The sequence below is a fragment of the Dermacentor variabilis genome, chromosome 2 (genome assembly GCF_050947875.1).
Source record: "Dermacentor variabilis isolate Ectoservices chromosome 2, ASM5094787v1, whole genome shotgun sequence".
Lineage (NCBI taxonomy): Eukaryota > Metazoa > Arthropoda > Arachnida > Ixodida > Ixodidae > Dermacentor > Dermacentor variabilis.
In genome coordinates, this window is record NC_134569.1 from 101230569 (window position 1) to 101374747 (window position 144179).

The following is a 144179-nucleotide window of genomic DNA, read 5'->3' on the forward strand; positions in this document are numbered from 1 at the left end:
TTACTAGGACCAGCCAGCAAGGAGACGAGTAAAGAGTAATAGCGCGCCTCTTGAGCTGCATGAAAATAAGTAAATTCCATATAGTAACCGTTAGCAGCATTTTTCTATTTATGCCCGGTAATGATTTACAAAAAAAAAGTTGGAAGAATGCCGGATTCAAGTGTACAACTCATTAGCATCACTTCGTCTGAGAGAATGTGCGACTGCAGCAAAGCTTACTGCATCGAGGTTCCCAGCATGCTTCGCAGAGAAATGCAGCAGCTATATAATATATACACAAAGTAAAGCTGAGATCGTCCGATGCCGCGGTCGCGTCCCTTGCCATAAATATTCTTGGTTCGTTTACAGCACTTTTATCACTGTTGCCTTTGTTGATATTCCCATACGCTCCGCCCTTGATAACATTAAATATGTCATCAGTCGTCAGTTACGCTTACAACATTACGTCGTCATGAACTGCGATGTAGTCGTCAGCCATCGTACCCACTGTGATGAATGATAACAAGCAGCGTACGAGTTGTGCGATTCCTGGATCAGTGTAGCGAGACTACTATACTGACATCGGCGTGCTCGTCAAGTGCTTAGAGGAGAGCGAACCTCACCGACGTCAGCGTCAAAAGCAGTGGAGGCACCGCTATACGGCGGCGTTCACTGCAAAGCAAATCAGCCGTCGAGGACGCCTAAATTACTTCGTTCTACAAGGAAAATTCATTGTAGTAGTCTTCATTGTAGGGGCGTTCACACGCGTATGCAAAATTTGAATTTGGGCCGGAAAAAATATAAATCCTTCATAATGCAGGTCATGCGGCTGTAGAGGCGTTAGTCTGTCATTTCTGGCACGTTTTCTTCTCGTTTATTTTGTGTCTCTTCCATCTCACAGTGTAGGGTCTGGGTACTTCCAGGTGTACGACCAGTGGGACGCAGCTCCGGTGGACCGCCGCAAAGTTCCCTACGGAGACTCTCGGCCTTACTACAACGGCGACAACTACTACATGATCGAGTTGTGATAAACTACCTCTCTCGAATACACATCTTCCGGCAGTGTACGAGAAATAATGTCCTTAACGCATGCACAGAACGAAGAGGTTACGTCATAAGTACCTAAGATGTGCTTTTCTCAGCCAAGCAATGTCTAGATTGCGCAGTTTTACCCCTTTATGAATTGTTGATTTAAGCGGCATACACGTACCCGCGGTGGTTGCTTAGTGGCTATGGTGTTGGGTTGCTAAGAACGAGGTCGCGAGATCGAATCCCGACCGCGGCGGCCGCACTTCGATGGAGGCGAAATGCAAAAACACCCGTGTACTTAGATTAAAGTGAGCGTTAAAGAACGCCAGGTGGTCCAAATCATTCCGGAGCACCCCCTACAGCGTGCCTTATAATAAAGTTGTGGTTTTGGCACGTAAAATCCCGTAATCTAATTTATTAAGAACAGACGCGAAAGAAGCCATGCATCAAGGCACATAGTACATGGTTTGTATATTTATTTATTTATTTCTCGTGCTAGCCCACTGTTCATGAGCGGGTCGTTCATTAGCGTGTATTCTGGATTTTAACATTGAATTCATAAAGCCAATGTATGGGTATTAACCAGATTGTATCTGAGATACGCTATCAAAGAAATTTCCATATCAACCAGAAGTTCTTGAGCATTATCACAAAAGTGGAGTTGTCACACTTTTAGAATATGGAATCAGCATTTGTAGTTCTGCTGCCTCTGTTACTACGTAGTTTTTGGAGTTCATTGCAGCGAGAAACTGTGAATCAAATTCGATCACCCGGCGCTCTTCCGCAGAGCCTATTGAAACAACTGGCTGCCAACACTAGCACACATCTCTACATGAATGACTCGAGCATGAACATTAGTCTCACACAAAATCATTTATTCAGTTAATCTGTTGATTTTGCATTAACAGGCGTACGAATTTAACGCGAATTCATGATGCTATTCTGACAAAGAGGGTGATTCTTTGGCGTAGAGTTAATATGGCAGAGCTACTACCCCCGTCCGGTAACTTAGCAGACGTTGATCATAGCCACTAAACCACCGCGTAAGATTGAGATTGAGACAAAAAAAAATCTAGAGAGCGAGAGAAAGGATATTAAAAGACACTAATGGGCAAAAAAGCGGAAGAGGCAGCGTGTACTGTGTGCAGGAGCTCAACGTGTACACATTCCTGTTTTTTTTCTAAATCACAACAAGAGCATGTCATGTCCTACACGGTTATAGGCGCCCTCACGACCTCACTCTGTTATAATGTCTTCTAGAAGCATGCTTCCACATCCAGAATCCCACATCCCCACGCTATGAGATATCGAATGCTGCATGAGTTATAGAGACATGCACAAAGGGCTCTGCAAATGAATCCACTGATACGCCGAAGCTCAGATTTCCCGCACCGAAAAAATTTCGCGGTCTATATATTCAAGGAAATTTTAAGACGAATTATTGTCTCATTCGTTCCGAAAGGAAGTCGCACTTTCACCCGTAAAGCGAAGCATCAATTGCAATAGCAAACAAGTAGGCAGCTATATGACGTAAGGATAGTTCGCTTACTTACTGAATTAACAAGCATGGTTTCAGCGCACCCAAGCAAACATGAACACATAACACTCGATGAGCGTGGACACTCGCTGTCAAAACGCTGGCGTGAGCAAGCGCGGCAGCAGCAGCGAGTGAAGAGACCTTTGTGCTGTCTATCGCTTCAACGCAAGAGCAGCGAGAACACAGCGCGCACAAAGGTTTGAGCCGTCTTCATCCCCCTTTCAAGATACGGCACGTGCGACCACGCGCGGCCGTGCGAAGTACGCACTTGTTCGCAGAGTAATAGCCGCCCCCTCCCCTCCTTCCCACGCTGCCTCCCCGCTTTCTTCCCTATCGCGCGCGAGATTGAGCCGCAATCATCAGCTGCCCTTGCGCCCGGGCGCGAAATACGCACTCGCTGCCGGAGCACAACGCCGCCCCCCACCTCCCTCCGTGCCATCCCTCACCGGCCTTGTGCGAGTAGGAGGACAGCGCGTTTGCTTTCCGCTTTTCTCTTCGCGCACGCCAGCTTAAGCAGCGATCGTCGGCTTCCCTCGCGTGTTTTCATTCGAGCATGCAGCATATGATGCGCGGCAACGGTGTTATCGCCTTTGGACATAATGTGGAACCTCACAGCGACGGCAAAAAATGCGCCTGGATTGTCCATATAATTGCTATCGCAAAAATCAGTTTCGCCCGAAGACTGAAGCATGGACAGCTATAGCAAAGTTTATAGCGCTTTGCCTGAAATCCTCGAATGGTGTTCCAACAATACCCGGGTGCGACATGCTGGCGTGAAGCGGTACGCAAGGCAACTGCTACTGGGCAGTAGAAACAGCGCCCTCGCCTCTACCAGGTGTCTCACAGCGCTAGTGCATAGGCCTGTGGTGGCAAACTGTGGCTCGGTAGCCGCATGCTGGCCCTCGCGGGTCCAAGTACGGTATGCGACTTTCTGCCATTTGTACGCCCCCCTACCCCTCCCCGCATAGTTCTGCCTCTAAAGACAAGCTTCGCTTACGTTCTATAATAGACGCGCCCACAGGCAGCCAAGTTTCAAGGTGCTTGCTTCACGAATCGTAAAGCACAAGCAGAAGCACAATGAGCAATCACTGCATGAATGGCATTCAATGAGACCACTGTGTTTGGTGGATGAAATAAAGAAAGTCGCAGTTTCGCCCGAAAGGCGAGTCATCGATTGCGATAGCAAGTTAGTGGACAGCTATACGAAGTAAGGGTAGTAGCATTATCGGCCCTATAAACTTGTAAACATAGGCGTACTAACTAAATTAACAAGCATGGTGTCACGCGCGTACAAATAAATATGAACACATCTCACTCGATGACCGCAGAAACTCGCTGTCAGAACGCTGCAGTGAGGAAACGCGGCAGCATCAACGGGCGAATTGATCTTCTTGTAGCCGCTCGCATCAACGGGAACGAAATCACGAAAACACAGCGCAGCGCGAACTCCGTACCGGCTACAGATGGCTTTCAGGGTACACCGGCCCGGCCGGGCACGCGTCGCCGCTCAGGCCGGCCGGAGTAGCACGTGCCCCCCACTCCTCCCTGCCCTCCCCCCGAAACACTGTGCTTGACAGACGGCGGAGCGCTGACTCCTCGCTTTCGTCTGTTGCGTGCGTGGCATTAGAAACATTACCGTGTCCGCTATTCCTGCAAACCGGGGCGGTTTGGCCAGATTACCGGATGGTCGGGGGGCGTAAACGTGAGCGGCCAAAGCGGTGCAGCCGCCTGGTGTTATAGAGCTCAATCAGACAAACACAGAGCTAAAATTGCAGTAACCTACTTTATTCTGCTTCGCTGCGGGTGCAAATTTTTGGCAGCGGCGTAATTCTGTTCACAATTACGCCGCTGTCGGAACCTTACGCCCCAGCTAAGGAGAATATAGCAATTGGCTCTGTGTTTAGGTCATCCAGGAAAAACAGCTACGAAGAGAAAGGTGATACACGGTAAACATTTATGGACATAGGCGCCGACTAAGGGGGGGGGGGGGGGGCTCCGGGGCCCAAGCCCCCTGCGGAGAGAAGTGGTTCTTGTGGGGAAGGAGAAACGGCTAGCGCTATTTTCTGCAACCCATGCGGGAGCACGGCTCAGCAGATTTCCGGGAGAGAGGGCTCAGCCTCACCCCCCCCCCCTTCCCCGGTCGATGCCAAAGCCCACTTCCCCACCCACACACACACAGCTGAAGTGCCATTGCCAGAGCTTTGTCACCCACATCATTTGAGGTTTTTTTTGTTGTTTCACTTGCCTCGACCTTTTCACTTGAAATTTTAATGGGGCTAATAGCTTACTGCATCATTATTGGCGCAGACGTGCACGGATTTTAATTCACACTTTCGCTTTGTTCCTGTAAATCCTGGCGATAGGAGGACCAGCGCACTAGAAGCACCAGTGGTGGCTGCCTCATCCGTATTTTTTCACTTCAACATTGTTTTAAATTTCCACTGTAAACACCATGCACATACAGAATATATTTAAATATACACACAGTACAATGTTTATTATATTTTTGACAGAGATGTAGGTAGCCAATTAAAAATTATTGCTAAAGGTATGGATAGCCTATGCCTCCAGAATGAATATGTTGCTGTATGTTCACGACGCTTTAAAAGGCTTCGAGCGCGTTTTTGACCATGACTTTAGTGACACGTTCGGCAGAGTCTTTTATTGACGTCGTGTGAAATGCACGTGAATGTTGTGTGTCAGTATTGCTTCTCTTTGAAGTAAGCAATGCTAACGACTCGTGAGGCAAAAAACATTTCTAATAATTTACAACATTTATTAGGGATGGAAACAACGTCACTTGCATGCAAAGGTTCCAAACATATACAGGGTGTCTCAATGACCTATCATTCACGAAGATTGAAAGAAACAGCAATGCGTTACTCGAAGAAAACCTAGTGCATATTGATTGCAGTACAGCGGAGTAGCTGCCAGTAAACTTTTCGTTACTGAGATTTAATTAGGTAATTGTAATCAATGATCTAACTCTAGACGTAGTATCTTAATTATCCAACTGTCAATGAGGCATTTGAAGGCACAGCCAAGGGACATCTAAATGCGGTATTTTCAACAACGTACCAATTGCGTACTCATTTTTTTCCCGACGAATAAGTAAACCCCGCGAAATATGAAGAATACCACGAGGCTGCACTCCCACTCGAATCATAAGGCAGCGCCCTCGAACAGGCTGCCTCTGAGTTATAAAGGACACAAAGAAAAACATCGTGATCGATCTGGTGCCTTATCTGCCGCGCCCCGGCCGAAGTAACACGTCGCGTTTAGTGTTGGAAACAAGCTGTGATTCATGTTGTCTTAGAGTAGATAAAGTGCACGGATGTCTTTTTTTTTTTGTCACAATACCTACTACCACAAAAGCGAATTGACAACATCAGGGCAAAGGTTTAAAGGTGCGTTTTGTTTCGTCCCAGTAGCCATCTGTTTCTCTATGAGCGCAAGGTAAATATGATCCTTGCCTTGGGAGCTTCAAACGGCAACAAGAGGAAGACCGCAGATATATGTATCAGTCATGGAAGTGTGGCGCAGTAGACCAAACGCATCGACTGTCATCAGAAATTATGAAAATCTGAGACAAACCAGCAGCTTCAAGAAACAGCGGCGGAGGACTCCATGTTTCAGTCCTAGCCTACACACGGATGTTCAAGCATTTAGGGTCAAAAACCCTCATGCTAGCGTGCGGGACATGGCCGCCCAGGTAACAATTTCCAAGTCACCAGTTTGGAGGATTCTAAATCACTCGGCCATTCCCCCGTACCTCCTTAACCAGCACAAATGCTTACAAGATCGGGACCTGTAGAATCGTCTAAATTTCTCGAATTGGGTCCTCAGAAAAGATGATAAGTCACCGGACTTTTTGAGCAACATCATGTGCACAGATGACGCCAATTTTTCACAGAAATTCTTAGGTAAATTTCCATAATGCACACTATTGGAGGGACTCCAATCTACCCTGGGTAAAGCGCAATCGGCACCAGTACCAGTGGTCGTTCACTGTGTGGTCCCATCGGTCACATCTTCTTCAATCACACGCAGACTGGACAGCGTTACGTGGACCAAATCCTTGAAGGAGTGGTGGATGAGTTTCCCAGCGAAGTCCCGCTGTCACGTCTTCCACTTCTGTGGCATCAGCAAGATTGGGCATCCGCACACAGCAACAGCCGAGCACGCAACTGGCTGCGTACGACTTTTTATGAGCAAAGATTGGAAAGTACGGGCCTGAAAATTGGCCGGCTAGCTCACCTGACCTCTCTCCACTCTATTTCTTTCTTTTGGTTTATGCGAAAGAACGTGCTTACATGATCAACACGGACGTCAGATTACTTCAAGGCAAGGATAATGGATGTCCGCCGTAGAATTACGGCGTCGGTCATTAAGAAGCCCACTGGAGATGTAATAAAGTGGTCTCAGTATACTGCGTAGCTGCAAAAGACCTATTTGAACAAGTCCTCTAGGCTGGTGTTCAGCGGAGCAAACGAATTGATATATGATAGGGGCACACTAAAATCTGATTCTTTTTGTGTGTGCAGACATTCTGATTGCCAATCAGCTAATTTATAAGTGGTATATTTACTTTCTTGAATGCATCGTTGTTGCGTTTTCTCTGCACATTGGTCGCTTCCCGGTCTGTTTATTTCGCTTTTATTTTTTGACAAGAACCTGTTCTTGCAGCAAGTATACACGTTCATGAAAAGTAAAGTGGTTACTTTAATTTGGCTTTGGTCCGCAGCAAGTTTCTGGCGCGAAATGTAGCTTCGCGCGCACTCTTTCGGTGTGGTGCGAGTAATGTCGGGATTTTGAAACATTCTATGCCTATTACATTGCTTTTCGCATTTCGTGCGTGGTCAGAGCGGCCCTTCGGCCACGTTGTCAAGGGGCTTTTGTTATCAATGCGATCAATCGGCCTTGAGAGGCGGGTAATAAATGTGACGTAGAAATGAGAGGAAGGAATAGCTGCGAAGCCGCGAAACGTGCTGTTGGTGCTTCTTCCGTACCATTATCAAGGTGATGCGCTGCCTCTTCGGATTTGAGACAGGCAATGCAGCTGCATTCAATCAGCTTTCCTTTTGCTTTCCTTTTATTCCCTTTACGCCTTTCCCCAGCACAGAGTAGCCAGCCAGTACTTACACGGGCTAACCTTCCTGTCTTTCCTTCCCTTTTGTCTCTCTCCCTCTCTTCAATCAGCTAATTTGAGGGCGCTACTTTATCATACGGGTGGGAGCGCACTCCGATGGTATTTTTCATACTTAGTGAGATCTCTTTGCCAGTCGGAAAAAAAAATTGCACGCAATTAGTACGTCGCTGAAAACAAACACCGCATTTAGATGTCATTTCGGAGTGCCTGCAAACGCTTCAGTGACACTTTGAAAATTAGGACAGTACTTTTCTAGTTAAATAATTAATTAGGATTACTGAATTAAATCTCAATAACGAAAGAATTACTGGCGGCTTCTCCACTGCACTTGAGACAATATGCACTAGGTTTTCTTCGAGTAACGCAATTGACTGCTCTATTTTAAAGTCTTGGTGCATGATAATTGGGTAACACTGTATAATTCACACAGTAACAGAAATGAGGCCAAGCCGGATTCACTCGAAATCACAATCAACAGCAGTTATGCGCAGGAGCGCTTACACTCGGACTCACAGAAAGAAAAACAAGAAGAGAGAGACTGCAGTTTCGTCGGAAACGCGAAGAAGGAGGAGGAGGAATAAACTTTATTAGTAGAAATGAGCCGACGGTAAAATCGTCCGAGGTGGGCGGCGTCCCTAGTCCAGGATGCCGCGGGCCTGAGCCGATAGCTAGGCCCTGCTCACCAGGCGATGCTGGTCTTCAGGGCTCGAGCTTGTCAGCTGGGCCTCCCACTGCTCGACGGTTGGTCCGGTGATGGGCGGTGTTGATGGGTTTTGTTGACATTCCCATACCATGTGGTAGAGGGTATCGGGCGTAGAGCAGAAGGCGCACTTGTGAGTATAGCTCGTAGGATTCATGGCGTGTAGCAGGGTGCCGTGCGGGAATGTGCCGGTCTGTAGTTTTCAGAAGATCACCGCCTCTTCTCTTGTCACCTTGGGATGCGTGGGTGGATAGATCCTCCTACCCAGCCTGTAGTGGCTCAGGATATCGGCGTATCTTTTCGGGACGCTATCTTGTTGGTCTACCGGTGCTCGTGAACCCTGTGGGATAGCCCGGAGAATGTGATCTCGGGCAGCGGCATTAGCCGTTACATTACCCGCCAGGGACTCGTGTCCCGGGGCCCAGACAATGTACAGTTGTGGAAAATTGTCTCGTTTCCCGAGGATTCTCAGGGCTTGTTTGGAAATGCGGGCCTTTTGGTAATTTCTACATGCCGTTTGTGAGTCGGTGATGATTGTGATTTGATCTTCCTCTCGCTGGCCCGTAGTGGCCGCCAGGGCTATCGCCGTTTCTTCCACGCAGTCGATGTCTGGAGTGCTTACCGAGGCCGCTGCTACCTCTTGTCCTTGGCAGTTGATCACGCTGATAGCGTGGGCCGCTCTGTTATTGTATTTTGCCGCGTCGGTGTATCAGACTTCTCCTTGTTTTGGTCCTTCGTAGGCCTTACGTAGAGCTTTCACTCTCGCTCGCCTCCTTTCTCTGTCGTATTCAGGTCCATGTTTCTCGGGATGCTGGCCACCGTGATCTTCTCCCTCAGGGGTAGAGGAACCCGCTGTTTTGTAGACTCATATGCGACTGGGTAGCCCAGTCTTATTAGCGTGTCCCTACCCGTGCGGGTGAGCTTGAGTCGCTCTATGTGGCTCGTCTTGTGGGCCTCTACTAGTTTCTCCCAAGTATTGTGGATGCCCAGGCTTAGTAGCTTCTCCGTCGACGTCGTCGGTGGAAGCCCCAGTGCCAGCTTGTAGGTCTTTCGTATTAGGGTGTTCAATTTGTCTCTCTCGCTGTTCTTGAGACCCAGGTACGGGGTGCCGTAAGTGACTCTGCTGATTATCAGGGCTTGTTTTAATGTGATTGTGTCCTGCTCTTTCAGGCCGTACTTTTTGTTTGTCACTCTTCGCACCAAGTGCGCGACTTGGGTAACTGTCGCTTGCAGTTTTTTAATGGCAGCGAGACCAGCACCGTCCTTCTGGAAAGTGAGGCCCAGAATACAGAGTGTGTCCACCTTGGATATGTTGATTCCATGTAGTGTCAACGTTGGGTTAGGTGTCTCCTGCGGAGGCCACCCTCTTGTCCTCTTTTTGAGGATCAGGAGCTCCGACGTTTCTGGCGCGCATGAAAGACCGCAGCGGTGTAGATAATGCTCGGTCCTGTCGATGGCTTCCTGCAGGGCGTCTTGTTTTTCGCCCACCGATCCCGTGCACGTCCACATGGTCAGGTCGTCCGCATACATTGTGTGACGGATACCCCTGACGTTCTCCAAGAGGTTCGGCAATCCTCTCATCGCTATATTGAACGGTAACGGGGAAATCACCGACCCCTGGGGGGTTCCTTTCTGCGGTATTTGGAACTTCTCGGTCCTGAGGTTCTCCAGACCTATGGTCGCCGTTCTACCCGTCAGGAAGACCCGGACGTAGTTGTATGTCCGCCGTCCGCAGTTGGTATGTTGTAGGCTGTTTAGCACTGCTTCATGTGAGACGTTGTCGAAGGCTCCCTTCACGTCGAGTGCCAGGATGGCACTCTTGTGGCATGTGCTGAGGCCGTCGATGACTTCTTTAAGCTAAAGTAGAATGTCCTGGGTGGAGTGGTTAGGGCGGAAACCGAACATAGTGTTCGGCAGGTGTCCACCTTCTTCCAGGTAGGGCGAGAGACGATTGTGGAGCATGTGCTCGAGGAGTTTTCGCGCGCATGACGTGAGAGAGATCGGACGCAGGTTCTGTAGGTTGATGGGCTTGCCGGGTTTCGGGATCATTGTGACGTCCGCGTGCTTCCAGGAAGCCGGTATGCTGCCGGTCCCCCAGCTTTCATTGATATACTTTAGTAAACTCTCCGTCGTCCAGGTTACGGAGGGTCTTGGTGTTAATTTTATCCCTGCCGGGCATCGTGTTTCTTGTGAGATTTCTTAAGGCTGCCACGATCTCCGACTTGGTGAAAGGTTGGTCTAAATTCGAATCGGCTTCCCCCTCGTACTCCGGGTGAATGACTGGCTGCGTCTTCCGTTGTTGCTCGTCTCCGATGTATTTCCCGGTGATGGCTTCGAGCACTTCTTCTTCGGTTCATTGGAAGTTATGTATAAGTCTTTGCATGTGTTGCCCCGTGACAGTTTTTGATTCCGTTTTCGCCAGAAGGGTCTTTAGAATGGCCCAGGTCTTTCGGTTGCTGAGGGTTCCCTGTAACTGGTCGCACACTTGATTCCAGTTCTGACGTCCGAGTTTTTCAGCATACTCCTCCGCCTGCCGCGAGACTGCGGCAATGCGGATCTTGAATTTGCGGTTTCTCTTCTGCTTCTTTCATCTCTTCAAAAGTCCTCGCCTAGCCTCCCTGAGGTGAAGTAGGTGTGGGTCGACTTCGGTATCATCCGCAGTGAGTTGGATGGTCTTTGTGTACTTGGTAACCAAGTCCATCACATTCTTGGTCCACTTCTCGATGTCTTCTAGGCTTCTGGGGTGTTCATCTTTCCGGAAAGCAGGCCAGCCCGTAATTTTGGCCTGACCTAATCTCACGGGGGTTTTGTGGTGCATAATACGCGAAGCAGTATTAGTAATAGCCAAATATGGGACAATTACACGAAGGACGATTACACCACCGAGAGGACTCAGGCTGTAAAATTGAACTGTCTCCTACTATTAGGTCTTGTATATACTCATATAACGCCATCACTTCAGCGCTCAATTCTCCGAGGTCACACAAAGTTTCTTCAAGTGCAAAAAATATACATATGTATACAGATATGTGGGTATGGTCGGGCCCCAGCCCCCCCCCCCCCCCCCCCCACCCCTGAAGAATGAAAACTCTCCTCCTATGTTTCTGGATATGCCAACAGTAACACGCAGCACTTAAAATTTTCATAGCGAGAATACAGGCTAGAAAAATGAAAACATTTTTCTGTTATCACTGGCATTCCAACGTTGTATCGCGTGATAAATGTGAGTCGCCAAATGTTGGTATACCGCAATGCGGGTTGTACATTATCCGTTACTTCATTTGATTTTCGGAATCGCAGCTTATGTACACGCCGGAAAATTCATAGCAGAAACATGCGAAAAAGAAAATACACCGCGAGTTTTCGTCAACATTGAAAGGTCTGCCTAGTTCGGGACGCCTGCACTCGTTTTCTAGCAGTTCACTGCAAGCAACGATATTTCCAATTTAGGAGCACGGTGACTTGAGCTGATTGGTATGAATTCTTAATTTATACAGCGCAAACTGATTATGATGAACATGCTCATGATTCCTTATTTAGTCGCACAAACTGATTGTGTGGTATCATGCCGTTAAATAAGGAATCCTCATTAGTCATTTCGTCCCTCCTCTCCGTCTCCGTCTTTCGCGCTGTAGCAATTATGAAGGATTTTTCAAGCTTACTAAAAATATTTCACAAACTTTTGCAGTTTGAGAAATATATAGGATTATTGTAACATGTATAAGTGACATCGAGTGCATTTTCGAATGGTTATTTTCTTGCTGTTTTTCTGTAATGGTGTAGAATAATATTAAACAGCGTAAAATTGGTATTAATGCGCACAGTGCTGCAAAACGAGGTCATATTGATTAGATGAGATTCACAAACTTATATGCAAACGTAAAAAAAAGCTATCTCCAATTGGCACGTTACGTTATTGGAATAGCGCAATTCCAGGGCAACATTTTCGAGGGTGCGATAGGCTTCTTTTCCGATTTGTTACAGATGCAACCCTAAAATATTCCGGGGCGATGCATATATTGGAGAAAGGAGAAGAGTATCGTTTGTGTGCCATAGCAAGCCTGAAAGTCCACCTGTATGACGAGACGTTCTTAGAGAAGGCCTCTTAGTTCTATGCTTTACGATCTCTTCTCTTACAGGCTTCCCTTATCCGGCAGCGTTTGGGTAGCTGCTTGGATTTCTGCAAGCGATATTTCAACCGGAAAGTTGTTCGGTAATAAGGTGGGCTCAGAAACTCCCCAGAAATTTGTTTGCGAAATTTCGCATCACTAAATAATAAATTAATCAACGATTTTAAGATTTGCACAGGAAATCGCTTTCATATGGTTGTGCTTTCAGCTATAATGTTTTGCAGTCGTGCAGTTTTGCAGTTTTTCTGTACTACACTCTCAATAAGGCGGCCTATTTTTGGTGATAATGCTTTTTGCTGTATTTCGTTACCGTACCCCTTCGCTAACGAAGTTAGACAATTTATGAGCGCAATTTAGCCCTTTTTGCTCCGCTTACCATGAAGTTAGGCCGTTTTATATGTCCGATGTTTCTGGAGAAATTGTAATTAAACCCTTAGATATATTATTTTACACGCTGTTTGCTTATATGTGTAATTTACAAGCTTGGTCAATAACCTATGCATGTACAAATTCAATTTACAGATCAACGTTATGCCGTAAGTTATGATACCACGCCACTAGAGCGTGACGTTATTTGCGAAATACCTGTCATGTGTGCGGCATGCAGGTTCAGTCTTTTTTTTTTCTGCCTTTTCTTCGACCACGACGGGGAGGAATCCACGTACAAGTACATCATTACTCGGCGCTGTCATTGTTTCTGACTCAAAATAAAAGAGACGTTTAGAACAGAGCATGCTACAGGCCAATGGAGAACAGACCCTGTCACAGGCCAATGGTATACCATTGCCCTGTGACAGGGTCTGTTCTAAATTTTCTTTCTGTTTATATATTGTGAAAAACAATGACAGCTCAGTAATGTTCTGTTTTGTAAGTGGTTTCCTACCCGTAGTAGTCGAAGTAAAGGTAAAAAATCAACCTACATGACGCATGCGGACAGGAAGCTCACAAACAACGTTGGGCTTGGCAAGTGCAGCATTCTAATTAGACTGAACATTGCGATTACAGAAGCTGCACTTGCCGGGAAGCGTGAGAAGCAGTCAGGGATCTTTGAATGCTATCGTGTTCCACTCTTAGGCGAAGCTTAAGCATCCTCCAAGTTTTTGCTTGCGTACGGGGGTATGAGCCATTGCTGGTGCTGATAATTTCTTGTTTTGAGCTTGTTTATTGGAACGTGCGCTATTCTGTACGTTGTATGTGAGTGATTAGTATGCACTGTTCGCTTCAATTTGTCGAGTGCTTCAGCCTCTGCATTACAAGGGGGATAAACCGCTGCATTAATGTTTGCTTAAGGGGGCAGGGGGGGGGAGGGGGGGAGCCATTGCCGGTGATAATTTTCGTTCACTGACGGACACGAAAGATGCGAAACACCGAGAGGCTACCAGCTTCGCTATAAAATGTTTGAAGATTCCGCTTTCAAAGGTTTACATGATGCAAATTTCACGTTCATACACAGTACACCCATGTGACGTTTGCTGAGCGTTAGGAGATTAAAATCTAGTAAGATATGTTTACGCGTGAGAAAATCGCATTTTATCACCATGACTACATGCGAGATGCATTGTGATCGTGCGTATCATACGAGCCCTATCTAGTCGTCTCCTTCTGTTAAAAAATGCGCATTAACCGAGGCAAAATATTTGCCAAGAAGCATGTGCGAAGAAATCAAAAGTACGTGAAAGGACGCTTCATCTTTCCTAGCTCACTCACACTCGCAACTGTTCATGCCGCATTCATATCATAGCTAAACGTCCGTTTTTCAAAGCTCTGTAGTCTAATATGCAAGCATTCTTATTGACCTGATAAGAAAGCCAAAAGGCGCTGTCCGCACAGCACACGAACACCCCTTATTTTCCTCTTGGTAGTGCAGGGCACTTTTATATAAGATATTCTCGGAGGATACTCTTTTCACGTGTAGCACGCCAAACGCTACCCAGTCCCCTTTTGCAGCGATTCAGGCATTCGGCAGCACGCTGAGTGCGTCGTGTGGCGTCGGTGACGGCAGCTCCATCTCGGTTTCCCTGCGCAAGCTAACCGCAGTAAAGATGTACAACTTATATCGCGATAATAAGCGCAAAAATAGATATCCCGCAGCAAATAACCTTATGTCTGAAAGGGGAGAATAGCTACACTAAAGGCTACACAAAGCGCCCCCTTTTAACCTTCGCGTCACTATTCTATGCAAGCAGTTTTCTTTTTTTCTGTATGCAGAGGACCTGTTAAGTATTTATTACTGTGACTTTGGTTAAACTCACAATATGCGATACTATCGAACATTGTGCCGTCGCGCGGCAGTCTGTCCACGCACGTAACATTTTAGCTCTTGGGAAAAAAAAGCAAGCAAAGATAATGCAGCGCGCACTGCGAGAAGTTGCACGTCACGTCACGGCACATTCTCCTGTCGCAAAGTGACTGGGTGTCATAGCAACTCAACTTCTTTTCTGCGTAAAAGCGCAACCTTCTGTCTGTATTATAATGCCAGCTGCAGCCACGTTTGTCCCATGACACGATCGTCTCATCAAGCCCTACCACCGTGAAAATCAGGTGATAACTGTCGAGTAAGTGATGATTTACAAGCAGCTCTAATATCAACAAGTTTCACAGAGGGGAAGAAAAGAAATAAGGGGAAAGAAAGAAAAGCGCCATAGACCAGGCTTTTCACCGTAACTCGCTGAGAAATTATCATATTCACTAGGCGAATATTGATTCGTAGAGCAGTCAAGCATTTCTTTCGTGCATGCGGCAAATCCTCCGCCGATACTGGCAGCGCGTTCCTGCAGAATTCGTCATGGGCACGCAAGCACACGTGCAGAGCACTCCTCCACTTGTTCATTTCTTTGTTTCCGGCACAACAACAAAGTCATATCTGTCTTCATTGTTTTCCCTGCACTATATCAGTGCCCAACCCTCTCCTATGCTTTCCATCTCTATATCGGTCGGTGGTACCTGAACGTGAGAGAGGGAAGATGCCTGCGCTGCGAATAATACACGCCTCGCTTTGGAAAATACGCCCCCCGGCGCGCCCGTAACTCAGAAAAAACCCGCCACGATAAGCCTGGCCTATTAAGCACTCGCTCAGGCATTCAATGAGCTCATTCTTCCAGGCGAGCTCTACTGCGGCACGTGCGAAAACTCCACGATGAAAGGCGCCGTTATAACCGCGGCTCTTCTGGTACTCGGCATGGCGGTTGGTGAGTTCAACAGTTCTTTAGCATCTGTCACGGTCTATTATTCCACTCGCAGTTCACTCCCTTACGTTCTGCACGTAACTCATGACATTTGATGCGTTCGCTGATGTGCTTTTCTTCTGTAAGTTATGCTAATGGAACTGTCTGCTCGCAGTGTTGCCATAAAAGCCAAACGCTTTTGTTTACCGACGTCGGCTCGAAAATGTTGGTTTCAATTAGATTTCCGAATAGTCTGAACAAATGAAGTCAATATTTCAGAGCCAGGCACGCATCCCAGCGTCTGTCCTCACGTGCTCCGCTCCTTGGAGCTCGCCATTGTCTTTGTGACTTCACCATTCGTCACTGAATTTATTTTATTGACTTTTTTTTCTCCTTCCTTGCGTATCGGCATTCATCTCTTTCTCGCCATTGCCGTTAGTACGCAAATATCACCGCCCAAGAACTCCGCACAGATGGTTAACCAGCAAAGCTTGAACGTGCGGCCCCGGCGTTTATCACTGGGCTAATCATCACGGTTCATTAAACGACGGCCTGATAGGCTGCCGGATCCTCGGTACGCAGTTGGTGCTTGCGCTCGGCTGAACGAGCCTGTTCATGTGCCCAGGCTGCAGCATCGGCACGGCGTAGACGATCGCGTTCCCGGTTCTGCTCGCGGCGTTGCTGATCGAAAGCTGCCTGCTCATCAGGAGTACGTATGACGCGTGGCCTACCCATTTCGGAAACTGCTGCGTGCACGCTCGGCTGCTACGGAGAGCACCTGCGTCACAACTGGCGCCACCCCAATCGCGCGTCGCTCTTCTCCCTTTTTTTTTCGTGCATGCGCATGGGTTTGCACCGTAGGAGTTTTCGGCGTACAGACGACAGACGGATGGACGAATCGGCTAGTCTAGTCTAGCTAGGCTAGGCTAGTTTACAGCTTCGCTGAAAAAGCGGTTTGGAGCATGCCCTTTCATAGGTATCGAGTTCAACGTACTTTTTCCTTCTATATTCGAACTTCACATCTTATGTTGGGCTTAAAACCTTCACTACCCTACTATGCAGAAACTCTACCGACCCCGTTATATTCATGTAATATGCTTATTCTGTGACTTTAATTTTCGAACTTTATTTCATGAAACGAGAGCTACCGAGGCCACAGGGGAGCGAAGACGGGATTTTCTTCTGTTGGTCCGCTACCAACTCAGTGTAAACTAAATGCAGCAGCTTCTAACGCAACAGTAAACATCTGTATTGGTTGTTCAGCAAAGTACCTCGATAAATACAAAGGCAACAGGCGGATACTTCTTGCCTCTGTGTAAGGAGGCTTGATGTTACTGTTATTAGGTGATCTTATGCGTAATTCAACCTACTATTTGGATCGCACCGATGGCGCGAGTTGTTGTGGTCGCACCGCTGGTGCGATCGGTTGGGAACTCGGCGCTGACGCCCGTTGTTGCACCTGGGTCGCAAGCCCCAAGGGTAGCGTTGGCCTGGCGGCCTGGGGTACAACTGGAAGCATCCGAAGGTCCCGGCAAAGCATGAGTCGACTGGTAACAACAAAACAACTTGTTTATTTTAACATCGCAAAGAGTTGGCGGTCAGGTTGACCGAAGTAGAGAGACGGGAGAGCACTTTACTCAACAGAAGAAATCGGAGCCCTCTTTTTGTCGTCCGGGGGCAGCTGTTTTTATACTCTCGCAGTTGAGGGCAAGAAGGAACCCCTCAATAGACGAGCACGTGATTGTACAATGGGCTAAGGTGACGCACACTGTCGTAGCGCCGCCGGTCGGGCACAAAGACTGGGAGGAGAAGGTAACTTCGGCTCTCGTAGCGCCTCTGGTCGGGCACAGTGACTGGAAGGAGAAGGTAACCTCGGCTCTCGTAGCGCCTCTGGTCGGGCACAATGACTGGGAGGAGAAGGTGACCCCCTGCTGTCGCATCGCCGCCGGTCGGGCACAATGGCACATACACTCACACACGCACATGAAGACACGTGGCATCGGAACATGCCTGGAAACGCCTGGAAACGCCTGGAAACGCCTGGAAACGCCTGGCGGGGAGCGTAGCGGCGACGCCGAACGGGCCAAAATGTCTGCCGCTTTGTTGCAATCGCGCCGGCTAAACCGCGCGTCGTAGGCGAAACGTAACACTACGTTGCGATATTCCTATTCGCAACACTGATTCTCTTCTTCTCCAACTCTCGGCTTTAACCAGAAGACTTCTCCAGACAAGCAATGGAAATTTGTCAGATCTGTATTCTCTCGCTTCGCACAAAAGTTGGATACTATCCTTAAATATCATTTCTTGTTACAGTGCGCAGTGATGTCCAATCTACTCACAGTTCTCCTTTCCCAGAAACTGACCATTGGTCTGGAATTTGTCAGTACTCTTTTCCAGCAGCTGTCCATTTGTCTTGAGTTTGGCCGCAGCCTTTCCTGGGAGTTGTTCATTGGTCTTGATATTAGCACCAATCTCTCCCATGTCAAGACTGCAGCAATCATTAGTTGTTGTAGGTCACCGTTCCCTCCCGCCTTCGTTCGGGCCCGCAGACATAGATCGGCGTGAAATCCACACCTGCTATGCTGAAGCTGTTCGTTCTCACAAGTGGCCTTACACAGGCTCTTTGGGTTCACACTTGGAATTTTTTGTCGCTATGAACAGTTGGCAGCACCATAGGGCGCATTTCTGAGAATTCACTTCTTCCGCATCGAGTTAAGTGAACGCCGTCGCTCGGAGGTTATGACCCCCACAGAACTATGCCTTACAAACCACCGGCGGCGAACACCATTCCAGTAGCCAGGCCCGCTCTGTCCCTTTTGACGGCTATACATCAAGCCGAAGGAATGCGCAAGTACGGTGCGTTTCAAGCGGTCTCTAGCTGTTTCACAAATTTAGCCACTGACTCTCGCTGCAGCGTTCCTGGCCCTCCGTCGCCAGCCCGCTCGCTGTTCAGTCCGCCGAACACTGTTTACGTCAGAGCTGGTTTCGCGCCAGCTCGTTCGGCGCGTTGCGTTCGGCTTGACAGTCATTTACTGTGTTTGTGAAACAAAGAGTTGAGTTAACCGTATCCCGCTGCATGCAATTATGTAGCTACTTTGCAACTATACTCCGAACAACTTTCTGCGGCAATGAAGAGAAAGCTACAGGGCGGAGCTTCTGCACATTTCTTACTGCGCCGCGTATTCCGGCACCGGTTGACAGCTGTTTTGGTTTCGTGGAACAGATACTGAATTAGCGCAGCTTCAACGTGCGCTATTTCCGGATTTGCCCAAACGCGAAATAGAAAAGCAGCAAAATAGGTCAAATTTAACGCTCAGTTGTCTATTTTCTCTCATTTTAGTCTTATAAATAATGGCATTGTTTTCTCCGCCCTGGCTTAAACTAACGCAAGCGAGAATGTGGGTCTTTTGTCGGGAACACTCTTACCATTGCGCTCTTCGCCTCCGTAACAACTCCTTCATTGCCACAGAAGGTTATCCGCGAGTATAATATGTAGTGCTTCTACTACAATGACTTCTGGATTAAATTGCTCACAGTTTCTCGAAACGAAGTCAAAGCTCGGCCGCCGCGTTCGTTTTAGGTAATAAAGTCCACACATCTTCAGCGCAATTCGACGAATTCAGTGCCGACGACTGGGCGTTCTCGATGCCCAAGGCACAGCAGATTTAACGTTGTTTTGCCCCTAATTCACCGGCTTATGGCGATCCTTGGTTGCCGTGACCGCACTGTGCGAAACACAAGGAGGCCGGAACATTATCACGTGCTGTGATAAGTCGTAGAATGCCATGACGAGTCCTTATTGCCTACTCACGTGCAGCCAGCCAGGCGATCGGTTGCGCCAATCCTGCACCTTTCAAGGGCAACTGGGTGATCGGCGTAGACGGGAAGGAGTGCGTGGCACTGGTCAAGGAGAAATGCACGGGCCTTCGCCAGTATACCACTCACAGCTGGCGCCGCGGCAAGCACGTCCGCAGCAACTGCAACAGCGTGCCGCGCTGGTCTGCCATCGCCACTTTTCTGGACGGCAACAAGTACAGGGGACACGCAGCGATCTTCGAATCCTGCGCTTCGGATGGCATTTGGGTAAGCTACTGAACACATTAGCACATCTATTTAGACTCTGAGTAGGTGTACGTGAATGACAGCACCAGACTAGAGCGAAATCCTGAAAGCCGGCAGGAATTTGAAAATGCAATCATCAGACGATGATGAATTCTTCACCGAAATTGTTCGAGCCTAATGAAGTTTGCGTGGAGGCAAACTGAAACTTTGAGAGCGCACTTCACAGGTTGGTCAACCCGCTGTACCAAAGATAATTGCAAATTCCCCGAATAAATAGGGGCTTCACGATCTTACAGAACGTACTTTATGGATCCTCAGTATACACACAACGCCCACTCGGCTGTTGGAAAATTTCGCTTTGATTCGTATCCTCGCGTACACTTGCGGCGATCAATTAAAATGTGCTGCAGGCTTAACCACGATCCTTGATGAGCTTTTGAGAGCTCACGTACGTTGCCGCGTGCGTGTGCATGAGCCTGCACAGGAGATTGCCAGCAAACGTTTTCTCGCTCACTTTCTTTCTCTCGATCTCTAAAGTTACAACCTTTGCTAGATCACCCCTACTTTTTCAGGTGTACGACCAGTGGAACACCTCTCCAGTTGACCGCCGCAAGATCCGCTACGGAAACTCGAAACCCAACTACAACGGCGACAACTTCTACATGATTGAGCTGTGATCAACACGGAGTTCTATTACGAGGCGACCACTGGGCAAACCCAGTGCTACTGACAATCAGTCAAATTAAACAAAAATCAAAACTTTTCATGGTACATGCAACAATATGGTGTGACAAGGTGTACCTTGCGTGGTTAACCGCTTCTGTTCGCAAGCGTATCAATTTTCACATGTGCATGTATTCATGCACAGGTGTTCCAGCGTGTACAATATTGCCCGCCGATCTAAGGCAAATGTGACGTTACAAGGTGCCGACATTTGCTTCGCCTGAGCGTCTTGTCCTTGGAAGGAATTCTCTCGGTAAACCGTTCTTCAACAACTTACAAACCGCTCTCTACACAAGAAACAAGATGTAGGCGCAACCTTTTCCACAGCCAGTGGCTTCACTGGACTTTTGGTTCGGTTCATTTAGCCTTCGCTGTTCGCCGCACATGTCTACACCCTGCAAATTACCTATAGTCTCGGTTCCTGCCTCTGCATAATGTAGCGAGTTTATGTTAGTATTATTGCAAAGCAACACTACTTACGGTAATTTCAAAGGTTCCCGGCGATAAAATTTCGTGAATGCATAGACTGCAATGAAATACCTTCATAGATAACATGCAGGTGCGACGAAACAAAAGATGCATATGGCCTCTTCTATTTGGCTGCCGTTTCTGCACTAGTTCCGGAAGTGCAGTGCTTTTGTCCTCGATTTTACGGTGCAGGGCGCGCCGCTTGCCCCGCGCTCTTCGATGTTACTTCGTGCAATTCATGTTCTGCACGAGTTCACGGATCTTTTGCACTCGCTACTATGGAAGTGCAGGCATCGTACAAGCTCTCGGTAGCAGACGACATGGCGCAGCGCTAGTGGATAATCGTGCGCAGATTTAAATATATATTGTTGTAGTTACAACAGTTCGTGCAGCCGGCATAAGAGTTTGAGGCAGAAGTTCGATGCCTGAATGGGTGTAACGACAGATTTGTAAAATCACGTGAACCTTTAAATTGCTTTTGATCGCACGTGCTTTTCTTGAAACGCGTTCAATAATACAACAATATAAACAATATACCCCCGCCATTTCGTTCTCACTACGTAGTACTATCATGACAGTGATTACTGCGATATGGAAAGAAAATACCGGCCCTTTCGCTACTTGCATGTTTGTCGAAAATGTTCACGACAAGCCTATACACTAAGATTATGGGAGCTGCTGCCAGCTTGTAGAAGCATGTCCGCACAGGAGGCCAAACTTTGAGCAGAGCATACTTGAAAGCAACCCGTCTTCTGAACGCCGCAAGCAGCACCAAATAAAGAAAGACGCAGTTTCGCCCGAAAGCCGAAGCATAGATTGCGATAGCAAATGAGTTATGCCTTATGGGCAAGTCTTTATCGCAATAAAAGAAAAAAATCAGTTGACAGCTATAGGAAGTAAGGATAGTACTTGTTTCGGCCGTATAAACTTATAAATTTAGGCATACTAAATAAATCAACAATCACGTTGTCACACGCACACAAGGAAACAGGAGCACATTTAAGTTGAGGACCGTAGAAGCTCACTCTCAAAACACTGCAGTTGGGAAACGCGGTAGCAGCAGCGAGCGAATTGACCTTCGTGCTGCCGCTCGCATCAACGCAAACGAAGTTGCGAAAACACAGCGCAGCGCAGACTCTGTATGCGTCGCAGATGGCTTTCAAGCTACAGCGGACCGGCCAGGCGCGCTCGGCCTCCCGGAGTGCAATGGCTACGATTAGGTGGATGTCTCGTTTCTCTTAATTAATGAACACATCTCACTGGATGACCGCGGGAACTGTCAAAACGCTGGCTTGAAGAAACGCGGCAGCAGAAGCGAGCGAAATGGTACTCGTGCTGTCTACCGCTTCAACGTAAAGTGAGCGCCGAGAACACGCAGCGCACACAAAGCTACGCGCCGCCGACGCACCTATAGACTATGCCCCCAACACAGATCGCTCTCAAGATACGGCCGCGCGACCGTGCGCAACGCAGCTCCGCTCCCTCTCCCTTCCCTCCAGTGCATCGCAACGTTGGGCGCCTCACGCATGACGGCGCGCTTTCTCGCCGCTTTCGTCTCTTTCTCGCAGGCGAGATCGAACCGCGATTGTCGGCTCCCCTCGCACATGCATCGTAGGGCTCGCAGCGACCGTGTTGTCGCCCTTGTACTTTATACGGAACAACACGGCGACGCCTACGCTGACGCCTGAAAATACTCTTGGAGTGTCCATATAATTACTATCTCATAATATGAAACATAAACGAACACTATGTTATGAATATCAGAAATTTCAAACTACCAACCTATAAGAAACCTGCAACGAGCAAGTGAACCGAAACAGTGGCAACAGGAACAAGTAGGGAATCAGCAGCGTCAATTAGCAAACAAATTCGCGCAACTGGCATTCCACTTGAAATCCGGACGAAGAACCATAGTTTAGCAGTGTTGCCCGTTTTTAAGCCTTTAACTACCGCTCCTACTTCTTGAAGAAGGTGCAATGGCTACCGGGCTGACCTTATGTTGCAGCCACCGTGCGACATACCACTTTGCCTCCTACGGCTGCTATATGTACCGGTTACTGTTTATTCGCTGTAACGGACGGGAACCGCTGTGGTAAACTATAATGTACACCGGTAAATTCAGCGCATGTGCAGTCGTGGCAGCCAGTATCGGTAAGTCGGCAGCGCTACGCTAAATCTTGCGATTGGCTTCCATGGCTCCTACCGGCGCGCCTCTGGTGTCACGAGCTTCGACGCAGTGGCAGGAGTAATCGAGCCTGCTTACTAGTTGGCAAATGATGATCACAGTAAAGAATTTTCATGCCGTAGGTTACGCTTTTCTTTCGAATCACGTTTATGTACAGGGCACGCATGCACGGCAAGCCGCAGAGTTACTACAGCGAGTGCCGAGAACTTGACAAAATGTGAACGTGAAATTGTTTTTTGAAAAACCAGCTTCAAACGGAAGTGTGGCTCGTGAAGCCTCTTTATTACTTTTGTAAACCCCAGAAAGCCTGAACACCATTCCGTCCATCAAAGAAAATGAAAACAACTTGCTCACAGGTATTTCTGGCCACGGAGAGTACACTGGCATGAACAAAACAGCGAAAGGATAACTGAGTAATAAATAAATGAGCATAGTAATTACTTATATAGCAATTCATTCGCTGAATTATTTACCGCTGAACACTCCCTGCAGAATATCAAAAACGTTGGTATGGGCTGTACATATGGCTTACAGCACTAAATAATTTTTCAGGAATCAAATTCAGCCTATCAAAAATGATACGTTGGGCTTTGCAAGGTTAAGAAGAGACGTTGTGCTTTGGAAAGCGCCAAAACAATATGACAATAAACAAGTGCTGCACAGACATGTGCCAAGAGGGTACAGAAATGGGCAGATATAGTGCCAGCGCCCCGAGGATTGAGAAGAGGCGGACAAGCCAACGTAGGCATTGCATGTTAAATAAAGGCGCCAGGTCATTCTTGAATATCACAAACGTTGTACACGAACAGCGCAAGTTCAGGGCAGTCGAAAAAAAATCACCGAGATGGCTTTTCTAATATGCAGCTGAAGCAGGCCAAGAGCTTCTTGACCTTCACGAGCAATGAAGCTTGCAGCAGCAGTCGGGAACAAGGGCCAGTGAACATAAAGGGCGTAACTTCACTGGTACAGCTGCGCATTGGAGGCCACGTTCATTAACCACCGTGTTCTATCGCCCTTGTGCAGCACCGTGAAACTAGAACGTTATATGGCAGTAACTGTCAGCTGGTGACGATGGCAAGAACTGGGAAAGCAATGGAATCGATAGTAATAATTACACTAACGTAAGCAGGCCATTTTTTTTTCTCCAGGAACGTGCTCAAGTGATCTTACAACCATTGCTTAAAGACCGGGAGGCCTTACGTCAGCAAACGGGTTCCGAGTGCGTCTATCGGGACGTCTCAACAATAAAGTAGCCGTTAGAAACGCTTTCGCTAGAAAGCTTGACGCCAGCATCACACTGTTCCTACAGCACTGGCCTTTGTCAGTCAGAGGTGAGCAGAACGCCAAAGGCTTACCGGCTAAGTACCACGAATGAATATCACACTCAACCCTTGTAGGGCAATCCTCGTAGGGCGGAACGGTGCAAGCAGTGGAATCAGCGTCGGAAGGAGCGGGCCATATTGCACTAGACGTTCGTTTGCGCTGCGATGATAAACAGGCATGTAAAAAAGGCGTGGAACGTACGGATGAGCAAACGACCTATGGGAATATCTGTAGTTACTGTAAACTATGAAGACCGTATCTTGTATGGCATTTTCCAGTAGACAAGCTTGCTAGACGTATAATAGGCGTCGCCACCGAGTATAGCGTTTTCCTTGCACGCCGTCCAAGCAGGGCAAGTGATGTCAGCGGGCACGGGCTGTCCGTTGTCCTAGATGCTCATTCATGGTGCGATGATGAATATGCGTGATCAATGGTGCTGTTTGGACAGCGGTGATGGGCTGACGCGGCACAACGTAAACTAACGGTCGATGAAATCCCTATGGACCACATCTTCCATGACACGCTCCAGGTACATAATCTTCTGATTGAGCTGGTCCAATGCTAGGTCTTGATTGGCCTGCATGATGTCCAGGGCTATCTGGATTTCTTGGAGGAAGCGAAGGATCAGCAGGAGCCGAAAATCGCGGCCGACAACGTTTGCAGCACCGTTTCCGGTGGTGTCAGCGGGAGGCTGGTATCCCCGTAGGTCACGAACCATTTCCATTAGGTGATCCGAGGACGAATCCGTTTCAGCACTGACGCTCGGAAGCAGGACCATGGCTCTCGTGGTTTAGTCGAGTTGGCTACTTAGCTGCGTGTTCTGCGCGCCAGCGGATAAGCGTTTGATGGGTCCTTTCCTTCAAATGCAGTTTATGTATAGCGAATGTCGGCGCATGTAGAACTACACACGCGCGCCTGTAACCATGTGTAGATGCGGTGCACTCGTATCGCGCGATAACCCGGCTGGAATGTGGCAGTCCTGTGTAACCGACCAAAGTTAACACGTGGTATAGACGTGATGACACGACAACAGCCCAGTAGCGCTGTGATTAAATGAAGTGATAAGGTTTCGAGGGCCCAGTTTCGCCGCACCATTGCGCTGAGTTCGCGCTGCACAACGTTTACAGCATCATGTGAGCCTCTGACGATGAGTCAGCATAACCGCATAACAATGGCTAGTGAGAACATCACATGAGAAACAGCCTTTCGTGTGAAGCAATCACACAAGTAATGTGCACAGGGCGTCGCCTAAAACAAATAAAATGGTCGCTCTAAAACCACAGAAAACAATTCACGTACAAACTACTCTGAAAGTTGTTTAAGTATGCGTAAGCATTGTGCCACTTGCTCATCTCCACGCAGCCCGGTGTCATTATCAATGTCATGGAACTTGATCCGGCCACTGCAAACGACAGCGCTGCGGCGACACGAACTGGTGCGGACGGTGGCGCAAAGTACATTGATGACGCAAGTAAAGTACTGCAGGTGGCCGCGCCAGGTGCGCTGATGACGTTCCGATCATTATAAGCCGTTATCGCTCATTAGCGCCTCATCCATCCGCGTCGAACCATTATAAACCCTGACCAAACGTACTTAGGCGGGTACTGCGTATAGCACGGCTGCGCGGACCGTATCTTGAAAGCGATCTGCGATGCAGACAGAGAGTGCCAACTGCTGATAGCTTCGCGCGCTGTATTATCGCCGCTTATGTAGCATCGAAAAGAGACGCGCGGGCCCGTATCTTGAAAGCGATGCGCGAAAGGCGCAGTGTGCGGAGAGCTCCGTGAGCGCTGTGTTCTCGCCGCTTCATTAAATCGATAAATCAATATCGATTTATCGATATCGATTTATAAAATCGATAAATGCCTCGTTTCTGTATTCATCAGAAACATCAGATTATAACATCGATAAATGCCTCACGTTTCTATATTCGTCGCTTTGTACTGACCGGTTTGCATTCGAGGAAGCTTCTTTATTTGTGCAGCTTTGGCAGGAACTTGAACCACGTTGCTATACTGGGCTGATCCCGGAGTTGGTGCGATGAAAAATGGGCCCATGGAAACATTGTAATCCGCGGTAGTGTGGTTCATTAAGGTCACGTGAAGGGGACAAGTGTGAGGGGGCTTTCGCATCTTGTTGATTTGATGGACAGGCACGTAATCGCTATGCTGTCAAACGCGTTGCAGGAGGTGAACAGTTTCGTAGCACCTAATTTAGCCGTTTCACAAAAGCTTCGTTTCACGTAGGTTCGAAAATGTGCGTTGGATATGCACAATTACTAAAGCAAATAGCTTTCTTCTTCGCCCATTTTTGTTGTTGGCGATCGGTGGTCGTCGGAATTGATGTTCGGTGGTCACACTTTCACAATCAATACAAAGGTGCCGATGCAAAGGGCGCGTGCTCTTGCGCAACTGAGTTGAAGTGGCATTGATTCAGGCTAGTTGGTACGTCACACTGGGAACCTCGGTAGGAATAAAAAGGCAGGGAACGACATAGAAACGAAAACACACGAGTGCCGTATGTTGTTTCAATGCATGTACTTCCCTTTTTAAGAGCAAGCTTTAGCTAGGGTGCTCCTATCTAAATACACGTAACAGGAGCATTTATTTTTCCCGGTAACCACAGCACCAATATTAACGACGCTTGTTGCATTTAAAAGAAAACATTAAAATCTGGGGGAGTTTGTCTCGAATTTTCGATTTAGGTCATTTTTTTATTAAAAAGTGGCAAACATCGAACATTTCTAGAAGACGACACTATCAAGTTTACAACTCTGTAACTCCGCAATGAAAAATGATATCACTATTATGTGAATTGTATGTAATAGTACATCTAAAGCGGACAAAATTGGTATGCTACACATGAGTCTCAAAAATTTAGTAATATCGAAATACAGCTTTTGCAGAACCCTTGTACACAACGTAACAAATTCACGTAAGATATAAAATGACACATCAAATTCGTCCGCTTTCAATGGTCTAGTGGATGCCGTTTACCGAACCGTGATATTCATTTTTGATGCAGAGCTAATAATTTGTAAACTTCATGCTTCCATTTTTTCAAACCATCAAATTTTTAAAAAATATTTTTAACGAAATTCAGCCACTAAATCGAAATTACGCTTCCAGCAGTCACTATAATTAAACTTTCTCTCTCAAATACACTAAATTTCACTAAAATCGGTCCAGAAGTTATCTCACAAAAACGTTTTTTGTGTTTTACATGTATTTGAATAAGCCGCGTCGCAGTTGGGCCCGAGCTAAAGCTTCCTCTTAACAGCGGAGCTGTTCTAAGTCGAGCCTTCGCCATTGGGTGGCATGCAGGGGGGCAGGGGCCAGAGCCAACACCCTCTAGAGAACTTAAGACCTTCGCTGACCCTCTCCCCTGGAGCTACGTCACGCAAAAGAGGCCTGCATAGAAGTTCCGTGCTGCGAAGCTACGAGCAGCGCACCTGTGTTGAAAATGAAGCGTGGAATATGTACAATGGTTAACCACGGCTATTCGGAGAAGACCGAGGGGATGACGGCGGCGCAACAATTCGATTAGCTCCAGGAACCCTGCCGCTCCTTGAATAGCTTCGGCGTTAAACAAGTCCCGGCATGCTCGGCCATGCTGTTGCATGCTTCCGAACGCAGTTTTTTTCTAGACGTGACCAGCACTTGTGCTGTGCTTGCGATTGTGTGTACTGCGAGTCTTCATTGCCCCGGAATGTGGAGTGTCATGCCAAGATATGCCTAATAAGTGCTGCGTGCCCAATCGCCGGAGCAATTACAAATCGGGGCAGAAAAATCATGTCCAAGTTTCCGCAAGATGAAGAAGCCCAGAGTGCCTGGATTAGGGCGCTTCCACGTGCAGACTTCATTCTATTAGCGCTCTTCAGGGTAAGATGTTCAGAACTTGTTTAAATAGTTAAATTCTATTCTATTCTACTTTTGAAAAATACGTAAAGGTTAATTGCTCAATTATAGAAAGTGCGTTTACAGAAAGTGATGATTCCTCATAGTTCGACGCCTGCGAGGATGGACACAAATGTGAATTTGTGTTAAGGCACCTTTTGTGGTGTAGCAGGGATATGTTATTGAAGAACTACTGCTTCAAGATGAAAGACAAGATATTGGATGCCAATGCTAAGGCAAGGAAGAGAAAAGTCGGAACACTGCGCAATAAGGCAGCTGTTTCCTTGTAAATATCTGCACGAATGTTTTATATCTCATTTCTAAACTTCTTTGAGTTGTTGTAAGTTAGTGGACTGCAGTAATTAGTGCGTCGAAAGCGAAATTATTCCTTTAAGCATAATCTAGATTGGAATAAGTACATGTGTCCCCAGCACTAAAACTAAAACTTAGACATCTTGAGCTCCCTGAAATATTAATCGCATGGATAACAAACTACCTAACAAATCGCCGCCAGTTCGTGGAAATTAATAAGCAACAGTCTGGCTGTCTTCCGGTCACCTCGGGAGTTCCTCAAGGAAGTGTCCTAGGGCCACTGCTCTTTTTACTCCATATAAATGATATTACTACTTCAATCCATCCCAGCGTGCAAATTAGGTTGTTTGCTGACGACTGTGTGCTTTTTAGGGAAATCACTTCAATCAACGATCAAACTGATTTAAATGCTTCTCTAGCTGGCATTAGTGATTGGTGCGAAACATGGGGCTTAACGCTGAAAAGACGGTCTTTCTTCGCTTCACTCGTCAGAGAGCTCCACTAACCTTTAGTTACGCGTTACGTTCGTTGCCCTTGCAGGAAGTAACAAAATATAAGTATTTGGGCGTCACAATTACTAACAACTTATCATGGAATTTACACATTGATAATATCTGTTCTTCAGCCTTGCGCAAATTATATTTTTTGCGACATAAACTTGGAAATTCCCCACCTAACGTAAAACTGCTTGCTTATTATTCATTAATTAGACCTAAACTTGAATATGCATGTGTTGTTTGGGACCCGTTTACTAAACAAAATATTAAATGTCTCGAAAGGGTACAGAAAAAAGCCGTACGATTTATATATTCTAAATTCTCTCGCTATGATTCCCCCTCACAAATAATGCGTGCTAATGCCATCGAAGTCCTTAAGAAGCGAAGGCAACACTTAAGAATTCGATTTCTTGCCATGCTTATTAATGGAGACTTATCAATTAATCCTGCATCGTATCTGTTCAGTACAACGTCTAGGCTTACTCGACACCACCATCCGAATTCACTAACACCTTATTTTGCACGGACGGATGTATTCAAGTTTTCTTTTTTTCCCCGCACTATAACAGACTGGAATAACTCGTTGTTGCCTGTTTCAATTGATTGACTCATTGTATTACCGTTGTGTCTTACCACCTTACTTGATTGAATAATGCATTGTAATATTGTTGTGTTTAACCACCCTGCTTGGACCTGTTTTAGGTCTGCAGCATGAAATAAATAAATAAATAAAATTGTTCATACGCAATTGTGAAGCTTATCGAATGCGTTACATTCATCATCGCCGCGCCATAAGAACCATAAGTACAAAAATACAGAGGGAAAATTTTTTATGGATTCAATTCATTTGAACTAATAGGTATGAAGTGTGGGGTATAATAATAATAATAATTCACAAACAAAGTACATTCCAAAGACGACAAAGCGCGACGCCATAAAAGAACTGCTAGCATCAATACCTGCTCAAACTTTACAAAGCTGTTTTGTATCTGTGCCTCTAAATAAATGCTTTGTAAGGGTTCTGCTGCTCATTCCGCAGTTTCGACTGAAGGAAAAGTGTGGAGTAGTCAATGGAAGCATACTGCTGCTAGGTGAACCAAGCCACAATCCCTTCATTCAACCCGTATCCCCAAGCGCGCCGCCGGTCTCTTCTCCGTGACGTCACTCGCCGAGCACTCAAGCCTTCTTGTCTAGGATGTCGTGGCAGAGCGCGCGCCGGGGGAGGGGGAGGTGAGGGGTATAGGAGCAGGAGTTCCGCCGTCGCGCGCCCTTTCGCCCCGTGGATTCCGTTCGGCACGAGCAGCAACGAGAGCTCGCACGAGAGCGGCAGCGCCGACGTCGCGCAAATCGCGAGCTTCGAGAGCGAGAAGCGGAGAGAAGCCGCTACCGCAGAGAATCGAGAAGGGGAACCGCAAACCAAGCGTCGGTGGAAGCAGGCCAACCCCCCCCCCCCCCTCCTCCCCTTTCAAGAGATGGCAACCCAAACCAAGCGCCAGCACAGGCAACCCCCAACTTCGAGACTAGGAGGCCGAGCAGAGACGTCGAAGCAAAGAGATTTCTCCCACGGAGGGTGCCGATGAACTGTGGGCCTGCAGCTTTATCAAGCTGTCGAAATGACAGCTATTTCCGCACGCCTCTTCGGATCATTACACTGTCATCATCATCAGCCTGGTTACGCCCACTGCAGGGCAAAGGACTCTCTCATACTTCTTTAACTACCCGGGTCATGTACTAATTGTGGCCATGTGGTCACTGCAAACTTCTTAATGTCATCCGCCCACCTAACTTTCTGTCGCCCCCTGCTACGCTTCCCTTCCCTTGGAATCCAGTCCGTAACCCTTAATAACCATCGGTTATCTTCCCTCCTCATTACATGTCCCGCCCATGCCCATTTCCTTTGTTTTTTTTATTTCAACTAAGATATTATTAACTCGTTTTTGTTCCCTCGCCCAATCTGCTCTCTTCTTATCCCTTAACGTTACACCTATCATTCTTCTTTCCATAGCTCGTTGCGCCGTCCTCAATTTAAGCAGAACCCTTTTCGTAAGCCTCCAGATTTCTGCCCCATACGTGAGTACTGGTAAAACAGCTGTTATGCACTTTTCTCTTGAGGGATAATGGCAACCTGCTGTTCATGATCTGAGAATGCCTGCCAAATGTACCCCAGCCCATTCTTATTTTTCTGATTATTTCCGTCTCATGATCCGGATCCGCAGTCACTGCCTGTCCTAAGCAGATGTATTCCCTTACCACTTCCAATGCCTCGCTACCTATCGTAAACTGCTGTTCTCTTCCGAGACTGTTAAACATTACTTTAGTTTTCTGCAGAATAATTTTTAGACCCACTCTTCTGCTTTGCCTCTCCAGGTCAGTGAGCATGCATTGCAATTGGTCTCCTGAGTTACTAAGCAAGGCAATATCATCAGCGAATCGCAAGTTACTAAAGTGTTCTCCATCAACTTTTATCCTCAATTCTTCCTACTGCAGGTCTCTGAATACCTCCTGTAAACACGCTGTGAATAGCATTGGAGAGATCGTATCTCCCTGTCTGACGCCTTCCTTTATTGGTATTTTGTTGCTTTCTTTATGGAGGACTACGGTGGCTTTGGAGCCGCTATAGATATGTTTCAGTATTTTTACATATGGCTCGTCTGCACCCTGATTCCGTAATGCCTCCATGACTGCTGAGGTTTCGACTGAATCAAACGCTTTTTCATAATCAATGAAAGCTATATATAAGGGTTGGTTATATTCCGCACATTTCTCTATCACCTGATTGATAGTGTGAATATGGTCTATTGTTGAGTAGCCTTTACGGAATCCTGCCTGGTCCATTGGTTTACAGAAGTCTAAGGTGTTCCTGATTCTATTTGCGATTACCTTAGTAAATACTTTGTAGGCAACGGACAGTAAGCTGATCGGTCTATAATTTTTCAAGTCGTTGGCGTCCGCTTTCTTATGGATTAGGATCATGTTAGCGTTCTTCCAAGATTCCGGTACGCTCGAGGTCATGAGGCATTGTGTATATAGGGTGGCCAGTCTTTCTAGAACAATGTTCCCACCATCCTTCAACAAATCTACTGTTACCTGATCCTCCCCAGGTGCCTTCCCCCTTTGCATAGCTCCCTAGGCGCTCTTTACTTCTTCCGGCGTTACTTGTGGGATTTCAAATTCCTCTAGACTATTCTCTCTCACATTATCGTCGTGGGTGCTACAGGTACTGCATAAATCTCTATAAAACTCCTCAGCCACTTGAACTATCTCAGCCATATTAGTAATGATGTGGAAATAAGCGTCATTGTCATTAGAAAGTTTTAGAATAGGGGTCCCAATAGTTTGGGGCCCCAAAGAGCTTTGCGGGTGTTAACGTTAGGGCACGCAGGAGCGAAGAGCTTTAGAATAGGGCTTTGCGTTTGCGGATGGCGTCTTGCGCTGACAGCGCCACAACGGCGTCAAAGAAAAGCTATTAGAAATAATCAATTATATTATTTTAAGACAAGAATAGTAATTTTCACTTTTGTCTCTTCGCGTTTAATTAGAATTTAGAGGTTATTGTGTAAGCAGCAAGCAATTATTTGCGCTTAGTTTTGAGTAATGAACTATACGTGCCTTCACCCGCCAAGCTAAGCTTTGTAGGCCTACGAGCCATAATATTCATGATAGAATTCGGAATCAGCGGCGTCTAATGAATCAATAATCATAACACACGCTAGTTGAAAGAAATCGATAACCGCAGTCACTTCTCCTAGCTTGCGAACTTCACGCGTTACCACGAATCGAACCCAGTTTGGTGCTGGGTTATAGAGCCGTCGCTTCGATGGGTGCCGCCATGTTTGTTTACGCAAATCTTTTCGGGAAACTTTTGAGGCTCCCGCTAAATCAGCGAAATAGCGTGCCCGACGCAAAACCCAAACGCAGTTTGTGTCTCGCGCATGCGCAGTGGTTTCGACGCTATTTCCTTGGGGCCCCAAAATGTTTGGCACCCTTATTCTAAAACTCTCTATTGTCATTGTCAAGAGAGAATTCCTCAACCGTGAGTGAGGCCACAGCTGGAAGGTGTCTTATAGACTGTTTTTTGATCACAACCTCATACAAACGAACAGTGTGCGCAATCCGGAACCGATGCTCGAATCTAGCAAAACGACGACAACGAGATGAAAATCGCGCTAAACAAGTGTTCAAACTTGATAAAACAACCACCAGCTTCGCTGTTTTGACAGCTTTCACTGCGTGCAACTGACTTTGCCTTTTTTTCCCTGTTAATGTTACCAGTATCAGTTGAAGGGCGCGCTTGTCTTTGAACGCCAACTAACAGACGCACACGCCGGCCGGGCGCTATAGTTTTGTAGCGTGTGAAAGTTTAGATACTGTGGTGAAGCGCTCGGGAAGGACAGGGGCACTCCGTGTCTGTACAGACGTTGACCCGTCGCTCAATGCGCCACCAAACCCAACTGTAATAAAGCTCGTTTGCGCTGATCACAGTTGCATTCACCTTATACAAACGAAGGCAAGACGGGCGGAGGGTCGGACGGATGAAGGTTGAGGGTGGAAAAGTTGCCACACATTTGATTTGTCGGCGAGAAGCATCGCACTGCGTTAAATCTCCGAGAACATGGGTGGTTCGCGTGAAACGTAAGGAAGACAAATGCTGCTGCATATATAAATTTGGAAATATGTCGTATGCAGTCGCTAGGGACGCGAGAGTCCGCACCTATGAAGGCCATATTATCGTCCAAGCGACGGTGCCATGACAACTGTTTTTGCCAGTTAAACAAGCAGCAGCGTCTACTTAACTTCCGCACATTATTTGTAATCGATGTTACTAGCTCCACTGCAAAAAAATGAAATAAACTCCGTTATTTTGCCTGGAATTTGGAGTTAAACCTTGAATTTTACTGGATGCAGCTATGTCTGTGGGACACGTACGCCACCATAATGTATTTAAACAACACTTTAAAATTAAGGCCATTAATAAAAGTATTGTGTCCCTTTGTTCTTTTTATTTCCATTAAATGTTGCTAAAGGTTCCATTAAATTTGTTTTTCTACAACACTTAATTTTTACGGGCCTATCACCTTTACGCGAAATGATTGGCAGCAGATGGCCACCGTCAATACTCCAATAAAAGTAGCGGATGCATTTTTCTTGTGGTCGTGTTTTTTTTTTTTTGAGATCGCATCAAAACGTTTCGAGAAGTTTTATAAAATGTCATCCTAATTTTCTTCGCACGATGAGTTGCCATGGCCTCAGTCAAGGACTATCAATGCTCCGGGATATTAAAGGGGCCCTGAACCACTTTTTACCGAAGTGGAGAAAGACATTTGTAGTGAAGATAGGCTATTTCAGAACCACTTTGCCGCAGAGAGAGAGAGAGAAAAATCATTTATTCAGACCTTCGAGGTGGTTGCTCTTGAGGTCGAGAGGGTGGTGTCTTCATTCCAGGACTCGACCATGGCTGCCCGACGTACTTGCTGGACGAGAGCTTCTTGTCCCGCCAGGGTATCGCCGGTCAGCTGTACCTCCCACCGCTCAAATGACGTGTTAGGCGTCTTTAAGTGTTGAGGTTTGCCTCCGCACCCCCACGAGATGTGAAAGAGTGTAGGGCGTGTGTCGCCGCACCAGGGGTAGATGCCGCGATATGTATGTGGGAGCATTTCACTGTATCTGTGTAGGTTTGGAAATATGTTGGTCTGAATAAGTCGGAGAGCTACTGCATCTTCACTACTGAGCTTTCTGTGATGCGGAGGATAAATCCTGCGGTTGAGTCCCTGGATCTCGAGTCGGTCGCAGTAATTGGACGGCAGGGGCATGAAGGTAAAAGGTGGGGATTGATGAGACGATTGGTCTTGCCCCGCTCGGTTGATTAGCGCTCGAGCTAGGGCGTTCGCCCTTTCGTTCCCCTCCAGACCCGCGTGGCCTGGCGTCCACGTGATTTGATGGTATTCTTGCAGGCTCGGGCCTAGAATCTGAGCCGCCAGCAGCGGTGTTCGTCTGTTGGTAAAGTTACGGCAGGCCTGTTGCGAGTCGGTAACGACATGGACTTCCCTGCCTACCCTGTCTTCTTGCTTTATTACCAGCGCCGCGGCTATGGTCTCAGCCGCAGCTGGGGTCTCTGCCCTTACGGAGGCCGCGAGGATCAAGGAGTTGTCTCTACCGTCCACGGCGGCTACCGCGAAGAGGCCCCCTACAGGGTACGCCGCCACGTCCACGTACGTTACGTACGGGTCACCCTTGAATTGTCGGCGCTGTCTGTCGACGCGAGCCTTGCGTCGTCTTTGATGGAGTTAATGACTCATGTGCTTCGGTATTGGGTTCGCCTTGTTCTTGCCTCTGACCTCAGGCTGAAGTGATTGTTGCCCATCGAGGGCACGGAGCTCCGTTGCCGTTCCGGTCCGGTGGAGGATGGCTCTGCCCGGCGCCGTGTTCTGTAGTCTGGCCTTTTGCGAAGCGAAGTCCGACAGCTCAGCGAAGTTGTTGTGGATCCCGAGGGTCGCTAACTTCTCGTTTGAGGTGATGACAGGGAGACCCAGGGCCGTTTTGTACGCGCTTCTGATGATGGCATCGACTTGTTCTTGGTCGCGTTTGTTTAGCGAGTGGTAATGATACGGCATGCTGTACGTTATTCTGCTGATCACCAGAGCCTGGACGAGGCGAAGCGTGTCCTCTTCTCGCATGCCCTTGCGGCTTCTTGTAATTTGTTTTATAATCCGCGCGATCTGGTTGGTGGCAGACCTTAGGGTTTGGATGGTGCGGGAGGCTTTTAGGTTGCTCTGGATCCAAAAACCTAGGATCCTAGTCTTATTGCCTTCCGTGATCTTCTGGCCCTCAATGTAGAGGTCGATAGGGCCGGGGAACAGCAGAAGCGGAGTTTTCGGCAGTCAAACATGACCTCAGCTGTGCTCCCCTTAATTCCTCCTCCAACACCTTGCACTGCGAAGGCTACGGCGGAGACGTCACCCTGGCGCGCAGTTCAAATTTCCAATTTGGTGCCTATACCGCGCTAAACCTAAGCCAAACGCGGCTGTCCTCAGAGAGCCCCAGTGCGCTTAGCCTCAGGACTCGTGGCGACACCTCGCGGCAGCCGCGGTGCCGCCGAGCGAAGCGACCAATAGCAGCCGCGTATTCGAGTGTGCGAAATAGAGCACAGAGAAAATAGCGAGGATCATGGGGTTTTCGAAACGAGAGAGTTCCACGGACCGCGTACGACAGCAGAACTTGGCTCAGATGTTCACAACAGCGGATGTTACCCGTGGACTATCTCATTTCATCAAGCTCGAGGGGTGTTTCAGGGCTCCTTTAAAAACTGGTAACCGAAGCTCTGATGTATGCGCCATATGAATATAAATCATCATCAGACTATTTTTATGCCCACAGCCCGACGAACGCCTCTCCCAGCGATTTCCAATTACCCCTGCCTTGTTCTAGCTCACTCCAAATTGTGCCTGCACGTTTTCTGATTTCCTCCCAGCACCTAGCTAACTATCGGCTGTCCTCGACTGCGCTTCCTTTCCCTAGACACCCATTCCGTAACTAATATCTTCCCTGCGCAATACATGGCCTGGCCAGCTCTATTTGTTTCTTCTAAAGTCAACTAGAATATCGCCTACACTGCTACCTTCCTATGTTATATCATTAGGTCTAACTTTTTTTTCCAGCGCTCTTGCACGGTCCTTAAGTCCTTGTCAAGCTTCTTTGTTAACCTCCAAGTTTCTCTCCCATATGCTAGTACCGGTACAATAAAATCGTTGTACACTTTCCTTTTCAACGATAGAGGCAAGCTATCGTTGACGGCTATCGGTCCTTATGTGGCAATACCTTCCGCATGCGCTCAAATCCATTTTTATTCTGTAAATATTCTTACGATCGGGATCCCCTGAGGGTAATTGACCAAGATGAACGTGTTCTTGCGCAAAATTTAGAGGCTGACTGCCAATCACGAATTCTTGCTCTGTGGCCAGGCTATTGAATACCTTTGTCTTCTGTATATAAATCTTTAGACCTACTGTTACACTTTCTCGGCTAAACCACTGTGCATCCAAAGCAACCACTGTGCATCCAAGACAAAGCATCCTAAAATTTCCACTGGCTTCCACTTTTCTTATTCATGAAATTTGTTTAAAGAAGCAAAATTGAGGAACTGCCTACGTAGGATTACTACCAGGGTCATCTGCCGGAAGTGAAAATAACCAACCCAGTGCAGGCATGGCTTCCGAGATTGACAGCGCAGTGCTGTGTCGAGAATCTTCGAGGGCATGTCATTCGTTGGATGGCTTGGTGCGAATGCCGCGTTCCATTACAGCATGCCGCCACCGCTCTTCCGCTGCACATGATCGGAGAGAAATATTGGTTTGTTTCATACACTCTTTGGCAAAGTTACACCCTTTGGCTTGCCCCTTCTGCCACACAACAATAATCGTTATCTGCCTTGATGCGTTTCCTTTCTTTAACGCTGCGAGCCCGGAATTTTCCAGTAACGAACGGCACGCGCGTTATCAGAAGGGGCACTCCAAAGGGTGTAAACTGTTCTATGTTGATAACGCGCGTGCGGTTTGTTACTGGTATGTACCGGGCTCGCAGCGTTAAAGAAAGGAAACGCATCAAGGCAGATAACGATTATTGTTGTGTGGCAGAAGGGGCAAACCAAAAGGTGTAACTTTGCCTAAGAGTGTAGTGTGCGAATTATTGCGGCTATTTTAATTGTAATGCTCACGCAATGGGTCTTAGAACCGCGTACGGTTCTTCGCAGGCAGGTCCGTGCGGTCAGAGAAATCTGGAGGCATTTTTCTTGAGGTGGTCTTGTTTCTAAACGTGGAAGAAGGAAAATCACACTCTTAAGAACAGTTTACACCCTTTGGCGTGCCCTTTCTGCCACACAACGATAATCGTCATCTGCCTTGATGCGTGTCCTTTCTTTAACGCTGCGAGCCCGGAACTTTCCAGTAACGAACGGCACGCGCGTGATCAGCGTAGAACAGTTTACACCCTTTGGAGTGCCCCTTCTGATAACGCGCGTGCCGTTCGTTACTGGAAAGCTCCGGCCTCGCAGCGTTAAGGAAACCCATCAAGGCAGATGACGATTATCGTTGTGTGGCAGAAGGGGCACGCCAAAGGGTGTAAACTGTTCTTAGAGTGCAGGAGAGGCCCTGACGTCATTCTTTGTGAAGCTGCCCGAAGTTGGCGTTGCCCATGGCGTTGCTCCGCCAATCCGGCCAGCTCCCCTCTCTTGTTTACCTTTCTCGCGAAACCACGCCGCGCTGCGCGCAACCGGGCTGCTCGGACGCGCGCGCTCCGCAGCAATACTAAACAAAAGCATGTAATGGCGATGTCTCGATGCATCACCGTTGCTGAAGTGATGTTGAAAGAAGTTCATAACGAACTTCCCAAATTGGGCCGTGAGGTCGAATCGGCTGCTTTCACCGGCTTTTATGAAAATAAACATGCTTTATCAGGCCAGCCAAATGAGCTGTTCTCATCAATCGCAGGTACCGGCCGCTGCCCAGTTCTTGAGCGATATTAAAAAAGGTCACCTTTATCGCTCCCTTCTCGTATTTCTCTGCTTGGACTTCCTGGGACTCTCCGACGGTCTTGCGAGCTAAACGTCTGGCGATACGAAAAAAATTACCCATTCTCGCTGCACTGCAAGAACGCACTGGAGTCACGAACGACACACACATTTGCGATCCATTAGGAGTTTATAAGCACAAACACATTCTCGCTTGAGGAACCATCGTGCTTCATTGAACAAACTTCAGGCGGCCGCGCATCACTACGACAGCGCGCCGGCGAGGTGGCAGATTGTCATCTCTGACTCCATGTTTAGATTCGTTGACTGCGGCCTGAGGTGCTTTCTTACCACGGTGTGAAGCATCACGGAATCAAAGTTTTGCGATAGCCGTTGCACGGTGCAGAACAGTACGCGCGTAGAACCGGCCTACATGCGACCTTGCAACAGCCTTTTGTTGTGTTCGCAGGCGTACGTTCTGTGGAGCCTTGCAGACTCTTGCAGCGCATCCCCTAACCTTTACTTCCCTGCGCTTCTCGCGCGCACAGATAAGATACACCTGTGGTAGGGAGGATTCGTTCCTTAAGTCAAAGCAGCCGCTTCTTTCCCATTTTCCAGGATGAAACGTCGGCTGGCAGGCGCACGGTGCCGAGGGCAGCAAAACGCACATATTCTGCGTAACGCTGTATCAGCACGTGTATTGAGGTACACATGTGCAGGTGTGTATAATATACCTCGAACGCGCTCTGTTTAAAAGACTTCGTGCTGTCGTGAGTACTGCGAGGAACAAGCAACAGTTAAGCAACATGTGTTTTAATATGCACAAAAGCAAGTTGTTACTGAAAACAAACTATGCATTCATAACGTACGTTCTAGTGCCTCAAATGCACCATATGCGCTGCCAAATGCAGGAATCACTGACCTGCAAGGCGTTCATTGTACAGATTCTGAAACGCATCGGTTTTGGCCTGCGATGGAATGTTAGCACGATTCCGCCAAAGAGGGCAAAATTTCCTGCGGTTATTCCTTCGTGCGTTGCCATTGCCGTGGCGCGGTACATTACGTACAGCGTTGCATGCGCGTTCATTTCACGAACTCTGGTTCCTCCTGTCCCACCTGGGCACAGCAACATCCGGGAAAGCACGGTCTAGATTACGCAGCGCAGCAAAACACGGAGGCCACACGGCGCCTTTGACACGGTACGAAACCTACACTCTAAAAAAAGTTTGCACCCTTCGGGGTGTATATCTGCCACACAATAATCGTCATCTTCCTTGATGCGTTTCCTTTCTTGAAAACGCCGCGCCCGCTGCTTTCCTGTCGGGAATGCTATGTCATGCTGATAACGCGCATGCCGTTCGTTACTGGAAAGTACCGACCTCGCAGCGTTAAAGAAAGGAAACGCATCAAGGCAGATGTCGATTATTGTTGTGCGGCAGATATACACCCCAAAGGGTACAAACTTTTTTAGAGTGTACGGAGCAACACGTGTGAGCGCACAGAACCATAACAAAGCCGCCATTGTGGCCCGAAAGTCGTGGCCCTACATCAAAGAAATAAAAAAGGCAAAAAGAGGAGAACCTACTACGTCATTTCCTCCACACTTCTCTCCTAGCGCGCGGAGGGGGTATGGCCTCTCCTCAGTTTCCTTCCTCCATGTTTCTAAATATAACTTTGCTTAACCTATCGGGACTTTGTCCCGGGGAACCTTGCTTCTAAATGGCTCTTTGGCTAAATACTACGGAAAATGACGTGCTTTGCTCCGTTTAACTACCACTTACGCTTCCGTCAAAACGGAATCATCGCGGTTCTTAGAGTTTGTACTGGCGAAGCGTCAATTTTTGCCGTCAGCGGCTGACCAGTGTCCCTGGGGCGCACGTAAAATATAGTTTGCTGCTTCGCAGTGCCAGGGCCGTCAGCGACAGGAGGAGTACGCGGATGGATGGATGGGGAGTACGTGTCACAAGGCACGCTTTGTGTATGAGCCGCCCTGCCATGAACAAGAACTGCAGTAGAACCTGAAAAGGAATATTTTACACTAAAACGAATTCGTTCTAACAACGTGTCAATATTCATTGGTCTGCGGCTGCTAGAGCGGCGTCTACCTAAGCCCCTACCCCGCCGTGCTTCGCGCCGGGTTGCTTCGCTCTCCTTCGTAGCAATCCGTGCGTCAGGCCTGGTGGGGAAGCTAAAGAATTACTACAGAAGTGTGTATATATATATATATATATATATATATATATATATATATATATATATATATATATATATATATATATATATATATATATATACTTGCTGCCATATGATTCAGCGCATTCCAAAACTGTAAAAAGAGCTATAGCGTCGCACTGTTTGGAATCGTCTCTTCAGAAGTCGTGCCCGCACCTGATGCAGACAAGTTTTGAGAATCAGGCCAGCCGACTTGTGGCGGCGGGGTTCCCCCATTCGGTTTTGATTGCGGTGGCTGAGACCCTCTTTCAGAAGCTAAAACTGGGAACACGAGTAAAAGATGACCGTCGGAAGACCGACAGGGCTTTGGTTGTGCCGTACCTGCACAAGACTTCGCACAGTCTTAAGAAGGTAGCCAACAGGCATGGTGTTTCCGTTGTTTTTTCATCACCCAACAAGCTGGCACAGTTATGCCCACGCATCTGCAACTCTAAAAAAAGAGGTTGCCAGCTAAAACATGAGAAGTCGTTCATCAAGTGTGCCACAGGAGTGGTCTACGCCATTCCCTTGAAGTGTGGAAAGGCTTATGTCGGCCAAACCGGCCGCTGCATTAATGAACGCTTGGGGGAACATGCCCGAAATTGAAGCAACTTAAAGGACAAGTACGCACATTTGGTCGCGCATGTAATTGGATGCACAGGATGCGAGGCTCGTTTGGGAGAGACGAAGATTCTCGGCAAAAGTGCCGACGCGACGACGCGCGTCAGTTTGGAAGCGTTCTACATACACAAATATGGCAGCAAGTGCGTAAGCACCCCTTCTGTATCGGTTTTTGCGGCAGAGCTTCATTTTTTGGAAGCGGCTGCTTACTGATTTCATTGTATCTTAGTATCCCTCGCCTTTTGTTAGTGTTTGTCTACTTTTTTCGTTTTCTTGTTTCTTCGCGTCTGAATGCGTTGACTGCTTGCACGTTCGTTCACCGATGCGCATCGTCATTTTCCCCGATTGTATCACTCCCTTCCCCCTTCACTTCTGCCTTTCCCCTTATATAAGGCACCCGTCTTCTGTTAATAAAAGTTAGTTGACAGTCAGCGCTTGTGTCCTGTCCCTTATACTTTGTGGTTGCATGTGTTTGCGCTGTAAACAGTTTTCATGTCACATATATATATATATATATATACAAGAATACTGTTCAACACGCTATTTGAACTAAGCGCCTACCAATTACGAGCGCAGTAGTATGACCGCTTCGCCATAACGCACTTTTTTCTTATTACACGGAAATAAGACGTAGAGACAAGAGAAGAGAGAGCTTATCCCGCACTATTTATCCGCGGTCGCGTAGTGCAGCTCGGCTAGGGACAAACGGGACGGGCAATGCGCGTCCTCCTCCATATTACTGCATTACCGACGCAAAAGCACATTTAGAAGCAAGATTCTCCAGCAATAAAGTCCCCCAATTTCTCTGATCGTACGGACGTCCCTGCAAAGAACCAATCCCCTCAAAACCAGGGAACTGGGCGATAAAGCTTGACACATAATCGCTCAAACTACGTCGACCACGCTATATTGTAAAGGTGCAGATATATTCGAAAGCAAAAAGTAAAGTGAACTGTAAACAAGACAAGTTACTTATTGCACCATCACTGGAAAAAGAAATATCAGAGGGCGCATGCTGGCCAACAAGACGCTCTTCTGGTCAACATCCGTACGTTCTTTTGTTGCCTCTCGTTCTTTTTCTCATTTTTTTTTCACATTCAGCTACCTGTTTCTCTGTGCAGGTCACATTTAGGATCTCACTAGCCGCTTTATCTGTAGGAAAGCGTGTGGGAGGCAAGAGTATAACCATTTTGTCGCGCGGTATACCGATTTTTGTAATTATCTGTATGCAGGTGACGGTCAAACGGCATTAAACCATTTGAAGGTAGCGCTATTTGTTATCGGCTCTTCTTCTTCACTTTGTTTCATCTGCGGTCACTAAAATAGCATAATGAACGGTACCTTGGCAGGCTTTCCTGCTGTGCGAGTGTGTATTTAAAGAAAAGTAGATATGAGCGTGCCCCGCCTTCGCACCAGGCGTCATAGAGCGTGTGATGACCGACAGGCGCACATGATGTACCCAAATCATCCTGATAGCAACTGATTCTCTAAAACATTGAGTACAGCTTTGCCGGAATCGTGCTGGAATGCAATGCATCGAAACTGGATTTGAAGAATGGTAGAGTGCACACATTCGCTAACGAGTGATGAAATTAATCGTTCACTTGTTGAATACTTGCCTTCGTGTCTTGCGTTTCTACGTCCAATTCGTTTTGCGTAGCCCAGTGCAGCAAGTTTCGAACGCAACTCCAGCGATGTAACGAGGGAAGACGAGCACTTGTTTGATTTAACATAACTGAAGAATGAATCACGACACCAACAATAGCAAAATGCCTTTTTTTTATCAAACATTCCTGTACACGGTTCCTACCGATATGTCTCGTTTTGTGACCGACAACGTTGCAATTAAGGCACATGAAAATGCTTAAGGCTATTTTGTACCTATGGTACTCTAAGCAAAGTGAGGCACATTACTATAGATGCATACTGCTCTGTCATAGGGACAGTGCATACAAATGCCACGCGCGTAATTTCAATTGCCATCGAAATACTCTAACTCCAATCGCTGCATTGGCAGAAATGAATGAAGGTAACCGAGAAGATTGATATAAACGGTCTCAGGTTTCGCGCGCTATACTGCGCACACAAACTACTGGTTGAAGGGAGAGAAGTCCGTAGTCTGCTGTGTTCGCTGTGCGCGATATGCGTAAACATGTCACACCAACTATAATGGCCTGCCAGCAGACCCTTGTGGTGGTTTCAGTGGTATCTTGAGTGCGCACATACGACGTACACATATAACTTATTTGGCTTACCTCACACGCGAAGTGTGACATCAATCAAGCAGACAGCCTTAAAGCAACACACGCAGAAAAGACATGTTGGGCTCGTAGCACCACAGAATACCGGGTGTTATCCGACTTGCAAGTAGCACGAGCGGCGTTAGCCACTTATATCACAAGGCACAACACAAGACTGTGCAGACAAGGCACGCGAGCACAGGATACCGCCCTAACGGTGTTTCCTGTCATGGTGGCAAGGCCGGCATTTCTCTGCACAATTGAATGACCAGTCAACAGCTTTTGTCAAGAAGGCCCCGCTGGATTGGGCTCTAGCATAATTTGTCATGGATGCTCAAAAGCAAGCCACGGGTAAATGGCACATAAGTTACAAGAAGGCGCAGTGCGCAGCCCAGAAACGGATCTGACACGTTTCTGCTGAACCAAACAGCCTCGAGGCTGTACGGAGCCGCACGCTGGACACAACACACAAGGCCAATGCTCGCTGCCACCCTTGGCCTGGTCAGTTCGTCTGAGTAGAGCTCCACTGGTCCCATTCACTAGCAAATGTGTGCGCGTCCCGACATCACCGAATACATCCTTGATTATGGCACGAGATAGTTATTTAGCACACCGACGTTTGCTCTTTCGATTCCTGCTCACAGCTCCCGCACGATGCCTGACGGTCTTCCGCACTCAGGAGGTCTTCGTCCTCCTTTTTTCCACACCCTCCTTCCGCTTCTTCACATTTCGTTCCACTCTTTGTCTTCTGCAACTCGACTAGAGCCACACCCTCGGAACCGTCCACGACCACTGCGGGAATTTTATGTCGCTGCGAAGCCGGAACCGCCGCGTCCGAGTAGAAGCCGGACATGCGGCCGCTGTGGTACACGAGGCCCACCTCGAAGACTACGGCAACGAGCAATATGGCGACTGACAGGAAGTGGTAGGCGTAGCGCAGCCGGTCCGTGTCGTAGAGCCAGCAGACACCCGGCGCGCCGCACTTGTCCTCCCACACGAGGCAAGCAGAGTCGAAGACAGCCCCGTAGAGTATCGGGTACGGAATATAAGCTGCAAAGAGGTTACGGGAAAGTGGCGTTGGCGTTGCAGGAAAGCCAAGACATGCCGGTAATGCCGCGCATTTCACCACCTTAATAAGCCCATCTAATCGCTTCCACTAGGATTCTCTCTGTTAAAGCCAAACCAGCTACAATTTATCTTTACTTCGTTTTTAAGAGCAAGACACTGTCCACGAAGATGGCTCGCATGATATTGACTTATAGAACAATGATGACTGTTAAATGGTAAATCGTTTTCCGTCTTTACAAAAAAATCGAAATGATTGTTTTTATTCTAAAGGCAGCATGTCACGCGATTACCCTCTTTCTTTAAAACTCGAAACATTTCTGTTCGTAGGACGTAAAACGGCACCTATGTGCGTAGCATGCCTACCGCATTGCCCTTCGACATGATGCACGGTTGCGCGCGCAGTGGGTCACGAAAGATGTGTCCCCGACCAAGCTTCATGCATAATTCATGCTTTGCTAAGCGTTTAAGAACTATTAACTACCACTGTCGCGCTGCTGTTAACTGTCTGTAAGGTTACAGGGATCTCGTCAAGCTCATCTGTTTCTCATGTATGAAATAAAGATATAAATATTAATTGAAATGAAGAAGAAAGTTATTCTTACGTACACTGCAAGTGAAATTATTCTTAGACTGTCAACTAACAACGCAATGTGAAGTCTGTTTCAATTATTTGTGACTGTCTGCTAACACTGAAAAGCCATTGGCAAGAAAGTGGCGCTGTTTACACTGCAGGACATTCAGCTTTACGTGGGCCATTCGTGTCACTGACTCGACGTGAATCAGGCCAAAACAAGGAATTACCTCTCTTGATATATAAGCAACCCCGCTGTGCCAGGAACAGAATTCTCTAGCACAGATAATGGGCGTGACACTTACTAAAGATGCTGCTCAAGCCTTCTTGGACGCCCAGCGCCATGGCCTTCTCCTCGCGAGGAATACACCTGCAACGGTAACACATGTGTATCGATCCTATAGGTAGGCACGTCGAAAGCAGCGATGCCAACAACATTCTCGCCCAGTCACAGCCCAAAACAGTCCATTTGCTTCATTATGTAAGGGTGAAAACGATCAATTCCTCGGGTTTTGTCCTTTTTTTTACGTTTTGGTTATTCCTAAACGTCGTCCTCATTATTTTTTGAACTATAGCCTTCATCTACCGCCTGCGATAATGAGTCAACGGTCAGAATGAGAAAAGGGAGAACAATGTTCTGACACGGTACCGAAATTCAACATTGTGCATTTCCTAGAATACAACCTTGATGGACCCAGATGGCTCGTTGATAAGCTCTTCGGTATGTCTTTAAATAAGCAGCGGCAAATGATCGCCCTTGTAGTAAAACGTGTGCGAGGCATTAGACTTGGCGAAAATCATTTCAGTAAGTTTACCGGGAGAATTTGCTGGTCATATTGGGTATCTACGTCACTGAAACGACATTAAAATGTCGCTCACGCTCGAATAGGGCAAACTTTTCTTTAAGTTATCTAAAATCTCGCAATATCTGCAGACTTTCCCACTAGACTACAAGCATCGCTCTCTGCTGCCAGTCGTCTCGTTTGTCCTGTCCGACCGCGAGGTTTCCGCCTGGTCTGTCCGTCCAACCCGACGATACTCGCTTCTCGTCTAAAGACAGAATTGCTACGTAGACATGTTCCTTGCCCCCAGAAAGCCTAAAGATGCAGAGCGGCAGATGCACAACGTTGTGTTCAACATACAGTGTGTTGGGGTTATTAGCAAAAAATGCGTTAGGCGCAGACGGAATGTACGGGCAGACTTCCCAGCCACGGCAGTTCGAAAGGCATGCTGCCCAAAGTACGAGCAGAGTCGAATTCTGCCGCGAGACTTAGTTCACTGACACAGAATCGCTATGCGGAGGCAAGAACGAAGCCGCGGTTTCTCAACTTTGCTGGACGAACCATGCACGCAAAGAAGCAAAGTGTTCTCTCGAACGGCGAGGACAAAGACATGCGATCTAGCAGCAAAATTCGAGCGATAATGAAGCGTACAGTAAGCGTGAATTTTGCTTTTCCTGGTAATGTCATCTTTAAAAAATGCAGGTTAGAGAATAACGTACACGCTACATGCCTCGTGTACCCGCTTACCTGAGCCCGACAATCGTGTGTCCCACGGTTGTAGTGCGGACGATGAAGCCGACAAAAGACGACAAAGCAATGAACGTCAGCACATTGCCGCACGTGTCACCGGTGCACAATCCCAAGTACGGCGTCCAATGGTCTGCGTCCTGCTGTTCCTGCTGTAAAGGTGGCCTTGGAAAGCACGAGCATTCGTCGAGGGTCACCTCACCTGGCTCCTGTGGAAAAAGAGCGATAAGGAGCTACTGGAAAACTGCGGTCTCGATCAGCCTGTTCTGCTTTCTCAATGCAATACCAGTTCAACAATTGAAACTTCGAAGAAACTGTTGCTGTTGCGTAGGCGTAAAGTATGGGATGTCGAGCCAATACATCTATCCAAAAATTATTAACTAGCAGAAAATAGAAGGGAAAAAATTAAACAAGTCATAAACAGTAGAAAAAAAGAGATGACAAAACACCACTAAGTCTGCCGACTAACACAGAGCCTGACAAAAAGAAATTAACAGTAGCGCGCGTCTAGCCGTACAAAAGGCAAACACATTACCCGTGCTTTGCCCAAATGATTAAAAGAGCGCAACAATTCTTAGAATTCAGTAACTCGCTAATTCCCTAAGTTCAAGTTTTGCGAACAGCAGTAATGAACACCCGACTCCTGGATGCTTTTGGAGACTCCCACGTGATATTGAAAAGGACCCCAACGCTCTTTCTGGTACTACTAGAAAACATCAATAGAACTGTAGTGGCCGCCGAAATAATTGTGCAAGCCCTTTGACAACTTTTAAATGCTGTACACACCGTACGGCTTATTTTGTCCCAAAATAACGCACATGCCACATAATTTTCAATCACGAACTACACGACAATTATCAAACTAAAGCTTGCAGCTCCGTACGAAACTTAAGCCGCGGGGCAAAAGCCACCTCTAACCGAAGGCTGGGCAACACATACGAATCAGTGCGCTGATTACAGCTTCCGCTGCTTGAAACGCAGCACGCGGGAGGAGCACACAGATTCGACACTCACTGCCGCAGATATCTTGGTGCAGCCTGCGTGACACGGCGAGAAGAAAACCTTTTGATTGACAGGGTCGCATACAGGCTGGAAGTGTCTGGTGATGCAACTGCAGTTCTGGCTACAAGCCGTCTGTATTGCCGACCTGAAAGAAGGAAAAACAAAGGCCGGCATCTTAACAGCCAGCGCTACAGTGAATGAATGAACGGGTGCATTGGCGCTGGCACCGCAAAAAATATTCGCGCGACGATTACGCATGTGTAACGCGAATACTTAAGCGTTAGCTGCGGTGTGGGCACGGTGTAGATGCGGGCTAAGCGCTCTCGCTTCCGATCTCGAACTCGGCAAATCGCTTGGGGGTCTGAAGGCCCTGCTTCCTGCATGGCAATTAGCCGTAAAGAATGTTTTATAGGGTTCTGGTTTTAATTATACGTTCCTCTGCAATGTTTGAGTGCTCACCGGCTATCTAATTGTTTGTTACTTGACTATTTCTAATAATTATTTTTAAGGCGTCTTTCTACAGCTCGTTCTTCAGTTGCGGGCCGTCCATTGCCGTCCGCAGTGCAGGCTTTGGCAGGGTGCCAGAAGGTGTTTCCTTTGGTGGAAGCGCACGTGGCTGAAGAACGAGCTAAGGAACGGCACTTTAAAAAAAAAAATATTTTCGCAGATGCATGCCAATCTGACAACTGATACATCAAAGAGCAAAGCTGTATTTGTGAGTTCTGACAGCCTTCGGAAGTACTATACTCAAGTACAATTTTCTGTGCCTATGAAGAAAATTAGCTATACGGGCGCTAAACGCGTACAAGTGATCGCGCTCTTAAAAAAAGTCCCACGTTACCATCCACATTAGCTTAAGATGGGGAAGAGAAAACATTACCATTTCATTTACAACAGCAACAGAAGACAAAATCCATTACTGAGTGTTAAATGTGACTTATTTTCTGTTTTTCTCTTCCGGCGTTTGGGTAAATGCGAAGCAGACGCATGTAGAAGCTACGCTGATTTCAATATTTCCTCCTGGAAACAAAACGCATTGTTAGACGACTCCGGACTACTTGGAACAGTAACACATGTACGGAAACTCCACCCCTCTAGCTTTCCGTGAGTACAGGAAGTCACTGTTCTTATTCATTCAGGCCACACCGCCCACGCTAGTTGAGTTAATTGTTCTAACAATGCGCCGTCTTCCGTCACCGCCGCAGCCGTACACACAGCTGGGTGACCTCCAATGTGGAACCGTTGAAACGCGACATGAGAAGGAAATATTAGAGACTGATGTGTTAGAAAACTGCTCAAAGAAGTTGTTTTCTGTCGCGTGCGATAAGGCGCAAGTTAACATTTATAAGTATTCACAGTTATGTTTCAAAACAAAGAAGCGCTTGTTTTTGTCTTCCCTTCATGTGTGCGTTGCCTTTTTGTTGCGCTAGCCTTCCTCATCAGGAAAGCAACACTCTGGGACTCCGACGCAGGTTGCGTTGCTGGCTGTTTGATACGTAGCCCGCCGCCGCACGCTGGCCTTCAACGCCACACAAAATCTGCGGAACTTCCCCTTAACAACTTCGCTCTAAATAGCTCCAATTCTTACGCTACATCTTACTCTTGCTGGAGATTGATTAGGCATACCTTAAGCGACGCATATACCTGCCATAACAGTGTTCTTCTGCTTTACGCGTTACAGCCCACTTCCTAGATGCGCCACAGAACCCAGTAAAACACACTTTCTAAAGTGACGAACTAATGTTGAAGAGGTGTGGCATAGTCATCCGCTTCCACTGCAGCAGCCTGCCAGGCCATCTCCATCGAGTCACGTACGGTGTTTAAGGTATTACACTCAGCTCAGGGAGTAGCGCAATTATCATAGCCACTATCCCACACTAGTATAACTCATCTGGATGTCGCAAACGAACACAACTCGTTTGCATTTTGCGCTATTGCCCTGCTGCACTACCAATTGGTCGAACTGTCTAAAGGAAGTATACGTAATCCTACATATACTATAATTAACGCAAGGCGTTCTAGTCAAGGACAAACTGCATTGAAGTACATGGTTTCCAACTATGTGGGCATCTATAGACGAAGTTACCACGGCGACGATAAATATTGTGTTTCTCGAAAAGAAAAAGTGGCTTTGCTGACATTTCTGTCCACGTGGTTCGGCAAGTGCGTAGTTTAGCGAAGGCGTAATCGGCGTTGTGAATGACCTCGGTCGACGCCGATCCGCGTCCTTTGAAACATGCTGAACATCTAGGAATGACAGGTCCAACACACTAGCGCGATAAACGTGAATTTCATCTCAATTCCGTCCTCGCTGGCGCCTGCCATTGTTTCGTGCGGAATAGCGCTGTTTACCGTTTTTCATTACCCGTGGCCGGAGACGGTGCTGACGGTGCCAGCGAGCCGGATGGCTTCGCAGCCTATGAAGGCGCAGGCTACGAGACAGGCCAGCTTGACCACGTCGCAGAGCGTCGTGTAGAGCGTCACAAGGCGAGGCCTGGGCCTGAAGGCGTGCAGCGCCAAGCCGCCCATGCCCAGTCCCAGCACGTTGGTTACCATTAGTACGGGACCTGCATAACACCCCGCAAAGCTCCGATAAGGAGCAGCAGAAGAACACTGCGCGCAGGACGGTTGCATCCAATGATATGACCGATACTCACGTATATGAAGCACTATACTGACCATACTCTATCGCTGATATACCCAGCCAAGCGGTGTCGCCCCGTAGGGACACTGCTGCCTTTCTAGTGTTAACAAAGGTTCCTGAAGGCAACTGGTTCTAACACTATATGGCAGCAATGTGCGTAAATACCGAACGCTTCAACATTATTTCATTTTTACCAGCGCGTGCTTTCCACAGTAGAATTTTACTGATATTCCAACCCATCGTCTATTTGTGCCATCTATAGTACAGAAATACAAACGTAATTCACCATGGTGGCTACTATGTTGGCAGCTTAAATTTACCGGGTTTTCCAGGTTTTCCCTGACTTCTTATGACAATTGCCTCGCACTCTTCAAGACCACACTAAACCGACTGCACTCCAGCAGAATATTTTCTGAAACAAACTTTCTTGGACCCTGGCGACATCCATCGATGACCCAGAATGCTCTACAGGCGGTACTGCAGTTTTTGAGGAACACCGGCCTCAATGAGCGATTGTAGTATGCTGCTGTGTATCCTGCTGTGTGTGCGCAGTGCTCAATCTCTCTTCCTCTTTTCCTCTTTCTATTCTGCCTTTCCCTTACCCCCAGCGCATCATAGAAAACCGCATGCTTGTCTGGTTGACTTGTGCACCTTGCCTCACTGTTTTTATTTCTCTCTCTCCCTCGCAGTCCATGACATTCCATGTTCAGGCGCAAGGAAAAAATTGTGGCTTATAGCTTGCCTACTTACTGTGCCATGATAATAATTTCATCAACTGCTACTAATAAACTGTACGTCAGCCGGAATGCACTGTCATATTTGATTGAATCATGTTTGTCATGTTGTTCCAACAATCCAGCCAGGCTCATACACCTGAAACCAGTAAACTAAATCATTATTGGCAGATTGTGCAGGTTCAGTTGAAAACTTCGCTTCCTTCTGGCATACAACTAGCTTCTCCAGAACCACTGTAAGTGCCAAATTCCTTGATTCAAAGCAATTGGAGTGAAAATCTTTTTTTTCTCCTGAGTTTTCTAGAACAGACATATTCCTTGAAAATTACAGTTTCCCCTGACGTTATACACCCTGCCATTTTCCGCAGACCAAACAACCGACATGTCTCCGGACGTAGCGGCCAGGTGTGTACGAGCGCGTGGGCAGGTAACACTGGTATGAAGGCGGACATATCATTTCTTTTTTCACCACGTGATAGTACCGACGTCATGCACAATGCAGCACAGCGACTCGTGCCTATCTTAGGTAGCGTGTGTAGTATGTATGACAGATGTGCCATATATAAAGAAGAAGAAATGACTTCTGAAACTAAAAAGGGCTGGTTTTGCGACCCCGTGTTCACCTTTCGTCTGGGCTTCTGTGCAACGCATCTTATCAAACAAGAAGCCTGCATGCTTTGAGCAGCGACTAAGGTAGCAAGCCTGACATCACGAAGTACATTACATTGAATCGGCTTTCCAAAGTTTGTTTATCAAGTGGGAGCGCCACCTCACTAGATAGCAATATGTAGAAAGCGTAGACGTCATCTTATCCAAGGGATATTAGCACAGCACTCACAGGTAAGACTGTTTAGGTGGCACTACAACACAGCGTCAAGCTTCCAACAAGAACAAGCAGGTAACATTTCCGTCCACTTCCTTTTAGTTCCAACATCTGTCAAAACGCACCTCCGATGAGGATAGGAAGAAAAATGCTCGCCGAAGATAGCTATCGTCTAAAATTAATCTTTTCCGAGTCAGTCAAAAGTAAAGTTTACGCGCACCCTTCAGATATGGTGTAAGTTAAAAGCCAAACGGTGTGCCCGCCTGTGCGGCCGGAACATCAGTTCAGTGTGTGATCAGCTTACCGATGAGAAAGCTGGCCTGGGAGGCGGACGTCCTGAATTGGACCTCGACGTACTTGGAGCTCATCATGGAGTGGCCCAGGGTCGCGTTGTTCGCCAGTAGCCAGTACACTAGTCGGAACACGTAGGCCGGGTTCCTGAACAACGACCTCAGCGAGCGCCAGAAGCTACTCGCTCCTACGGAATCCACACGTACGAGCACAGGGTGAGCACAGGTGATTCATTCAAACAATGTTCTACAAAAAGAGTATGCAGGTCGGCAGCTGCTACAAGCCGATTGATTGATTGGATTGATTGATTGATTGATTGATTGATTGATTGATTGATTGATTGATTGATAGGGTTATTGACTGATTGATTCCTTCCTTAGTTCGTACTTATTAATTCATTTACTCATGCATTCATTCACTGAAGGATTGATCTAACGACCCAAAGTACAATTGATATTATAGCGACGATGTGTACAAGGCTCGCAATTAATTTTAGCCGCGTGAGGTTCTCTCATTCGGGAAGCTATCTTCTCAGCTGTGCATGTATTCCCGGTGCCGCATACACAATCACCGTCGCCTTAGCGTTTACAGTGGCAGTTACAACAATGTTAGCGTAGCACAGACTGGTCCTGCCTTTATGCGTCCTCTTTATGAGTAGACGTGCTTGTCCTGTCTTTATGTCCCTCCCCTCTGGCTAAATTCAATAATATCAGACTGTTATAGCTCGCCGTACAACGACTGACCATTGGCCTTTTTTGTGGGTTCTTCTCTTGCAGCAGTAGCAGTAGGTGAAGCCGGCGGCGACAAGTAGCGCGGGAAGAAGAGCGCGGGCAGGGCGGTGGCAGCCAGACAAACACCCAGCGCCACGTATCCCATCCACCAGGCACCAACCCAGCGGGGGTCGGTCCGCTCTAGCGCCGGGTCCACTGCGAAAGCGCATGCAAGGCGCAATGATGAGGCTCCGCTGCATGTGCGTACGTACACCCTACGACACACACACCACGACACAAAAAGTGAGATCGGTAAACGGTGAGTGTCACTAAGAACTTCCCTATTTTTTTATTACGACAGCAATAATATGGACAGTTCAGACGCACTTCTGCCGTCGCCGAGAGGTTCCGTAAGAGTGAAAGCGTGTGAGGGTGAGCCGGCGAACGCGGTTCAATCTCGCATGCGAGAGCGAGGAACGCTGCCCATATACGTGCCCTCTTCTGTGGCGCGCGAGGCAGGGGGCTCATACGACGGAGGAGGGGCGTTTTTCTCCGGCGGCTGCTAGGGTACCTCGATGTCCTCCTTGCCCGCCGCTCCGTACAGAATGGACACAACCGCGGCGTCTACTACGGCATTGGCCACGCAAATCGCGGTCGCCGTAGTAGAGGCCTTTGGCGCACGCCGTAGGGACGCGTTGCCGGCGCTCGTGTGTCTTGAAAGCGACCTGCGACATGGCCAAAGTGCGCGCCCACACGGGCCTCATTTTCAAGCCGATCTGCGATGTTTGCAGCGTGCACGTAGTGCGGGTAGCTTCCTATGCGCTGTGCTTTCGACATTTCATTCGCGTTGAAGCGAGGGATGCACGAAGGTCAATTGAATAGCGGCTGCTGCCGCGATTCCCAACTCCAGCGTTTTCACAGACAGTTTCCGCTGTCATCGAGCGAGATGCGTTCATGTTTACCTGCGCGCGTGACACCACGCTGGTTACTTCAGTTAAAACACGCTGACCGGTTAGTTGGTTTGAATCCATGATAGAATGTGTAAGCGCGACTGAAGAAGGACGTCCTCGTTGAGTCACGCTTACATACTCCATCATCGATGATTTAGTTTGTAAGCGAGTGTTTACAAGTTTACATGGCCGATAAAGCTACTGTCCTTACTTCGTGCAGCTATCTACTAATTTGCTATCGCAGTCGGTGCTTCGCCTTTCCAGCGGAACTGAGAATTTTTCCTTTTTTTTCTTTTTTTTAATAATAGTCTGACCGGAGATAATGGGAGGCTATTTCGAATGGTCTGATCAAGGTTTTTCTGAATGTTTCCATCATAATTGTGGGAATGCGTCAAAGATTACGTTCTTTATTTATGTCATGCTACTTATTTTAGAGGTTGCCCTATTCGGTATCCGTATACGTATGGTTCCCGCGTACGTTATGCGTGTTATGCACCCTAATGATTTATGAATCGGGGCATCATTCCTGGGGGAGATGTATAGCGCTGTGGCAGCACTCACGATACAGATATACGTCAACAGTTTTAATGCGAGTAACTGGCTTAATAAAAAAACGGTTTGCAGTACAGGGCGAGAAACACAGCGCCGTTCGCCAGACGTCTTTCTGTAGTTCGAGCGCTGTGGTCTGTGACCCTCTCTTCGTCCTGTTGTTTAGCGCTGTTTACAGCTCGTAGTTCGAGTCATCTGTGCCCGTCTCCCGTCCGTGTTCTCCAACTGACCGAACCCCTCGCACATATAGTCGAGGAGCGGAGAAGGGTCAGCTGCGAAATGCAGCGTTGAAACCCGATCCATCGGACGTCTGGCGCGTCACGGTGGCGCCGGGCGGGTCTGAGTGGTTGGCCCTGCAGACGGCAAGGTCCGTTGCTTGTTAGCGAGACGAGCCAGCGCCTTCGTTTCAGCAGTGCAGGAGGCGATTGCACGGCAATACATCCTAAATGCTGCTGACCGCTGTTTCTGCTGCGCACGAAATGAGCACCGTTCTACCACTTTGAAACAATGGCCGTGCAGTGCGGGAAACACGGTTGAGCAGACAAAGCAAACACATCATACGTGCTGTCGCTCTCAGTTGGAGCTACAACGCGAAAGCGCATCGCAAAGCCGTCGCGCGAGGTAGCTCATGCTCAGCGCGATAGCTCACAGTTCGTCGGTGCAGCCCTTTAAAGAATAATGCAATGCATCCAACCACGCGCCGCACTCGCCGCTGCGGCTGCAGTGAAGGCGTGAGCGTAGTTACAGTTATTGAAAAGCGAGAAAATATCCGAGACCCTCATTCGCTCTGAGGTCCGCAGTTTTCCATATCAAAGTGAAAAATAGTTGTGCACATATCCCGTAATGTCTTCCGACACTGCAACACAGCCAGCGTAGCTCCACACAGACAGTGACTATACAGGGTGTTCATTTAATTTTATTTTTCTCTCTCTATATATATTGACACGTGTACTTATCTTTATCGGGCGACCACGTTTCGCCGCTTAACAAATGTAATCGCACAGCGAGGGACGCGCCTGCATGTATCCGACGTTTCTGGAAAGTTATCGATGCTTCTACCCGGCTGTCTGTTGTCGCCGAGCCTTGTGTTATCTGATTCCATCGCGTAACGCGAATGGTGTAGAACATTGTGGAAGGCACGCGGGTCCGAACGATTAGTCTGGAACATTCGACGACTGCTCTATAAAAGCCGACGCGCTTGACCCGCTGATCAGATTTCCGACGATCGCCGACCGCGTTCGCCGCTATCATTGTGCTATAAGTGTAGCCTGTTTTTGTGGGCACAGGTTCGCCCAATAAAAGCTAGTTTTGTGTTTCACCGTATTGCTTCTTTCTTCACCGTCACTACCACGCGACAATATATATATATATATTTTTTTTTGCTGGACCATATTTTAAAAATTGCTTGTGGCAGATAGCACAATCCTAACCCTTGATCTAAATAAAGTACTCGACGAGTAAGCGCCATTACTTTTACGAGAAGACCAAAACATTGATTTGAATAACTAAGACAACTAGGCTAATGAAGTTTTTACTTAATTAACTTACTGCATGTATTGAAATCTACGAATGTAGCTAGTGAGCATGGAAGGCATATAGACTTTGAACGAATTCTCAAGACTACGCCAATTTCGGGGAATTCATTTTCAAAGTGTACACCCAATTGCATAGGCGTCCCATTTACTTTTGTACTTCAATGCATGCAGCAGCGTTTTCTTTAAAATCAAGTAAGTGGAACAAATGTGCATTTCGGCCACAAGTTTGACGGCGCACATCTCGAAACCGGTGCCACGTCTTGAGAATTCTTTCTAAGTCGATATGCCTTGCATGCCCAGCAGCTACAAGTCGTAAATTTAGATGCACCGTAATGAATTAAAAAAGGTAATAAACGTAATTATGTTAAATTATTAAATTCGGAATTTTTATTTCTCGTAGGACTAATGGTCGCCTGACTAAGTAACTTATTTAAAGGCTTAGGATTGTTCTATCCCCCACAGGCAATTTTTTTAAACATTGGCGCAGCTAAAGAGACAATAAAAAACGCCTAATATATATATGAGCTACAAGCATTCAGGCTGCGAGGATGACCGGATGCCTGACAGCGTCATGAAGCCCAAACAAAAGACATCCGACATTTCATCAGCAGCGGCAAGACTGTTTAAGTGCGCGTACTGCCCGTTATGATATTATATTCGTCGCGCAATACGATAGTCGGTGAAAGACACAATGACTAGGCGCCAGGATGTTGACAATAACATCACGCAGTGGTATATTTTAACTTCCTGTGATGTTAGCCGTCGCTCCGCCGTATACAGGAGTGAAGGAAGGGCGTTGGACACGCTGATAAGGGGTCCTATAACGTAAAAATATTCCAATATGTTTTTGTTCCAATCTCCTAACGTCAAATTTGCGTAACCGCCGACGCAAGCATCGGACGGTGAACCGCAGGGTTGTCTGAAGAGACCAATCAAACGCTGTCTTCATTTATAGGAGGTCACTTTTGTATGCTTCAAAAACGAATAACATTGCCTACTATGAGCGGCCTGTCTTATCTAACTGGCTGACAAGAAGCGAGGAGCACGCTCAAGTGGACAGGGTTTCGGTGGGGCCGAGCCAATGGAATAAAAATCGATAACCGGATGAAGAAGGTGGTGCCGGCGTCTGCGATTGGTCCGCTTTCCCTTACTGAGCTGCGGTGGCTGGTCGAAAATCGCGGCGGCATGCAACGCAAGGTTCAGAATGCTGCTAAAACGGATCCTCAGCAAACAAGAGTTGGCAGGGCGAGGTCGTAAACGTGCTGAAAGTGTTCGAAAACGTTACGCGGCCAGGCAAAAAGATTTATTGTATGGAAATAAACCCATGCTCTCAGGCAAGTGCGAGTATAGCCAGTGCGTGAGCGATCGGCGGCGACCATCTTTTTATTCCTTTCGGAACGAGGCAGCATTCGGCCATACAGAAGAAAGTTCAGTTGTGTTCCGCGTATTAATGCATCTTTAACGCGTAAGTGTCACTATGACGCGGTGAGTTTTCACGGTTTCGTGACGTCGCGTGACAGACAGGTGAAGTGGGTGCGGCCCTAAAACTTTTGACCAATAGCCGAGGTCTAATGGCGAAGGGCGTCGAATCAGAAAGAACTATATTTCTTTTGTTCGGTCCAATCATGCATAATCGGTGTGTACACGTCATATCAGATGGGGAGCTATCGCGGTTTTTATGACGTCGCGTCACAGAGAGGCCACGTGGGGGTGGTCAAAAAAAAGTTTTTGACCAATTGCCGAGGGCTTATAGCAGAATTGGAATAGAAAAGTTTGCAATAGTTTTACATTATAGCGTCCCCGTTTTTGTCACCGAAGTACGGCGCGGAAAGCTTAGCTTCTTTCCGATTTGCATCTTGTATGCTTTCCGAAACTCGAAATTAAAGATAGCTTTTTTTTTTGCACTCGGTGTTTAGACTGTTATGGAGGCTGCTTTCCAAGGGAAGGGTCCAGAGCGAAGGCAACAAGTACTCGTAGATATGTGACGCTGCATCGCGAAAACACGCCCCGCTTCAGGACGCCCTCTTATAGTCGTCATGAGGCAATTTGTCGTTTTATAGGCGCATGTGCAACTGTTTTACGGGGATGATCTAAATGATCTCTCTCTCTCTCTCTCTACGTCGCGTGGTTTGTTGCGCGGTGTGTATTGAAGGAAAGAAATTATATTGAGCCATGTAGGCCAGTTTCCTTCTGATACAGCAAAAGAGACTCGTAAAATGCACCGTTTCTTGAGCCATCGCTAATAGCGGTCAGGCTCATGGTCCGGTCGAAATCTACAGCACTAAGTGCCTTTCGGCGGCTTGCTTTAAAGGGAAGCTATTAATGCTACTACAGAAGCACTCGAAAGCAATATAAGCCAGTTTTCACGGTTTTTTCGAAAAGAACTAAATAACTGACGAAGCGCTTATATTGCTCAAATGTGGCGAATAATATGTAAAATATACAGGCAAACATGAAAGTTGCTAAACCTGCGTTTTCTGCCCGTTTAGAGGCGTTACTTCAAAAGTTACTCCGCTTGCCTGAGAGGACCAATAACAGCAGAGAATTCACATTTTCAGGAAATTAGGGCCACTCTGTGGTTGAGGTGCATACCGAAAGCTTGAAGTGTATAGGTTGATTATGTGCTTCGAAAATAAGTACTGCATACTCCTCCTCGCCCAAAATTTTATGCATTGTGCAAGGCATATAGTTTCCATTTCTTTCTTTTCGGTCTTCTCTACTAACTATGCAAGGCACGATGTTCACATTTCGTTGAAATAGGAGGCAAGTTATGAGTGACGAACGACGAATGTGTCATCTGTGTAGGCTATTTGTAGCCCTTCTAGAAAGTCACTTACTCAGGCATTCCGCAGTGTCACGCTGATGTTATCCGCGATATTTTTCCGGGGCCATAACATAATTGCACAATACACCAACTTCAAATTGATTCACTATAGGAGGGATGTTATGTGAGACGAATTTTCATGTTTCTTGCTCGAACAGAAAGTAGGGCAATACTTACAGAACCCAACTTTTTTCTCTATTTCCACACGTGATCCCAGCATTGTACTTGGTTTTTCCGGTGTTCTCGATGAACGATGAAAGCCCCCATGTTTATATTTGATTAAACTAGTGGGCTGACTATAGCGGCTCGAAGTCCATGGACTCGGGCTGCATCTTCGGCTTGCCGGACGGCCTAGAGCTGGTCTGCCAATTCTGAACTTTTGAGAGCCACCTCCCAGCGGCGGCGACGCCGATGTAGAAGCACATTTATCCAGCGGCCGTGGTAGAAGGTCCCCGGCGGCTCCCGCAGCCGGGGCGGCGTCAGGAAGAAGCGAGCTCGAGGCGGCCGCGATTATGGACGCGTCGCGAACGGAGGTGGTTTCAGTACCGTTGTTGCCGGCCCATTCCCACAGCATGTGTCTCAGCGCTGCTCTCTGTCCGCAAGCTTTACACGCATCTGTTGAATATAAACCCGGGTAGCAGTGATGTAAGAAGGCGGGGTTAGGGCAGGTGTGTGCCTGGAGCAAGCGTAAAGTTGTGGCCCCGTTCCTGTTTAATTTATCGTGCGGTGGCGGGAATGTGCGTCTTTCGAGTCTGTAGTGTTGGGTGGGGTCTCTCAACGTGGTTAGGCGATCGCCATACGCCCACTGTGACTCTTGTTGCTGCATTTCTGTCGCAGTGTCCCGATCCGGCAGGTCCAATGCCCCACTCTCGGAGGCGGAGGCGGCGACCACATAACTTGCCGCTGCTCGGCGTGTGAGACTTCGAGCAGTGGCGTGGGCCGCCTCGTTGCCCGCGAGCGGGAGATTGGTTTGTGCCGGTGCCCAAAGCAGGAAGACCGTATAATTTTGAGGTTGCGAGGGCGATGATGAGTCACCGTCGTCACAAGTTTGGAGTATGCGGGCCGCTTCCCGCGAGACGCGCGCGAAGCCGCGGATTCGCGGATTGCCGCCTGCGAGTCGCTGATTACGATCGCAGCGTTCGGCACCGCGGCGACTGCTAGGGCTATCGCGGCTTGTTCGGCTGCCTCCGTGTGTCCCGCGGTCACTGTGGCGCTCGCGAAGCACTTACCCGTGCGGCCTACAACCGCGATCGCGTGTGCGCTTCTCCCTCCTCCATACCACGCAGCGTCCGCGTGCACCGCCTCGTTGCTGTTGCCTAACTTCTGAAGGTAGCTTGCTCGTTTGTTGCGTCTACCGGCGTGGTGCGTCGGCTGCATGTTCTTGGGAAGCGGCGGGATGATCAGGCGGTCGCGGACCGAGGCCGGAACCGCCGTCTTTTGTCCACGCCGAGTGTGGTACGTGATGCCGAGCGACTCGAGGATGCATCGACCTGTCTTTTACTTCGATAATCGTTCGTATTGCACAACGTAGTGCGCCTCGATTAACTCGTCAAGCGAGTTCTGAAGTCCGAGCTTTAGAAACTTGTCGGTGCTTGCGTTGGAATGGAACGCCAACCGCTCTCTTGAAAGCCTTTCGTACCATGCATTCGACCTTATTTTTTTTTTCGGACCCTATCCACTACAGGTAGGGGGCAAGATAACGTTATGCGGCTTATCGCATACGCCTGCACGAGACGGATCGCGCAGTGTCCGCGCATACCATTGCGTTTATTCGTGATGCGACGCAAGAGTCGGATCGTGTCATCTACCGAACGACGAAGTCTTCGCACCGTCTCTCCGCCATGGCCATTTGCCTGCAGGTGTAACCCCAGGATTCTAATTTTGTCTACGTGCGGTGCGGGAGTACCATCTGCCAATATAATGCGTATTTTGGAGTATTCGCGTTGCTCGTCGCGCAGGGTTTTCCGACCTTTCCTTATGGGTTTGTCGATTAAGAGTTAGAACTTGGTAGCCCCAATTTAACATTTATTTTTCCAGAAAGTCCATGGCCAAATTGGACGATGCAGATTCACTCCGGGCGCGAGAACTCTCACCTGGCTCAGTTTATTCACCATATTCCAACTGATCACGGTGTACGAAAGGATAAGCGTATTGGTGCAGTGACTCTCAGCAAACCACTCCGGAAACAGGGCGGCGCAAGGTCCACGTCAATATGTAGGTTTTTATCGGGGAAATGTTTCCTGTTTATAAGTACTAGCAAGTACATGACCCTTCTCAGAGAACCCGTGGCTTCGTCCATCTGCCCATAATTCCGTCTGTTCGTAATACCAGCTGAGTCGCATCGAGCGTCCGCACATGCGCGTGCTAGTGTATGTACCAGTATTGCACAGACAGTGCTCCCGCTGTCTTGACTTCGGGTTCACAAAACGTGGAGCACCTCCACCAAGAAGTATAAACGAAAGGCGCTGACCTGACGCTAAGGTCATATGCGAAAACGAAGTCATTAACAAAGTGTAGAAGTGGTACAAGCGAAGACAAAACGAAGTAATGCTTTATAGCATTCGGACAGTCTTATCTCAGTACACATAGGCGATTTTCGTTGCCATTCGCCGGTAGAAGAGACGCATTCAAGCGTGATGCATTGCTTCAAAGGAGGCAGTCACCGGGGTCGCCTTGGAGGAGAGTCGTTTGTCGTCCTAGGGCTCCCCTTTCGGAAGTAAGTTTTCCTTCCTTCTTATAGCAGGCGAATACTACAGGTTGCTGTGGCCACACCATAAGTACCAGGGGGGGAGGGGGGGCAGGGGGAGTGGTATTCCATAAGAGTCCACCTACTGGATTGTCCATTTCTGCAGCTACTTATTGGCTAGGGCCGCTCGTCTCCTCCGCTCTCGTAGAGCTGCATCTAATCAGCAGTGGCCCAAATGGACAGTCCACTAGGTGGACTCTTACAGAATACCCTCCGCCCCCCGGGTCCCTGGACTGTCCCCCCAATTATAGGCAAAACATGGAAAGTGCCACACTGCAAACCACGAAATACGTTTTTTTTTTCCCAAGTAGATGCTAAATTATAATAGACAAATAGTGATATACCTTGCGGACACAACAACCAACCCCTTCTTTATTAGATGATGGATCACAACAGTGCCTCTTTGTCAACAAACTGTCGCTCCGCATCGTAACGCCCATGCCTGTTCACCGGTCACACGTGCACCTAAAGCACGGAACACACCGGAATGCGACCGCAGCGGTCATGAATAGAGCCGGCGACCTCTTAATTAGCAAGAGAACGCCGCGGCTACTGAATCAACACAGGTGGGTGGTAACCAGTCACAGGCGACTACAAGTGGTACAGCTTGCGCTTACGGTTTGCATAAGACAAACATGTGTCAATATTTATAACCGCAAGGTAGCGGTCGCTATATTACTTGGCGATTATAACGAACAAATTCCACGTACATCGACTCACATCGAGGGTCCTCGTAGTAGCGCAAGCACAGCGAGCCCAGTGCGTAGCCAAGCGTCGGTCCGGCCAGCTTCAGGATGGCAACAGTGGCTGCGAAAATGAAACGGCAAATTAACGTTCTCAACTGAGGAGGGAATAATTCTACAAATGCACAATATTCCAAAAGAACTGTCCCGATTGAAGAGCTATGCTTCCAGTAACAGGACGAGGCGTCCACCAAGTGTTACGAAATAAATGCCGGGCATGCGCTGTACCATGCAGCACACACTCGTTTCAATATTATCACATTTATCATATAGTGTACATGTGAAACGTGAATATATAAATATGCTATCTGTGTATGCTATCTCATATTTAGAGATTTAGCTGTGCTATGTTCTGGCATAACTTTTTTTTCTAGAACTCTATCTATACTTCCTTAGTAGCTAGAAAAAAAAGAAGAAAAGAAACATCAGCGCACTGCCAGAATGTATAGTATATGTTCCACAAAATAACGTGGAAACTAAAATATTTATGCGCAGTGCCAACGAAATGTGGCGAAGTAAAAATTAATCACGCTGTTTTCGCCGTTAGCTATGACTGCCAAAGTTCGTCAGCATTGCATTGACTAAATTAGCAATAATACCACTCATCGGTGTTCACGTACGTATATTTTAGAACGGAGAATAAGAAAAAGTTTAAAGGCCCCAGTGGGATGGAGCTCTGACTGTCATGCCGCATGCGACATATATAGATATAGATTTATGACGCATCTGTTCGCTTGTTCATTCCAGTGCCTTCAGTCCAGTCTCTATTTTTTTTTAGGAAAGCAAAGTCTACTCGTCGAAGAGGCATTGACAGAAACTCTATTCTGTCAGCGCGACGTTCCAAGTAGCTTACAACGTTATTTAGCCGACTGCAGAACTGAAAGCGCCGCCGGAAAGAGCTTGCGTAGAACAGCGTCGCCTTGCTCCCTTCGATGTAATCAGACGCTCGACGGAAGGAAGTTCTCGATCGCACGCCCGGCTACGCGACGCACGAGGGCGTGAGTCAGCTCGCCAATCACGCGCAATTGAGGTTGAGCTGCTTACTCACAAATTGCTTTGAGAGTGATGCATAAGGGGGGTTGGTTATTTCGGGGGACGCGAAGAATAAGCTCTAGGGTGCCCACAAGAGCAGCCAAGCGAGGGAGAAAAATATTCCGTGGTGATGTAGCGGTAAATGCGGCAGAAATGTGGGAATCGACGATTTAAACAGCGTTCACCAAATTTCAAATTGTTGTTCAGGGGCTTAATAGACACACGTCCTCGGCCTCTTTGAGGAGTGAAGTGCAACGGACAGTAGTCCGGAGCAGCCCACCGCCAGTTGCACTATATATATATATATATATATATATACCGGCTTTCCACACTTCACACACATAGACCTTTTCCCACTTAGACACACTGTTAAGAACGGCCAGCTGCAGTGCAAGTTTTGCCGGCCAGTTGCGACTGTGGCGGCAACTTTCCTGGAGCGTCGCCGCACACCTCTACCCACGGCGTGACTAAGTCGACTGTGTGTGAACAATACGTACGTCCTAGACTCTCCGTCGCTGGAGCCGAGTTTAACGAAGTCGCCATTATGACTAAACGGGCTCGGCGGACCAACTATTGTCACTGAGCCGCGGGAACGTCTACTGACACCCCTTCTCACGCGCCGACCAAGACGCCAGATAATGGGCGGCCGGCGGGCGCGCTGTAGCTCGGGGAATAAATGCCCCTACGGTGCCGGGTCGTCTCCCCTACGGTGCCTCGTATCCCCTATGGTGCCTCGTCTCCCCTACGGTGCCTCGTCTCCCCTACGGTGCCTGGTCAATTCACCTACGGTGCTTGGACGGCCGTTTCCGTCACCTGGGTATCGGGGGAGGACCGAGTGTTTATAAACTGCTGTTGTGCGGCTGCTCAGGACATTCTCTCTCAAGCAGTCATGTTAGACTGATGTACTTTCTCAAACAGTCATGTTAGATTGATATAAATACTGTAAATAAACCCTTGTTCCTCGTTCTCGATGAGAAGCAGTCCTTCCCTTCATCAACGTCCTCAGCGTGGATAAGTTGGACGACGGCATGGGCCAGCTACCTTCTAATTCATGCCCGACTCCAATCTTGACAGCGGATCACGAGCGATGGGATTGAACCCCCAATCATAACACCTAATGCCAAGGCATTTTAAAACAAAGCAAGAAGGAGGGGCAGAGGTGTATAGTGAATGGGCATGCTGCATTAATACAAAGAAATGCAAGAAAACAGAATAAGCGGACAGATAAATTTACGTAAGGTGACCCAACAGCCAAGTGACCGTGCTATCAAGGCACTTCACATACCCGTAAAAGCCCGACTGCGAAGTGCAGTTATCTGCCCAGCTGTCTCTTGTGACATAACTGTTTGCCCTCTTCACGCACGCTGCCAGCACGAAGTATTTGTTCCACGAACGCGATGGCTACCTCGGAGCTCAATGCATCAGGCGCCTTCTTCCTTCTGTACTTGACACATATTGCCCACTAACTACCAACTGGAAAGAGTAGAGAGACATTGAAATATGGCAATACAACAGTAAGAGTTACTAACCTTGCTGATGTATCTGCGCTTACAGAAAATGAGTTTTCACTTTTGCAGTCCAATAAAAGCATTTGGGCTTTGATGGCAGATAAAGCATCGGTGGTAGTAGGGTAGTATATTATATTTCTAATCGTGCGTATAAACAGGGCCAGTGGAAAAAGCTTATAACATAGTTGAATCGAATAAGGAAAAGCGGCGTTTTCCTATGAATGGCGACGACTTGACAACCCGCGGCAAGTTTTTCGCAAGTATCTGGTATATCATGGAAACACTTCGACAACCACTGGCAGTATTTGTCAGGTATCTGGAATGTAACTGATAATGAGACAACACAACTTCTTACACGCACCCCATCGGCAACCAAAATTTCTTTAATCCGAAAAGGACTTGCAAGTTATCGATTTGCTGCCACAAACGTTAGTGGACAGCTTGCGAGTTTCGCCGCCAATCATCCAACACGTTTTGCATCGACTTCCCGTTGTCACAGCTTTAGTAATACCGTATCCATCGCCATGCAATCCGTTCGCTTTATTGCTTCGCTGTACCTCTCCTCTTAACATCGCAAATACGGAGGTTGCGGATGAGGGCCTTCTCTTTTCTCCACACGTCTCCAACGCCGAGATTACGACGATTTGGACTAGCTGGCAACGCTAACAAAACGAAACAAACAAGGCGGCGCGAATATCGATCCTCGGCTGAAAGCGCTATACCGCAGGGTATCGCAACAGCCGTGTTGGAAAGCCAGAAGACGGACTAGAGATAAGAAAATAATCGGTTTTTATTTTTTCAGCTCTTCCACGCCAGCCTGAAAAAAGCAACCCGACATTCATCGCTAAAGCTTAAGCAGTGACACCCACAGGTAACAGATTTTTGAGTCTCCTCTGATCGTTTTCGGGTCGACGTGTCTTGTCAACATGAGCTGTAAGTCACACGCAGCCGTGATACTGTTGTCAGTGGTTGGTTACGTAAAGTGGCCGACCTAAAGCGACCCTCATCAATTTGTCCTATACATTTCTTGCACAGTTTCTTTTCTTTCCCCCTTTTGCCTAATTTCAGGTGAGCCTTCGAAAACGCACCAACTATTCCAATTGTCTTCGTCGACTGACCATGGTTGGCTCAGCGAATTTCCGCATGCTTTGCTTATGCGCAACCAAGGAACAAACAGAGCTGGAGCACTGAAACCGACTCCATCACTTTCAGTCATTCCCGCTCGCACTTTAGGATGTTTACAGAACGACGGTAACTTGCCAAAGATTGTACCTGTCCTTAATACAAAGCTCAGAGAGCGTCACGGAGGCAAGTTTTTCGTTGCGCCTGTTCAGACAATGGCACCCTTCAACAGCGCTAATAAGTGGTGGTCGCTCCGCCGTATTTATCCCTTCTTTCAGGTAATCTTATGCAGATATTTCAGCCTACGAAATTGCCTCGCTAGAGATTTCGTTCATTACCAGAAATATTCCCAAGCGCCTGAGTTTCGCGAAATCTTTACAGCACTAACTTAGCGATATGAATTGGCCAGGAAAAGTAATGATAATTTTCTTCATTCTTTACTTTGCCATCTGCGCAATGAAGATAAGCTTGCGCTCCTGAAACGATATATTCCCTCGCGGCAAAACAAAGTGATCGATATTTGTATGGCCTGTGCGCACAGTCATCGAATCTTATATGCCCAGCCATACGTTTTCAATATATGTTTTGCATCATAGCCTTCTAACATAGCTTCCAACATACTTACCTTGCGCTAGAGTGACAAAAGCTTTCATTACACATCCATGAGTTCTCAGTGAAGAGTCGGACATGAATGTAAATGCAGGAGGTTTGACTCGAAAACAAAGTAAGACAGAAATATACTTACGAGAATCTCCGAGACACACCTAGTGCCTCATCTATGGACAGTCCTCAACGACGCTGACACTAGCCTTGACTTCTAGCCGTAGCAAACATCAGAGAGATAGCAGCGATTGAGGGAAATAATGCCCACACGGTACGGCCCGTGAGCCGTAAATGCTGGAGCTACGCTGAAATTACAGGGTCATGAGTGCACGCGTACGTGCGTGTGCGTGTGTGAACGCTTTGACAACCATGATTCTTCGTTTTAGGTAATGCAGTCGAAGTACAATTAGTCGCTATTTTAACTAAGTTAACAAGCAGTTTTAGTTAACGTAAGCGCAATAGCGGGGCTAAGGGAAATAACGTTAGCGTTTCTCAAACGAACTTTGCAGAAACCGAGTTTTAGTGTAGCGTGACAGCGTAGTTTACGACGCTATTCGATTACACTTTAAATTTCGCATGCACATTAAGTGATTCTATCGGTTCGCCAAGCATTGCGTGAGCGTCCGAAAAATACGAGAGGCAGCGCAATGTAAGCCGAGAGCGCAATGTATATGGCTTTCCATGTTTGTCGATCAGCGACGAAATCAGCACAAAAAGTAAAAGCTGTTGACCATAGACTCCAAGATCATCCGATCTCAGAGGCCATATGCTGTCGTGCATATGTCCCGACTTTGTCGCTGCCATCTCGGAAATTTGTTATGCTTCGACGCGTTGGAAACGAGAAGCGATCTAGAAAACTCCACAAATTATCCATAATACTCTGCCGTCGAAGCGGCCTGATACTAAGCGAAAGCCGTTTACAGAGTCATTTTTTACGAACGGAGTTCAACAAAAGCAACGCCACATTAAGTTCGAAGCGAGCGGGCTGGGACCGCCACCACGTTTTATGTAAACTACGTAAACCACGCAAACGCAGTGACATTAAACCTGAGAAATACTGGGCGTACGCTAAACATGATGGGTCGTCTAGCGTTCTGCGCATGTGCATTTCGATCCCGCTAAAGCCCGCTGTTACACTAAACGCGCTAAACTCAAGCTGTCTAATAAAGCTCCTGGTGACGCAACTTTGAACTGAAGGAGAGCCGTCTCCCGATTCCTGCAGATGTATGCATGTGGCTTTCTTGCGGAAACCGGGTTCCTATGTGGGTTTCTCGTAGAAGCCCAACTGCGGCTAATCTCCAGCTGGATCTGGGAGGAACAGTTATCAGTCACGCGAGCTTCACAGCGGCAGCACCAGTGCTACAGCACTGTTGCAACATGGCCTGGCGACATCCTGTCACTCGCAAAGCAGCTTCGCAACAACCTGGTGAGGACAGCGTTTTTCGCAACACTGCATGCACGTGGGCACTCAGAGCGCTCGGAAGGCGCCACGCCGCTCGAGTGACAAAACGAGTCTGACGCAAACTTTCACCGCTTTTGGCAGCCACAGTATATATTGCACGCAACTCCTCCGTACAAGCATAGCAGTCAGGAAAAAAAATTAATGAGGCAAGCTGCTTGATGAATCCCAGCCAGAACTGCAGATAAAAAGATCTTGCCAAGAAAATGTAACAGTAAAGGAATAAACTTACTTTCTTCCCCTAAATACATTTTCTGCATTTCATTTACTGTGATTGTCGTCCAATGTCAAATACATGCCCGTTTGGTTATACTTCACACAGCAGTGTAAGCACGAACTGTAATGTCTAGACGGCTGGACACAGTAAGCCCTATATAACGGCAAGACTGTTGTCGCAGCATTAAGAATGCACTACTGATGAGCAAATTAAGCAGCCGTGAGAACCTAGTGAAATGAGCAGCTGTAGGTTCTATAGAACGCGCGTGCAAAACATGAAAATCTTCGATTGTTACCACTCTACCACTTTGTTTGTGCCTTGTTTTCGTTTGTGTTAGTATTAATTTCTTATTGTCGTCTAATATCGTTCTGTGTGCAATGCGCCATTTGGAATATCCAGATGCAGCCCCGCTGTTTCGAGCTTCGCTTCAAAAGTAACGCGGCATCTAGAATCCATTTCCCTGGGTTCTCAGCTTGCGCACGGCATAAGAGTTCGCAAGTGCTTGGTCAAACGATATGCACCGAGATAGCGTGAAGTGCCCTTTTGCACGGTGTTGACGCAATTCGATGCACAGCTTGAAATGCCGGTGTTGTTAAGAAGGAGCGTGACTCTGCTACACTGTTGAGAGTGAGATAGGTGATACGCTAAAATACTTACTCGCCGCAATGGCCGGGTGCGGACGGGTGAGAAGTCGTAGCTCAACAGCGTACGGAGAGGTTCTTGCATTACGAATAAAATGGTCGACCTGTCGGAGCACCGAGACTATTGATCCGCGGACACCATTTCTGCAGTTCTTATGTTTCTTTGTATAACGACTCTCCTCATACTTTGCCACGCAGCCTACGAACCGCGATACGCGTGCGAGCGTCCGCCTGTCGGTGCGTGTACAGAAAGGATGCCACTTCGCGATGCCGGCCGATATGGGACACGTAGTACGGCTCAGCCCAGCCACCCCAATAATAGCCTGACCCATGCGACTATATAAGCAGTTAAAGCTGCCGCTCATCCCTAGACCAGCAGCATTCCATTAGCAAACGCTAACCATCGAAGGCTATCGGTAGCGGAAGCCCATATTCCCATGCACTCTCCGTGGCGTACTTTGAGGAGACGAGCGTCGTACGCGAATTGCGTTGTCCTTACCAACAACACCCCCCCCCCCCCACCTATTCAATGACTCATTATGACAGCCAAGCTAGCGGCGATTAATAAAATGGATAAAACCCCTTGAGCACACCTTATTTCGGCTCTAGAAAAGGAAGAGTTTTTGTTATTTTATAATATGAAAGGGGGAAAAAAGAGTATTTCCTGTGAGATTGTGTTGAAATTTCTCCTAAAACAACAGTACCCACGAGAACGTTCTTGTTCGATTTCTCATTTCCTTGAGCGTCATCTGAACAACTTCGAGTAAAGTATTATCGTTCTGCATACTATTAAAATTTCCGCCTATTCCACGCAGCACCAGCGCAAACGCGGCGCGGATTAGCGTAGCCCCAGCGAAGCTTATTCAAAACAAATCTTCCAGTGATAACCGCCGAGCTGCCGAGCGATAACGCCGCGCCAAAGCGCCCTCAGTCCACCGACCTAATTAATCCCACTGATGGACAAAGCCGAGAGAAAACTCGGCACTTATCGAATTCCAGCACACACCTATCCAATTATTATCCGTCGGCGCCTACTATACTCGTCACTCTGTGCGATTATCCGCGGCATTCAATTGCACTTCCCTTCCCTTGGTGATCAACCTGCCGCGCTAGGCAGACAGCTAAAGCCTTGACAATAAGTGTTTTGTCCCAACGAACAGCACGTTCTGGCTATGCCCCAAATGGCCTCTTCATTTCCGGTTAGATTTCTTCATTTTTCCTCGAGCCCCTTCTGTTTGACCTTTCAAGCCTCTCGAGCGCTGCTGCTGATACTTGAACAAACTGACTGGCAGTGATAACGAAAGGCTCAAACACAGCGGACTTGCGTTCTGTGCCATATCTCGGAGGCAAAAGGTTTAGAGTTCTCGTACACTAAGCAGGCCTTTATCTCCAAACGAGACGTCTTGGACGACAGCCAGCGCACCTGTATCCATTGTGGAGCGCTCTGACCTCTGCGCGCGTTATCGGCGCGAGTGCACTTTGCTAAGCACTCGCTCTACAGGAAAAGCAAAGCTGACATGCAACTGCCTTCTTGTCTTTGGTAGGAAACTTGATAGCCAAATATAACAAGATAGACAAAGCCACTCAGTGGGAAGAAAATCTGGAGTAAATCCAACGCCTCTTAGTACACCTCTCGATTCCCTTCAGATACCCGCACATGCGTCACAGGATTTGGAACCAGAAACTAGGAGGCCCCGTTTTTTCTTGTCTTTTTTTTAATGCACACCCAGATGAGCATGCATTACTGCACCTCGTCCTACTTATGTTGCAGGCTGACCACAATGGCCACAATTGCTTCAGAATACCTACCGTAGACTGTTCTTTAACAATGGTTGTACAAAAAGCATTTCAGAATCCGAGTTCTTGTATTAGCTACCAAGTTTACTGCACTGTATTAGAACGGCAAAAGCCACCAATTTTGCATATACGAACCATCGCTGCGAGTGCAGCCGCGCTGTCGCCGCTGCATCCCAAGCTGAACCCGCGTGCAGCAACCGCAGCGAAGCAGACAACATACACACAATATCCCAACAGTACTTCACCCAGGGCTAACCTTAAGAAAAGGGATTTACGCAACTACGTTCTTTCTACATAATGCAAATTACTTATATTGTATTCGATGTATTGTACCACTTTTATTCTGTAAGCACTAAATGCTTAGCATGTATATGCGTCGTATTGCACTGTTTGTTTTCACTTTCCGAGAAATTTTATGTATAAAGCCTTTTCTATTGCGATACCAATTGCATGGACATTCCAGCTGCATTTCCCCCGCGGTCATCGCTGTCAGCGCCAGCGAGATGTTCCGTATAATTTTCAAGCGCGATAACATCGTGGCTGCACGCCGTATGCTGCATGTGCGAGTGAGAGCGTGCGAAGGTGAGCCGGCGATGGTGGCTCGATCTAGCGCGCGCAAAGCACCAGGGGCGACGAGGGGGGCGTTCTACTCAGGTGGCGGACGCGTGTGGCGCGGCCGCGCAGGCCCTCTCTTGAATGCGATCTCCGATGGAGACAGAGTGCGCCGAGTGCCGAGATAGCTGCGTGTGCGCTGTGATCTCGAGGCTTAGTTCTCGTTGAAGCGAGAGGCAGCACGAAGGTCAATTCGCTCGCTGCTGCTGCGTTGGAGATGTGAACACATCTCAATCGCATCGATTGAGATGTGACCATGTTTGCTCGTGCGCGCGTGACACCATGCTTCTCAATTTAGTTAGTAAGCGAGTGTTTAAATCTATACCGCCGATAAAACTACGATCCTTAATTCGTATAGCTCTCTAGTAATCTGCTATCGCAATCGATGCTTCGCCGTTCGGGCGAAACTGCGACATTTTTTTTCTTTATTCTTTCAATATATGCATATATTTGTGAATAACGCTGCCATGTAGAGAACTCTGAGCTTTCCTCGAGCTGCTGCAACAACATTTTGCCCAGGTGTCCCTCCAGTTCTTTGTCCTGGTAAATAAATCATTGATTGATTGATTGATTGATTGATTGATTGATTGATTGATTGATTGATTGATTGATTGATTGATTGATTGATTGATTGATTGATTGATTGATTGATTGATTCGTGTTAACCGCAGTCATTGTACTAGCCTCAGCAGTGCACTTGCAATGCCCTTGAAACGGGGCTGTCGCAGTGCTTTTGCATTTATCCTTCTGACTACTCTGCAGGTACAAAACAGCAATCTTTATGAAAATCAATTTAAAAATTTTTTTTCATGAGAAGTCTTAAATATATCAGCTCACGTTGTTCGTGTCAGCAGAAAGTTGAAAGCCGAAGTGACGTATGCCCTATTATCAGTGCGCTGTTTGAACACCACGTTTCTCTGCGTGGTTGCAGGCATTTCTGGAGGAACCACCCTTCACTGTTACTCAACTTTCTCCTTTGCAGTATTGAGTTCCATAACAGAAAAGCAGCTAGCGCTCAGATTACCTTCTTTTTAAAAGTTTTTTTTAAATATTCGCTCAACTCGCTTTTCCACAAGACCGCAGTGTGTTCTAACGATCGTATTTCTGACCTTTAAAAGCTTTTCCTTTGCTAAAAGATGCCGCAAGTCAAGTGCATAGCCAGAACGATCTCGCATGTGTTACAATGTTTCACCTAATTATCATAACTACACATCGCCCCCTGAATCGCCCTGCAGTTGTGTACATGTATACAATACGCATCTCAGCGTGTTGGCAAGCTGTCGCCGAGTCCCTTGAGCTGTTGGCAGGTACTAATAATAAAAAGAAAGAAATAAGTACAGTACTTATTCTCAGAAGCCTAACCGGCGGCGTCTGCAATCGTTGTGTGGGAGCAGTGCTGATTTGGGGCTCATACGACACGATTTTTAGAGCAAATCTGTTTCGTGCAAACAAAATAAAACAGTGTACCCCGCTTTTAGGCAGTGTAGGCAGCTTTCGCGTCGCACGCAAGATTAAGCAAAGTCACCGTCAATGGCACCTAGTGAACGCGAAAAACCTCGGACAAGGCAACTGATAAGCTGCTGAGATAAGGCGGTCAGTGACCGTGAAACAGCGAGAAGGTCACTAGTCAACGTGTTCGTCTATCTTAATAAGCACGCGCACCAGATCGACGATGGAATCACAAACCCAGCAAAGTACTTTCGCGTCGTTTCCTTTCGTTTTGTTGACGTTTGGTGCGCCACTTTAAATTAATGATAACGTCATAGCAATTCTCCCAAGCTACTATTTCTCCGAGGGACTAAATTAAATTATGGAGTTTACCGTCCCTAAACTCCCCAGTGAGTTATGGCAGGCGTTGTAGTGCAAAGCTTCGAAGAAATTTCGAGCACCTGGGGTTGTTTAATTTGTACCTAAAGGACCCGTACACGAGCATTCTTGCACTCCGCTGCCCACGTGCGGAATGTGGCCCCTACGATCGGGTATGGAACCCGCGACGTCGTGCTACTGAGTGCAACAGATCGTATCCAGAAAGCTTTTCGATCGTATAAGGACTCCTTGTCATCGGCTGCTTGTTTTCGCTAATGAGGCATCCAGCATCAGCATTGGCTACATACATTGGCTACATTCACTGCTAATAACAATTTTAGCGTAAGAAGTTTATGTATGTACGGGCCTATCCCTTTTGGATACGGCTCCAAGAAACTGCCGAAAGTGCGAGCGTGAAGCACCTAATCTCCGTAGTTGAATTTAGCGAAGGCGTCTCGTTCAGGCTGAGGAGTGGTAATGGTGATTCGTGTTGTACAGGCACCCGGGACTTTCTAGGACACTGAGCAGAGTTTGTAACAGTGTTCCTTGCAAGGACAAGCGGCGGCGCTCTTTTGCTACAGAAAGTCACACCTGAGGCTTCAAGCGCTGAGATACGGTCTCTGGCATAGGATTTAGACGTCGTCGCTTGGCGCCGTTGTATTCGGAACCAAATAAAGCTTTTATTATTATTATTATTATTATTATTATTATCTTGAAAATACAAAGCGAGAATACTTCCGTGTACACAATATTTTGCCAAGGCGGGACTGCATACGATAGCTGTTTATTCATGTCCCTATATATACTGATAGCAAAACAAAGAATATACCTTATAGTAACATTTTAGATATATCTCTCTAGTTCCTCTCTGCCTACAGAAACAGCAGATATATTGCCATCATCATAGGGTAGTATGTAAGATTTTGTGCAATTTTCTCGAAGGACATCGCCAACCTAACTTGTCCAGAACACTCTGAGTCTTGACCTCCTCAACAACAATCTCGTACAACGATCTCATGCAATGATTCAGGTACGAATTGTGTCGGCCGGCTTCCCCGTAACTCAATCCGCTGCCTGAAGTGAATTGTAGTGGCGGCGTTTTCTTCTTCTCTGACTTCACACATTTACTAACAAAGACTATCTATCGTACGCGCCCTTTTTAAAAATTCACTGAATAAGTAACCTGAAGGAGACTGTCATAAGCACATGTATATACATGAAAGACGCGCGTGAAGACGACGCCCAACGCACTTCCCTGACCAAGAGGCCCCAGAAACCTGTGTCTAACCTGTAACAAGCTTCTCTTTATAGACTGCCCAGCGTAAAAAAAAAGGAGAATGAATGAATTAATTAATTCATTAATTAATTGTGTTTTGCTGATGTTAAATATATTCTACGCGGTAGATTTCAGATCTCGTAATAGAGGCAAAGGGCAGGGGCAGGAAAATGACGATGCATCAGACCTCACTCAGAAGAGCGCACCAAATCCGCTAAGATCCACGACTGGACATTTTCATTCATTTTCGACATTTCAGATGCGTAGAACAGCAATACAAAAAAAAAAAAGCTGTTGACTGAGGTCGAGGAACCTTTACAAACTGCATGGGATACGTAAGAGAGCTGTAAATAAAAGTAGGATAGCTGTAAACACGTATGGCAGCTGTAAACACGAGCCACATCATTTACAGAGGTACGAGCATGCGCGTCACGTGACTAGCAGGTACTAGGAGAGAGTTGTTTAGGTAGTGCCTTCACGATGCAATAGTTGTACTTCAGCTTACACTGGTGGACGCACAGTTCAGCTGCAATAGCTTCGAGCTTTCATGTCGCAAGGCAAGACGGTTCATACGGGGTCTCTCTCAGACTGTGCGTGCAGCCTATGCGAAAGCTGCACAACGCGCAAACGCATTTCGCACGCCAGTTGCCGTCTGAAAAAAAAAAGGTTATGTATAAAATATCTGGCAATAAAAGCACGTATGACAATTCCATTCGAACCTGGGTGATATTATTGCCACCCCTCGAAGACGCAACCCTCAGGCTAGGGCGTCGCGCAAATGCTTGTGCAACTCAAGCCTCTGAAATTGTGCTAGTCTTCTATGGATTACTGAAATAACTATATGTAGGAGCGCTCAGGACCATAAGCGATAGAGCTGCAAGTTGTACCATGGTATTTGCTTTTCTTCTCAGCCCAATATATCGGCGTGCATTCGACGAAAAGGTAAGCAATCTGCCTAGGCCTGTGGGACTCAGTACTTTATCTCACATATTACATTCATCCTAGTGACTAGATTGACAGACTGTCTCCGGTAAACGACATGAAACGTCGATAGTCGGCAAAATGGTTACGCCTGCTTACGTATATGGGGCACATTTTTTCTTGCATTACGTTTGTCATGAAAAATGCGGCTGCCTCGGTCGGGAATAAAGCCAGCAAATCTGTGCTCCGTCCCGCTGCGCCTGGTCGCTTAATTAAACATGCACGCCCAGAAACATTTCACAACAGCTACACGACCCACTTCCTTTAGGCAGTGACTCTTCTCCCGGCAGCCGGGACAATGTTTGAAACGAATGTGTCCCAGCACTCACCTCCTATTGGCTCTTGGAAAGGTAGGTTAGGTTAGGTTAGGTTAGGTGAGGTTAGGTTAGGCTGGTTAGGTTGGGGCCCACCTGGAAGCTCTCGGACACGCCTGCAGACGGTTTTCCTCGGCAGTTTGTCACGTGACTTCCGAGGGCCTTAGAAGGTGAGCGAAACTCGTTTCGGAAATTCTCCCGGCTGCCGGGAGAATAGACACTGCTTTCCTTTTACGCACAAACTCTTGCATAGACAAACTTAGCACCTTGCTTCGGTCTCTGAAAACTATCAGCACCTGTACACACCTAGATACCGCGCCCGCTTCTTATTGTTGTTGTGCAGCGACTGCAAGCATTCTCACCGAAATGCAAAGGAGAGTTTTTCTTCTTCACGCTGTCATCCACGTACGTGCTCCCAGAGATGAACAGCACGCTGTACGCGGAGCCGTAGAAGCAGTTGGCCGCGAACAGCACGGCCGTCACGACGGCGGACTCCGGCATGCCGCGGCCCTCGCAACCGGGCTGCGGGAGCGGCTGCACGGCGTCTGCCGCCTGGCAGGTGTCCAGGGCGTCTCGAGAGGCAGCGCCGACGACACCCAAGGCGAGCCCAGGCCCGTACAGGAAGAATGGCAGAGCACTAACCGCGCAACTGACAACGAGGGCCACGATGGCACCGAAGATGAGCAGCGGCTTGGACACGGTGCGCGAGTAGTGACCCACCAAGAAGCTCACAAAGAAAGGGCTCGCGCTGTCGGCAAAGAGGATCACCGTGATCGACCAGCTGGAGAGGCCGTACCGTCGCTGCAGCGTCGACATGATGGCGAAGAAGTAGTAGAAGTGCGCACTCTGCAGGATGCTGACGGCACTGTACAACAACGTGAACAGCTGCGGACGCGCGAACACCTGAAGCGCCCGCGGCCTGAAACGGCCCACGCCGCACAGCCGGCTGGCGTCGTCGGCGTCGACGGCACCAGCGTCACGTACTTGTGCGGTGCACATGGTTCTTCTTGCTGGTGCACGCGCGCGGAGCGCTGCCTCCGCGAACCCGCGCGATGACCGGAGAACACGCGGACGGCAGGATCACACTGTTGCTGCTGCGGTGGCGGCTGCGGCGCTGTGCTACATGGAAAACAGCAGCAGAAGGAGCAGCAAGCACGACGCCACTTAAGAGAGACAGACTGTCTGCTCTCGGGCGAAAGAGCAGGATCGCCGCGCACTTCTCCACATGCCGTTCAACGCCGACACACTCACTCCGACTTGCGGGCTCTCCAGGCGCGGAATTGGATGGCTGCCCGCGCGCGTGTTCTGCTGGGCTGCTTTCTCTCTTACTCTTTTGCTTTCAGCGGCGATAGCGGAACCGCAGCGACAGTCAGCGGGACGAAAGCCCCCTTTGCGGCACTCGTCGCCGCACTGTTATCAAACTTTTGTAACGGTGGCGTTGTCCGTATGATGGTAGACACGAGGCGTGTCAGCGAAGGGCGGCGTCGTCTGCTGCGACCGCGTTCTCCAGCGCCGCGAACGCCTCTCCAGTCTCGTGATCACGTGTCAGGCAGCGTTGCTGGATGGGAGCGGCGCAGCCGCGCGGCTGCGGCGCAAAAGCAGTTTCCCAACTAGCGCGCTCGCCCTTTCTTTATTGCCTCTGTTTTGTTTCTCCTTTTTTCGGAGCCGCGCTGCCAACGAGCGCTCCGTTTGCGTTTGTTTCGGTGATTCAGCGCCGGCTGCGTTTCGAAGGCGACCCCAGCGTCCGCTCAATACGTCCGCTAGCGCTCGCGCGCCACCCTGCGCGGTGGCGCAAACGGGCGCAACGGCCGCGCAACCTCCGTTCTGGCTTAGTGATATACCCGACGACGACATTGTTTTGGTTCTCCCGTTGAGGAAGGAAGGTTCAGTCGCGTGACGGTTACGTGTGGCCGGCAGCCATCGGTCGATCAGGAAATGTCGCTGTGGGAAGCTTCACTTGTTCGTACGGAGCAGGAAGGGGATGATCTGCCTGCCATTTGCACGTGACACGCGTATTTCATCTTGTTTGACTGGAAGATTCGTAGCATATTGGGCCACCGCGCGAATCGCAATATTCTTTCGTTCTGTGAGCGGGCGTGAAGGGTTCTGGCGACGGTGTTCACCGCGTCTCGATGATTAAGAAAGACCGTATACCTCGATACCACGTAATCTGTGTTCTAGGGAAGTCCCATTTAATTCTATTGCTTACATACTTATCTGAAGTGCAGTCCAAGAAAAAGGAAGTTAGCGCGCACGCATAAATGCGCATGACACCGCTATAGCACGACGGTGCGTTGTCAAACAAATTAAATGAGTGCCCATATGCGCGCTTCCTGACCAAGAGGGAGAACATGAACTCTGAACATCTCTTTTTAACGTTGGCAAAGTATGCCGTGTCACATCAACAAAGAAGAAGACGCAGTAAATGAAGAAAGAGCACCGATATTGCAGATTCCTTCAATAACCTGCAGGGTGTTTCAGCGAACACTCTCAAAAATTTTTGAAACTTGCTTGTGGCAGATGGCACAATTCTAGTCCATAAGCTGCTCGACTAACTACCAAAAAATCACTAATTATTTTTTTTACTAAGTACCTTATGGCAAATTTTGCAACTTTCAAATTCTAGCGGGTGAGACTGCAAGGCACATCCACTTGAAAAGAATTGTGTGGATGACACCATCTACGAGATATGCGCTGTCAGACTTGCGATAAAGATGCGCTGCCTCTTAACGAAACGTCGTTTTATGCATTGAAGCACAAAAGTACCTGGAACGCTAATGCATTTCTCTACAAAGTTCGGGAATAAATATCTCGAAACTGGTTTCATCCCGAGAATTCGTTCGAAGTGAATCCGCCTCGCGAACTGCTCGGCTAGAATTTGTAAATTGCCATATGTACCATAAGGTAATTAGTTAAGAACGTAATTATGAAATTCCTGTTAATTAGTCGATTATCCATTTAGATTATTTGTGCAAATAATGTCCGCCTCTTCGAGTAGACCAGCTCATGGACTAGAATTGTGCTTTATGCTACAGGCAATCTTGAAACATTTTCGAAAGTGTTTGCGGAAACACCCGGTATTTATCTAGAACATGTGCACAAGCATCTTACGTTCTGTGCATTGAGCAGTTATGGTAACTGTTCATGTTGAAGTTGACGTGTTGTTGTGTACATTTTTTCTAAACAAACGGGATGCAAAAAGGACATACGTGAGTACAAATGATAATAATGTTTGATGGAGTGCGCGTGTAAGAAGGACCTTTATGAGAGTGGGCCAAGAGGAAATCACGGCAGGAACAATAGCACCGAGAGTGCACATTGTGTTGGACAAGGAAACGCATTTTCGAAGCACTCTCCTGACAGCCTTCCTCTACTGGGTCTTGGTCGTACCTCTTGCTATTGTTTGTATGTACTTACTAGAGCGCCTTTCGTTGCCTGTGCAATTTTAGAAAACAACTCGCGTACAGCAACATGATCGCTTTGCTTAGGCTGCTTTTTGAAAATTTACACAGTACCCAGGGGCATACCAACTTACCAACTATACTATTTTCCGAGTGGGGATGGGCAAATCACCTCTCTCTCTCTCTCTCTCTCTCTCTCTATATATATATATATATATATATATATATATATATATATATATATATATATCAAGGTTATCTTCGCAGTACGAGCCGCCTGGGATCGCTCTGCCACCGCTACTCTGTGCGCACTGACTCCCCACGCCACCAATGGCAGCTGCATTACCCTGCATATAATTTCCCGTTTGACTTCTGCAGTGCATGTCCGTTTTTCCTATGCTTTACCACAAAGACCGACATGACAGAGGGTTTCTTCCAAGGGGAGTGGTGGTTAGGTTAGCGCTTAGGTGGTTAGGTTAACCTAACCTCCCTCCCACCCGGCTCTTTTTGGGTGGAAAGGAGGTTGCTTTAGTGGCCACAGACCAATAAACGATGACACGTTCTTTTATATAATGTGTTAATGACATGTTGATTTGTTGGAACATATTCATTCGGGATTATACAAACGTTCACGTTCACGACTGGGCGGAGAACGCATACTCAGAGCGGGCCCAGGTGACACGCATACTGTAAAGTTCGCCTCCCTTGAGGATTACCCGATTGGCATTGCAATAAAAAAGGCTGAAAATGCGTCTTCGTCATCCACAGATCAAGCTTTCAATCGTACATTATGAACCATTACAGTCTAGTGTTGCCAACATTTTAGGAAGCGCGTCACTGAAGTGAGACAAAAAAGGCGCTAGAACTCTATCTGTAACTTTGACGTAGTAGTTCCTTTGTAACAATTGCTACGAACGGGTGGATCTCTGATTTTCCCTTTATTCATTACTTGTCTCCACCTTGCGGATTTCTGCAGAACTACTACGTCAAACACTTGCCTTTGCTTCGTGTTGTCGACAAATTCGACTTCGCCCTGCCATCGGCTAGTCGCCTGGATAGCTCAGATGGTAGAGTGGCTGCCCCGGAAAGGCGGTGGCCCCGGGTTCGAGTCCCAGACCAGGACGAATTTTTCTTCAACTATAAGGCCTTTCTTTCGAGGAACCCGTATGCGTTTCCTTTGCAGCAATTGCTACGAGCGGGTGGATGTGGGATTTTCCCTTTATTCATCTCTATCTATAGCTGTGGATTTTAAAAATATAGGCGATTTGAAACACTCTAATTTAAGCTAGCGGAAAGCAAATAATTTACCCAAAGTTGTCATGTTGGTCTAATGTGTGTGCAGCTGAAGGAAAACAGCAAATTTACAAGTAGAGAGCTTTTAGTATTGTATTTATATCTTTTAGTATTAGTAAATACATTACTTAAGCTAAAGTCCTCTTTAGGCGGACAGGCGAGTATTGAAGTTTAGAATATGAATAGTTGGTGTGTAATATTTTATTCGCATTCGAAAATCTTTTCAGCATTTTCGAATATCAAAACTAACCGAAGAGTTCGAAACAAGCGACTGTTCAAATCGGGCTACTTTTCTCCACCTGCTGAACAAAGTATCATAAATTATAATTATCAGAAGTAAAACAGCGACAAGGTTTTTGACGTAATGCAGAAACCTGATCGGTATTACAAGCTTTGTTTCCGGTTTTGAGAGACCCGCCGCGGTTGCGTAGTTTGTATGGTAGTGGGCTGCTATGCACGAGGTCGCGGGATCGACTCCCAGCCACGGTGGCCGCATTTCGATGGGGGCGAGAACACCCGTGTACTTAGACTTAGGTGCACGTTAAAGAACTCGAGGTGGTCCAAATTTCTGGAGCCCCGAACACTACGGCGTGCCTCCTAATCAGACCTTGGTGTTGGCACGTAAAACCCAATAATCTATTTTTCTTTTTTGAGGTGGAAGTTTTGCGCTGGTTAACACTCCTTGGGTTAGATCTTGTATACTTACGTAAATACCCAACACTGCATGGACGTGGCACAACTTGTGGTGCAATTACTGAAGTATTATTGCCCAACAGAAAAGACACGGACGTAAGACAAGCACACAAAGTTTGCGCTTGGTGTGTTCTTCTCTTACGTCGGTGTCTTTCCTGTTGCGCAATGGTACTTCAGTAATGGGTTACCAACTTGTCCGGAATACTGCACTCATTGTAGTGCAACACGCGCCTAATGCAGAGGTTGTGGATTCGGCTCTCACCGTCAGAAAGCTGAGTTTTCCTCCATTCCCATTGGCCTCTCATTTTTGCACTTCAATTAGAGATTACAAATAGTTTATCCTAGGCTTTCCATTTCTTCATTATCTGTTGTTTTAATATTGTTCTGACTAAGAAATATGTGCGAGCGTTCTTACAGCAGCAGGGCCCTCGGTTCCCCTTCTTCTCGTCCAATACTTTACAATCGGATATGCTGTGCTTATGGCCCACCAATTAGTCATTCTTGCAGCCTAGCCATGTAGGAGTTTTATCTCTTACGTTACAACCAGTGATGTGTTTTTCTTGTAAAAGGCTCTGTATTATTTCTAGGGCACACGAATACCTCCTTAACGTTTTATTTTCCTTTTTCATAACTTCTTATATTTTTTGAACAACTATTTTTACGCGTTTTTGAAAAGTTGGTCAGTTTCAAATGCATGACGTTCTTGGAAAGCTTGTTTGCAACCAGGCTTAAAGGTGTCAGCCGGCTATTCGTGTAGTTCTTTTCATGACTGTTACGATATTAACGATATTAATTGTGCGTGATAGTTGACTGTCTATTCAGTGCAAGCGTGTTCCTAATTATACTGAAACAAATATTCCTGCTGTAAATGTGTGCGTCTTCGTTTGTCTATTAGATATGCGATACTTACTATTCGTATTCGGTTCGTATTTGAAAAAGTCGATATTCGATCGTCTACCTCTAATATATACATACTGGATTATGACAGCTTATATTTTTTATCATCTTTAAATTGGAAACGTTACAAATACAGCACTATTCAAAATAATACAAGAAACGTAGTTTTCCTAGCAGTAAAATGACCCACTTTTCTCCCCCCCCCCCCAGTTCTGAAAGGGGGCAAGTGCACCCCTTGCCTCCCCCCCCCCCGGTATGCCTATGACATGACACGCCTATGCCTACGCCTATGACAGTACCTGTATCAGCCGCCACCATTACTTTCTACCTTGGCAATTGTTACGATAAAGCCTACATAGTCTACGACAACATGGTAAACCGTTGGGCAACTTGATAATCGACACGAATTTAGGAGCTCTGGCATATATATCGTCTCAAAAATGTACGGCGAAAGCTGAGATGAAAAAAAAATAGTACTAAAGAGGTAAGGCTAACAAATGAGTACGATGCCAATAGTGCATTCCTTAGATAGTATAAGAGCAATATGTCTAGACAAAATTGTTGTAGACGGCAGTAGTATCTATCCAGCGTATTGCTTTTAAGCACTATAGTTATATTTTCGGTTTTTCCTTGCCAGCGCCCCGAGTTGATAGACGCACTACTTAAACCCCGACAGACAAAAATCCCCCGTAGTGAAATACCGCAAACAGGGAATGGTCTTTTCCACAGGGCTATTTTATCGTATCCGACCTAGGAATATGAGCAGCGCGCTAGCTTCTCTAAGGAACAGTAATAATAACTACTGGACGAACTGTGCTATCACGCGAGAATCGACGATGTGGGATGGTGTCGTAATCCCGCTCTAAAATTTACTGTGAATGAATCATACCAGTGCTAGCGCACAGCTGGCTAATGTAGAAGGGAAAAAAAAAAAAACGCCACAGCTGAGTCGTTTTCGCTCGTTCGCGTTTCCATCCGGCGTGATATAGCTGGTTCAACGGCCGCTGCGCGCCTTTCGCAAGTGTTGTTTGCGTCTCGCGTCTACGTCTTTGAAGCCGGAAACCCACGGCCGCGACTTGGGTATTTTGGCGTCGAGGCCGCCACGTTTTCACGGCACACTCGAAGGGCAAGACTGCGACTGCTGCGTGGTAGCTAATCGTTTAATAGCACGCAGATAAGATTTTATACTTCAGTCATCGACAAAAAAACGTGTCGGCAAAGAATAACGTTTGCGAACACTCCAGAGCAAAAAAGGCCATGGCGCTCACACATTTTAAACAAGCACATAGTAAAAGCTCAAGTTAGATTGATATCCAAAAGTTTCAAGAACAAATTTTGTTTGATACAACTTGGAGACGACGGGGTGCTGCCTGAACGCCATCTTGCTGTTTAGTGCAGAAAGTCCACCGGCAATACTTGCTCAGTGGATAAATTAAAAATATAAGCTAATCGCAGTTCCAGTTTATCGTCGCACGTAGAGTCGTCTCAGGTAACATTAACGGCTTGTTGGAAAAATAGCGATCACTTCTAAGCCGATTTGTAGTTGCGCATCAGTTCGTTCACCAAGACTGTCCTGTAACGACGGCTGTCCGCAACTTCTTCCTGCCGGAGGATGTCCGTCGGGGAAAGCGGCCACATTGTTGGAGTCAATTCTGCGTACAAATAACAACACGTACACTTTCTGCAAGGTCCCCAAACATTAAAGCAATTACCTACATGGCCACGCTAAAAGAAAAGAAAAGCTGCGGGAAAGTATGCTAGCGAGAAGCAGTTTATCTGAAGTCTCTCGAAACATTTTTCTGAACAGCTTCTAGTAGTCGCCCATGCCATGAAGTAATTAATCATTTACTGAAAATTCCTAAATTATTTGTTGCGCGCGCAGAATGAGCTAAAAATTTTGACGAATATAGTCGGTGGCAACCTAAGTATTACAAACACACTCATCCCAACAAAAACGCAACATACCTGCCCTTCAGTGCTGAGAAGAACCTACCCAGCTCGAGCTTCCTCCCAGTTTAAGGACATTGCTCTGATAACGTAAATACTAGCTTATTCAAATATAAAAGTGTTTTGTCCGCCATCGCGTTGTCTGATAACCAGATGCAATCGCATGAGCCTGTCGATTCCTGGCAATACGCGACATTTTTCTGTCGGAACCTTGGCTGCTCTGTTCCTCGCCGACATGCAACAAAAAGCTCGTTGCTGTTTCAAGCTAAATATTGTTTTTGTCTGAGCACTGATATCAACGTCCCCGTAAAATTTCCCCTAGACGTTCATGTATGATTCTGCAACCAGTGAAATAAAAACTGATCTGTACAGATAAAACAGAACTTTCAAACGCGCAAACCACTTTACGTGAGAAAAATAAGCGATCGTGAATGGCTGGCACATATATTCAAATTATGTCTGAGTTTGACAGCGTATATATATAACCTATTTATTCTTAGGGAAAACACGGGGAAGGCGGGAGGTGGAAATTCAAGACGACGAGCAAACCGAGAACAAGGTGAAAGCAGGAGCCAACGTTTCGACAAGGGGACTTGTCGAAACGTTGGCTCCTCCTTTCACCTTGTTCTCGTTTTGCTCATCGTCTACTTATTCTTAGGTTGTCACCGATTAAAGTCGGTACAAACAGGCAGCAACAGACAGCTGGATTCGAGGAGCGACTTCCTCCTATTACCCTTCTTCTTTCTGTCTTATCGTTCTTCTCTCGAATTCAGTAATGGCCGTTAGTCAGCACTTGCACTGGCGTTTCCTCATATTACGTATACATTCACTTTTGTCGAGCAATGAACGGGGCTCGTCGGTGGACGTTCGTGATTGCTTTGCACTTGGTGTCACCCTGACGGAAGAAATAATGGACGAACATAAAGGGAACAATTAAAACGTGGACGCACGTGGCGAAATTACGGTACGCACGTCCACGTCTTTCTTTTCTTTTTCTTTATGAACAGTCACGAATAATACGAGTAATACAACCGCGAATCACCTTCGCTGCTCGCACTAAACGAGTTAAATTTTGAACCGCGCACTCACGTTGGCGATGGCGTTCACGGGGTGCTTGAGCGTGTCCCTGAGCTTGAGCGGTGCCTTCTTAACGGGGTTGTTGCTCGGCGTGTGCAGTGCGAAGCAGCGGATCACGAACAGCGTGAGCCACGACGATCCCAGGATGACGAAGGCCGCCTTGAACGGGTGATGCTGCAAAACCACGCGCGCGCCCTTCCGTTCGCAACAGAGGTATAGCGCGTACCACATTTACAGCGACAATAAAAGCGCGCATTTTTGACATGTAAAGGTAGAAGCCAAGTTGCCGCCGTAAGTAGCCGTAACAGCCGCCAATAGTTTTGACCCATTGGTCGTTTCAATCGGGTCTATAAGGGGGAACGTCTAGCAGAATAGCATTTATAGGAGCAATTATTAGGCAGAAAAGGGTGTCAAGGAAATTCCACGTTGCCGCAAAACCTCAGTAACCAAATTTACCAAAAACGAGTAGCCAAGCCGCTTTGCATGGAGTGAGATGAAGTTGTGGGCGCGTTCTTCAGGCGCCTCTTAACACACCACCGACATGCCTTGTCATATCCACACAAAAAAAAAAGAAAGAAAGGACGCAGATAAAACAAAAACTGTGAAAGCTGTTTTTGAGTGGCCGACGTGTTGATTATGAGTCGCCGGGATGCAGTACTGACGGGAATCCACACGTCGTAAACCTCGTCAGACATGCTATCGCCTTCAACAAACTCCGTAGCAATATGCAGCACATAGAAGTTGAATTCTGCGCACGATTCCCCTCAAGCTCAATGTCCGTAGGCTTTTGTTTTCTTTTTCTTTAACATCTCACGAAAAAAAAAACCATAACACAGGTGGCGCATAGACAAATGCGTGCGCTGTGTCTGAAGAAGCTAAGCTGTGAGAGATCGCACTTGAGCGCTACCATTCCAACGACCACTGCAGAGCTTTTTTTTTTTCTTTTTGGCCGCGCACGAACACGTGAGTGCGCGGCCACCATAGAGCTTCCCTCTCAGCCCTCTATGGCCTCCCAAATCTATCCGATATATACAGAATGCAATGCAGGGCACTTGTAAGTTTAACAAAGTTGTTTTTTTTTCTTTGTTTTATTTAGAAATTGCCGACGCCCAAGAAATAGCGCAAACGGCCCTGCGCAGCAGCGTTATGCAAACAGACGAGAATGACTTTAGCGAAAAATTTCATTGATCAATGAACTAACAATAAATCAATAATAAAGTCCTTATTAACTAATTTTAAAGAGTATACATCTAAGTGCTCAAGCCCGTCATTATCCATGCCGCTCCAACCGGTAAATTTCTTCACCCATTCGTTGCGATGACTAGTAAAACATATATTTCGCCAAAAACAAAATGCTCCCCGTCAGCACTACCTGTCCGCAAGAGCAAAATTGCTAGTTCCACTATAGTCGACTATCTCAATACCTGTTCAGGCTAAAAAACAAAAAAAAAAAAGACGACCAAGCATATCAGACGACCAAGTGGCGTGTCACTGGGCCGTACAGCCCAGTGACACGCTACTGCAGAACAGGTTCCTGCGGCAGCATATATCTTACCGCGATGAACTCATACAGGACGGCAAAGGGCTCGCCGCCGAAGAGGAAGCCGCTCAGGCTCGTTATGAAGCCACTCGGGTTGATGGGACGGCATTTGTGGAACACATCGCAGTAGCCGCGCAGCCCGTTGCAAGGGGAACCTGGCTGTAGCTTGACACCGCAGTGGCTCGCCATCGCTGGGAATGAGCAGGCCAATTTACAGCTTCCTGAACCTGCAACGACAGACACTTCGTGTGCTCATCTGGAATAAATACGAGAAGAATACAAAAAAAGGGGGGAGGGGGAAAGAAACGCATTTCTTGTAGCAGCGTCTGCTTCACACACACTTTGATATTAAGGGATCGAGATCGCACGTTCAGGCAGGAGACGCAGGAGGTAGAGAAATGAGAGGAGAATATACCGACGAAAAGGCTTCAGTAAAAAATTGCAAAAAAAAAAAACAAGACTGCGCACTACGTGGTGAGCTTCATTTGTGTTCTGAATGATCACTTACCACTAGGCCAACAACAAGTTCTCCAGAAGGCTTCCAAAACAGACGACGCTTTAAAGAGGCCCTAAAGAAAAACATCAGCTATATAGACTGACTATTTTGACGCATTGAAGTATAGGTCCGTCTAAAGGTCAGTGGAGGCTTGCGAATACAAGGTGATAGGCAAAAGTGTAACGTGTATGGCAATGCCGCAGTGAAATTCTCACATAAGTGTGTGTATGTATGTATGTATGTATGTATGTATGTATGTATGTATGTATGTATGTATGTATGTATGTATGTATGTATGTATGTATGTATGTATGTATGTATGTATGTATGTATGTATGTGTCGCATATCTTGGCAGCGTCTTCTCAGCTCTAGTTAATCTATTGTAAATATAAAAACGCATTCCATCACATTAGCAAGTTAGTGATGACTCAATCAGGCAACATTTGTGGGAGCTTACAGGACAAAAAATGTTGCAATGGAAGAGAACGCCATAAAAGCTGCGACGTAAAACTGACTCGCCGGTGAACGGATACATATAAGGGACACTAAAGAGAAAAAAACTAAAATTATGCGGATCCCACGCACGGTGGGAATCGATCTAAGCAAAGTTTTGCATGCTGTTTACTTTGATTGACGATAATCAGCGGTGATGTTGGCGGCGAATGTATGATATCTCCAGCGTTTAGTCCAATACGAGAGTGGTGAATTCGACTTAAACGTCACCTTCCGTGCACCACTGCTGCTTGTCTGCGTAGTCCACAGAGCACACAGGGAGACGTGTTTACTTGAGGCGTTCTTGCGTGTCATTATTCGTAATCTGAGAGGAATGAGCGTTATAATTGCCTCACATGGTACATCGCATCGTGGCAGAAGTGTTCAACTTTAATTGGATTATGGAACTGTACATACTTCAATTAATCATTTCAGCGAAGCTGTTTATGGCTAGGGTTTGTGAAATTTTCATGTGTGCGAGCAAAAACTATCATCATCAGCAGTGGCTTGTGTCACCGCTCGCAGGTCAGTCGTCTTCCACAGCTGGCTCGTTGGCGGCCCTCGGCGTAACCGCACGTACGCGCTCGTGTCACAACTCGCGCCTTCGCCATCGTCTTCAACCGCTAGCTCCGTTGCCACTCATCAGGCCAGTGTTCCCATACTGCCCCTCCCTCTGCAAAGGCGCCGACGGTACTGGCCCACTGTCACTCAATGCGCTGATATCTGTCTAAATTCTGTGACTCAATATAGCGCGAGATGAAAACACAAATGTATATAACGAATGTGCATAACGAACGTGCATAACCAATGTATAACACGAATGAACGCGAACGTATAAAAATAAATGTGTGCGTACGTTTCGTCGCGATGTCCTCCACATAGTGGAATCGCTCATGATTAGAGTTCTTTTTTTTTTAGAATTATGTATACATTTATATATACAAGGTGTCCCAGTTAAGTTGGACCAAGATTTTAAAAATACCCAAGAGCTCTAGAGAAATCGTACCGACTGCATAGTAGCCATGGTCGTATGTACGTATGGCCAGTATTTCTTTCATACCGAATTATTACTTAATTACTTTCTATTGGTGAACTTCTTAATTATTGCTTGAATCGCGAACATATCAATTACAAAGTTGGAGGGCACCTTAAGTAACCTCCGAATCAAGCATTTCTTTCGCGCTGAAGTGGTCCTGGTTGTCTTTTTCCAAGAAAAAAAACAAAAGCCCGCGAAGTACGCGATATACGAAATAGATGCGAACTCGCACGCCGCTACTCAAGCGCCTACAAGCAACCATCGAAGATATACGGCTGCATTCTCTTATCGCCACATCGTACAAGGCTCCGCTACGCTTATCAATGCGTCAGCGGCGTGTTCTCTTGATACCGCGACCGTCACATAACGTGAAGCCCTGTATCGAGCTGCAGCCGCTAGTAAAGCCGTGTATCCGTGGCTATTCGCTTGGGAACGCTCGAGTAGCGGCGCGCGAGCGCGTATCTGTTTCGTATTTTGGATGTTTCGCATGATTTTGTTTTTTCTCGCAAATACCAACGAGACAAAGCTGAGCACTAAACAAATGCTTGATTCGGAGGTTACTTGAGGTGCCCTACAACTTTGTAATTGATATGCTTGCGATTCAAGCAACAATTAAAAAGTTAACTAATTAAAAGTTATTAGTTAAATAATACTTCGTGAGGGAAAAAAAAACTGGCCGTAAGTTCACATGACTGCGGCTTCTATGCAGTCAGTACGATTTCTCTGGAGCTCTTCTGTATTTTAAAATCTTGGTACAAGTTATCTGGGACACCCTGCATATTCGAGGGCTGCACTACATCTCGCTGCGTAGCGAAGACGCTCCTGTACCGCGCGACGCTTTTTTCGGGCGTGGGTGTCCTCGACGCTGAGTGCTCGCTTTGGAGCCATTTTGCTGGCGCGTGTTACGTGCTTCTTCTGCATACGTAACGAGCACGCCGTTGAGAGGCCAGCTCCAAGCGCTCTCTTCAGACTAAGGACGATTGTAATGTAATGTGGATGCGTAAACACCATGAATAAAACTAAAGGTAACGACCTTCCTCATCACCCAGCCTCTCCTTCTCCTGGCCTCCTCGCGTTTCGCTCTTTCTCTCGTCGCTCGCCCTCGCAGTTTGGTCGTTCGCTCCGGGGCCGCCCATGGCTCCGGGCCGAGCAAGGCCGGGGCCAAGGCTTCCTTATTGTGTGCTGTGCTAGGAGCGATGATGGAATGCTATGAAGCTGGCAGAAGCAGATGCTTTTTGTGCTTTTTCAGCACAGTAACTGCACACTTCTTTTGCCGCTTTGGGTTGGCTGCCTGGTTCCAGTTAGAAGTCTTTTGAGGCTAGTTTCGTGGACAAATTCCTTCGAGTGTCGAGTTCTAGCACAAAAACCAGAGCTCTTTGTCTCACCAATAATGTATGAGTAATGCACGCGATGTTTATATACATGCCAGAGCATTGAATGTTATGTCATCCACGGCCATGCATTGTAGTCGCAGGCAAAAAAACAAAAACAAAAAGATAATGTCGCGGCTTGAACAGATCAAGCCGCTTTGCAATTTATTTGTATTGCATTGATCAGAATCTTTATTTGGCTTTCTTAAGACACTTTCCCGACGTGAAAGGGCTGCGATGAAGTCAATTAAGGTTTCGCTGGTACACGCGAAAGACGGTGCGTTTGCGTGTGAGCAGCACTATGTAGCATCTACTGATTCAACAACTCGTATGTGTTTGTGCTGTTAGAAGCGCGTACGTGTGTACTTGCGTGTACCCAATTGACAGCCGTGTGTCGAGTTTGTGCAGTCTCATAATTTAATCACCTTAGCACCACAATGACCGAAAGTAAGGCGCGTGATATGTTGGCCTGAATAACGCGAGCGTCACGTAGAAACGTGCACGATCAACGCTGAGCACCTCAATTATTCTCGTCATTTTGTCAAGGCGTTGGCACCTCAGTGAAAGTAGTTTTACGCCTTTATGACAAACTGGTGCCGCTCGCTCTCAAGCGCAAACATCACAGTAGAACCTGTACTTCGTTTGTAAGCAAAGCGTATACAAGGACGGAAGTTACGCATAGAAATGGTTCCTATCAATAGGCACCTTCCCCCTTTTCTTTGCGCAGTTTCCGAGTCAATATGAGCCAACAAACTCGTGCAACCACTTCATTCTGACGAGATGGCGAAGGGAAGAAAGACTACTCACAATAGTGAAAATCATTTACACTTGGTAATGAGTAGCTTGTCCTCGAAAAATATATTTGCAGTGCTTAACAAAGGCATGGAAGGACAAAGCGAAGCATTCTCAGTATTACACCAATAACACGTGTTACATTTTCAGCACGACATATTACAGCACACAGCCTACGCACTTCATAGCTTCGTACACTTGTTGACGATAGCGCAATCAGGCAAAAAATATCTAAAGCGAGCACCGAGAATAGCACTCGTGCATAAGCTTGCCCTGAACTCCGTAACCTGCCACCAAAGAAAAATTCTCAGTTCGTACACTTTTGCACCTTCAGTACCCTAAATTCAATCCTTAACGTAAAACAAAGCAAACAGAGTACTTCAATGACACGGGTAGCCACGAAACTTAGCCAAAACATGCGAAATCCTTTGCCAATGCCGCGCAGTGGCAACAAGACGGCGAACTGTCATGGTGGCGAGTGCACCGAAACACGCAAAAGAAGAAAAAGTAGAGAAAAGGTTACGAAAAATACCACCTGATGCGTTCAACCAATTGGAAGCCGCTGACCTTCTCTCCTGCCTCCTCTCATGCTCCTCGCCGTAGCTGCGGCGGCAGGATAAAACTATATCGCTACCTGTCGCTTTGTTCAAACTATATCGCTACCTGTCGCTTTGTTCAAGGGGTTTAGGGATAAAGTTCCTTGATAACTTGAAAGTAACGCCACTCTTTGATCACTGCTGCCGCCACGCAACCTCCTCGCCCCTTGCGCGTGTCCCCCCGTGGGAACTAGTTTTGCTCCCGTTTTTTTTTTTTTTGCACAACTATTGGTCTCGTTGCCGTTGCCCTTGGAAACGCGTGGATCTTGCGTTTTGGTGTCATTTTACTTTATCGTTGGCGCCATTTTTCTCCTTAGCTCGGCTGGCTCTGCGGAGCGAACGTTGCACGCTGTGTTTCCTGCGGTGTTGTGCAAGCGCTATGCTATGCTGTAGCGCATATAACTGCAGCAAGAAGCCTGAAGATCGTTATGCAGTTTTTATGGTACCGCAAGGAAAGCGTGACGGCTTGCGCAAGAAGCAGTGGCTGCCCAACATTGGCCAAAATAACTTTGTTGCAACAAATAATAATTTTCTTCGCGAGGTAAGGCGCCTTTCTTATTGCTCGTATCAAAGCATCCCCTAATGCTTCTTTTTATTGCTCTTCCGGCCTGCTCATCAGCATCTTACTGCGAAAATGTGTACGTTACATAAAAATGGGGATGTCCTTAGATGCTGAATATTATGCTGGGACTCATCACCTCACATGTGGTCAACTGTTATTCAGTCGAAAATGCAGCCCTATAGGTTCTGCTTTCCGGTCTGAACAATTATGTGCCAGGATACGTCCTCTCGATTGCACTTTTTGTGGTTGTTAGGATCCGTTTCCTGTCTGACTGAAAATCGAAATATCGGCTTGTAGATGAGCGTTTTTCCCTAGCTTACTTCGATGTGTGCGTCAGTCACTTAGATACGATGAATGCAGGCCACGAAAAAGAATAATGCCGAGCATACCCGTAACATTGCGGGTGATGAGCGCCAGCTAGTCTACATTGCGGTTTTAATGCGGAAGTTTTCTTTGGCGAGCACGCCGGCCGCATCACGCGAAAAGCGGAATGCCTTGTATCTGCGCAAAATTGCATAATTTGCACAGTTAAGGCATTTAATCGTTTTGATAGTGTAAATATAGATGATTGGTAGCTTCATCAGCGATAAGGAACAATCTACCCCTCCCCCCCGGAAAGAAATATACAAAGGGACGCATATAAATACATAGGCCTCCTTGGAAAATGAATGGGGAAGCTTATAGTGAGGGTGGGTCAACTTGAAATTTGTAGTTGCGTCAACTTGAAACCTGGAGCTTGGCCATCTGAAAAGTGTGGGTCGGCCAAATAGAAATTTGGACGTGGATCAACTTAAATTTGGGCGTGGGCGAACTTAAATTTGGGGTGGGCCAACCGATGCTCGAGGTTGGGCCAACTTGAAATTTCAGGGTTGGCCAGCTTAAGTTATGGGTTAAGTCAAGTTTAAATCTGGGGGTGGGCCAGCTTAAATTTGGGGGTTGGTCAACTTGAAATTTGGAAGTGGGCCAAATGAAATTTGGGGTCGGGCAAACTTGAAATTTCGGGGTGGGCCAATCTATATTTAGGAATAAGCTATGTTGAAATGTGGACTTGGGCTAACTTGAACTTTATACGCAGTCCAGCTTAAATTTGGGGGTGGGCTAACTTCAATTCGGGGGTATTCGTTCACGTACTTAGACAACTCCAGTACAGTTTCTGCATTATTTTGCAGTTCTTGAATTTGCTTTGAGTTGGGCTGCCAAGCGCGCATGAGTGGGTGACGATAATTGCTTGGTTAGCTCACAGAAACAGGCAATGTGCAGGGGGTATACACATGATCGCGCACGCTTTCTCGAATAAAATTGCGCAACCGTCCTATTTAGTTTAGAGACCACAGTGCAAAAGCTACTTTCACACTGAGATGACAAACTCATGGACGGACGATGCACTAGCGACTAATTCATAAAGAAGCACGCTGAATATAATACCTGCAGGGCACATTCAAGCACATACAATAAAAAACAAGTCAAACGCAGAGGGATGTGCCCCAAGCCATCCTACATCAGATGCACAAGGTAATGCATCTTATTCTGTGTAGAAAACATGTCTGTAATATAGAACTTGTCACAAACCTCCGTTTACATCAGTATGCCCCTTTCATACGGCTTTAAGAAGAAACCTACCTCCTCATAAACGTTACCTTTAGCATTCTCGATGTCGTAATCACCATATTTAAAACTTTTCTACGCCAATGGGGTGCGCAACTAGCCCAAAACCATGTTCCTCCATCGTATATAGCAGCCAGTCCGCGAGAGCGAAGCAGGAAGAGCGTGCCATGAGCAGCGCGCGCAGCTGGCGCTCGAGGAGAATCGACGAGGAAAGCGCCGAAGGGAGGAGAGTGTCGCTACTTTCGTATAATCAAGGGGTTTTAGGGATGCGTAGAACCCCTTAAACTTCGTAAAGTAGCGACACTCTCCTCCTCTGCCTTCACTCCTCCTCGTTTCTCCTCTCTTTCACGCTCCCTCCTTGACCGTGGCGCCGCCTACACTGCTCGAGCGTAGCAACGGCGCCAACATGCACTCCTCGCCACTCCGTAGACGCTTCTCGAGCAAAAGTGGCGCTGATGCACGGCGCGAAGGCCCACGTGATGCTATTAGGCCAATAGCGACGCGGCGTCGGCCTCTGCCAGAGCACGCGAGGAGGAGGCGGCATTCTTCAAAGCGTGCCCCTACTTTGCGAAGTTTAAGGGGCTTTAGGGAAGCGTGGAGGCGAGTGCTGTCTCGTAGCGTTGCGAGAAACCCAGCAGCGCGCACGGGCAGGGATTCATGGATGTTACGAGCGTCCCCTTTGGAATGGGCTGGTGGGTTTTGCCATTAAGCTGTTGTTATTATACCGCCTAATCGCCCACCTATGTTAAAGAAGAAAAGAAAAATCACGATGAATTCCCATAACCAAACTTTCTGAACCCCTATCGTGACCTTTGTTTTTGTATACGCCTCCGTTGTTTGCCGTTTCCCTACTTTCCTTCCACCAATATTCCAATCACCACTTACTAATCTGTACTGCGGACATATTTACTCTGCTCTTGCTGAACCCAAGGGGTTCAAGGAGGCCAGTGAGTCCTAGATCGACCGCTGGACAGATATCTTCGCATTCTAATGCAACATGCTCCACCCTTTCCCTAGCTTTACTGCAGGAAGCACACGCTTCTTCCTTCTTATATCTCGCTTTATAAGTGCGTGTTCCAAGGCATCCTGATCTCCTTTCGAAATGTAATGAGCTTCCCTTTGAGTTATCATAAATTGTTTCTTTCCTGATTTCATTTTTTCCTCTTAAGTAGATACGCGTGGCAGGTTTCTTTTCCATTGCGGCCACCCATGAGGTTATTTCAGCGTCACTGACTTGCCGCTTGACGTTCTTTGTTGCTGTGCAGCTCACCATATAGGACGCATACTTGCTGGTAAGTTTGCTAGTTCTTTTTCTCCAATATGAATCAATGTTATTCCTGTACAAATACCTGAACACTCTCCCAGCCCATTTAGTTCCTTGCATGCTCCTCAGTCTTTCAGTTTTTTTCAGTCTATTTTTTTTTTACTGTAAATAAAATTTTGTTGGCGCACATACTACGGCACGCACCATCGGCAGCCGTCCCACCTGCTTGCTTTATTTTCCTGTCGGTTTGGAAGCATGTCACATTTGACAACCAGCTAGAACTGACAGGCAGGTCATATTGACGAGAAGCAAGCTCTCTCCCGGTGTGAGCGACACTGACCAAGCGACGGATTACAAATCACACGGCGCCAGCTGGTCACAACGAGCACCGCGCCGATTTAGCCCGTACCTCGTTCCTGGCACGTTAGCAAACACTGCTCGTCGAGGCTGAGCTCAGCCCCGCTGCGGTAGCACTCGACCAGGCCGTACTTCGCGCAGATGGAACCCGAGCACTCGCCGGCGATGCACACCTGCGTGTTCTTGTTGCAGGCAGTCATGTTGGCCTTGGCCGCTGCCTTGGGACACGCCGCGTTCTGCCCGGTGCCCGCACGGTTAGAAGTCAAGGGGTCATCGCGAGGACATACAGAAAGACATTCAACAGGAGCGGACGCTCCCGTTATATAGCCAAGCGGGCCCAGCTGCCGGCATTAATACCTGAACCACACCTCCGATTTCAGTTTCGGGCGCGCGCGTTTTGAACGCGAGCTGGTACGCGTCACAACGGCTGCATTGCTCGGCGCGGCATTTTTCTTATCTGCTTCTGCTGCTCAACCGCGCGCTGTCTGTGCGGAATCGTTTCATTATTTAGTAAAAATGATTGCGAACGATCTTTACAAGCCTCCGTCGAATCTGTGTAACGTGCAATTTCATGAATTAGGCGCAAGACGCCTTGTGAAATGAGGAAACGTTTATTTTGCTGTATGTAAATGCTCGTTCCGGAATTTTCGTGCACTCATCCACTGTTGTAGCACCAGGAGAGCAGCAGCAGTTGCCGTACAACGTTCCACCGGATGGCATCAGCTGAAAAAAGTAAATTGCAAGCATGTGTCACTTTGGTATTAAGAGCGTATAGGAAGACTACGTGTAAAGGCGAAACGTGCGAAAGTGGTGAATATAGGCGGCATTAAAAAAAGCAATTCCCTTTTACATACATGCGTAGAAAATACCCGACTCACCCCAAGCAATACCATAAAATATGAAGAAAACATCTGATTTCCATGCATTCTCCCAGTCTCGGGCATTATTTCCTGCACTTTATGTGAGAGCACAAATAGGCGGGCTACTGCGGCTTTCCGACACACCTTGGTCTCCGCTGACGCGATGTTGCACTACGTACACAGAAGTGGCCACAACACAGGCTCTCAACCAGACCATGCTAGACGGTCACAGAATGCGTTCTAGTCGCACATCTAGACAAATGCGCGGATGCAAAGCCTGTTATCTGTCGTTCTGAACAGGGAATTATCGTGTCACATGTTCCTGGTTTTTTGAGCTCCACGGCGCTATATTTTGCACCTTCTGCAGGCGCAAGCAACACACTCCCGTGTTATCACTCTTGGCAATCGCTCATCGCGTTTTTGACAAGCGTGAGTGCCGAAAGAAGGTTTAAATTGTTGCGGGGCCATAAAAATTGTAACAAACTTGTAGCAGTAAGATTCAGTACGCACCAAACTATGTCATCATGGCCGAACTGCTTTTCGCTGCGTCACGACAAGGGCGGCGAGCGTGCCTCATAATTAACAAAAAAGGTACCGAAAATAACTTTCAACAACGTTGGGCGTCAGAAAAAGCGCCACGAACTTGTCAGTGCATTAAAGCGCGAAATTTAACTGCGCACCACGGCCGAGCTGCTTTTCGCTAAGCGCGTCACAGCGCCAGGCGCGCCCACTGCTCTTGAAAAGTGCCCCAAAATGCAACTAAATTAGTTACAATAATGTTGGGGGTCAGAGAGAGCGCAAAAACTTGTCGCAGTAAGATGCAGTGCACGCGAAACTACGTCACAGCGCCTTGTGCGATTAGAGTGCCCAAAAACAACCGAAATAAGTTAAAATAAGATTGGGTCTCTCAGAAAGCGTCGTAAACATCTCCCAGTGCAAGTCATTAATTCAAACTAACGGCGCCACGACAGCCACGCTGTTTTTCGTTAACTGCGTCACAAGTCTAGTCTAGGTGCGGTGGTCTAAGCCTGATTGTTTGAAATGCGTCGCAGACTGTCGAAAAATATTTCTCACCTTGCCGTAGTCCAATAGTGCAGTTGTGCCATGTCCGAAGATCAGAAGGAACGCAAGAATTCGCCAAGAGCCCACCAAACCAGGCTAAATACAAAAATAGCAAAACAGGCAGGCGGGTCGCCGAACAGGCCAACGCTCAGATGCGCAGCCGGCCTCGCCCGCTACGGCGGCGTGTCTGACGAATGACGCGTGGATCTGGCTCGCAATTCACCGATTCGCCTGTCGCTATGCAAAGGAACTAAGCCGCAAAGTTTAATTTATACGCAGATATAGTTTTGCCGGGAAAGAATTTTAAAAAATGAAACAATTTCTGTTAACCTCATTTCACATTCTCTTTTTTTTTTCCGATGCTCGTGGCAGCAAGCGGTCGGCTTTAGTACTAGCGTGACGTACTTCCTGTTGCCAGTTTTCGCCGAGTGTCCCCTCTTGTTTAATTTCTTTCTCTATGATTTCGTGCTTAAAACTCCAGCAGATCGACGGACAGCGCGTCAAGGTGCCATCAAGTAGCGAGCCAGGGTGCAGCCGTGACAGTGGAGTTCGGGACACTGTCACACTTCGGGACCAATAGCAGCATTACAGCTCAAAACATGTAGCGATGCATCAAAGGATATTCGCAGTATGAGGCTTCCGTGCATTCGGTTTCATCGCTGCACACTTTTCCCTCGGCGACCACTTTGCAGTCAACGGAACAGCAAGCACCTGCAGTAGGACTATGAAATAATTTTTTTAATGGGCTTGTTTGTTTTCGTTTTTGTTACCTTTTGCATTAATATCGAAGAGCCTATCTCAACTTTATAAACAGAGGCCTTATAAAGTTTCCCGAGCTGGTAAATTTTGTCCTTAAACAAAAGTTTCAATAAAATTCGTCAAGGACTTGAAAGCACGTCTTAAAAGCACAAGCTTCACGCGGTGTTTATTCTTTTTTTCTTTCCTTCGTTTCATAAACTTCATTTTATTGCAAAGAAATACAAAGATAAAATTTTATTCCACATATAGCAGAGAGGTCGGCCTAATTTTTGTGGTCTGAAGCTGGCAGCTCCGCATGGGTGAGAACGGGACGTGATATTAAGAATAGGTGACATGAAATCAACAGGGTGTTGTCAGAGTTCCATAACTGTGTTAACATTGTTCACTGATCTGAATATTGATAAGACCGAACACGTACAGTACAGACACGGAAAAATTTTATAAATCGTTCATTACTTCAATATCGAAACTAAGGGCCTAAGGAAACACTAAAGGAGCTTTTAGAAAGATACAAAATAACACAAGTCACCAGTGAAGGAAATATAACGATAATAGGAACAGCGCAATAAATATTGTGAGTGATTTTAACCCTACCGGACTAAGGTACTAACAGAAAAACAAGAAATATATGACGGAAGAACCACAGCGGCCTCCTCTTATGATCAGCTTGTGAAATTGCCAAACTTTATCTAGATTTAGAGGAACGCTTAAATCACTCCATGATACAGCCTCGCTCTCGCATGCCCTAATTCCAATGAGAGAGACCGAAGAGGGGAAAGAAAGCAAGAGCAATACAATTTTTAATTTTGCAAAAATGTACGGTAATATACTTAGAGCTTGACACGCGTACAACACTAAATTTAAATGAATCACCGAAGCCTTATTTCCGTTTTACTACCAGAAGGACAACACTCCTTATAATTGAGTAGCGCGACATTCACACGATTTTCTTTTCTGGTTGCTGACGGTGCACTAGCTGATGCGCTATCTGACAATCTGGTGTGGGTCCCTGGTTTCATTACTGTGCTGGTCAGACTTCGCGTACTCACTCGTAATCAGTTATAGGTGCCGGGATAACGCTTTTATTATTCACACACAAGTGCTTCTAACGCAGCGATTATCCACTGCCAGCAATGAGTGAAGAAGGCTTGGCCCCCACGACATCTTCTTGGGGACAAGACAGCTTGGATGCACATAATTTATCAAGCAACATACGCACGGACTCACGCGGACACACGTACACACGCTAAAATGGTCTCTCAAAAGCGCGCATAAGAGCCAGGTACAACCTTCAACGCATTAAAGAATGAACACCTAAAAAAAGAACTAATTCCATGTTTATTACAATAGCCAAGAGTAATCCGGCACAACCTATCGACGCGTCTACTCTAAATGCGAGTGTGCTTTTATAGCTGGGACAACATGAAATACATCCTTTAAGTGCAATAATATTTACAAAGCTTCAGATCTTTAGGTCTGATAGGTAATCAGCGGTCTCAAGCTTAAACAACGGTGACGCACAACTGAGTCTGGGTCATACATGTGGATAGTTTCCAACACACTGAAAGGTGACGTCACTCGGAGCAATATTTACACACAAAAAGAAACAGGTATATCGCGGCGCCATGTATCGCACTAGATGTCCTGAAACATGACACATGACGGTGCATTTAGGTGCATGCAGCACGTGCAAGTTTTAATAGTATATCTGCCTTCCGACCTCAGAACGAAAAATCGAAAAATTTGCCGTTAAGATTAAGAGTGGAACGCGACAGCATTCAAAGATCCCCGACTGCTTCTCACGCTTCCGGGCAACTCCAGCGCATGTAACAATATTGTTTACCGGGAAACGCTCGCGGCGAACGCTATGCACGAAGGTAGGCGTTCTGGTAGAAACGCCGCCCCTTGCGTGGGCCGCGATGTGGCGGAGGAGAGCGCCATCTGAAAGCGTTTCAAGGAAGCGGATGCGCCGCTCCGTGGACTCCGAAATATTCACGCGCCGGCGCGCGCAAATGGCGGACGCCGTCGCCGGTCTATGAATGATAGAAGCGCTGGAAAAGGGATTTGTTTGAGCTTTCGCGTATCAGAATTATGCTATCTCGTATATTCAAATTACAGTCCGAGAGCTATCATGTCTGTAGGTTGCGTGTAAGTCCTACTTTACGTTTTTTCTACGTATTTCAGCTTGAGAAGTGCAATTAGTTCAGTAACTGCCTTGCGTCACATGGAGGGCCTGGGTATGCGTGGCTCGAAAATCCTTGCCGAAACGACGTTCGACTCCGGACGCCGACGCAAGATTTTCTGCGACACGGGGCCCTTAACGCTTTCGCTTTAAAACACCCAGTACACCGCCGCCGTTTAAGAACGTTCGTTATTCATAAGGTGTAAAAACTGTGTACCTTTACAAACGTTAACGTTTTGAGAGTGCGAGAGGTGGGCACTCACCTGCACGCCGCTGGTTCCTTGAGCCGGCAGCCAAGCGTGCTGTCTTCTCCGTGCCGTGGGTGGCAGCAATTGTCGGTGCACTCGCTCTCGTCCATGCCACAGTCGCACTCCTCGGTGCCCTCCACGATGTTGTTGCCACAGATGGGGCCTCTGTGTCCTTGTGTGTGTCCATTCACCCGACATGGGATATAACACAAGGAGAGGCTCTTTGTATAGTCAGCGACGACTAGATCACTGAGAAGGATCTCATTAAAATAGAATAGGATGCTGTCTCATAAGATTATCTTCAATGCATTATCTTCAAGAGAATTGGCTCTTCGTCGTAGATACAAGATTTGTTATGAAAGCGTTAAAACTTTAGTTTGTTGGGTTAATATGGTTGTAAACATGAAGAGCGCCACGACGGTTAATAAAAGAGACATTGAGGGAGAACACTACTCCGTTATTCTTTTCGTTATACACTGTTCACTCACAGTTTTACAACGAAGCTGTATGCCTTCTCTACCGTCCAAGGAAATTTTCGTGTTGTAAGCAAGAAAACCCCACACGTGGGCCGATCCCGGATAGTGCAATACCGGTCCGAGCCGCGGCGGAGGTGAAGCAGGCATTAAGCCCTCCCCATACGTGGGCCGATCCCGAAGATAGTGCAATACCGGCCCGACAGGTATTGTATGTATGTATGTATGTATGTATGTATGTATGTATGTATGTATGTATGTATGTATGTTTGTTTGTTTGTTTGTTTGTTTGTATGTTTGTTTGTTTGTTTGTTTGTTTGTTTGTTTGTTTGTATGTATGTATGTATGTATGTATGTATGTAACCGTTTTCCCGCCTTCTTGAGTCACTGCGCAGTCCATGCATGGTTAGCGCACCGAGCTTCTGTGCTGAGTGAACTGGGCAACTTGGGTCATTGAGTATGTGGCAGTGTGTACATATGTGTCACTTTTCACGCACCTCTTTCATGCAGACGTGGGTCATTGTAGATGAGGCACTGGGTAGGTACCGCTGTTAATGAAACTCTGACGCAGACCTGAAGTACTGGGTATGTGCCACTCGGTTTTTACGGATCTTCAAGGAACCTCTATGATACCAATTTAGGTCACTGGGTGCGTGCTAGTAGGTGTGTGCCGTTCTTCAATGAACGTATTTGACGCCCACCTGGTTAACTAAGGTATGTGCCACTAAGAAGGTGAAGCTCTAAAACGCCGAAAAAAGATCCCTTAAATTTATCCGCTGCTGAACGGACTCAAACGCACGTCACAACGGTTCCTCAAGGACTTTAACCCAACGCATTAGCAGGCTGCAACACAAATGCGCTCTGTGTGTTCCGCTTGAATGAACGTCTTTCACGTCAACGTTTCAGTGAGATGTGCCACCAATGCACTGGGCATGTGCCGCTCTTCAATGAACCTCTCGCAAACTTGGGTCACCGAGTATGTGTCACTAAGTGTGCGGCAAGCCAGCGAACAATTCTCAGCGTTGGCAGGCACCTGCGCGCCACGCTTCTCATATTGGAGGCTACGCGCGAACTTCTCGGTAGGCAGCGCCACTAGATCATGCAGCGGGTCAAGTACAAAGCGCGAGAGGAGCCCGGTTGCCGCATGAGGCGCTTCTCGGCGTTCGCACGCACCGGCGTGTCATGAATATGGGAGGCCACACGCAAGCTTCGCGGCGCCACCGCTAGATGGCGTCGAGTGTTCTTGGTGAGCACCATAGAGGAGTCGCGCGGCAGTGCACGCCTCATACATAACTCGTTTCGGTGGTGACAACACGTTGTGTCATTGTATTGATTCAATGCTAAACGCATTATCGTTGACAGTCATCGTGAGATAGTGATGCGGATATTTTTTGTATATGTACTTTTCACACCCTAACCGATGCAGCTGAGCGTCGCCGTAGAATGAAAATATGCTAACGTTGTTCGTCTGTATACACTCACTATGTGTCCCATGTATCGGTCCCTCGCGGAAGGCAACCGTAACAAGAAAGTTGTCCACAGGGGCATGACAGGTTGAAATGCATAACCGTGGTGGAACGAGGAATGTTGCTGGAGAAAACGTGTGGACAAGGGCACTCACGAAGGGAGGTCCCTTTGTGGAAACGTTGGCTTCGGTGCCCTTCCTTGTTTTACCACTGTTAAGCACTTCAAGGAAGGCAAAGTACTTACTCTGCAAGCAGTTCTCGCGGTTCGACTTGCCCACGATGACAGGCATCAGGATGGCGCTGATGTTGCGAATGCTACACGACGAGAATTTGTCGTTGTTTCGCGCAGTTCCCTTGGTTGCGGACTCGTACATGAGGTACTTGCCGTCGGGACCCGACGGGTCGCACTCGCGGCCATGATCGTGCTGTTAAAAGTTCAAAAAAGAACACACACGCACACACACCGTATATACCGTTTGATGGCCGAGGAGGAACGCAGCCTCGAGCAAGCGCGCCGCACTGCTCTCCTCCTCGCACTTGTACGCGTATACGCGTATACGTGCGGCAGCGTGGGACGATAGCGATGTCATTGCGAGTTAGTGCGATTCGAATGTGTTCCGTCTGTGATGGCTGCGATGTCCGATGACTCAGGTCAACGGGCTTCGACAGTGCTGTATTAGACTGCAAGAAATTACTTTTGGAAGCGAGTGTGCAGTGCCCCTTCAGCCGCGGCGATTCCGGGGACTCCGCCGCTGCGGTTGCAGACAAGCTTTGGATTTGGATTGGAAGCATAAACAGAAGGCAGTTGACGCCGTGAGCTTCATCGCGTGTACGTTCAGAAGATTTTGTTTCCAGTGAGCGCACGGCGACGAACTTGGTACACGCGATCAAAGTGGGATATGAATGAAAGGTGGTATATATTCGATACGGTGAACTAGTGTTAAATTGGCGAATTTAAATAGTTCTTCGTGCACGCTCATTGAAGTTATTCTGTTCAAATGTGTTCTGAGATTATCATGATTGGCTTTCTTCGTTCTGTAACCAAAGCAACGTTTACCGTGTGCCCCCCCCCCCCCTTTGTTATCATGCTCTCCCGTGCTTCCGAATCTCGCGGGCAAGCTGTACAGCCGACAGCGAGCATCGCGCGCTGTATTATTGCAGAAAATATAGTTGCTATTGCAGAGAATAGTTGTTCGTTTCCTTAGCTCCCTCGAGCCGGCGAGGCACCCTTGCACAAGCACCACTCGAGATCTGAGAGTGCCATGTTCTTTCAACGCGTCGCGTGCGCCTCGTTGATCGCGGCATGTTCGCGGCCACTGTAACCGCGTCGTTTGATCGAGTGCTCTGCACAATGTCCTACCGACCGAGTTATATTACAGCCTCTCTATTTTGTAAAGCTGGATGTCAGGGTGCCAGCTAAACGACCACGAAAATTTTACGAACATGAAAGCTAGCAAAACATGCTTCCTCGGAGCGTGCATCCCAATCCAGGTAACGATAGTTACATCGACTGAGATGCAGGCTCGTGCGACAACAGCTTGGCACACGCAGACACCTCTGATTGTTATTATTTAAGTGATACTTTAATAGAGTTTCATGTTAGACATACAATAATAATACGTTTCACGTATGTTACGTATCGACCATATTTAGACTTGACTCGCCTCCTACTTCAATCGCAGGCAGACCTGTGGCAACTCGTGTAGGCCCGTTGTCATACGGTTTTGCGGCCATGTCGAAGTTTAACGTTTAGTAAACACATGCTAAGAAGTTTACCAATTGCAAAAAATTGTTCAGACCTTTAATAAAACGCGAAAACTTATCACTTGTCGACAACAGCACATTCGACGTGCTGTTGACGATCCCACATACCAGCATGGCGCTGGACAATAGACGGCGCTGGGATCATAAAATGGCGGCGCCCTCAATAAAACGGTCTATAGCTGCCTCGCATATAAGGAGGGCAGTTGTGTCAACAGGTTTGTGAAAAGGTAACGGGCAGAAATGTTTTACATTTACAACAAGCAAACCTACACCGGCCGCAAGTAGGAAAGCAAGCGCTGACAACTAGTTAATTGCAAAGTCAGCAAACCGGATTTTAGGCAAGGCAGTGGATTGCACTCGTCAAGTCGACCATAACACATGCCTCATTGGCTTCATTGTCTGTTGGCTTTATATGGTCATGATTAACAAAAATCGAGCCTCTCGGTTTATTTTTTTCTCTCGTTCATTCATAGCGAGGGTATCGAACCTGCAGCATTGGTGTCATTAGGTAGCATACCATGGTATTTTAGCCATGTGACTGCTCTACTAAATTCACGTGTTGCGTGATGCCATCGGGCGAAAAAAAAAAGGATGTTTCGCATTCGCCCACCACGGCCCTGAGTGACACTAGCTAATACTACCAAGGCTACATCTAGCAAACATGAATACCCAAGATAGCGGCCGGATTTATAGCCGTCGCCGTAGCACAATTGGTAATGCAATGCACACATAACACGCAGGTTGTGGGATCAGCTCCAACTGGCGGCAAAATAAAGCTATCTTTTCGTCGACTTTCATTTTCCTTTTCTGCATTGTGTTCTACATTTTAGTTAGAAACACAGCTGATTTTTCCTATGCTTGCCTTGACTTCATTGTTGGTTGTATTTATGTGGTTATTATTAACAGAAATCAAGCCCCTCTATTTTTTTTACACACATATACCCGCTCCTCTGGAACATGTGGCAACCCTCACTGCACGGCTGCTTTCTGTAGCTGCCATCAAGCGGCGACACAAGTTAAATCTAGCGGTGTCTTGGATATATATATATATATATATATATATATATATATATATATAGTACTGCACGTCCTGTATACCGAGCAACATATTGAATAGAACCCGTTGTGTACGAGAAATTTCTGGTTCAATGGGCTCTTTTCCATGTGTCCCTCGGGAACCCGGTCGTACTGTCACCCTCGTCGCCTCGGCTGCTCGCATTGCACGTATGCTAAGTTTTTGCCTCCGCAACAGTAAGCCTCCTCGGAATAGTAAGACGCTGTTTGGTGATCAGCACTCGTGCCAGTATTTTATTTGTTCTTGTGTCCTCATTCTTGATGCGCTGCACTTCCTGCCTTTCCCGAACATCTAAAACGAGCCCCACATTCCGAGTTGCGCCGGAGCATTCAATTTCCTCGATCATTTCGGCTAGAAACGTGCAGTGAACGTATACGAAGTGAACCCTAAGTCACGTTCAAGTGTGGAGCCCTTCTCACAGGGATACCCTCGTATGCTGCAAAGCTATTAATAACAGCTTTTGCACGTGTAAAGTGTTTGTGGTAATAACTGGCTGCCTTCACCCAAGTTTTCCCGCGGGTGATAACCAAATTAGGCTAAGACAACAAATGAAGAAAAACAATTTTGGGCTCCGAAAATCTAATATAGGCACCAACAACAAAATAGTCATTTATACGCGAAATGAAAGGGTGAGAAATGTTTCTAGGCGCATATTTCATAGTTCAATATTTAGCTGGCAAGATGAGGACTTGGAAAAAAAAATAGGCATAAAGTTCCAGTTTCCAGTTATCGCCCGGCGCAAGACGCGCCTGCCGTATCGGATGTTTCTTTAATAGAGAGTTTTAGTTTAGGGGACGCAAGAGACTTGCGTACGCAAGAACTAGGGGCGACAGCAATGCGCATGCGCAGAACCGTCTGCGCATAATCAGATTGCATGTGTAACCGTAATGATGTTGTGTGTGTTCCCGCAAGTATGCTACAGCAATAGAAATCTTTCTGGAACGTTCAGTTACACAGCTATAAAAAGCGGACGGACTTTAACACTTGAACTGTCAGTTCCCGTCCGACGACATTACTCGACTGTACTGTCGTTAGGATTTGAGCGTTGCTGTTTTTCTGAACACAAGAACGAGGCCACAATTTCCCTAAACTTCGAACCAGCTAGAGCAAGGCAGCGATAATTGGAGATCAGTGCGAAAGGCCTTCACCCTACAGCGGACATAAAGATATGTTGTTGTTGCCGATGGTGATGATGAAGAAGAAGTTAGATTCTTGACAGACAGTGATTCTTCATCGTCACCACAACGTGACAATATAAACTTGCGCATGACAACAAAAACAGCTGCCCACGCGGTGGAACCATGCTTTCACTCTCGCAGGTACAGTTAGTTACAACGCAGAAATGAGTTTTCTCGTCCTACTCTAATGCAGGTATATTCTTTTTCGCAGCGCCAGCAATTAACTTCACCAGTCGATCAAGCTGAACGTATCCCCAGGGGTGGGCAGCGCAACCTCTTCCATCTACTGACCTGTTGCCAATCAAGCTGACCTATTTCAATCTCGTGCCGCTGAACAATTCCAGTATAAATGCCTATATCGTTAAGCAGGTTAGACATGATGACCCCTTATCTTCTGGAATAAGCACTGAGAGAGTAAATTCTGAGATACCAACGTTTCAACAATTTGTGCCACTGGCTTTCTGATTGAGTATTTTTGCCTAGATTATATCTGCATTTATTATTTATATATGCATTCATTATTTTGCCTAGATATTATATGCATGCTCATCCAGTGACTCACGGGTGCACCGAAGCTGTGTCCGATCTCATGGGCGAGCGTAAGTGACGCCACGTGTATGCCCACGTAGTGGTTGTAGTTGAACAGGGTAGTGATTCCGGTGTTCAAACTGAGCCTGGTCTGTACGTACTTGTCGCCGAGAGGGTCCAGTTCGATGGCTGTACGGTAGCGCTCGCAGAATCCACCGGTACCCACTGCGAGGCATCAACAGACGCCAGCTTATAGCCTTAAAACGCCTCTCACTAATTCATTCATTCATTCATTCATTCATTCATTCATTCATTCATTCATTCATTCATTCATTCATTCATTCATTCATTCATTCATTGCGGTATTTAACAAGTCAAACGAACACTGGGGCTAATAAAGATGCAGTGTCGGAGGGCTCTGGGTTTATTTTGACCACATGGGGTACGTTAATGTACCACCATATTGGAGTACGCCAGGGTTTTCGGATTTTGTCCTATTGTGATTCGGCCTCCCCAGTCGGTAACCGAACTAGCGGCCTCGTGCTCAGTAGCAAGACGTCATAGCCATTGAAGGACCGCAGCGGTGAGAGCTTTCAGAAATGCTCCGGTACTTTCGCCAATAGTCAGAAAAACACAGAAATTGCGGCATCAGGTAGGAATACATCGTTTCACCAAAGAGTTGAGCCGGTACCAAATTTCCACTGCCAAGTCTGGCGTGAGGAACGTCGTGACATGGGCGGCTGAAGTCTTTACCACCTTTACCAGCTTACAAGTTGCTGTGAAGGGCCCCCTGAATGGAAACAACTCAGCTTCTCCTTGTGACTGGACTGTTCCGCGCCAGACTCTGGCCAAGCGCAACGCGATGCCTATAGCACTCTCCCACATAATTGAAATGTAGTGATGCCTTGAACAGTAAATTGTTTGGGAGTCATTATGTTTTCCACAGTAAACAAATTTGGAAATCAGCCGAATGAACAAATGAAAAAAAGAGCATCACTAAGTCTTCCACAGCGCACCTACGGGACATGATTGCCAGAGGTTCATTCACAACGTTCTTTCTGTATTCTGGGGACGTATTCTGAAACATTCGCCGCCGCGAAAGTTTCGCCCTGGCCACGCCTCCGCCGTTGCGGCGCGCTCTGAATGGCTGCTTTGACAAAACCGGAAATTCAGGTGGCGCAAGTGAATTTCCGGTTTTGTCAAAGCAGCCATTCAGCGCGCGCCGCAACGGCGGAGGCGTGGCCAGGGCGAAACTTTCGCGGCGGCGAACGTTTCAGAATACGTCCCCTGATGTGCTCAATGATTATGCGAGCATTGTCATAATTCAGCCTGCGTGGTTTACGCGTTATTCCCACGGAATGTGTGTGGAATTGACACGAGGCAAGTATTCGGGTTGTTCTACGAATGTTATTATTGCTTACAATTATTATTATTATTATTATTACCTTCAGAATATATTCTGCGAGCTATGCGGTTGAGCAGTCCTGGGACATCTTCAGCACTACTCCTATTGTCCCGGCAGTCGATCAATAATCTTATAGGCAAATCACTATAATCGATCGTTCTCGCACGTCGTTGGTCGTATTCATGAGTGTGCAGGCCATTGCTTCAGTGCAGTCTATGTGCGTCAAATCGCAGAAAGAAAATATCAATAAAGTGAACGTACGCCTACTAGGCGCACCAGGGGTATGGCAACGCAATGAAACCACATGCTACTAGCGAGTAAGCTCGCAAACATCCCAAAAAAGACTGTGGCGGAAAGCAAGAACAAACGTTGGACGAAGTAACAGGCAGCGCGCCGTTAGAACACCGCCTCTTCAACGCATAGGGCGCCCTGACGCACGCGTCACTGGTGGCGGCCTTGCTAAGTGCACTCTTGAAAGGAAACATCCGTCCGCCGCAGCTTCCTGCGTCGTTCTCTAACCGCCATGGTGGCTTAGCGGCTATGGTGTTGTGCTGCTGAGCACGAAGTCGCGGGATCAAATCCTTGCCGCGACGGCTGCATTTTGATGAGGGCAAAATGCAAGAACGTCGTGTTCCGTGCATTGGGGGCACGTTAAAGAACCCCAGGTGATGAAAACTAACCCGAATGCCCACTATGGCGGGCCTCCTAATCAAGTCGTGGTTTTGGCACCTTAAAACCTGAGAATTCGTCATCATTCATCATGCTTCTCTGTTTTATTGACGTTTTCGGAGAGAAATAAGCAACGCCCGTCGCACGCACGTCTGTGGCGGCCAAAGCTTGAAGGCATGTCGGAGAACAATTGTTGCGCAGTTTGGTGCTAAAATACCGGCATAAAATTGCCGGCTACACGGTTCTAATCATTCCTTGCGAGGCCTCATGGACGGGAGAAACGGCAGCAATTAATCGCCGCCGTTGGGCGGGAAGTTTCTTGTTGTCAAACTTTCTCGTTTTCAGAGGCATTTCACTTAGGTTCTCAATGTTGCTTTCCGCCTGTGCTGTTTGCCGCTTCTTTGGTGTTTTGCTCTTGCTAGGCTGCACGACTGTGCGATTGTGTCTTGTGGTGCGTTAAAGCTGCTGAGGCTTGCAAGGACTTATTTTGTTGGTTTTATGCGTCCCGTTAAATCGTCGCATCAGCTGTGGTGCAATTCATGCTCTTGGATATGTTACAGCGAAGCCGTTAGCCTCTAATTGGTCGGAATTTTTCGTGTCCCTGTCCGTCAGCAAAAATGTGGGCCGATCCCGGCGTCAGTGCAGGGCCAGGAGCCGTCGCTTGTACCCCCATGAGGCAGCGGCGCCAAGCACTCAGCAAAGTGAAGCAAACGGTGCGTATATTCTTTGGAATCTCGCATACAACATACAGAACAGTATACGTTTAAAAAAAACAAGCTTACAACAATAATCCGAACCTTATAATTGATAATAAGGCTCTCCTAATAACAATGCGAAGCGCTCCCCGCATAAGTTTCTTGGTAAAAAATTACTGGTGCGCCAGCTGCCGCGCCGACGGCAGCTTGCGACGTGGGGCGTTACGTCCCTAGCCTTTCATATATAAGAGAACCAGCCGCTGCCAACTGATTTCAATGTTGTTGCAACACCGCTATGGGCGGCTGCATGCTGTCAAAGATTACATTACTTTAAATTACCATTACTACCACTACTCAGAAGCAATAAAGTATTGCATATCCCCCTCAAGAGTTGGGATGCTTTTCAACAGCTTCGCTGGACATCCACTTTCGCAGGGCCGGGATGGCGAGTCAATGATTTCTTTTATGCGTAGCATCGAGCATGTAGAACTGTTGTTGGTTGCTTCATGCAGAACTGCTGTTAATTTTGTTAAAATACGAGGTTTTCTCCTCGCCTCGTTTTTAAGGGGCTTAAATTATTAAATTATTTCAGGCAAGTACTACTTTAACAGCCTCGTTCATTTCGCCGGAGGACATCTTCGATATTATATTTGCTTGAGAAATGTGCAAGAGGTAGCTCAGGGCGAGGATAGATGTTAGGGCGGCTGCATATGGTATGACTGTTTGATTTTCGTTGAAATATTTGAGTTGTGTTTGCAGATTCATGACACCTTGTTGCTGTCTGAGCAGACTTACCATGCAGACTGCCTTTTGGCATGTGCATATTGTACTCAAATGAAATCTTATCGTCTTTTGCGGCGTCTGAGCGCAATGCCTACGCCGCAAAGAACTAAATCCGCTTTTGCTGTCAGCACCTATCTACTTTGGCCTTCGCTGCTTCGCCTTTACGTATATCGTGACTTCTTTCTTCCATAACATTAAAAAGCATATATACTCAAAAGGTGGTAAGACTCCGGCTTTGTACGTTTCCAAGAAAGGGACTAAGGGAATCTTATATTGCAAAAACTGCAGCAGGGAGGTTTGTTTGTCGGCGTACGCAGCGGAATCGCATCAGCGGTGGAGCGCTAACTCGTACATTTATTAGCCCGTTCATTTTGACTTCGTTGATTAGTTTGTGTACGTATTTCGATTAGCAAATTCGTAATTACTTGTCTTGAGGTGACTTTGACTGCACTTATTCGGCGATGTCACGCGCATTCATCGGTAGCAAGATCACTGCAATGTGCGCCGCCATCGCGCCGTGCGGAGTCGTTTCAGATATAGCTGCACCATGCAATGACGTGTGCCCATTACTGAAGTACAGAAACAGCAATAATAAAAAAATAAAGCACAGTAAAGAAAAAAATAAAGAAGAAAGAAAATTGAGATGTCGCATTTAGTCAGCAAAACGAACCGGTTACTTAACACGAGCTCCACTTCGTATAACCTGACTTCGTTGTGCTTGTCTGCGGGATGCACCCGACCAGCGTGCGGGCAGGCTTGTCTCAAACTACGGTGACTATAAAAAAATGAAGCACCAACAGAAAGAGCACGCCAATGAAGAAACAAACAATAACAGGACAAGGCGCGACTTGCAACTATTTATTCAGGTTAAACGCGGCTTAATATATAGCTTGTGGAGAAAGGAAAGGAAAAGAGGGCACTGAACATGTCAATACGCACGCGCGAGAACACAGAAGTTGTATAGGCAGGGAATCCCAAGGTTAAACAATATCAAGACGTATCTGAGAACGTGCTTTCATTTCTGTAAATATTCAGAGCTGGGGTACTAACGCAGGCGTCCCCTCCTTTATTAATCTAGTCGGCCTCCAGCAGTTCACGCGCCACAGTATCTCTGCTTTTAAACATGATTGTCGTATCATGAAGCCTTGCTTCGCATACCTGCTTATTTTCATTCCCGCAGGCCTTGCAATGAAGCAGCAAGTATGAGCCATAACCATTTTTCAGCGAAAGCTTGTGCTCCCGCAGGCGATCATTAATACCTCAGCCAGTTTGACCCATATATATGTACTCTATCCCACACTTCAGCGGTATGCGGCATACGACCCCTTCTGCACAATTCACAAAAGGGATTGTATGTTTATTGAACACTCTACTTTCTTAGAGTCATTAGATCCAATCAGGCGGCACAAAGCAGCGAGTGTTCGGGACACTGAAAAAACCGAAGGAATTTTGTATTTCACGGCGACGTCTTAAAGATTAAGCGCCACTTCATGGGAATACAGTATCATCACTGGTTTAGCATTCTTTTCCAATGATTGACCTTCTTCGCTGCTTCTTTTTCTTTCTTTTTTCACATTTTTCAACAATGCCCCCGAAACGGCGCTAAAAACCAAACAAGGAAAGCCGGCTTTCTCAGCTTCAAAATCTGTTCATGAAAACTTTCCCATACCTTATGACAGCACGATTTTTTGAGGACGGATTCAAGGAACATGTATAGTGGCAATCGCACGTTTCACAGTCTTGGAGTGTGTTGACTCATACGACCACAATTCTTTGCGGGCACGGGCCGATACATCAAGCAGGCACCTTCGTCAGTAAGGGTTATGTCACTATCTAAAAATTGCAAGCTGTTATTCTGGACTAGCACAAAAGTAAAATGTAAATCTTTGCCTTGCTGTTTAAAATCAGATAAAATGCCCTGCATGGTATGTGAGTAAGTCATGGGGGGTCGGCTCGTCCGTATAATTAAGAAATTATCTACATATCTAAAAACCTTGAGCACGTTGCCTTTCCGTCAAACACTTTGGATAACGCTCTGTCGATGCCCGAAAGGAAAACGTTGCAAAGTATGGAGGCCACGTACGAGCCGCTACAGATTCCTTTCTTTTGACCATAAAACGGGCCTTGAAAAGAAACAGCTGTTGAGCAGAAATAAAACTGCTGGAATGCAATAAAGTTATCCAGTGCAATGAAGTTCGTCTAAACTCAGCTCAGCCCGGCAGCTAACAATTATTTTTGCGGAATAGAGTAGAAAAGACCAACAACATCAGGTGAAAACATGCATTCTAGAGACTTCGACTCGCCTAGAAAAGCTATGATAAACGGGTCACCTACTACCAAGGTGTCAAGCTGTTTTAGAAGGTAACGGCTAACGTTATTGTGCCAGGAACCTCTTTCACTTACAATACATCTGAACGGTACATCATCTTTGTGCGTCTTTGCTGTAAAGACTACATGTAAACTATTTACCCTACATTTCTTAACACCACTAGCGAGCTTCTGTAGACCAAGATCTTCACAGAAAGACATGGCACGGCTCTTTTCCTTTCCTGGGTTCAGTTTCGTTAACTTGAAATTCTTCTAGATGGCTTGCAGAGCTTTTTCATTCAACATTACCGACGGCATGGCTACAAACCCTCCTTCCTTGTCGGCTTACAAAAGTCGAAGGTCATTGTCTTCCAAAAAATTCGTGATACCCTTTGTTGGGGTTCTTGGGCGGGTTACTTTGTTAGACACCGTTCTGGCCAGGCTGTCAACTCCGTCCAGCAGATACCTCTCCTTGTCCTCTGAGGCGGCTTTGTTGGAAATTTTTCTATTCAAGGAAAGAAGCTTATGTGCCGGGATCTTCGGCTCGGTGGCCTTCCTTGAGGACGTCAGCGATGTCTTCCGGTAGGAAGGCTCCCCCAAGAACCTGCAGCCCCGTACTGCTGGCTTTGTTCGTCTCGCCTCCATTGGGAAGAGTGGGAAGGGCCTTATGCCATAAAAATTCCGTGATCTGAGCTGCAAGCTTCTGAAGGGAGTGCAGCTTAATACTTGCAGTGATCACTGGGTCCAGCGAAAAGTATAATAGGTGAAGCCAATGGTAGAACAGGCGAACCTGTCGCCATATCTCCGAAGGTAGAATCCGGCACAATCTTTCCATGCACATGGCCACCAGACGATCTAACGACACCGAACAATGCGGTGAATTCTGTCGAAAGAAGTCCTTTCCTAATGCAGTATTCGACGGTTCTCACTCGGCAGGTCACAAGAGCGATATGGCAAGGCCATAACCGGAAACAGCGTGTACAGGTCCATTCTGATAGAGGCCTGCACCTTTCCTGCAGCTATCACCGCTGAAGTAGCGGTCTGGCACCTGGACAAATGGAAATTCGCAGCCGCGAACTTCAGCGATTTTTACTGCAAAGTGTTGGTGTTGTCGTCTGCTGCTACAAGCCTAGCCTACTTTCGAAAGCACCCGCTCGGTGGCCTTCAGAGCACCTATAAGGTGGTGCAATATGCGCATATATATCGAAAGTGGTGCGTGATTTAAACCCTGACGACACGCGGGAGGCATCACAGAGCATACATTTCAATGGGTTCCACACGTCACGTCACGTCCCGGTGCGCGTGGGCCTCCAACCTTTTAGGAAATTTTGGTCAATACCATTACGTGGCCGGGCCCTGTTAACGGCCACACTGGAATAGTTTTCCGGTGACTCTGCAATGCCAGTGAATATGTCGAAAGCAGCTTTCCTGGAATCGTCCAGGATCGGATTGGTCTAAGAATCGCCAGAAAAGAAGGAACACGAAACATGAAACGCGTCAGCCTACCATCATGTAGAGTTAGCCGAGCGTTAGAAGCAATCATGAGGACCTTATTCTCACAGTAAAACATTTGTAGCAGCACCCATCTATCTAGACTTTGGTTTGTTTTTCTTAACAAAAGCAGTTTTGTTTTCCTGTCTTCAGGCGCATCCGTTGTCCGTCTATAGCTGATTACGCTAAGGTGTACGCCGTACAATCTATCCAAACTATTCACTCTGTTGTAATCGGGCGGCAGCCGCTCTGCACTCCAGGTAGCTGACACTTCGAGCAGCAAACTCGTGAAATGATTCTCAATCGCGATTACACATATGGTCATCGTTAACATTACATAGACGTGCCATATTTATTGCTCCGTTATTGCAGAAACGCGTACGTTCGAGGCGGTCCTTGCGACAGGCAGTTCCCGGAACAGCGTTAAGTTCGGATGTTCATGGCCGTGACATAAGTAAAGGAACTGCGAAGCACTTTATAGACACTCACTTTGTGAAAGGTGATACAGTGCTTCTTATCTTGAAAAGCCATAGAAGCTCCTATTACTCGTTAATGTAACTGAAAGTGTCAGCTTGAGCATTCATGGAGCCTCTCGTAGAAGGGCATGGCAAGCTAACAGGATAATTCTATTCATGTGAGACTTTCCGAAACAGTTCGGAAGACTATGTACTAACTCCGCAGGCCGATACGCGAGCAGGTCAGGTGTTATCTAGTTGGAAATCAGCTCACTGCTTTCCACACTGTTCGCTATTGTATTGAAGCACCCTACCTTCTTCACCGGCAATCCAGGCGAGTCCTAGTGTGCCATCCATGAAGTCTCTGTAGTTGAGTCTGTACGAGAGGCAGTAGTCGTCTCGGGGCTCAAGAGACACGAGAAAAAGTGCGTATGCAGCGTCCAGGGCCTTGGTGCAGAAAGGGCTCTTCTTGAAGCCCACGCAGTCGCCCGGCTCACCTATCTGCGTGACACCAGTGAGGCATTGGTGGACGCTGTTTTACGTGCAGGAGTATGTAGTCAAATGCGGCGGCTGTTGCACATAATATATATAGGATGTCACATGCGCTCGCATTTCTGTGCTCGCAACGGGCTCTCTGACATAAATATATGCAGCCGAGGTAAGGCCCTCATTTTGATGCTGAATTTCAGCCTTGTTATTCGCCCTGCCAGGGATTGAGACCAAGCGAGAACATTATAATGCCATGGTCGCTCGATATTATAAAGCGCGTTGAAGTATTGGAATCTGACAACTCGGTCTTAATTGGTTCAAACCGTATTTCCTCACTTTCCTACGCAGTGGATGCTAGTGGGTATTGACTGTTCCTGAGACGCTATGTGGAAAGACACGAATGAGTCCGGCACCAATCGATGCAGCCGTTCGCTCATTTTTTTCCTCACTTCGTAATCTTGCACATTGTACGGCGGAACTTATGCGCCTATTTTGTTTAAATTATGCGATCTCAACTGACACGTCACTGAAATGCGAAATTACGTATGCGCGCCAGTGTATACACTGCCCAACAACGTCTCGAACGAACTCACCAGAACGTGCTGAACGAGGAAGTGGAGGTCTTCAACGCCGCCGAAGTTCGTGCTCCCGTAAATACTGTTCACTTTCTCGACCATGAAGGCGACGGCGGCGATCAGCCTCTGTCGCGTAGAAGGGAGCGAATTCTCATCCTTGTAGATTCGCTCGAACAGCGTGTGGTCCACGGTGATCTCGAGGTTGCACACGCGACGCGACGCTGAGGCCGCACGACCACGACGACCGTGGTGGCGTCCCAGCTTGTTTGCCGGCGTGCCGCTTTCCTCGGCGTCGTCGACATCATCGTAACGCGTGTCCCGGCGGTCGTCGTCGTCTTCGTATTCGAGTTCTCCCTTGTAGTCGACACCACGTTTGGTCACGTCATGATCCGCATCGCTGCCGGCGGCTATTTGGGGCTCGTTGTCGTTTTTTTCCTCCTTACTTGCTTCGGCTACGGCCTGCAGCTTGCGTCCGACGTGACCGTGCTTGTGGCTCTGTCTCTGCGAACGTTCAATTGAGGGGCTCATCAGCATCATTATCGTCATCGTCATCCTCGTCACCACACTAAACAAGTCCACTGCGTGTAGACAAAGTCTCCAGGTACAGTACAAAAAAAAAAATGTCAAAGCTCTCTCACCTCCGTGCGCGACCCGCGCCGGAACCTGCGAAGCACGTCTTTCATCCACTTTTCGGTGTTGCCATGCAGACCACACCAGGGGCCTCCGCCGCGAGAAACGGGAATCTCGACATCGTCGGCCGAGTAGAGTACTGAGTGGAACGGCTGACTGCTGTTGAAGAACTTCTCCGACCGCTCTACGTAAAGGCTGTCACCTGAGCCGGTGTTGATGCTGCCTTCAAAGATTCCGCCGTGCAGTGAGCCGTACACGCGGCTACGAGGTTGGCCTGCAGATAGGACAGGTTTCTGAAGAGGCGACGCTATTTTTCGCCCTTCTCTGTGAGGCGCTTAACGGTTTGCCTTCATAGGCAAACACATTTATTTATTTATTTATTTATTTATTTATTTATTTATTTATTTATTTATTTATTTATTTATTTATTCAAGAAGTCGCAGTTACACCAGAAACGCGAAGCATCGATAGCGATAGTAAAGCATTACACAACTGTGCGAAGTAAGTAGCCGTATAATTACAGCAAACATTCGGTTACTAATAAAAAGCAAGCACAGTGTCACGCACGCACAAGCGAACATGAACCAACCTCACTCCATGACCACGAATATGCGCTGTCGCAACGTTGGCATGAAGAAGAGCACAAACCGAGATGACCGAACGCTTCCACTGCCTCCCCCTTCAACGCATCTTCTAACCTTACTGAAATTACGCGACCTCCACCATTAGGCGCGCGCAGACGGCGTACATGCAGCCAGCCACCAGACATCTCGGCTCTCGTGGCTCAGGCAGCCTTGGCACACGGCCGGTTTAGAGGATTCAACGCGCGCTCACCTACCCCCGCCCCCAATTCCCTCCCCCCTCCTCTTGAGGCACGCTTGATGACGGTACCGCGCGCTCCCCACCGTTGCGGCCGCGAGAACATGGCGGGCATCAACCACCATTCTTCTCGGCTCACCCTTGCACGCCTCCCCTCACATCGACAGCATGTGGCGTGTGGGGCGCGATAGGATTTTTCGCACTCGGAGTTTAAACGTAATATCATGGTGATGCCGACGATGGCAGGCGAAAAGTCGCCTCGAGAGTCCACATAATCGCTATCGCGAGAAAAAAAAAAAAAAAAAAATGGGCACGGGCCCAACTCCGACGCGGCCTATTCAAATACATGTCAAACGCAAAAACGTTTTTATGAGATAACCCCTGGAACGATTTTGATGAAATTTGTTGCATTTGAAAGAGAAAGTTAAATTCTAGTGACTGTTGGAAGCGGAATTTCGATTTAGGGCTTGAATTTTCTTAAAACGATTTTCAATTATTTGACCGTTTGAAAAAAATAGAAGCACGAAGTTTACAAGTTGATAGCTATGCATCAAGAACTGATATCGCGGTTCTGTAAACGGCATCCATTAGATAATTCAAAGCGGACAAATTAAATATGTCATCTTACATCTTACATGAATCTGTTACGTTGGTTACAACGGTTTTACAAAAGTTGTATTTCCCTATGATTAATTTTTTTTATATTCATGTGTAACATATCAATTTTGTCCGCTATGTATGTACTTTTAGTTGCAATTCACAGAATTGTATTATCATTCTTAGTGGTTGAGTTACAGAGTTGTAAACGTGATAGTTTCGTTTTTTGAAAATTTTTGATTTTTGCCAATTTTTAATAAAAGATTGACGACCTAACTCAAAAATTTGAAAACAACAGTCATTAGATTTTAAGTTTTCTTTTAAATGCAACAAACCTCGTCAAATTTGGTGCAGTGGTAGCCGAGAAAAACGAATTCTCCTTTTACATGTATTTAGATAGGAGCACTCGAGCTAAAGCTTCCTCTTAATGACGCATTAAGTAAAGAGGACTTAATATAAGCAAAAATAATACAAACAAAATACAAATAAAAGTAACACGATGACATAAAATGCGCTTATAGCGGGTGTCCCAGTTAACTTGGACCATGATTAAAAAAAAAAAACTCAAGAACTCTACAGAAACCGTCGCGACTGCATAGTAGCGGCAGTCATGTGCAATTACAGACAGTAATTTTTTCATCACAAAGTATTAATTAATTAATTGCTTTTAATTAGTGAACGTTTTATTATTGCTTGAATCGCAAGCATGTCAATTACAAACTTGTAGGGCACCTTAAATAACCTCCGAATCAAGCATTTATTTCGTGCTGAAGTGTTCCTGGTTGTTTCCTCTAAGAGAAAAAGAAGCCCGCGAAATACGTGAAATATGAGATAGATGCACGCTTGCGTGCCTACTCAAGCGCGTCAAAGCAGCCTTTGAAAGATCTACGGCTGCATTGGTTTATCGCCGCATCGTACAAAGTTTCGTCATGTAGGACGGCTCGAGAGGTTTTGCGACCTAACTAGCGTGGTGCGATAAGCGTCAGCACCTGCGGACGCAAGAATGTTGTGCTCGATCATGAGACACTAGGGATAGCTTTAATATTCGCGTATCATGAAACAAAGCTGCAAAAGAAATTTAAACAAGGTTAAAAAAAACAGTGCGCAGAAGAGCTCGAAAAAGAAGAAAAAGGCATCGCAGCGTCTCATTCCGACCATTCCGACGCTCTCGAGAACCCCGCAGTTGAAGAGTCACTCCGGGACGTGGCACGACTTCTAGCCGCATCTTCGCTACGACGGTTCTCGAGTCGTGCGGCACGTTCTTCTGGCGTCTCTTGAGCGCGTTGTCTCTTTCTCGCTTCGTTCTGTCGTCCTTTGCGTCTCTTTCGCGCTCTCCATAAGGACTAAATACAGCAGTGTTGCCAGGTCGGACAAGGCGGCGTAGCCCAAAGCTAGAGAAACTGTAGCCCAAATGTAGCCAAGTACAAAAAAGAACAAAACAAATTTGTAGCCAATATAGCATCATTTAATTTGTATATACATTTTCACATTCGACTGCGGTAATGCCTTTTTGCACAACCCGTCGTAAGAAAAAGTCCGTGACGCTGTGATAGTCGACCCTTGACATCCACAACAGCGACGTTATGCTTGTACACAGAACACCTTTTTGTTGGCACCGGAAACTCAAGTTCCAAGGAATCGCTGCTGGAGAATCTGTCGAAATGAATATCGAATCTAAGCACGAACAAAAAACTTGGAGCATGCCTAAAGCGACTGACAACTGGCCAAAATGTGCTGTAACACGTTGATGGAAACGAAATGATCATGATTTCTAGTGATAGAACCAGCCACCCTGTTCGCAATTGAAGTAGGATTATAATTTTTAATTGACAAAGAAAATCTCAAAGGCCAGTAAGTGGCGAGGCCTGGCAATGAAATATTGGTACTTCGGATGTATTCTATGAGGTTGCTGTAAGTACAAGTCGGCTGTTAAGTACAACATAATTATTGCATAACATTGCAGTTGCTCTAATATTAGACACTTGCGCTTTATCTTATGCTTCGGAAATCAAAAGCGCACGCATGGCTACGCCAACACGCTGAACTGCGAGTCACGTGTAATATCGTCGTTTCGTTTTCAATCCGATCTGTTTCGCTTTGACTCTTTAAATCCGAGACCACACGTACGCTTGCGAACGCGCGATAGCTCGCGTCCGCCCGCCAAGCGCCTGCCGCCCCTCACAAGCAATGGCGGTTTGCATCCACAAAGACGCGCGACAGCGTGCGCTCACTGGGCGCAGTGTCTAGAATTCTAAGGCACTGTACACCATTTTTGTAGGAAACTCTATGCTGTACACTGGGCTCACTCACAGACGCCTTGGCAGACAACGCTTCGTACTTTGTTATTGACAGTGTTTCAAGATGTCTCGATATCTATAAACGTCATTGTTGTATTTTATAGCTGTTAGATCAGCGCAAGAAGGAACGAAGAACCACTTTCGTGCATGATATAAATCTGCCTCAATGAGAGTTCAATTTTCCGCGCCGTAGCTGCGTAGCCAGGCGCACCGACGCGAGGCAACCCACACACTAAACATTTTTACACCCTTATGGGTGTTAAGAGGGGTGCTTTCTGCATTTACACCCCTTTTCACACCCTTTCAGCACCCTTATCGGTCAAAACACCCTATAACAAGGGTGTATACCACACATAAGGTGCGACTTTGCTAGAAGAAGGGTGTTAAATGGACGACTGAAGGGTGTTGAACGCATTGATGCATAAACCTAAGTAACGTGTGCACGTCCACGCATTGAGCAATGTGTGTATGTATTGCATTTTTAATGCGAAAGCATCTTATGGCCTTTCAGGTAGGAAAGATGGCGTTCTCCGCAACAACCATCCATACGGGACCCTGCTCATGCCACTCTTGTCATTTCGCTTGAAAGCATTCAGCACCGCACCGCCCTTTTATTCTCTCAAATTATTCACGTAATTCTAGCGTCACGTCCATGAAAAGAACACTAGGTCAACCTGACCTTTGGTGACGTCGTAGGTACCTTCGTCTCTGTATTTTTCATAGAATATGGTACTTTAACCCTTCTCTTAAAGAAAATATTTGCACCACACCAAGTTATATCTCGTCTCGCATGGACCATCAACACAAAATTCATGTGCCATTCTTCCTTTTTGCCAAGAACAGCTACTGAGTGAAACCACCTTTCCGCCTCCACAGTCTCAATTTGTGACACCACTAATTCAACATCGCTGTTCAAAGTGTCTTACAGTTTGATTTTCTATTCTTGCCCTGCACTGCAAATATTGTATACTTTCACCCCTTCTTTCTGTTGTATCTACTAGGCCTTGAAAGCATGTATAATAAAGCAATAAAATGTGACGTCATCAGCGTCTTGTATGACGTCAGTAGTGATACAGAAGGTAGTAAATAGAACAACGTTAATTATGAGCAATTATGGGTAAATAATGTGAATTAGGGCGGAATAAATTCGGTTAAGGTTCGTACAAACTGTAGCAAGGTGGATTGCGGCAAATGAGGTAGAATTGTAAAGGACACGTGACAATGTAGGATGTATCATGGTCACGTGATAATTGCAAATGTACATCCATGAAGTCATTAAGTTTTCGCATTCCTAAGTGACTGTCGATCTTTTTCTAGGATTCTGATGTTACTGGCATGACGGCCACTCCAAAGTGTATCATTGAGAAAATGTACGCATTTTCACTTACAATTTAATTATCACTGTATTTTGTGCTCACAATTATATTATCATGCAATTAAACACTTCTAAGACAAACTGCAATAGCAGAATGAAAATGCGCGAGCAACTTGCACAATTCTGCACGAATGTTTCGGTGCCCTTAAAAGCCCAATAAAAAGTGGCGAAATTAAAGAAGCTGTGTGGATACATTGGTGAACAAACAGGGACGTGCTGTTAGACGAGCCTCTGCTGTACAGTGGCATCAACGCACAATTTGCTTGGTGAAGCCATAACGAAGACATTTATAGCGGCGAGATCACGCAGGAAGTTCTCAAATCCGAATCTCCTCGCACCTTGCCTAAGTTATTCAGTTTTACTAAGCTACTGGTCTGCTTTCTAAGCGCATCCTCGGACACGGTTTGTAAGGCTCAGTCTATATATTAGGGGCTGGTGTCGTCAAAGCTGTAATTGCTTATCCACAGCATACGCTCTTACAAACACAATATTCAGTCGCCTCATGAATGCTTACGCGTCGCTGTCGCACGACCAAGGCGTGAGGGTCGAGCCAGGATATCGCTGTAACTACGCTGTGACCTCGCAAGGTTGCTTCGTTCGGACGCAGCAAATAATCTAATCGCACCAGCAGAAGAGCGCCGATAGTCTCGCTCACGGTCCCGATTCGTGTACTGTACCCTCAGTCATGCAGCATAGACTGCGCCCCCCCCCAAAAAAAAAATGCTCGGCACAAAACGTAGTAACAACTACCCGCCTCACCGCTCTAGTTGAAGACCAGAACGAAGCAGCAGCAAACAGACGGCCATGCGAGCAAGCAAACCTGTCAGAATAAACGTTCAATTTGCGCGGCCGCCGCCCTGCCCAATGAAAAGCGACCGGAAGTGATGGGAGGACGCTGTACAGTCACATGCCGTCACTTCGGCGCGCGGCAGGACGGGAAGGCGGAAGCTACGCCATTATTGCATTCTCTCGCTACATGAAATGCGTTCGCGTCTCGCGCTGTGCGAAATAGTTTTACACGTGTGATTAGTTTTGTGCGCGGTGTAGAAAAAGGTGTGGCCCGTGCTTTGTGTATTACTCGTGCTCCACTTCAAAGCAAAGCGTTCGTACGCACTGGAAGATGGATCCACGGACGCTGAGACGAGCAGTTGCAATGTGCCCTGTGTCGGCGGTCGGCAGTACTGCCATAATGGGAATTTTCAGGCAAGTGCCCATTTATTTGGTATTTCTTTGGTGGGTTGCGTGTTTTTGTTCGCTCTAGGAGTTTCTTACTGTGATCTCGTAGCATAATTCACTAATGTAAGAGCAAGAGCAGCTGCACTCCTGGTAGGGCAAGTTAACTACCTCGATCGCGCCCCGTCTTATATCGGGCGCGGTGCGCCTGCATAGTTACGCTTTGTTTCTCAGCGCTTGAACGTTCGTAGATGTGATTCTTTTGCGCGTTCAGCGTGGCTTCTTGTAATGTGGTCGACCACTTTTGCGTCGCGTAGAAAAAGGACGACTGACTTTGCCACCTTTCGAAAGAACTGGCGCGGTATTGGTTCTCCCTGATGCGGTCGCATGCTGCTGTTGCTGCTTGCCGGGCGCCTTTAGCATGTTTTCGGCTCGTTTTGTCTGTGCGTGCGTGCGTGCTCGCGCTCGGCTCGATTCGTGTGTGTGCGTGCGCTCAGCTCGCTTTGTGTGTGTGTGTGTGTGTGTGTGTGTGTGTGTGTGTGTGCGCGCGTGCGTGCGTGCGTTCGTGCGTGCGCGCGCGTGCGCGTACATGCCGGTTTGTATGGGCCGGCGTGCTTGCGTGTGTCTAGTGCGTACGTGTTTTGTGAGCTTGTTTCTGTGTGGGTCGCTGTGTGTGCGTGCACGTGATAGCGTGTCTGCCCGCATATATGTGTGCTTGTTTGTGTTTATCAGTGTGCGCGTGCGTGCTTTTGTGTCTGCGCTTTGAGAGTGCGTATATTCGTGTGCGCGCGAGTGCGTTTTGTGTGCGTGCATATGTATTGCATAAGGCCGGTAGAGTTTTACTCGCAATAAAACTCTTCCAATTTGGTGCAGCGAGTGTTGCCGCCTGAAAGCTGAGTTTGGTTTCAAGCCAACCTGGACAACTGCTGTATGAGGCGCCGTTTCTCAGGAGGATCAGTGGGAAGGCGTCAGGTATACGCTTCCTCCTTTTTCCCTCCTCTGCCCTGATGAATTGATATCCTTGATTGTTATTCTAAAGAGAACGTTACATCCAGAGCATAAATAAATGATTAAGAAATCGGGTAGTGTGTTTCACCATTACACTAATTCTGATCTTAAAGACGTGAATTTCCCATTAGCCCACATTTCCCTTGATACAGACAACCGCTGAAATTGTGAACAGCAGGTTATTCGAGACGTCCTACGTATATAGCCATTGTCCTCAGGAGCTCTAATGAATTTTGAAAATTTGGTGTGTTGTTGTTGTGCTTTAGAGGTATCATATGCAAGCTTTAGGTCTCTCCTGGTAGTTTGCATGCCCTTCGAGAGCTGTCGCCTATAGCCCTATTGAAATTTGTAACTACAGTTTGGAGCACTGGGGTAGCTGGAAGGCTTGTCCTGGCTCTCGAGAAAGTGTTTAAGCTGGAAGTGTAGGTTGAGGACTTTGGGGTTGGTCACACGAAGGCCTTTTTAGGCCTTAGCAGTAGGAGTGTCAAAAGATAAAAAATGCAGTGTGTCAAGCGTGGTAGAGGCTTGTGTGTTTGTTGTGTGTGCGTGTGTGTGTGCGCGCGCACGTGCATGCATGCGTGCGTGTATGTGAATTCGCTCCTCACAAGGGAGTGTGTGTGTAAGTGAGCTACTTCTTTGCTGGTGCTATTTGCCAAAAATTGGGAAGAAAACACAATGATCAATATAACTTGAAATAAGAAGCTATGCAAAGCATGCTGGCAGAGTAGCGACAGCAGCATATGAGCATACAAACGTGCAGCTGTGTGACAATGTTAATGCATGACTGCAACATCTGGAAGGAAGCTTGCTTCTTTTTCAGTAAGCAGCACAAAGTCCATATTTCTTGCTTTTCTCGTGCAAATCGAAACGAGGCTCATTGCCAGTGATCTTGTCTTTCATTCTAATAGCATTTGTTTATCTTGAACTTAGGGCGTTGTTTCTCGCAGGTCATGCAGATGATAGCAGCAATTTCACAATGCCCAGCCTTGGTGCCCTCCATTAAGAGCAAGCCACTTGCGTTCGCCTTCAGGCAGATGGTTAATGTCTTCTAGGAAGCATTTGGGAAGACAACATTGTAAGTAGATATAGGTGTGAAGTTTAATATAGTAAGTCAAGTTATAATTTAAAACTGAGGCTCCTTGGCAGCCTAAGCTTGATATTATGTGCAGTTGTGTGTGATTTTAAATATTGCCGATTGTAGTGCATACTGCAAGTATGACTGCTGATCCAAAGCATACATTTGCATTTTCTTGATGGCCTTTCATAATGAGGATTTTCTTTGTGCAAGAATATTCACAGACTGGGGCATTCCAGCATGATATTCTTTATTGTGCATTCAGTGCTAATTTCGTATGACCTTCCTGCTACCAATGTTTTTCAAGAAAGGAATATTTCTTTACTCTATGCAATGGGCTTGTTATTTGCTCGTTACATTACTCTGCTACCTTTAATTTAATCCCGTATAATTCTCAAAACCTTAAAATTTGAGCTGTTTTTATTCAAAATACAATATCAAAATGCGCCGGATTGCAATCTAGACTGCAAGGGATTTGAAGAAATTACAAGAAACTAGGACCTCTCGTGGGTGTTAAAAAACATTTCCGCAGGCATTGCGCCTATTTCTTGTACTGAGCTAGCTGCTCACGAAAATTGCAAGCATATGTCATTTCACACAGTTTTGCAGGATATAGTAGGCCTATCATTGTCACTAAGCACAACCTTTCCTCATTTGCATCATGAAAATCTGCCTCATGCATAATTTGGGACAAGTCTTGAAAAATGAATGTTTCATAATTTTGAAACTACACAAAGTATTGGTTGGGGCTTGGCAGTTTTCAGACAACTTGACCATGTTGAACCTAGCCATTACAAGACGAGAAAGAAAACATGCACAGGAGGACTCATTCAATCAAATGCAATGCTGTGGTGATTTTCCATGTGGAAAAATGTACTTTTAGGCGGGAGAGGGCGGGTAGCCAATTTACAACCATAGCGACTCATGCGGGTAGTGGCAACACAGGATGAGAAATGGTTGTGGCTCTGAGGTTCATTAAATATGAACACTTATATACAATCCCTCCCCCCCCCAAATGAGGTGTAACCGTGCAATATATTTCGGGCGGTAAAGATGATTTTTTAGGAGACGAGAAATTTCAGGCTCTAGTTGAGAGGCTACATAAAGAAGGACCATGTATGTATTCGCAGAATATAAACTGCCTAGGAGGGGTATCACAGTTTAGAGCATGAAGTAAAAAGTGGGAGCATGACGAAGGATCATAAGTTTATTTAAACTTATGATCTTTGGGCATACTACTTGTCACCATATCGCCAAGCTAACCCATTGAAAGAAAGGGGCCTGCTCTAAGGAAAATAGTCAACACATGCTAAATTTTCAAGGAAAGTATGCCGAAATGTCAATTCCTACTAAATTAGTAAATAAATACAAAATAAGTTTTAGGATACAGAAATGGTCTAATAAACTGCATTGGAGAGTTGGAGATTGTTGGGCTGGATGCAGGTATTGCAGGTCAAATGAGAATGCCAGTGGGGGTTCCCTCATTTTCATTTTGTGTGCACTCTCTGTAAAACTACTCTTTGTCTCCTAGTGTAATAATGTTGTGTAAGAACAGCCATTTTTTAATGTCTTGTGCATGTCAGTCTTAATGTGCCATATCCAGTAAGGTTCTCAGCTGCAGTACTTATAAAGTGTAATGCAGAGATATATTGCAGATTTCATGTCAATTTTATATTAAGGTCACATACACACTCTTGGACAAATGTCTGTTGAGAGATGTCACTGGTAGTGTCATTAAATTTAATTCACTCTTATTTTGTATGGTGAAAAAGCTACTGTAAATTTATCTGCTTTTGCTGCTGTATGTGCCTTGTATTCAAAGTGACATAGTGGTTTAGTGTTCACAGTAAATGCAATTCCTAAATTTGCAAAATAAAAATTTCTCCTACCTTTCACCTGTCTCGCCCAGTTGCCTGAGCTGTGCATTGTTCCCAGTCACATTAATTAAGCTTGTTACTTTCAGGAGCTTGTTGCCTTATCAAATTTTCCACAGTGTACATGTGTAATTGCACAGACTGAACTCTCATGATTCTCTTCTTATTTTGCTAATGCAGGATGCAAGATTCCAGCAATGCCATGCGCTGCATTTATTGGTCAAGATGCTCAGAGAATGGCGACCCTGCACCTCATGGTTAACCGTGAACATTTTTTTCTTTTGGAAGGCTAAACGTCATTTGCTGCATCAATTGTATTTTTGCAGCTCAGATGTGTACTATATTTTTTCTAATTTTGAATCAATTAATATTCACTGTGCAGTATAAAAAATGATGTACAGTGGGAAGGACAAGGACTGCGAGAGATGACATACACTGCGCTGACTTCCAACAATATTTTATTGTGTTGCCACATAGTGTGTTTATACACAAGAGGGGTCATGGCGCAGAAAATGAAAGGCAGTCACAAGGGGTGTCCTAACAGCAAGTCAATGTACTAAGAACATGGTCACGAAAGAAAAATCACAATTTTTATCTGTGGAGGTACAAGACTTCACTAGGGGTCAGCGTGACAGAGGGGGAACTAACGCACACACTACCCAATTTCCTGGTGAAATCAGCTTCAATAATGTACCGGGTGAGCTGTGTCTCGCTAGAACTTGCGTATCTTCAAAGAGGGGCATGCAGCGGCAGTCCCGGCAATGAATGCCCAAGTGGCCTTGAACAGTGTTATGGACGTTATAGTACACTCCTAAACGATCATTTAGGCAGCTGCCTGTCCGTCCAACGTATTTACTGCCTCAAAACGGGAATATGGTAAACCACATTCGGTGCGCATATCGCAAAATCTTTTCTGTGCCTGACAGAGCAAGAACTCTGACACGATTTAGGCGCGTTTACATGCTTATAGAGCTTTGCCAGCTTTTCTGGGGCAGAGAAGGACGGATTCCTGGAGGTTGCCGAATGTTTTTTAGCCTATTGGAGACATCATGCACGTACGGTAGCACTGCGAACCTGTGTCTTTCAACCGGCTGGTTCCTTGACTGTGCTCATCACGTTTTGTGTCCTTCAGAAGGTGTTCTGCTATGGCTGAAATTAAGGCCAAAGGGTAGCCAACCCAAGAAAGGTGATCAACCTGTGCAGCTATACTATCTTGCATTTCATGTGAGCAAGATTTATTGAGGCTGTTAACGAGGCAAAACTTCACAACACCTCGTTTAACAAGCTTTGAATGTGCAGAGTTAAAGGGCAAGAGTGACTTCTTCTCGGTTCAAAGCACTAGCACACCTGTTTGTTTTCAAGGCACTGCCTGGGATCTAGAAAGCGCAGAGAATCGTCAATGGGGACCTCATTTGTTAGTTCTAGAGGCTGCAGCTCTTAAAGATCTCCAAGTCTCCCAAAGCAGCAGGCTCTAAAGCGTGATCAGTGGAGTCAATAAATACCAGGTAGTCGTCCACAAACCTGCACACTTTGACAACGGGAGACGCATCCAGGTGAGCTTGAATATTTCAATCATGATTAGCTAGATAAATATCAGTGGCGGCGCCAAGCATGATCCTTCACAATATACAAATAAATGGTGTTTGTATAGGATCATGCCTCGCGCCGCAACTATGTGATATTTACCTAGCTCATCATTTTGATATTGAAGGACCCCTAGATACATCTGTCAAAGTGCAGGTTTGTAAATGGCTACCTGGTATTTATTGATTGCACTGATCACGCTTTCAAGCCTGCTGCTTCGGGAGTCTTGGAGATGTTTAAGAAAGCCTCTAAAACTAACGCATGAGGTCCCCATTGATGATTCCTCGCGCTTTGTAGGTCCAGGCTGGTGCTTCGAACCGAGAAGTAAGTCACTCTTGCCCTTTAACTCTGCAGACTCAAACCTCGTTAAATGAGGTATTAAAAGTTTTGCCTCCTTAACAGCCTCAATAAATCTTGCTCACACGAGATGCAACATAGTCTTGCCGCACAGGTTGATCGCCTTTCTAGGGTTGACTACCCTTTGGCCTTAATTTCAGCCATAGCGGAACAGCTTCTGAGGGGCACAAACCGTGATGAGCCTGCTCAGTCAAGGAACCAGCCGGTTGAATGACTTCGTTCGCAGAGCCACCGTATGTGCACGATGTTTTCGATAGGCTAAACAAGATTCGGCAACCTCCAGGAATGACAGTCCTTTTCTCAACTCCGGAAAAGCTGGCAAAGCTCTGTGTGTAAACGCGCCTGAATCGCGTCAGAGTTCTTGCTCTGTCAGGCTCAGAAAACGTTTTGCGATATGTACAACGAATTTGGTTTACCATATTCCCCTATTTTGAGGCAGTAAATACGTTGGACGTACAGGCAGGTGCCTAAATGATCGTTTAAGAGTGCACTATAACATCCATAACACTGTTCAAGGCCACTTCGGCATCCATTGCCCTGGAACTGGCTGCGTGCCCCTCTTTGAAGATACGGAAGTTTTAGCGAGACACAGCTCACAGGTCATCCGGGAAATTATAGAAGCAAATTTCACCAGAAAACTGGGTAGTGTGTGCGTTAGTGCCCCCTCTATCATGCTGACCCTAGTGAAGTATTGTATTTCAAGAGATAGAAATTATAATGTCTTTTTTTCAGGTGACCACGTGCTTAGTACAATGACTTGCTGTTAGACGCCCCTTGTGACTCATTTTCTGCGCATGCCCGCTCTTGTATACATACACACAATGTGGCAACGCAATAAAATATTATTGGAACTCAGCGCAGTCTGTCGCTTCTCGCAGTCCTTGTAATTCACGCTGTACGTAATTTTTTCTCATTAATTGCCAACTATCCCAAGAAAGCACCTTTCTCAGTATATTTATAATGTTTGATACGACCATTTGCTGGCAAATGTTAACAGTGTGATATTTAATTTGAACTTTTACATGACTGCCTGTGTTCTTTTAGTAACCAGAGTATGGCTAATTTATTAAACCATATTTGCTAATTTGCATACTCACGTGCTACAGCAAGCCCTAATCTTGTATTACTGCATCTAAGTGCAGATAATTTAGAAATTTACTATGTATTTTAAAACACTGTCCACCTTTTGTGCTCAGCAAAATTGTTTAATCAACAGTGGTTTGCTTTTATCAGGCCTTCTACTGCACTTCGCACCCACACAACAGTAAATGTGGAATATTCACTCTTGATTTATAGTAAAAAAGAACCTATTTTCAAACTACATATTGTATATGTACCAGTGCCTTCGGGTTACAAGACAAAAATTAGAAACTGGAATTGTAGTTAGAAAATCTGCTACACAGCACCTTTAGCACAGAGAACTCTCGTTTCACAAAAGAGGAAAAACTATGTAGGCACTAAAAATTCTACATATTTTTCGTGCTCAAGTAATCTTGTTGGAAAGAGAAAATTAGCAATAATGCTGCTGGCTTAAACGTCACTTAAAGCACGTCTACGCTTGGAAGGTATTGTTTCAGTCCGAAAAATGTTGGCCAGTTATGCTTACATCGACTTTCCGAACTTTTCATAATGCTTTGCGATTACATTAGTGTACAAAATAACAGGTGTCTTGTGCGTTTGCTCTGCATTTCAATTGCTTCCCTAATTCACCTTTGCAATATCCCTTTTTTTTCAAGGCATCAAAACTTGAATTTTCGTTCATTGAGCCTTATACCGAAAATTTATTCCTTTATGTGGCCCGAAACACTGTGAGGTCAACTCAGGCTCTTTCAGTGCCACTATACATAGTTTCTTCTCTAATAACAGATTTGATCAATGCATATATTTTATATACCTTTGTGGGAAATGTACATGTTCTTGTATTTACTGATGTGTTTGGTGATTGTGCATGTTTATATTTCCTGTGATTTATGTATATGTTGTACTCTGTATTGCAGCATGCAATAAATATATTTACATTTTTCTTGAAAATGCAGCATATATCGTACCAGTCTGTGTTGCATGTTATGTGGATATGGAAATCATGATAACCGTTGGTGTTGATATACATGCTCAAAAGTGACATTTGCTAGGTTGTATTTGTGCAGCGAAGACAGATTTTGCAATATACACCGTGAATTACTAATATGTATGTGATCCACACGTATAGGTGTGTGTGTGCCCATCGAAGCTTCAAGGCCGGCGGTTCGACGGTGCGTTTGGTAGCCGAACTTGAACCTTCGGACACACGCGAGAGTTACGCGTGGATCGCTGTACATAGTAGTAATTGAAGGCGTGTACTGCCGAACCTGCCTTCCATACACACTAGAAATAAAAGGGTGCACACCCTTCCAACACCCACATAGATGGGTGTTAATATGGACTTGCACCCCTACACCCTAAATTTATTTTGCTGGACACCCTTCCTCTAGGGTGCTATAATGGCACCCCAACTGTAGGGTGTAGACAACAGCACCCTTAGGGTGTTCGTCTGGCGACAAACTGATTTACACCCTTAAGGGTGTTAAAATGTTTAGTGTGCAGGCGCGCGGTTCCCGAGATCACGCCGCGTTTGGACGCGTACGAGCCATGTCGCACCGTATGCGCATGCGTGGGCGCGTGACCGCGAGCTTGCGCGCGTCCGCAAGCGTACGTGTGGTCTGGGCTTAACTCTTTCTGTGCCGCGCCCATTGGACATAGTTACGCCGATAACGACAGTTTGAAACGACGCTTTCAAGACCTTCCACGCCGCTCACGGACACACTGCGCCATTGGACGCGAACGAGGAGAACCACATTTCTGTTTTCTAAGCAGTTAGATTTTTTTGCGTCAGGCGGTAATTTTTGAATGCGCTCCGAATTTCCGCGATCGTCAAAGTGGAAAGCAAAGATGGCCGCCTCCTGGAGCGGTGCGTGCGCTTCGAAAGATTGCAGCTGTCGCGATTCCCGTGGGTCTGTGGCTGATTTTATCGATGGATCGAGCAGCAGCGAGTCTCAGGATACTGCCCATTCGTCTGACTTTGACTCTGATAGTGACGAGGATACAAAACAGCCCGGAACATGCCCGGCCGCAGCCCGGCACGCCCTGCTATTGTGCTTGCATCAAATTTTTCTAGTGGGATACCTGTTCAATGAAAAATTTTTATTATTTCGAAGATAGTGCCCATTAAACGGTAATACATTTTGTATATCTCATAATTTTTGTTACATATTTTTCTTAGTAGACACAAGCGTGTCTTTACAAACATTGTTCTATTACCCCACAATCTTGATTCTGGCAATTTGTCTTTTTTATGACATACATCTCGTTAATAAAACGTTCATGTGTGAAAAGTGCATTCATTCTGCTTTTTGTTTATATATTACGTAAAATATTTAGCGCAGCATTTCCTTCAGAAAAAAAATCTGGCGTAACCTACAAAATACACCTATTTTCCCCATGGTAGGGAAAGGGTTAAATACCTCAGGAATTGGACAGGAAGAAATGAAAACACGTAGCTATTACCGCAGAAATGCTTAACACTTCGGAAAACATGAATCACAGGAACGTTTAATTGCTGGACAAAATACTTTGTCACAGTTACGGCCGCACTCGTCTTCTGCCTCCCACTAATGCCGGCGTATAATCACTACCGCGCTCGCCTACCACCGCTCAGCAAGCTTTCAGTGAACGACATCCTCACTGCAGATAAAAAAATTCTTATAAAAATGCTCCATGGCGTGTTCCATGTTACCACTTCTTGATTAAACACTCTGATCGGTAAGCTTTCCATTGCATTAAAATATAGCTACTATGAAAATATCTTTTCAGTCCGTTTAATCTTCACCTTTAAGAGTGGAACGCGATAGCAAAGATCCCTGACTGCTTCCCACGCTTCTCGGCAACTGCAGCTTATGTAACCACAATGTTTACCTACAAACGCTGGAGGCGACCGATATGCACGAAGGCGAACTTTCTGGTTCTTTTTTTTTCATCCGACCCTCACGGCAGGCGCCACCGCGGCAGTCCAATCTGGATGGTGTTGGAAGGGGCCGAGCCAGGCGCGCCGCTCCTACTTGGCAGTAACCGCTTGTCTTCGTTTTTCCCTGTGTCCGCTGTGGCGCTTAGCACTGCACCACAGTCACATGGAAAACCGGCTAGCCCAAACCATCACCCTCCTAATAAGACGTCGAACGGCAGCTCGTAAAAGGGTTTGTGTTCGAATAGACAAATGTTTTCTCGTATATTCAAAGTACAATTCGACGCTGCCATGTCTGCAGGTTAAGTGTAAGTCGTACTCTACGAATATTCTGGCGCGTTTTACTTTGAGAAATTCAATTATTTCAGTAACGCATAAGCGCCAGCCGAAGGGCCTAAATGGTTAGGGATCATTTTTCTCACACATACAACGGCACCGACGCCGGATTTTCTGTGACACGGGGCCCCTCACGCTATCGCGTTAAAGTTCATCTCGCACGCAAAGGTAAATTGCAATAAAGCTTACCGTGAGAAACGTGGAGTTGGTCCAAAGCTGTGCCCCGCGCCATACTTCAACCAGACGCGTTTGCCATGGACACACTGGAGCATGTCATCTACCCGTGTTTCCCTTCTTTCATGCTGGCGCCACGATCGCCCGACTCCATTGCTCTTCGTTTCTGAGCATAGCCATGTTAGTACGTGCAGTGTACTGTGAAACACCCGCCACTCCCAGGATCGTCCCGATGCCCGGTGATCGGGCTTCGGGACTAGCCTGGGTTCCGGCCTCCGCAATGGCGTCATGCACACTACCATGAGGGTTAGCAGCAAAGAACGCCGAAACATCCGTTTTCGCTTCTTGAACTACCGTTGCAGTACTGCGTCACTTTCTTGTTAAGCTATCCGTCTAAAAGGACTTCATGCGTAAAGGACTTCATGCGTTCTAAATATTGTTGACGGCCTAGTGCGTCCTCCAGAATGCCACATACGAAATAGCTTGGCTGCCTTCGTCTTGTCGCCGTGCGCCGCCCCCAGAGCCAGGATCATTTTAGCATTCTGATCATTCGGGAAGGGCATGACTGTCTTCTTGAAGAGCAGCCTCACTGGCGTGGTACCATTGATACCTCCAGTTATTAGAGAGTTTTAACCCAGCGGGTTTACGGCCCGCGGAGCGGAGCGGACGAGCGGAGACGCGACTGCGCATGCGCACAACGCTGAGGCGACCAGCGGTTTTACGGAGCAGCGTTTACACCCGCTGGAAGGCACTCCCCAGCGGAGGGTATACGCAGCGCGCGAGCGTGCGTAAGCGCGCGCGGGCGTGTATGGGAAATGCAAGATGGCAGCCACGAACATGAGCACCGGCAGTTCTGCATCGACGACGCCGACTGCGGCGCTGACCCGTACATTAGTACTCAGTACATTGTTAACAAATAATGTACTGAGAACATGTAATACATCTTTATTCAACATCTCTTGCATTATAAAAACAAGCGTAATTCAAATTCATTTCAGAGTAACCACTATTCTGACCACTAGCTGGGGCAGCAGAGCGCCCCGCTCGAGCGGGTGAGTGACCCGTCGGGCTAAAACTTTTTTTCGCGTGCCGCTCCGCTGGCGCAACGGTGGAGACCGCGAGCGGAGCGAAACGTAAACCCGCTGAGCTAAAAGTCTCTATTGTCTACACATTGACACGTCAGGCAAAAATGATTTACGTAATCGACAACAGCATATGCTGGCTGTACAGATCCGCCAAAACGCATTAGACGGGCATATAGCCTGCACAAGGTTTGTTTATATTGCTAAAGGAAACAAAAGGATCATAGATTCCGGGGGCGCCTATCTGCAGAACAAGATGAGTGCGCAAAATTACAGCCCCAAGTGCGCGGTCACGCTTTCCCGGCTTCGAAATCCCCTCCACTCCTCCTCTACTGCTCCGCTCCGCTTATCAATGCGCCAGCGGCGTGTTCTCATGATGCCGCGACCATCACGTAGCGTGAAGCTCTGTATCGAGCTGCCGCCGATAGTGAAGCCGTGTATCCGTGGCTATCCGCTTGGGAGCGCTTGAGTAGCGGCGCGCGAGCGTTTATCTATTTCGTATTTTGGATGCTTCGCGCGCTTTTGTTTTTTCTCGGAAAAACCAACGAGGCAAACCTGAGCGCGAAACAGATGCTTGATTCGGAGGTTATTTGAGGTGCCCTAGAACTTTGTAATTTATATGCTTGCGATTCAAACAATAATTTAAAGGTTCGCTTCAAATTCGCTTCAATTAAAAGCAATTAATCAATGATTCGTGATGAAAAATACTGGCTTAAGTACACACGACTACTGCTATAGTGCAGTCGGTACGATTTCTCTGGAGCTCTTGGTTATCTTTTTTTAAAAATCTGGGTGCAAGTTAACTGGGACATCCCGTAGATAAGCGAAAATTGAAACCGTGTGAACAAACTAGAAGCAAAACCAGCAAGAAATAAAACACGAAAATCGCATAAGTATATAGGTGCTAGGCAACCAAGAACATGCAAGCGGACAATGTAAAGAAAGCACATGCAAATGTGCGAAAATTGAACCCTTCAATGAACAGGAACATAACATGGAAGGCTGCTTTTTGCATGAAAACGACAAAACGCTTTAGCATTTGCTGAAATGACAACTTAGCTCGACCCTGAATAGCTTGGAATAGCCGTATACGCAAACGAACCTTATTCCTGAGGCTTTAGTTTGGCAGCCTGCCGCACACAAAGCAACATAGTAGTATAATTACGTTATTGGACAGCTCGGCGCCAGCACAGCGTGCCGCTAACAGTAACATTGCGGCCATCGTTGTGTTTACTAGATGTTACACGCTGAGAATGCACCCATCTGAGAAAGAAGAATGGATCATTATCTAGCACGCATGACGGTGGCCTACAAGCCGCAAGGGTACGCGCTGCCGCATTTATCATATATAGTGTGTTTTCAGTCATGGCGCGGACAGCGTAAATCCATTCTCAATTGCCTTGTGCAGTATGGCAACCATCAAGCATGTACTATGTTCTTTCTGCAAAAATTACCACGTCACTATCCTCTAACGTTCGTTTGCGACTGTCTCGATGTTACTTGCTATAGAAATGGAGCAAGTGCTGTGAATTATTGAACTGATCTCCTGAAAGCTTTGCTTGACAACCTTCTCAGAACAGGGTGGTTCTTCGCACTTAGCCTTCCATGACCACTGTCGGCGCTCAGAGATTTAGCACACTGCATTCAGTTAAACATACACATTTTTTGTTTCCTGTGCGATAGTCTCACCGAGTGCACTCTGCACTTTTTGTTGCTTGTATTGTGCCTTTTACATTTCTCCCCTCGTATTCAACCGCACATTTCGTGGTAACGACGCAAGGAAATATAGTAATGTTGGGATATTCAATCTGATGCATTCCTAAGAATGTCGCACTGTATGCTGTTTGACGAGTCCATCAATCACAAGGCGTAAATTCATTCTAAGAAGGCAATATTACACCTTCTATCACCACGTAAAACGTATTTCTGGTGCATGATCGGCGCATTATCGGTGTTGTGTTGTCTGGCGTCAGCGCGCTCATATTTCGACGCACGATGCACGGCCACATTGTTATCAAGTACGTAGCGCCCACCGTGGAAAGTCACCGTATAGATCAGCTAACTGCATGGAACCGTATAGTCAGACGCGCTAAAGCGTATCGATCGCAGAGCGTGAAATAAATGCAATAACGCCTGCAGATACCAGGCCGGAAACACGACGGAAATACGTCCAACTTAGTTTCCGCTTAATAAATTCCACCGCGAATCCTGTCAATGAGCTGCGTCACCAGGCAGCTCACTGACGGGGTCCTGCAACACATTCTTAAGGCCACAATTTACGCTCAAAGAAGTACGAGTCCATATTAATTATGAGATTTATGACTCACAAGCCCAAGTTTTTGGTGGCAGAAACGTCAATATGAAAGCAAAATGAGAATTTGGCTATTTTGGGTGTTGCATGTCACTCTCCCATGACGTAGAACTACGCTACAAGAAGGCAGCAGGTCATTGGTGTGACGCAGCAGAATTTGGTGCGCCTCCTCAATTCGTTGATGGCCATGCTTCTATCGTTACAACTAAAGCTCCTCTATGACCGTTTTCCGCCAAGAAAGATAGCTCGGAAGAGCGCGGATCAAGGGGCTTTAGTTACAACAGCTTCCGCGTGGCAGCCGTTAGATTTAGGCGATATTCAAAATTTCTGTAAAACGTAATGTCTTTGTTTTCTTTGCTGTTGTTGTTTCGTCAGTAATCGCAAATACGCGTGAACAAAAATTGCATATTAGCTTTTTATCCAATGATGATATGGTGCCGCACATCGACGTCACCACTGTCGCACAAAGTGCGAAAAATCGACGTATCGTGATGCTGCTATTGGTATACCGCTGAACGAAGTTTCTCGGGCGAGTTTCAGGGCCCCCTTTAAGTTGCCTTGGCCGCGCCGCCGAAGATAAGACGTACTTCTAAGGCTACTTCTCGCAAGAATCATCATGGCGCAATACTGCAAAACAATGTTCTAACTATAGAGACGGGCGTTGTCGTCAACGTGGTGCAGTAAAAGAACAAGCCGGACTCGAAACACATATGTATTTTTTTTAAATCCCCTTGAGTTCTTTCTTTTTTCTCGCATAATGCGAGAATAACTAGCGTTATCAAGTGTATCATCATCATCATCATCATCAGCCTGGTTACGCCCACTGCAGGGCAAAGGCCTCTCCCATACTTCTCCAACAACCCCGGTCATGTACTAATTGTGGCCATGCCGTCCCTGCAAACTTCTTAATCTCATCCGCCCACCTAACTTTCTGCCGCCCCCTGCTACGCTTCCCTTCCCTTGGGATCCAGTCCGTAACCCGTATACGCACCGACAACGGATCCGCTGTAAATATGGCTCGTATCGCCCTGGACCACTCCTTCCGTGGACGACTCTACGACCAAGTCTTTGTGGAAGACGGAACTATCAGGAGTGAGCCGGAGATTCAGCGCCCTGCAGGTTAGCAGTGGGGAATTAGTTTACTCTAGAAATGTAGGTGTCGTATATGCATCTGAGCGGTGAGCTGGTAAGCACCAGACCTCAGATGTTTCGGAACGGCTGCTCAATCGATTTCTTTCCAGAACTACCTTGTTCGTTGATTAAAAGTGTCACTCTACGTCATCCTTCGCTCCTATCGCTTACAAGGTATGTTTTTACACGACCACTACCATGGTTTTTCATTCGCAAACGTTAATAGCACATCGCACGAGTAGAGTGAATGCCTAAATATCGAACAACGTAGTTAATTTATAGGTAAAGCTGTACAAAAAGATAAGATCTCCATCACGCAAGTCGAAATGTGTATCTTTATGGTGTTTTAAGTTGGCTTACATTGTATACTAATAGACTATTCATCTAACACACACAAACACACTCACTCAGACAAGAAAAAAGCCGCAGTTTAGCCCGAAAGGTGAAGCATCGATTGCGATAGCAAATTAGTACATGGCTATACGAAGTAAGAATAGTAGTTTTATAGGCCGTAGAAACTAAGAAACATTCGCTTACTAAATGAATTAACAAGCATGGTGTCAGCGCGCACAAGCAAACATCAACACATCACACTCGTTGAGCGCGGACACTCTCTGTCGACACTGGTGTGAGCAAGCGCGGCAGCAGCAGCGAGTGAAGTGACCTTCGAGCAGTCTATCACTTCAAGGCAAGAATGACGAGAACACAGCGCGAACAAAGGTGCGAGCCCTCTGCAGATGCCTTTCAAGATACGGCGCGTGCCACCGTGCGTAGTACGCACTTCTTGGTGGAGTCGAAGCCCCGCGCCATCTTTTCCGCGCGCACTGCTCGTTTTCCTCCATACATGGCGCACGAGATCGAGCCGCGATCGTCAGTTCCCCTTGGGACCGTTCGCGAAATGCGCAGTTGCTGTCGGAGCATAATGTCACCCCCTCCCCCCCTCCCAACCTCCCTTCCCCACACGGCCTTTCGCGCGACGAAAGACTGCGCATTTGCTATTTTCCTTCTTCGCGCGCGCCAGATTGAACCGCGAAGGTCGGCTTACCTCGCGTTCTTTCACTCGCACACGCAACACATTATGCGCTGCGACGGTATTAGCGCCCTTGGACTTTACACGGAACATAACGGCAACGGCGACAGCAAAAATGCGCCTGGAGTCTTCATGTAGTTGTTATCGCAATAAAAAGAATTTGCAGTCAAGTGTGCACAAGAGTAAGAATGAATGCACATTTACGTTCAATAGAAAAGCAGGTGCTTATGTGGATGGATCATAGTTCGATATAAGCCTTGAAGGGATAGCATGTAACAGAGCTTAGTTAATGGAAGGACAAACACACACGTGTCCTGCCTGTGACACTTCACGCGACAGCAGCCATGTCGGGCAGTACATAGTACAAAAGATTAAGAAAGCTAAATTAGGCTGTTTTTTTTTTCATTTCGCAACCACGTACAGACACTGGGAATAAAATCGCTACAGACATGGGACGGAGGGAGACGACCAACACAGGGTGATACTTGCAACTGAATCTTTATTGAAGAACAGCACGGCTTTTATAGAGAATGACACGTGTAACCCGAAACCAAATCGTAACCAGGATGAAGACCAACAAAAAAATTTAGATAACAGAAGCTTCTCGGAAGAATAAAAACGACCTCATACACGTGGAAGCGAAAAACTGAAAGTGAGCAACACAAATGAAATGAATAACACCTAAACGTGAGCAGAAGGAATGAACAGCACATGAAAAAGATCATAAACCTGAAAGGCGACATAACCGCTCGTGGAAGTGGCGCAACAACAACAACAACAAAAAAAACCATGCATATAAGAATGCAACAAAGGACTCACGTGGCAAGAAACCCCAGTTCTTTCTTCAAGACAGAAACTGAAGGGGAGCTAACGCATTCGTCCGGTTGCGAACGTAAAATAGCCACTGCCTCTACAATCTCTCTTTCAAGCAGTCCCTTCCTTCTTCCTATAATCCGCGTATGGCTGAACTGAGGAACGCACTTACAACTACGGCAGTTAGCTGGCAGATTTGAACCCCCAGCCTTGTCTATGGAAGGCGCATGCTCTCGTAAACGATCATTAAGGCATCTACTAGTCTGTCCGATATAAAAACGCCCAAAATTGAGAGGGATCTCACATACGACACCTGCTGTCCATGCTAAACGCTTGTTCTTTTCTAGATGCTTCTCACCACACGTGCCTTGTTCCGAATGGCCCCTTCCGACCATTTTGCACAGTTTGGAAAGTTTGCAAGGAGCAGAAAATACGATGCCGATACCATATTTGCCTGAAATTTTCTTGATCTTATGCGAAATCTTATGCAGGTAACGAACAAATGCATATTTTTTCTATTCCAATGTTTTTATTCCAACCTCCTGATGTCAAATTTGCGTAACCGCCGATGCAAGCCTCGGGCGGTCACCCGCAGGGTTGTCTGAACAAACCAATCAAATGCTCATCTCGTTAATAGGCGCTCACTTTTGTTTGCTTGAAAAACGAATAGCATTGCTTGCACTGAGCGGCTTGTCTTATCTAATTGGCCCACAAGAGGCGAGGAGCATGCTCAAGTGGCGAGGGATTCGATGGGGCCGAGCCACTGCACTGAATATCGATAACTGGATGAAGAGGGTAGCGCTGGCGTCTGCGATTGGTCCCCTTTCTGTTACTTAGCATGCGGTGGCTCGTCGACGTTCGCGGCGGCATGCAACGGAAGCTTAAGAATGACCCTAAAACGGATCCTCAGCAAAGAAGGGTTGGCAGAACGAGGTCGTAAACGTGCCGAAAGTTCTCGAAAACGTTACACGGCCACGCAAAAAGTTTTATTACACGCAAATAAACCCATGCTCTCCGGCAGGGGCGAGTAGCCAGTGCCGGAGCAATCAGCGGTAGCCATCTTTTATTCCTTTAGGAGAGGGGCAGCCTGCAGCTATTCGGAAGGAAATTCAGTTTTGTTCGACATATTAACGCATTTTTAACGCGTACGCGTTACTTTGACGCGGTAAGCTCTTGCGGTTTTGAGACGTCGCGTGAGAGGCAGGTGAAGTGGGTGCAGCCCGAAAACCTTTGACCAATAGCCGAGGGCTAACAGCAAAGACGCGTCGAATAAGAAATAACTATTCTTGTTTTGTTCGGTCAAATTATGCATAATCAGTGTGTACACGTCATATCAGATGGAGAGCTATCGCGGTTTTCGTGACGTCGCGTGACAGACAGGTGAAGTGGGGGTGGTCAAAAAAAAGTTTATGGCCAATCGCGGTGGGCTGATTGCAGAATTGGAATAGAAAAGTTTGGAATATTTACGTTATAGCAACCCTGTTTTCTCTCTTCCGGAGCTTCTTCCCAAGGGGTTCAGCAACCACTCTTAATAGTGTACTCAGATAACCTGCCCTTTCCAATCGCTCCACTTGAAAGGCAAAACTATAGCATGCAACTTACGAACGCATGATTTTAAAAGCACTGATCTCAGTCAGGCAGGAGCTAAACCCCTCCTTATCACCTTAGAATGGGAAGAGTCGAACGGTAGCAAGGCTTTTCTCGACCTGGGTCGAAAGAGGCCTCCTTCCACGAGTGGTTTTGTCGCCTTTCAGGTTTCTGATCTTGGGTTGTTGTTTATTTATTTATTTATTTATTTATTTAACATACCCTCAGGGCCATTACGGCATTATTAGCGGCGAAAATTTGGAGTGGCGCCCTCTAGCGAGTGACGTCACGGAGAGGACGCCGCTCGCTGCGGCTCGCTCGGCTGCCGCGCTCGCTCGTTCCCTTCGTGTGTGCCTGGGGTATGGGTGGCCGTACTTGTATGCCGGCTTCTTTCTGCTACCATGCCTGAACTACAGTTCCTTCTTCAAAACAGCGTGAGTCAAGAAAACTTCCGGCTTGGATATCGCAAGCTATGTAGCGTTGAAGCGGTCTACTGGTTTTACAATGCATATATGCGCCGTGTCTGTCTATGAATTTTGCGTAAAAGAATGTCTGGAAATTCTACACGCGAAGTTGTGTATGATGCTTCGCTAAACACTTAACATTCCCTTAGTATTTAGCTATATCACACAGTGCATTTTACATGGAAGAAAATTCTCGGTAATTGGCGTCAGCATGTTATCCGTGTTAGAAAGGCACTGCCCAGCGAAGCTGTCATCGTGATTCTTATTACTCTAGTAAGTTGTTCTAGTCAAATATGGCCTTTTATTAATGCGTAAAAGAATGATTTAGGCGATCATTTCTTATAAAAAAAAGTTTGCTACTACTTTCACCCCTCTCTGAAACAGGCCTCCAAAAAACGAATTGCTCATGGGTGCTAACACGACGGCGCGTCATGTAGAGTATTTACATAGTTAATTCACGAATACCATAGTAACTATCACCTGAGAGAAAAGTTATGGGGTTAAGATCGAGAGCGAATCAGTTACAAGCGATGAAATGTTTCATGGTGGCCCTCAGTAGCATTTATCGACAATGTGGCACACCCCTCACGCAACGGTAGCAACCAACTGTCGGCATGGCGAAGCAGTCATTGTTTGCGAAATCCATCAGTTCACTACAACTTCGAATTGAAACCATAAAGCATTTTTACAGCACAAATAGGAATGCCTAAAGTATTCTCGAAGTACTACATCGCAGCTTAGATCACTTGCCTAGAAAAGGACAATGGAAGCACCTTCTGCCTCACCATGTTTCGATCCAGCGTTGTGTAATTATATAAGCGGAGAAGTATTCGCTCCGTTGGTACATAAAAGAGAACCTCGAAAACCTCCATAAAGAAAACACCTCAAGCCTTACAAATTTCACTTGATTTTTGACCCTCCACCGGAGAATTATATCTTCAATATGTCCCATACTACTAATGATTGACGCTTTGACTTCTTTCTCGTTGCAGCCATACGGAATAGCCAAAAGGAATATTTCACTAAAAAATTTGGGCCGAGCAGCCTGTGTCAGTTCGCCAAACAGTTTCGTCATATATATTCCTCAAGCAGCAAACACCAGTAAACTTCTCAAGTGAGTTGAACGTGTAGTATGGGAAAGGGAATATTGGTACCTTCGTTTTCGTATTCTGCAAATAGCTGTAAGCCTTTATTAGCTTTACTTCAAATTACCGCAACTTAAAATAAACACGTGAAGAACCGTCTAATGTTGAGAAGCAGTTAAAAAAGTAAGTGGGCTTGTGGAATCTAAACGGCAGTGTTAAGTCCTCGCGTTAGTGCCGAGTGTTTGTGAAGAAATGCAAAAATTCGATATCATGCCATGAACCACTCGTCGTAAGCACACTGGTTTTAGCGGAATAAAATCAAGGTAACTGTTCTAGAAGTCATATATAGCCAGCGTTTGTGACATACTTTTTACACCATGGCAGCTATGGTTGCATAACTGGATTCTTATATGCTTTGTTTTTGCGGTTGTCGATCCGCGCATGAAAAACCAGCAACGGGCTGGTCTGCGCTCCTTCGGCTGGCACTGTAGCGATGCCTTTGAGAGCTGCATTGCCGCCTAAGAAATAAGCTCTTTAAATAAATTTTCGCGAATGAAGACGTAAAAAAATATTTGAGACGACCGCCATAAGTATACAAGCAGAGCGAACGAGGGCGAACAAACGAAAACCCTGCAGAAAGCACCCGGACAACACCCGAACTGCAGCAGACGACAGGCGCGAGTCCGTGCCCTGACGTCACGCGAGCGGCGCTCGCAGCGCCCCTGTAGGTCGTTCTCGGGGCTAACAGAGAGCAGTAGTTACAAGTAAAACGGGTAAATTCACCAAACAGGAGTTAATAAAGCAAAAAGTATATATATATATATATATATATATATATATATATATATATATATATATATATATATATATATATATATACAACAATGTGTCATTCAGTTTTTGCTCACGTTCAGGTTTTTCACTTCCACGTGTATGTGGTCGTTTTTAATCTTCCGAGAAGATCTTGTTATCTAATTTCTTTTTGGTCTTTATTTCATTTCGGTTAATATTTGGTTGTCGGGTTACACGTGCCATCCTCAATAAAATCCGCGCTGCTTTTCAATAAAAATTCCGTTGCAAGTACCGCCCTGTGCTGTCGTTTCCCTCCATTCCGTGTCTGTAGCAGTTTTATTCACAATGTCTCACCAAATGGCCTACAATTTTACCCTGCTAAACCACGCGCAGACTTCGGCCAGGGGTCAAGATCTTCTGATTGAGCGGCATAAAACAAGTTATCACTCCCTTACCTCTACCATGGTCCCATCTAGCGGTAACAAGTGTTGCCTGAAACGAGTACCTACCGCTTACTGGTTCGGAGCTGCACATTGACGTGCCCGCTTCTGCCAGAGCCGGCTGAGCGCTTGGCCCGAGCGTGGCCTCTAGTCATCCGTTCGGGTCGGTAATAGACAGGCTCGTAGCGCCGCACGAACAAGTTTAGCCGCTGCCCTGAGTACAAGATAAACAAATATACGGGCCATGTAGTTGTTCTTCGTTGAGGACAATCCACGCGTACTATACGATTCCCTCGAGTGACTAACCTTTTCTGAATGCTTGATGCATATTTAGAGGAAGGTATGCCGTGCCTCCAGTTTACACGCGTAGAAGACGCAAAGTTCCAATCTCTGTGATTTCATGTCCGATTGCACATACATCGCATAAGACATGTAAGTGCAGCAATGCGT

The 144179-nt window shown here is 46.8% G+C and overlaps 5 protein-coding genes and 1 long non-coding RNA gene across 6 annotated transcripts in view; 3 read left to right on the forward strand and 3 right to left on the reverse strand.

Moving 5' to 3' along the window:
- The window catches only part of LOC142572407 (domesticated amidase effector 2-like), a 5806-nt gene extending 4775 nt beyond the window's left edge, over positions 1-1031 (forward strand). The window contains exon 5 of the mRNA XM_075681500.1: positions 903-1031. Coding sequence (XP_075537615.1) covers positions 903-1007 — 105 coding nt within the window. The 3' untranslated portion in view covers positions 1008-1031. The remainder of the gene's footprint in view (positions 1-902) is intronic.
- Positions 1032-15597: 14566 nt separating this feature from the next.
- On the forward strand, positions 15598-20514 carry LOC142572408 (domesticated amidase effector 2-like). The gene is made up of 3 exons (XM_075681501.1): positions 15598-15712; positions 19506-19771; positions 20323-20514. The coding sequence occupies exons 1-3, from the start codon at positions 15661-15663 to the stop codon at positions 20425-20427; spliced, it is 423 nt and encodes a 140-aa protein (XP_075537616.1). The 5' UTR covers positions 15598-15660; the 3' UTR covers positions 20428-20514.
- Positions 20515-44086: 23572 nt separating this feature from the next.
- Positions 44087-77382, reverse strand: LOC142572409 (solute carrier organic anion transporter family member 74D-like). Its single transcript, XM_075681502.1, has 9 exons — positions 76178-77382; positions 62425-62511; positions 53134-53316; positions 52404-52577; positions 50264-50465; positions 47911-48043; positions 46897-47105; positions 45673-45737; positions 44087-44778 (listed from the first exon to the last, which is right to left on the reverse strand). The coding sequence occupies exons 1-9, from the start codon at positions 76812-76814 to the stop codon at positions 44333-44335; spliced, it is 2136 nt and encodes a 711-aa protein (XP_075537617.1). The 5' UTR covers positions 76815-77382; the 3' UTR covers positions 44087-44332.
- Positions 77383-83260: 5878 nt separating this feature from the next.
- LOC142570914 (disintegrin and metalloproteinase domain-containing protein 10-like) lies at positions 83261-95471 on the reverse strand. The gene is made up of 4 exons (XM_075679214.1): positions 95287-95471; positions 86679-86890; positions 85136-85297; positions 83261-83751 (listed from the first exon to the last, which is right to left on the reverse strand). Exons 1-4 carry the CDS (start codon positions 95432-95434, stop codon positions 83746-83748), a joined length of 528 nt encoding a protein of 175 aa, XP_075535329.1. The 5' UTR covers positions 95435-95471; the 3' UTR covers positions 83261-83745.
- Positions 95472-97648: 2177 nt separating this feature from the next.
- LOC142570384 (disintegrin and metalloproteinase domain-containing protein 10 homolog) lies at positions 97649-117097 on the reverse strand. The gene is made up of 8 exons (XM_075678772.1): positions 117091-117097; positions 116337-116602; positions 115717-116199; positions 114949-115135; positions 106864-107054; positions 102529-102709; positions 100361-100517; positions 97649-97878 (listed from the first exon to the last, which is right to left on the reverse strand). Exons 1-8 carry the CDS (start codon positions 117095-117097, stop codon positions 97749-97751), a joined length of 1602 nt encoding a protein of 533 aa, XP_075534887.1. The 3' UTR covers positions 97649-97748.
- Positions 117098-122392: 5295 nt separating this feature from the next.
- Positions 122393-127111, forward strand: LOC142570915 (uncharacterized). Its single transcript, XR_012825713.1, has 3 exons — positions 122393-123561; positions 124545-124672; positions 126727-127111. It is a non-coding gene; the product is annotated as an uncharacterized LOC142570915 (long non-coding RNA).
- The last annotated feature ends 17068 nt before the right edge of the window (positions 127112-144179 follow it).

Coding starts and splice junctions, on each gene's coding strand:
- LOC142570914 (XM_075679214.1), bottom strand. CDS start 95,434: ATGACTGCCTGCAACAAGAACACGCAGGTGTGCATCGCCGGCGAGTGC. Junction 86,891..95,286: donor GCTAACGTGCCAGGAACGAG/GTACGGGCTAAA, acceptor CTGTCGTTGCAG/GTTCAGGAAGCTGTAAATTG. Junction 85,298..86,678: donor TCCTGTATGAGTTCATCGCG/GTAAGATATATG, acceptor GTGGTTTTGCAG/CATCACCCGTTCAAGGCGGC.
- LOC142570384 (XM_075678772.1), bottom strand. Junction 115,136..115,716: donor TCCTCGTTCAGCACGTTCTG/GTGAGTTCGTTC, acceptor GGTGTCACGCAG/ATAGGTGAGCCGGGCGACTG. Junction 97,879..100,360: donor AAGGAACCAGCGGCGTGCAG/GTGAGTGCCCAC, acceptor ATTATTTCATAG/TCCTACTGCAGGTGCTTGCT.
- LOC142572409 (XM_075681502.1), bottom strand. CDS start 76,814: ATGTGCACCGCACAAGTACGTGACGCTGGTGCCGTCGACGCCGACGAC. Junction 50,466..52,403: donor CCAGGCCAGCTTTCTCATCG/GTAAGCTGATCA, acceptor GGTGTTATGCAG/GTCCCGTACTAATGGTAACC. Junction 48,044..50,263: donor AGCACCGTCTCCGGCCACGG/GTAATGAAAAAC, acceptor TCCTTCTTTCAG/GTCGGCAATACAGACGGCTT.
- LOC142572408 (XM_075681501.1), top strand. CDS start 15,661: ATGAAAGGCGCCGTTATAACCGCGGCTCTTCTGGTACTCGGCATGGCG. Junction 15,713..19,505: donor GGTACTCGGCATGGCGGTTG/GTGAGTTCAACA, acceptor ACTCACGTGCAG/CCAGCCAGGCGATCGGTTGC. Junction 19,772..20,322: donor GCGCTTCGGATGGCATTTGG/GTAAGCTACTGA, acceptor CTACTTTTTCAG/GTGTACGACCAGTGGAACAC.